Source organism: Plecotus auritus, assembly GCF_963455305.1.
Source record: "Plecotus auritus genome assembly, chromosome: 6".
Taxonomy (NCBI): domain Eukaryota; kingdom Metazoa; phylum Chordata; class Mammalia; order Chiroptera; family Vespertilionidae; genus Plecotus; species Plecotus auritus.
Window position 1 is genome coordinate 71595683 of NC_137773.1, and position 144179 is coordinate 71739861.

The window sequence follows — 144179 nt, forward strand, 5'->3', positions numbered from 1 at the left end:
AGTGGATAGAGTGTCGGCCTGCAGACTCAAGGGTCCCAGGTGCGATTCTGGTCAAGGGCATGTACCTTGGTTATAGGCACATCCCCAGTAGGGGGTATGCAGGGGGCAGCTGATTGATGTTTCTCTCTCATCGATGTTTCTAACTCTCTCTTCCTCTCTGTAAAAAATCAATAAAATATATTTAAAAAAATAAAAACTTCTTGAAACCTTAAAATTTTAATTTCTTTTACTTTGAATTGTTAATTTTTACTTCTACTTCCATTTTGTTTTTGCCCTTGCTTCTAATGGTCCCCGGGGTCTTAAAATTTGTTTCCCTAAGCTATTATGAAATTTCTATAAGACAAAAAGCAGTGAATTAGGACATTAGGCCGTAAAAGTAAAACAAATAGGCATGTGGGGCTGGGGAGGCATGGGCAATTTAGGGCTGTCATTTCTATTTCTGAGATCTTGCTTTTGCATATTTTGAGGTTTCTGTGTATGTTCTGAATGGCACTGTTTGCCTGGAGGCAGAGTTCCCAATAAGTGGGATATTATAAATAAAGTTTGCTTTTTATTCCTCAAAAATTTTCCTAAAATGAGAGAGAGCCACAATAAAGATAGACAATAGTTCTCACCAGGGTTTAGATACCAGGCTTGCAAATCAAACTACTGCCTGCAGCAAAAGCAAAGCTATTCCCTCTCTTTGCATTTAAAATTCATGAAATGAAAGAAATTAAATAGCCCGATAAATCAAATAATATAGAAACATAGTTTGAACTCACACTCTTGACTTTATAAGTCTCTAAAGTTTAAGTGATTTTATAACTGCTGATCTTCTACACTTATTCCAAAGTGGCAGCTTCACACAAACCTTGAAGGAAAAGGAAAAGGATTACTTTATAGACTGTGGAGACCCAACTCATTTAGACATGCTCTGTTTTTTTTCAAATATTGACATAGAAGATAATTACATAGGCACTTGTTTAAAAGGCAAATTCCTATATAATTCAGTGGTTCTTAGATCCTCAATCTAAATTTTCATGACCACCATAGGCAATTCTAATTCAGGTTATTCTTGGACTACATTTTTAAAATGTGATCAAGAGCCTTGTTATATAAGTACTAGAGGCCCGATACACAGATTCGTGTACTGGTGGGATCCCTCTGCCTGGCCTATAGGGATTGGGCTGAAACTGGCAGTCCAACATCCCCCGAGGGGTCCTAGATTGTGAGAGGGTGCAGACCAGACCGAGGGACCCCACCAGTGCGCGATTGGGGCCAGGGAGGGACTGCAGGAGGGCTCCAGGGCATGTCCGGCCCATCTCGCCCAGTCTCTATCGGCCAGACCCCAGCAGGAAGCTAACCTACCTGTTGGAGCATCGAATCATCGGACACTCAGCATATTATGCTTTTATTATATAGGATTATATAGGATAGTCCACCTAATGGCAACACTTGCTGCACCTGGGAGCTTGCTGGATCTTTAGAAATCTCAGGTTTCATTTAAGAAAATGTATTTTAACAAGATCCTCAGCCGAGTCCTAATCATGTTACAGCTCTGGGTTAGATAGAACCTATTACCTGTGAAGTCAATTAACTTCGTAAATAATTTTGAAAAGTACCTTTGAAATCTGCATGAATGGAGAAATACATTTAGATCCAACCAGTTGCCTCAGGACATGGAGAACTTTGCATCAGTTACAGAGAAGATGCTGAGAGTTCAGGTGTTCCTGTTAGTACCAATACTGAGTTTGCTTCCAGGGTGAAATGTGCAAATCCTCCTGTTGGCAGGTCTACTGAGACTCGTTTGCTTATGAACTGCCAAGGCTCAGAACTTGAGATGTGAATTCTGGCAGTAGGTACATTGACTCTTTGGCCAAAAATATTTATTAGCCTCAACAGTGTTTGTACTTTACTAATTCCCTTTGAAGCAATGAATCATAGCTCCCAGATATGGAAAAGGATATCATCTAATGCAGATAACATTGTTTGGGGATTTTTTTTAAAGACAATTAATTAATAAACTTTATTTTCAGAGTGTTTTAGGTTTATAGCAAATTGTGTGGAAAGTAACCAGAGTTTCCCTATGCCACCTGCCTTTCCCACTCACCACACAACATACACATAACCTCTCCCACTATGGACATCTTGTACCAGCGGTACATCTGTTACAATAGATAACACTACATTGACACATGATTATCACCCAAGTCCATAGTTTACATTAGGGTTCAATTTTAGTGTTGTACATCCCATGGGTTTAAAAAAAATGTATAATGATATGTAACAACCATTACAGTATAATAAAGAATAGTTTGCTCTGCCTATTCATGCATCCTTTTCCCCCTCTCCCTACCCTCCCCCCCTGCCAAAAAAAAAACAGATCTTTTTTCTGTCTCCATAGCTTTAACTATCCCAGAACATCTTCTAGTTGGAACCATATAGTATGTATCCTTTACAGACTGGCTGCTTTTCCCTAGTAATATGCATTTAAGTTTTCTCCATGTTTTTTTCATGGCTTGATAGATCATCTCTTTTTAGTGCTAATATCCCATTATCTAGATTCACTACAATTATCCATTTACCTGATGAATAAAATGTTTGTTGCTTTTGAGTTTTGGCAATCATGAATAAACTGCTAAAAACATCCACGTGCAGGTTTTTGTGTCACGTAGTTTTCCACTTCTTTGGGTAAATACTAAGGAACGTGAGCGGTGGACTTTTTGGTACGAGTGTACTTAGTTTTATAAAAAAAGAAAACTCTCAAGCTGTCTTCCAATGTGCCTGAACTGTTTTGCATTCTGATAACCAATGAATGGGAGTTCCTATTGTTGCCAGTGTTTTGGATTTGGCCATTCTCATAGGTGTGTGGTGGGTATCTTATTGTTGTTTTAAATTGTGATACCAGAGTGACCTTTATATATTGTTGTATTCAATTTGCCAATATTTTGTCGAGGATTTCAGCACATATGTTCATGAAGAATATTGGTCTGTCATTTTCTTTTCTTGTTATATCTTTGTCTGAGTTTGGTATCAGAATAATGATGGCCTGCCCAGTGAGCATGGCTCAGTGGTTGAGCGTCGACCTATGATCCAGGAGGTCACTGTTAGATTCCCGGTCAGGGCACATGCCTGGGTTGTGGGCTCAATCCCCAGTAGGGGGCATGCAGGAGGAAGCTGATCAATGCTTCTTTCTCATCATTGATGTTTCTCTCTCTCCCTTGCCCTCTGAAATCAATAAAAATATATTTTAAATATATTGATAACCTTAACAAATTTAGGAAATGTTCCCTCACCTCTGGTCAAACAATAATGGCTTCCTAAAACTTTGGAATAAAATTCTACATCCTAGAAGCACCTGCATGAAATGGCCCTTTGCCTGACCTCTTTCCCATCCTCTTTTTCTTGCTCATAGTTCTCTGGCCATAGGGGCTTCCTTTCTTTCCTGAAACACAGCCAACTCATCCTGTCTAAAGTAATCTTCTCTATTATCCACTCTTCTTCACAGCATTTAGGTCTCTGCTCAAGGGCACTTGGTCAAAATAGAAATAATTTCTCTCTTCCTTTTCTCCTCCGTAATCTCTCTTGTTTGTTCTTTATTGCTCATGTCAGTGTTTGCTTTTATAGTGTATTTTTATTTAATGTCAGCAATATGTAATCTCTACCCAATAATGCCATTACTGAGTAAATATTTGTTGAGTGAGGGAAAGGGGTAGCAAATTAAATCAACTGCTCTCCTTAGATCAACAAGTCTTATTCTTAAATTAATTTCACAACTCTAATTGAGGGCATCTGAACTTGCATAGCAAAATAGTGAATGATTTGAGATGTCCAAAGATTTATTAGAGAGCCTCTATAACCACAAGAAATTCACAATCTAATTGAGTAATGTGACAATTATTTAAATTCAATAAGAATTTAAAACCTATGTAGGTCAAGAAGGAAAAAAAAAGTGATGTCATGAAGTGCAGTAGGTGATTAATTGTTTTAATTGTTACATTATGCAGGACATAATTACTATAATATATTAGAGGAGGAACAAAGGACTTCCGTTTGAAGTACTGAAGCAAGATTTTTATGGAGAAATTGTGTTTGAAAGAAAACCTGATAAATATTTATACAAAACAAACCCCAGGCCTTTTCCCCCCAATTGCCTCACTGAAGAAGCTATGTTAAAATTAACAAAACCCCAGGTTAAAATTGGTCATAACACCAAATCAAAATCAAATTAATATTTGTATTGCCTTCTGGTCTTGGTCTTTGTATTGTCAGTTTTTGCATATTAATAGTGTTGTCATTCATAGAGACTTAACTTCTCTGTTAATATATACCATGCATATTTTATTTCTGATTTCTCTTTTGAAAGATGTTTTTCTCCTTGCTGCCACCCTTTCCCATAAAATAGGCTAAAAACCTGGCATGTTCTTTTCCACACTATTCGCCATGTTCATACAATCAGATACAAATATAAAGGGGGAGTTTCTTCTTGTTTGTGTTAATTTTTAAAGTAGAATTATGGTCTGACTGTCTCTCTACAATTTTCATTTGTTATTTCAAATGTATTATAAAAACTCTTTCAGATCCATAGATCCTGATGTACATCACTTTAATAGCAGCATAATATTTTGTTGTGTCAAATCACAATTTAGTCAATTTTGCCCAATTATGTAAATTTGGGTAATTTTTAGTTTGGGTTTATTTATTTGTATTTCCTTGTCATATCTGACATTATAAGCAGGTGTTTTCATTTTACACAATTACTGTGTCAAAATAAATGTAATTAGATAGTGAATGAGATTTTCCTTTTGTATTGACTTTTTACTTAGTCTCCCCAAACCTGATTTTTCTTTTTACATTCCATTTTAAATTTTTTTGAGGTAGCTCCATTCTCCTTTCCACAGTGGCTTCACCAATCAGCATTCCCACAGCATTCCCATTGTCACCAATCGACAGAGTGATGCAAATTAAAACCACAATGAGATATTAGAGTGGATATTACCAATAAATCAACAAACAAGTCTTGGTAAGGTTGTGGGGAAAAGAGAACCATGTGCAATGTTGATTTTTAATTGTTCGTATGGTTTAAAATTACTGTCTAGTCTTCTTTTATGTCAACCTGAAAGACTCCCTTTTAACATTTCTTTGAAGGCAGATTCAGTTGTAACGAATTCCCTTGGCTTTTGTTTCTCTCTGGCTTTCTTAATATCTCCCTCATTCTTTTGAAGGACAGTTCTATTGGATAAAGAAATGTCATTTGATAGTTTTTTCCTTCAGCATTTTGAGTATTATCAGACCATCTTTGGGCCTCTAAGGTTTCTTATGAGAAATTGACTCAAACATTTTAATAGTCCTTTGTTTGTGTTGAATTTCTCTTGGTGTTTTGAAGGTACTCTCTTTGTCTTTTAAGGGTTTGATTATAATGTATTTTTGAGTGGATCTCAGTTTTTCTTACCGGAGTTTGAGCTTTTTAGAGATGTATATTCATGAATTTCATCAAAATTTCTTTAACATTTTTCTTTTCCTTCTTGAATTCCCAATGTATATGTTCATCTGTTTTAGGGTATCTCACAGATCCCATAGGCTCTGCTCACTTTTCTTCATTCTTTGTTCTATTTTCCAACTCAGTAATTTCAAATGTTCTATCGTCAAGCTTGCTGATTCCTTCTTCTATATGTCAAATCTGTTTTTTTAATTCTTCTTGTGCAATTTTAATTTCAATGATTCTACTTTAAAGCCCTGGAATTTCTTTTGGCTCCTTTTTTTTATAATTATCTTTATTGGTATTCTCCTTTCCTTCATACATCATTTTCCTATCATTTCTTTCTTTAGCTCTTTGAGCATTTTTAACACAGTGATTTTCAAGTCTTTGTCCATTAAGTCTGATGTCTGTCAATTTATTTTGTTCTTTTGAATAATCCATACTCTCCTGTTTCTTTATATGTTTTGTGATTATTTTGGTTGAAAATGTAATAATGTGGTAACTCTGAAAATCAGATTATCCCCCTTCCAGAGGGTTTACTCTCTGATTGTTGTAGGTATTCTCTATTGGAAATCAGCTTGAGGCGAAAGCTTATAGTCTTTTCAGGTCTTTTCTGGGCCCACTTCTCTCCTTGGGCATGTACAGTGGCTGATTTCTCCTGCATACATTGTTGTTTTTTAATGTATAGAAAAACCACGATGTGGCCCATTTAAATTTCCTGGTGGCCTCTTTAGCTAGTGCGGTAAAACCATGATGGACAGCATCTTGGTCATCTGAAGCAATTATTAGAAATCAGAACACATAACCCCATATTTGGAGGACAAGGTCCTTACTGTCCATCCTGGCTCCAACAAGCCATGCCAGAAGCACAGGTTGCCATCCCAGTAGCTTCCTGGCCACAGGGCTTAGGGCTGTGGGACAGGTAGCCACTACCATGTTGAGGACTGAAATTCACAAATATTAACTGCAGTTTATCAGTCAGTCTCTCTCCTGGACATTGAAAGCATTCAAACAGATTCCCATGTTTCAAAATAGTCACTTCATTTTATGTCATACAATTATTTTCTAGAACAGAAACAGATTCCTGGCACTTTCTTCTCCACTATATTCTGAAATGGCACTCTAGTAACCTGATATATTATCATGCAGTTGTACAATCATATTTTAATCATGCAATAGAGATAGACATTTGATTGCTTCCTATTCCATATAAACTTAAGATATATAATCTTAAAAATAACTTGTAAAATATATCCCTATTTACTTTCAATTTCTTAAAATATTTATTACTGTATCATCAACATTTTCTCTGATACTTTATGCTGCAATTTAGGTTTCTATTTTAGAGCTGATACACAGTAACTTATTGATGTGGCCAATATATTAACATGAGGAAAGGACCAAACACTGACTGCCAGAAATATTTTCAGCATTTCTTAGAGATACAGCCGTTTGTTTGGATTCATCTTTTGACTTCTTATTTATTTACTTTTACTTCATTTAGGGTTTTGTAGTGAGGAAAGTGTTATGGGCCATTTGAGTATTCAAAATGTTCTCTACAATCTAAGTGAAAATAAATAAATTTATAAAATGTACTGGAATGTTTGCTCATATTGTCCATTCATTTTACACATAATGTAACCAAGTTTAATTATTTGCTGACATTGATAGTAGTAGAAATAGGTGGTAAAACACATTAGATAATTTGCTAGAACACCTCCTCATTTCATAGAAAGAATAAACTGAGATCCAAAGATAACACATGGCTAGTCTGAGTTACTAGTTACTTGATCTTTAGAGCATAAGGAATACAGGGAAAAATGCAACTATTTAGTAGTTATAATTACATGATTTGTCATATTTATATTAAGCATAGTGTCATGAAACACACTAGAAGAAAAGGAGCTACCAGATATAAATATCTGCATCTGTTTTCCTAAAGAAAGTTTATTTTCAATAGAAGTAAATATTTATGAACATTAAGCTAAATGTAATTTTAAGCTGTGATAGTTTGCTATAACACATTTTTGCCTTCTGGGATTTTAAAACAGTGAGAGAGCTTGCATTTGTCTACAAGGATATTTTTGACATCTCTAAAGGACCATGTATATTATGATCCAGAGGATGCCATGGAAACGAAGTACTCAAAATAACAAAAACATAAGTTACCCATAAGGTATTCACAAGGCTTGCATACTTCCAAACCCATTACATGTAATGTTTTTAGTAATTTGGGCATCATCTCCTTCTAAATTAGTTAAACTCTTTAGCCAGGGTTATTTTTTGTTATTAACATTGTAAAGTTGGGTCTTTGGCTAACTGCTTTTTCTCATTTTGTGTTCTTCAGTTGATTCTGCATAGGAAATGTTGTGTTCCAGGGGCAGGGAATAAAGGGCAATAAAAATACTGAATTTAAGCAAAAAGTATAACAATTACGTACATAATGACTATGTGAAAGACTAGGAGAGAACGATACTTTGAATATATCTCCTTTACATGAACTGCAGTACTTTTACAATTGTTTTCTTAATGTATTTTTATTGATTTCAGAGAGGGAGAGAATCATTGATCACCTGCTTCTCGCATGCCCCCTACTGGGAATCAAGCCTGTGGCCCCGGCATGTGCCCTGACCAGGAATCCAACAGTTACCTCCTGGTTCAACCACTGTACCACACCGACCAAGCAACAACTGTTTTCTAATATCAGAATCTCCCAGGAGGGAAATGCTTCAGAAATCATCACCTCCTTTCGTACAACCAGATAAGTCTTTTCTAGTTCAGTGCAATGATACAGTAATAAAAAAACAACAAAAACTGGCTATTAACTTTGAAGGGCTCCTAATCCAGCCCCCAAACATGCTTTGTCCTATGGAAAAATATCTGGTATGACATATATATTTGTGTATTTCATATTCTTATGGAAGTAATTGTATAATAACTGGCAGAAAAAGTAGAATAAATTAGGTTTAAAGTCATCTGCGGTTCATTGATCATTTTAACAAAATTTGTGAGCCAACTACTGGAGATTGCGTTTCATTAAAATGGAGGAATAGTCCAAGAATCTGGAAAACAAGTGTTCGGGTAACACATCTAATAAGGGAGAGTATAAAGGAAATCCCCAGGCCAATCTAGAGCCCAACCAGAATACATAAGTACAGGAGAATTGACCATCCCTAGGATGCATGACACCAGGGCAAAAACAAAACTGACTTCCATACGTATAGGAGATCTGTGGTCTAAGAGTTTGGGAGCAAAATAGTGATAAGTGTGTACACACTAAGAAAATATTTTTTAAAGACAACTGTTTAACTGAAGGGAGAGAAATAAGTTGTAGAAAGCAAATTTAATTATGAAATGCATTATGGATCAGCTGAAAATAACATTTACATAGAAATGTGAATGTAAACATTGACTATTGCCTTAATCCAAATATATATTTGATAATGGGCAAGTGTGGGCTAAAACTCCCATCCTTCCCAGTAAAAAGGCATCAGATAACATAGAATTCTTACAGAGGTAGCAGGTATTTAGAATATTAGAAGTAAATACTACGATAAACAGGTAATAATTACAAATAATCGCTGAAGTGTAGAATTTTTGTAGAGACTGATGAAGAAGCAGATGCTGGGTTTGTTTTCATTGGCACTTTTAATACCATCTATGTTTATAAATTAATCATTTTAGTAAAAATTAAATTTAAAAAATATCGGTAAAAGAGAGGCTTTTCATGCACTCAAAATTTTGAAATTATGGTCTTGTGTTGAAATGGAAAAAGTATTTCTTCTGCCCAAATCCTGTTATTTCATGTTCGCCTTCCGTATTTACCAACCCCAGGGGAGGAGAAGTTTCCAAGTTACTTGATAAGAAAGTGAGCTATTGATTGGATCCTGTTCCACTTCTGGTCAGAGACACTGTTCTTAGAACTATGTCTGCCCCACCAGTTTTCTTTTACTTCACACTCCAATGCTATAAACACATGTGGGTAGCACAAGACAGGGCTGGTTGCCCGAGTGTGTGAAATCAGCTCCCCATCCCTTTCCATGTTAATGGTTAGATTTACCGACTGCCCCCGAGTTTCCAGGGCTATGAATACGAAACCCACTCAAGCAGTTCGGTTTATAATTTATTTCACTGTGTTTTTTTTTTTTCTATCAGAAATACCTTAAAGTTTATGAGTATTAAATGTTTCCCCAGGTGTTTTTTTTACCCTATCCAGTAATTTTTTCTTGCATACATAGCACTCTTGAGCAAAAATCCTACAGCTTAAGAGAGGTAAACAAGACTTTTTGGCAATCAGTATTTTAAATTAAAACGTAATATATGACTACCACTTGTACTGTGATGTCAGCTTCAGCAACTGACTGACTTTTGCATTTTCTTTAGCTGCATAGGGCAGAGAAAAATCTTATTAATACAGATAAAGAACTACAAATAGCACTAGATTACCTATTGCTCTCTCTCCCTTTCTAGATCTTTTCTCTTTGTTTCCTTCCTTCCCAGTTCTCTATGAAATTTTCAATTACTTTGGGAGTTTTATGGAAAATATAGTACTCTTTCTCTCCTTCTTTTATAGTAGAATCCCTAGCTATCAAATAATGACTGCTGTTTCTTTTTCTATCAATTGAATATTAGGTGAGGAGGTGGGTCCAAGATGGACTCTGAGCTCTCCCCCTCCCAACTACACACGAAACGTATACTTATTGTACATTTGGAGCAAATCCTCTTCGAGACAACTGAGAGCCAAATGAACAGCTTCTGAAAGACAAGCAAGAGCAAGAGAAACTGCAGGGAACCGCAGGAGCTTGCTGGGAGTCCAGGGAACAACTCAGGACCCGAGGAACCGGTGAGCGTCATTGTTTGCATTTCCCGTGCACGTGGATAGTGAGGAACTCCATCCAGGCACTCCAGGATGACCTTCAGGGCACTGTAGTGTGTCCTCAGCCACCCTCTTAGAGGCAGATCCAGCAAAAACAGGAGGGCATACATGGGGCCTCACCAGCTGGAGGTTGATCCTGTGGCTGCAGCCGGGTGCTAATTTATGCATCCACAGGGCTGTGCAAAATGCTGCAGCACCTGCACACAGGATTGCCCTGTCCAGCAAAGTTGTGGGGAGGGGTAAAAATATAGTGCTTTTAGACGGCAATTGAACTTAAATGCCTATCAGCTTAAAGTAGATTACTATAGAAATAGGTGGATATATATAAACCTCATGGTACCATAAACCAAAAGCCCACATAACACACAGAAAAATGAATCCAATTAAAATGCTAAAGAAAATCAACAAATCAAAAGGAAAGAGATCAAGAGAAAAAGAAACAGAACAACAAAAACAACCAAAATGTAATTAACAAAATTATAATAATAGGAATATACCTAGCAATAATTACTCGAATGGACTACATCACCGGTTGCAAGTTTGACATGCTTGGACTAAATGCTCCAATTGAAAGACAGAGAGGCAGAATGGAGAAATCACACACAAAACCAGGACCCATTTACACATGGCTTGCACGAGACTCACTTTAAATTGAAGAGCACATACAGACTGAAAGGGAAGGGATAAAAATGATATTCCGTGCAAATGGAATGAAAAGAAAGCTGGGATAGCTATACAAAGTAGACTTTAAAACAAAACAAAAACGTAAAAAAGAGACAAAGAAGAATGTACATAACTTTAAAAAGGTCAATACAAGAAGAGGATATAACAATTTTAACTGCCTATACACCCAACATAGGATCACCCAAGTATTTAAAGCAAATATTAAAGGGTGAAATGAAAAGTAATATAATAAATATAATAATATTTTGGGACTTTAATGCTCCACTTACATCAATTGATAGATCATCTAAATAGAAAATTTATAAAGAATAGCCTTTAATGACACATTAGGCCAGTTTTACATTTATAGAGCATTTCATCTAAAAACAGTGGTTTACATGTTTTTCTCAAGTGCACATGGAAGATTTTTCAGGATAGTTCCTATACTAGGCTAGAAAACAAGCCTCAATAAATTCAAGGATATTGAAATTATGTCAAGCATTTTTGTCTGACCACAATGGCATTAAACTAGAAATCTACTACAGGAATAAAACTGTAAAAAATTCGGAAATTAGACAACAGGCTTCTAAACAATCAATGGATCAAAAACTTCCTTGAAACAAATGAAAATGAAAACACAACCTTAATTTATGGGATGCAGCAAAATCAGTTATTAAGATGAAAGTTTATAGCTGTACGAGTCTACCTCAAAAGCAGCAAAGATCCCAAATAATATAAATTTACACATAAAGGAATAAGAAAAAGAGGAACAAATAAAACCAAATTAAGTAAAGAAAGATAAGAAATGATTAATAAAACTAAGAGCTGATTCTTTGAAAAGGTAAATAAAATTGATAAGCCTCTAGCAAGACTCATCAAGAAAAAAAAAGGACACAAATAAATAAAATCAGAAATGAAAGAGGTGTGTTTACAACCAATCTGATAAGTATAAATGCAAAGATTCTACCAAACAGAATTTAGCAACACATTAAAGGTATTATTCACTATAATCAGGTGGGATTTATTCCTGGGATGCAAGGATGGTTTAACACAAATCAGTAAATATGATCCACTGCAAGGAATGAAAGAAAAAAAAATGATAATCTCAATAGATGCAGAAAAAGCATTTGACAAAATTCAACATCCATTCATGATAACAACTTTCAACAAGTTAGGTATGGAAGGAACTTATCTCAACATAATAAATGTCATATACGACAAACCCAGGGCTAATATTATACTCTATGGTGAAAAGTTAAAATATTATTTGTTTGAGATCAGGATTAAGACAAAGACTCCCACTGTCAACACACCTGTTCAACAGAGTAGTGGAATTCCAAGCAAGAGCAATCAATAAAAAAAGAAAGAAAAGGCACCAGAATTGGTAAGGAAGAGATAAAATTGTATCTATTTTTCAAATGACATGATTTTATATAAAGAAAATTCTAAATTCCATCATAAAAGTGTTAGATCTAGTTAATAATGTCAGTAAAATTGCAAGACACAAAATTAACATACAAAATTTAGTAGTTTCTATACACCCAACAAATTATATGAAAAATGAATTTTAAAAATGATCCCATTTACAATACACCTAAAACAATAAAATAACTAGGAATGAATTTAATAAAAAAGAAATAAAAGACACAAATAAATTGAAAGTTACTACCAAAAGCCATGTATAGATTCAAAGCAATCTCTATCCAGATTCCAATGGCATTTTTTAGAGAAGTAATAAAAAAGTCCTAAAATATGTATGGAACCACACTAAATAGCCCAAGCAATCCTGAGAAGCAAGTGAGGGGACTCATACTTCTTGATTTCAAGCTATATTATAAAGCTATCATAATCAAAACAGTATGGTGTTGGTATAAAAACCAACACATTGATGAGTGGGACATAATTGAAATAAACCCATGCATAACAGTCAACTAATACTTGAAACCATGAATACTCAATGGAGAAAACAGTCTATTTAATAAATGGTGCTGGGAAATTTGGATATTCACAAGTAAAAACCTAAAACTAGACCTCTATTTTTCACCACATACAAAAATTAAATTGAAATAAATTACAGACTTCAATATAAGATCTTAAACCATAAAACTCCTAGAAGAAAACCTAGGAGAAAAGCTTTTGACATTGGTCTTGGGAATGACTTTTTGGATCTGACACCTAAAGCACAAGGAACAAAATAAAAAAGAAACAAGTGGGATTATATCACACTAAAATCCTTCTGAACAGAAAAGAAAGAAAAAAAAAGGCAACCTCCACTTTTGGAGAAAATATTTGCAAATCACACATCTAATAAGGTGTTAATATACAAAATATATAAAGGACCCATAAAACTCAAAAGAGAAAAATGAATCCAGTAAAAACCAAAGAACCACAGGCAAACTTGAATAGAAGATATATTTTTTCCAAAGAAGATACTTAAATTGTCAACAGGTATATGAAAAAGTGCTAAAATCAAAATATTAGGAAAATGGGAATCAAAACCACAATGAGACATCACTTGATGCCTGTAATGATGGCTATCTTCAAAACGTCAAGAGATAAACTTGATGAGAATGTGGGGGAAAGGCAATCCTGTGCACTGCTGGTGGCAATGTAAACTGGCACCACGACTATGACCCAACTTCTGGGTATACATCCAAAAGAAATGGGATCACTATGCTAAAGAGATACCTGTACTCGCATGTTGGGTGCAGCATTATTTACAATAGCCAAGACAGAAACAACCTGTGTCCATCAACCACAAAAGGAAGAAGTCCTGCCATTTGCAACAACATGGATGGTCATTATGATAAGTGAAATGTCAAATAAAAACCAAATACTTATATCTGGAGTCTAAAATAAAACAAAAAATTAAATTCAGAAAATTTGACCAGATATGTGGTTATCAGAGGCAGGTGGTGAGGGGTGGAGGAATTGGATGAAGTTGGTTAAGGTACAAACTTCTAGTTATAAGTAAGTACTGGGGATGTAATATACAATATCCTAACTATAATTAACACTGCCATATGGTATATTTGAATATTGCTAAGAGTTCTCATCATAAGAAAAACATTACGTTGTTGTTTTTATATTTAAGGTGATGAATATTAAACATATCGTGGTAATCATTTCACAATATATATAAATTAAGCCATTATGCTGTATGCCTTAAACTTATAAAGTGCTATGTGTCAGTATGTCAACTATATCTCCATAATACCGAAAGAAAATGAAATTAAAACAATATATATAAAACCAGAAATACTGTAAAGTTATATTTTCTTGGAATTCCCATTGGAAGAAGCAGAGAGGCATAAATATCATTTTATGCTCTATGTGCTTACTTAAAAGGTACACTGAGAGTGAGCTCAAGGTTCCATTGACGCATTCTTATTTCTTACGTTTATATACTTCACTTTCAAACTACCCCAGCCTATGTGCTCACAAGGAGGCCACACACAGAGCAAATAAACATTAACAGTTCTTTAGTATCTTTCCTTTCCCACTCTAGCTGTTAACTAATTACACTATTTTTGGAATGCATGAATAGGTGGAGTTAAATGTTTAGGCTTCCAAAGACAATAATTTTCCCCTCAAAAGCAAGAAAACATCCATAAAACTAGATTATAAATCTAAGATATTATATAGGCTAAGGGAATAGATATATCAGAGTAAATACAAAAATAAGTTTAAAAATATCCTATCTAATAAAAGAGTAATAAAAGAGTAATATACAAATTAACCATCATTCTGCTACACCCACAAGTCACGCCCACCAGCCAATTAGGAGCAAGTATGCAAATTAACCCAACCAATATGGCTGGGGCCACAGAGCGAGCAGGAGGCTTGGGTTTCTCCAGCAATGGAAGAAGCCAAGCTTTACGCCTGCTCTGGCTGGCCCAGGCCTCCACTTAAGGCTACAAAGTTTCAATGATAGAAGATACATAAATCCAAACAGAAATGGCAGCAGCCACGGAGGTAGAAAGAGCAGGAGGCTAGGGTTGCCCCCAGCGATGGAGGAAGCCAAGTTCCTGCAGCCCTGGCCTGCCTTTGCCTCCTCTGCTACAAAGTTTCAATTATAGAAGATAAATAAATCCCAACAAAAATGGCTGCGGCCATGGAGCAAGCAGGAGGCTTGGCTCCACTCAAGGATACAAAGTTTCAATTATAGAAGATAAATAAATCCCAGATACTAGGGCCTCCGCTTGGGTCGCCAGGGGGCGTGGCCAGCCTGCAAACCACCACAGGCCCCTTGCCCAGGCTTCCCTATGCTCCAAGGGAACCCCCACCCTGATCTGGGACACCCTTCAGGGCAAACCAGCTGGCCCCCACCTGTGTACCAGGCCTCTATCCTATCTAATAAAAGAGTAATATGCAGATTGACCATCACTCCAACACACAAGATGGATGCCCCCATGTGGACACAAGATGGCTGCCACAAGATGGCCATCAGGGGAGGGCAGTTGTGGATGACCAGGCTGGCAGAGGAGGGAAGTTAGGGATGACTGGGCCTGCAAGGAAGGGCAGTTGGGGGGTACCCAGGCTTTCAGGGGAGAGCAGTTAGGGGGGACCAGGCCTGCAGGGGAGGGCAGTTAGGGATGACCAGGCCGGCAGAGGAGGGAAGTTGGGGGCGACCAGGCCTGCAGGGAAGGGCAGCTGGGGGGGGGGACCCAAGCTTGCAGGGGAGAGCAGTTAGGGGGGACCAGCCCTGCAGGGGAGGGCAGTTAGGGGTGATCAGGCCTGCAGGGGAGCAGTTAGGCATCAATCAGGCTGTCAGGGGAGTGGTTAGAGGGTAATCAGGCTGGCAGGCAGAAGCAGTTAGGGGCTGAATACAAAGAATCAGGAAGGCAGGCAGGTGAGCAGTTAGGAGCCAGCAGTCCTGGATTGTGAGAGGGATGTCCGACTGCCCGTTTAGGCCTGATCCTGGTAGGGCCTAAATGGGCAGTCGGAAATCCCTCGAGGGGTCCCAGATTGGAGAGGGTGCAGGCTGGCCTGAGGGACACACCCCGCTCCTGTGCACGATTTTCGTGCACCGGGCCTCTAGTATAAAATGAAAATTCAGCAAGAGAAAAATACTGTGTGCAGAAAAAAATGGAAATGTCAATTATATGTTAAGACCCAAATTATATGGCTTGATATAGATGAAAGGGTAAATATTAACTTAAATATTTTATAAAATTTTAATGTGTATATGGACATTCATTTATATTAAATTTGGGGGCTTCTAGAGAGATTTCCTATAAATTGTAGAAGTTGGATTAACATCATATTCAAATTCTAGCAAGTATGGGACAGATTTAGAGAGCTGGATGTATTTAAAATAAGAAACAATAGTGTTGATGTCACCATGAAGAGTTGACAGGTGTTTTTTTTTATTTCAAGTTAAGAGTCTGTGTAGACATTTTGATTTAAAAATAATTTAGGGAGTAGGGGGGGCAATGGTAAGATATGTACACATATAATACCTTAATAAAAAAAATTTTAAAAAATAATAATTTAGGTAGCAGGCAATAAACTAATAATATTTTAAAATGCAAATATTGATTTTGTTTTAGAGCTACCTCAAATAATAGTAATACATTAGAGCAATTTATTTTACAAATTATAAAACAACTTATAGAAAAAAATATGCAAAATAAGTGGCAGTCAGCATTCAACCAGAGAAGCAGAATCAGTAGGAGACTACAGTTTTATAAAAATAAGAGATCATATATTATTTGATTACAAGGAACTAACTGACACAACTATTGGGACTGACAAAGCTAGTCCCAAATCCAAGGACAAGTGCTCAGAAAGGGAACATCACAAGCAGGATTCCTCAACCACAGACCAAAGATGCTGTCTAGAGGTAGACTATTTTCTTCACCTTGGGGAGGTGGAGTGCATTAGGAGCAGAGCATCACTGAACTCTGAAATAGGAGCAAACTTTATGTCTGCCATTTCCAAAAATTATAACATAAAACTAAGTCATGCATTAAAGTACCAATAACATGAACTAGTTAATGATACATTTATCAAAAGATGTGCAAGATCACTTCTACATGGAAAATAATAGCACATTATTGAAAGAAATAAGAGAAACCAAAATAAATGGAGAGAAAATTGATGATTATGGACTAGAAATGAATTATTGGTAAGTCGTCCATCACATTATATTGATCTACAGATTTAATGGAATGCTAATCAAATTTCTAGCAGAATTTCTACAAAAAGAAAGTGACCAACTATCTGTAAAATGGATAAGGATATACAAAGAAGCTAAAATAGGCAAACAATCTTAACAAAGAATGATATTAGAGGATTTTCACTACCTATTTTCAAGACTTACTATAAGTCTATAGTGAATAACACAGTTCAGCATTGATGAAAATGCAGAATAGAGTTCAGAAATAACCCACACATACCTGGTCAACTGTATTTCACCAAAGCTGCCAAGGCCATTGAGAGAGGAGTGAGTCTTTCAACAAACATTTCTTCAATACCTGAAAACACAAAACAGAACAACAAAAAAGGAAATTATTTCACACAATACACAAAAATTAGTTTGAGGTAGATAATAGGCTTAAATGCAAAAGCTAAATCTATAACACTTTGAGAAAGACAACATTTATGTGCTGGCATACATAGTCAAGGATTTCTTAGCAATAACATGAAAACAATTTACTATAGAGACAAGGATTTCTTGGCAATAACGTGAAAACAATTTACCATAGAGACAAAATATTGATGAAATGGATCCTATCAAAAATAGAAACTTTGAAAAATGCATATCATTAAAAACATGGTAAGGCCAGCCATAGAGCTGAAGATTTGCAATCTTTCCTTCAACTCTATGGAAAGCTTCCTTGTCCAGAATACATAAGAACTCACACAAATAAGTAATAAAAGAAGGATGTCAATTAAAATGGACAAAGACTTAGACCTTTTTCAGAAGTATACAGAGTGAGGCAAAAGTAGGTTTACAGTTGTTCATATGGAAAATAATACAAGAATAAATTCTCTTTTGCATACTCACAACTGTTAACCTACTTTTGCCTCACCCTGTATATACAAGTAGCTAATAAGCACAAACAAAAACTGTTCATCTTTAACCATCAGGACAGTGCATATTAAGACCATAATGACCATTTCTAACATATTAAGGCTAAAATGACAAACCCAAACTCTGGTAAAGATGTGGTGCAATATGAACTCTCATTGTTACTGGGTAGGTAAAATGGTACAACTACTTTGGGAAACAGTTTGGCATTTTCTTATCAAGTTAAATATATATCAAACCTATTAACCAAAGTATTTATTCTCAATTTTTAACCTAATAGAAATGGAAACATGTGCACAAAAAGATTTGCAAAAAAATATTTTCAGCACCTTTATTCGTAATAGTCCCAAACTAGACATAAGCCAAAGGCACAAGCAAAGGAGAATGGATTTATTTAACACGGGTAATAGCGGTATCATCAGCAAGATAGTAAATAATTGCAAACTAAATTTTAAAAAAAATAGCTCAGAGAAATCTCAGGATTATAAAGAAAAAGCAGTAAGAACCCATGCGGAGCTTAAAACTAGAGAATGGCCAAATAGAAAAGTGCAGGAAGCATTTTGCCTGTGTCACCCCGTCCCTCAGCCAGGAGCAGTTTGGCACTGGAAGGGATCCTCTCCAGCAAGTTCTCCACATGGTGAAGAGGAGAGGAGGAGAACCCTAGGAAGCCTTACATTGAGACATCTGCAGCCTTTGCTACAGAGGACTCCCGTCTTCACTGATGCTGATTTCAGCTGAAATAGCAGCGTGGAGTACTCCCCTCTGCATCTACCCCCAGAGGCTGGAGCTGTTACTGAGGGGACAATTTCCCTTAGGGACCAAAGTGATGCTGTGCCTTGATCTCAGGCATGAGGCACACACCACTGCATCATCTATGAGACTAGAGCTGCCTCTGTCCTCTACCCATTTCTGTCCCCAAAGTCCCAAGTCCAGGCTGTGCTGTTGCTGCTCTGAATTCTAGGTTGCAGCTCTGAATTGTCACTGGTAAAGGCACTGCTGCTGCCCTAAGTTTCATTCACAGGTTTGTACATTACAGCTCTGTCTAGCCATTGCCAGGGTGCTGCCACAACTCTGAGCCAAACTTCCCATGGCAGATCAAGGCTGGGGCCCACTGTTGCTGGGACCAGGCTACCACTACCCTGAGGTTCACTCCCATCCGTATGGTGGTTCAGGACCATCATTCACAGCAGTGGGACCACTGCCTGAGCCCTGCCCCTGCAAACCAGACCACATCTCTAATCCTCCATTGCCCAGATCATGGCAGTGCTGCCCCAAACCCCACTCCCTGTGTCTCCGGTCGTGGCTCTGACTAGTCATTTCTGCGACTGTCCCTTGGCTCCAGGACATGGTTCTGAACTGTCTTGGAGGGGACGGAGCTACCACTGCTCTCAGCCCAGCTCCCTGGGTACCAACATGTGACTTTAACAACCCACCACTGGAATTATACTACTGCTATCCTGTGGCTTCCTACTGGGGCCAAAGTAGAGACGTTGACCCACCATCTGCAGGCAGTACAAATACTGCACCCTATTCCCTGGGCACAAGCTACCTGTCACCTTGTCATACCAGGACTAATGATGCTGAGTCACCCAGACTGCCAGTTGGACTCTCTATGGTGAGCCTTTGAGCTCACGCACTGGTTTTATGGGATGTCTGCACACATCCACACACTCAATACTAGTGCCACAGCCATAGCAAGTGCATCTGTGCTATAGGACCCATGCCCTTTGGCAGTACTTGCACCTGATACTTGGACCCTGGCTCCACTGCTGCTTTGAGAGCCAGCATACTTGGTGCTGAGGATCTCTAAGCTTGACTTTCCTCCTACAGAAAACAAACAACAACAATAAAAACACAAGAAAATTGCAGCAACCTGGGCTCTGAATATCCAAATAACCCTACTTGTCACTGCTACCTGCAGGTCCCCTGCAGTTTTGGCCAGAGAAGAGCCCCATAGTTTGTCCAATGTCAACCTCAGCCAGAAGATTGGCATAAAGTATACCACTGTGCCTTCTCAGGACCCAAATATGCTGTATTCCACTGAGTCAGTACCTTTATACACCTCCAGGTAAAATACTTTCCTCACTGAAGCTGCTCTAAAAAGACTGGGAGAGGTGACCTCTTCCTCAAATACACAGACATAAACACAAAGCAACCAGAAACACACACACAAAAAGCAAGGAAACGTGACACCACCAAAGAAACACGGTACTATTCCAGTAACTGACCAAAAGAAATGAAGATCTGAAGTATCTGATAAAGAATTAAAAATAATTATATTACAGATGTTTAGCAAGATTAAAGATAAAGCAGATAAATCAATGAACTCAGGAAAACAATACATTAACAAAAGAAGTTCAATAAAAAAATAAAATAAAAAAGGAATGAAAAACACTGAAGACAAAGAATACAAGGGATGAAATGAAAAATGCAATAGATAATTTCAACAGCATCCTCAAACAGGCAGAAGAAAAAATATGCGAACTTGAAGGCAAATTTCTTGATCTTATCCTGTCAAAGCAGAATAAAGGAAATGGAATTAAAAACAGAAAAATCTATGTGAGTAGGGGGACACAAAATAAATAATAACTGCATTATGGGAGACCCAGAAGAAGAAGAGAGTGGGAAAGGGAAAGAAACATTGTTTAAAGAAGTAATGGTTGAAAACATCCAAAATCTGGAAAGAGATAACATCATGAGGTACAGGGAGCTCAAAGATCCCCAACATATCCAACCAAAAAAGGATCTTCACTGAGACACATTATAATCAAGGTCTTAAAATCTTTTTTAAAAAGAGAATTTTGGAAGCAGCAAGAGAAAAAAGAATCATTTATAATAATAAAAGTGTAATACGCTAATTAGACCAGATGACATTCCGGAAGAAGCTGGGGCTGCGAGGGAAGCCCGGGTTCCAGGTCCCAGGTGCCAGAGGGAAGCTGGTGCTGGCAGCCAGGGGAAGGAAGGTCTACTCTTGCATGAATTTTGTGCATTTGGTCTCTAGTCACATATAAGGGAATCAATATAAGGCTATCAGCATTTCTGAGAAGCAAATTGGTCAAAGAAAACAACTGTCAATTAAGAATATTTTACCTAGTGAAGCTGTCATTCAGAACAGAAGAAAAAATAAATACCTTCCCAATCAAACAAGTCCTAAGGGAATTTATCAACACTAGATCTGTTCTACAAGAAATGCTAAAAGGAATTCAAGCTAATAAAAAGGGATGCTAATTAGTAACATGAAAATATATGGAAGTATAAAATTCACTGGTAAAAGTAAATATATAGTCAAATTAAAAATACCCTAATATTGCAAAGCATTACAAATAATTACAGTTACAATATTATATTAATGGATACGCAATGCAAAAATATGTAAACTGGAATGTCAACATAAATTGAGAGGTTGCAAGTAAATGGGTAGAACTTTCTTATACAATTATACTTAAGTTATTAGTTTAAAATAGATGTATCATGAGAGCCTGTTTGATACACAAACAATAAAGAAAAAAGAAAGCATATCACATACACAAAAATTATCAACTAATGAAGAAATACATTAAGAGAGGGAAAAACTAAAGAAACAAAAGCAATTAGAAAGATATTAACAAAATGGTGACAGTAAGACCTTACATATCAATAACTAAATGTAAATGGTTAAAAATCTCTGATTAAAATTCATAAAGTGGTTGAATGAATTTTAAAAAACACACAAAACCTAACTATATGCTGCCTACAAGAAAATCAGTTAAGTTTTAAAGATACAGGTGGAAAGTGAAGGACTGGGAAATGATATTTCAAACAAATGGAAACCACAAGAGAGCAGGTATAGCTATACTTAGACAAAATAAAATCCACGATGGAGCACCTAAATATATTAAACATTATTAATATAAAATTTTCTTTATATATTTAAGTGCACCAATGTTAGTGCCTATATGTTTTCATTTGTCATATCCTCCTGATGAACTGACCCCTTTATCATCATATAATCACCTTGTTTTTCTCTTGCTATAGTTTTTGTAAAAAATTCATAAATATGCGGAGAACAAACATGATACTGAACAACCAATGTTTCAATGAAGAAATCATAACAAAAATCAATAAATATCTTGAAACACATTAACATGGAAGCACAACATATCAAAACCTATGAGATGTTGCAAAAGCAGTTCTAACAGGGAAGTTTGTAGTAATAAATGCCTATATTAAGAAACTAGAAAGATCTTAAGCAATTTTACTTTACAGCCCAAAGAACTAGAAAAAAAGAACAAATTAAGCCCCAAATTAGCAGCTGGAAAGAAGTAACAAGATCAGAACAGAAATAAATAAAATAGAGACCAGAAAATATCAATTAAAAAAGAGCTAGTTCTGTGGAAAGATAGACAAAACTACAAAAACATTAGCTAGATTTAAATAAATAAAATGAAGGCAGAGACATTACAACTGATTTCACAATGCCTAATATACATAGTAAGTAATCGAAATAGGAATGCAGAACTGAAATAAATGATTAAAACACAGTAATAACTCAATCATTTCAATCGTATATGGATATTAGTTTTTGTCAAGCAAAAGATAAGTTTCTGTGTGAATATGTCATATTTTTTTGGGGAGTGATGATACTAGCTCAGTGTTTTCTCACTTTTACACTTTATATGAGATTTATAAAGATTATCTTACAAACTCTATCACTCATGTGCTTTTGAATGCAGACCTATTTGTAAATCTGACCTTCCCCAAAATTATTATTTCCCAAATATAATTCTGATGAACACTTGAGTTCCTAAACCTAATAAAAGGCAACACACACAATGAAGTGAACTCACTTCTCACCAGGTCCTAAATTAATTACTTCTTTTTTCTTTTTAGAAAACTTTTAGTTGAAGATTAAGGATTTCAAGAGACATTATATAACAAAAGTTATAAAAGACATTATAAAAGTCCTTTTATTTTTAATTACATTACTCAGCTGGTTCCATTTCCAGATACCTAAACAGAAAGATCCTGAACTCATCTCTCCTTGACACAATGAATATGATATCGTTGTAGTTAGACTAGTTATTAATAAGGGGAAAGCCAAAATTATAGGCATGTCATTTGGACAGCTTTACCAGGAAGCTAAAGCTTCACACACCCCAGGGAGCCACCAGTCTATTACCTGCAGTTCTCTGGGAGAAGGGACTAGACAGGGAAAAGATTGATGCATGCCCAGTGAAGTGAGGGGCACTAGCCCAAGCATACACCATCAGTCACACCTGGGAACAGGTCATTGGCTAGAATGGACATGGCCACTGTAAGGGCATGCAATTTGAGATATTTAATCCCCTGGACTCTTGTTGCAGGGGGCGCACTCTCTCGGCTCCCCTGCATCCTCACAATGGATTAATGGATGTAATCAGCATGATGCCGAACTTGACCTGGCGGCAACATGGAACAGAAACTCTGGTCACTGGCATTGCTTTTAGCTCTACTGAAACTCCAGCTACACTTCTTCCAGGACTGGATTAAGGGAAATGGGACTTTGGAAACCCAGGGATATAAATACACGCAAATAAAAATCACTCTTCCTCCTGTGCGAGTCTCGGCAAATTGTTTTTCTCTAGATATTGTAAGAACTCCAGCACTCAGTGGGGAAAGGGATATCCAATTTTCTCTGGAAAAATAAAACACACACACGTGCACACACACAAAACAACAAACAAAACACAGCTGAGTGACTCCTACACATAAGGCAAATAAGACAAAACTCATTGAAGTGGGTAGGAGAGGCTAAGACACAACTTTACCATAAACTCCACCCCTAGTGGGGCAATCCACAATCCAGAGAAAACTCACAATTCCAAATTTCTCCCTGAGGTGTACAGGGTTTGATCCCATATCTGGCATCCCGACTTTTAGGACCTGCCCCTGAGAGACAAGCTCCCCAAACAGCTAACTTTTAAGGCCAGTGGATTTTGTGTCCACAGAATTCACAAGGCCACGGTGAACTGAGAAACAGTTTGCAGACGCACTTGGCTGTATCTCAGAGACAGCAGAGGCAGCCGATGAACAGTGCAATCTTTCAGTGAAAGAGCCTATTTGCTTATTTTCCAGCATCAGCCGGAGGGGCGGACATGTCATTTAACACACCTCCCGGGACCTACGGAAACACTCCCAGAAGACCGGAGGCTGGCAGGTGCCTCCTTCATGCTCTCCCTCTGCCATGCACCAGGCTGTGAGTATCCTCTAAAAGGAGCTTATGCACACATCTGGTGGTCTGAGTTTTATGGCCTGTGCCCAGGTGACATCCCTTGATTGTGTGGCTCTGGTGATTGTGGGTCCCACAGACAACAAATGGAGAACAGTTCTTAAATGATTACACCCCAGGGCACAGTGAAGAGGCAGCAGACGGAAACACCTTGTCTTTCTGTGAAAGAAGCCTATTAGCTCATCTTCATCACTGCCGCCTGCGGGGGGCAGGCTTCTAATTAAACACATCTGGAGCTGATATAGTCTTCTCCAGACGCCAGGAAAGCCACTGGGCTCCAGCGCAGCTCTCCCTCTGCCCCACCAGATGGCCGATGTCTCTGAGAAAGGAGCTTGTGTACAAATGTGGCATCCAAGCTTTTGTAGCGGCTGCTCAGAGAACACATCCCATGGTGGCCTGGCTGTGGTGGCCAGCAGTACTCCTGCTCACAGGTTCCATGAGACAGTAGCAAACAAAGAAACGGTTCTTCACTGGCTATGACCCAGGGCTCAGTGCAGGGAAGCATATAGAAATGCCCATCTCCAAGTCCTCCATTGAAAAAGGTATTTCTGCACGCTTTAAAACATCTGCCTGAGGGTCTGGTTCCAAACAGCCTGAAACTAGGTAATGACTAAGGCTCTCTCTTTGGGGGGTAACTGGCAGGTCTTGGCACACCCTCAACTACTGGGAGCTGCTAAGAACAAAGTAGGCAGCTTGGACAATTACAAAGGTTTGAGAGACAATGAAGAGCGAGGGCCTGATTGAACAGTATATTTCATCTCCTACATGAGGCCACCCCTGCAAGACTGGGAGAGGCGGCTGTTTTATCTAATGCCTGGAATCTAACACAGACATTCAAGGAAAGTGAAGAAGTCAAGGAAAATGTTTCAAATGAAATAGCAATATAAAACCTCACATAAGATCTTATTAACATTATAGAGGCCCGATGCACAAAATTTGTGCAAGAGTAGGCCTTCCTTCCCCCGGCTGCCGACACCAGCTTCCCTCTGGCACCCGGGACCCGGGCTTCCCTCCAGCCACAGGCAGGCACCCAGGACCTGGGCTTCCCTCCAGCCTCAGGCAGGCACCTGGGACTTGGGCTCCCCTCAGGCTCGGCTTCATCCGGAAGGACATTCGATCTAATTAGCATATTATGCTTTTATTATTATAGATAGATCAGTGATATACCTGATAAAGCAGGGGTGGGCAAACTTTTTGACTCGAGGGCCACAATGGGTTCTTAAACTGGACCGGAGGGCTGGAACAAAAGCATGGATGGAGTGTTTGTGTGAACTAATATAAATTCAAAGTAAAGGAGTGGAGGGGAGAGCAAGAGAACCCTCTGCTCTTTTGGCTCCTCGGGCTGGATAGAACAGCCGAACGGGCCGGATCCGGCCCGTGGGCCGTAGTTTGCCCACGGCTGTGATAAAGAGTTCAAAATAATGGTCACTAAACTGCTTACTAAATTTGAAAGAATGAATGAACATAGTGATAAATTCAGCAAAGACACAGGGAACATAAGGAAGTAGCAAACAGAATTCACAGAGCTGAAGAATATAGTAACTGAACTGAAAAATACAAGTAGGGGTTCAACAGAAGACTACATGAAGCAGAAGAATGTGACCAATCAGAGCAGCAAAAGGAAAAAGAACAAAAAAATAGTAAAGTCAGCTTATGGGACTGAATGGATAAAAACAAACAAATGAACAAAAACCCAAGTAGCCTATATGCTGCCTATCAGACACTCATTTCAGATGTAAAGACACACACAAACTAGAAGTGAAGGGGTGAAAAAAGTTGTTCCATACAAATGGAAGCCAACAGAGCTAGGGTAGCTGTACGTACATCAGTCAAAATATACTTTAGGACAACAATTGTATTAAGAGAAAGAAAGTCTTTACAAATGATAAAGTCCAACAAGAAGATATGACATTAGCAAATATTTATGACCCCAACCAAGGAGCACCTAAATATATAAAGCAAATATTAACAAACCTAAAGAGAGAAGTACACAGCAATACAAAAATACTGTGATACTTTAATTACCCACTCTAATCAATTCATAGATTATCCAGACAGATAATAAAACACTGGCCTTTTGCAACATGTTATACCAGGTGGACTTAAAAAGACATATACAAAGCATTCCATTCAAAAGCAAGTTAACGTATGTTCTTCTCAAGATAATTGGCCACAAAAAATATTAATAAATTATTAAAAAACGGAAATCATGCCAAGCATCTTTCTAACCACATTGGTATGAACTAGAAATAAATTACAATAAGAAAACTAAAAAAATCACAAATATATGTTGATTAAATAACATACTACCAAAATGATCAAAGGGAACCCTAGTACACTGCTGGTGGGAATGCAGACAGGTGCAGCCACTGTGGAGAACAGTATGGAGTTTCCTCAAAAACCAAAAAATGGAGATCCCATTTGACCCAGTGATCCCACTTTCTAGGAATATATCCCAAGAAACTAGAAACACGAATCAGAAAGGATCTATGCACCCCTATGTTCATAGCAGCACAATTCACCATAGCTAAGATTTGGAAACAGCCTAAGTGCCCATCAGCAGATGAGTGGATTAAAAAACTGTGGTATATCTACACAATGGAATACTACGCCGCGGTAAAAAAGGAGTTCCTACCATTTGCAACAACATGGATGGAGATGGAGAGCATTATTTTAAGTGAAATAAGCCAGGCAGAGAAAGATAAATATCACATGATCTCACTCATTTGTGGAATATAATGAACGGCATAGACTGATGAACAAGAACAGATCCAGAGACTGAGAAACGTCGATCAGCATGTCATACCTCAGGGAAGGTAGGGGAGGGTGGGGGTAAGGTGGAGAGATCAACCAAGGGACTTGTGTGCATGCATATGAGCCTAATCAATGGACACAGACAACAGGGGGGTGGGGCATAAGTAGGGGGGGGTTATGGGGTAATAAGGACACATGTAAAAAGTAAAAATTAAAAAGAATTATAAAAAAATAAAATAAAATAAAAATAAAATATTAAATCTAATCAATACTAGTGGTCACCATAACCTTAAGAGAAAGTGTTTCATGTGACAAAGATTTTTAAATGAAACTCTCTGTAGCCCAAAAATTATTTTGGAAGGAAACAAAGAGAAGTTTCCTTCAAAAGTCGTAAGGAATGTAATTGAAAGTCATTATATTTGGCCTCTTGAACTAAAGTAAGTAATTTGTGTTTTTGCCTCCCTGACAAAGTTTATATAAAGTTACAAAAAGAAATTGACAGCCAGTTTGAAATTGAATTGCCATGGCCTAGAGCAAAGTATATCCTTACATGATATTATTCTACAATGTCATTATAATTTTAGATATTTTACAACAGCATATTGTACAATTATCCCAAACAAACTTACAAACTAATTCTTTGAATGGTAGGCAGCAATTTTAAAAAAAAGGACATGAAAGGATTTAATCCCTTTCAGAAGGAATTAAGGCATTGGGAAGGCACTTGAGCATTCTATATTGGCCCCTCTTGCCTTTTGTGCCAAGAGGGTCCCTCTTCTCACAATCCAATTGCTCTCAGCTGTTCCCTGAGCTTTCTGTTCATGCTGAGCTTGAAGCCTCGTGGTGGCTGGTACCATGGATCTGTGTCTTGCCCAATCGTGTGAGCTGGGCCATCCCTGGAGAAGAAACCTGAGTTCCCCGAGATATGTGATCAGTGCTGGGGCCCGGCCAGCAGGCCAGGGGATCCCAAGGCAGGTGCTGGGCATGGAGGCCACGGGGGCATAGGCTACCAAGGAGACAGAACTAAACCTCACATCACCCTGCTTGGCCCCAGAGGATGACTGGTTAGCCAGAGACGGGTAAGATTCCTCAGAGAAGGAACAACCTAAGATAGGCACAGTTGCAGAGGGGCCATCAGGAGAGAACTTGGGGGTCAACAGAGGTGGGGCACAGACCCTCACCCCCCCAACCTTGCAGGGGCCTGAACCCTCCTGCCCCCATGGCTGCTTTGCTTCCCACGACCAGCTCAGATCGGGACACAGGTGACAGACAGTGACTTGGCCCAGCTCAGACTGGGACCCAGGTTACAGACAGAGACTTGGCCGACAGCAGCTGCCCTATATCTAAATCCAGCCTAGCACCAGGAATGCTCAGGGCGTACTCAAGAATGCAAATAATCCTTTCCACTAATATTTACAGGGTAAACTAAGATTGTTGGTAGAGTATTAAATTTGACAGTAAAATAATAATCAGGTTTTCAGATTAATTTAAATAGGCTAATTGAAATAACTGAATATTCAAGAAAATTTAATTGTACTGGACAAAAAGCTGTTCCTAAAGTGGTAACTAAAATTTCTATTGGTAGTCCATCTCATGGTAAAATTCCTGAACATGCAATGAACCTAAAGCAGTCATATTTTTGTGCAAAAAATTAAAATTTAAAGTTATCAAGACTGCATTATAAAATTTACAAAAGCCTCCATTAATCAAAAAAGGGGGGATAGTAGGGTAATATCATGTAAGAAAAAATATCCTATAAGTAAATTACATCTAGAAAGTTTTGAATTTACAAAATTAATTTTCATTTGTAATGCTAACAGCAAGACACCCATGAAAAACACACATGGTGTCTAAATAAGACAAAGGAAAATTGTTTGGGCAAAAATAAAAAAAGGATCCCAAATCAATTATATAGAAAAGATTCCTTTAATAACTTTTGGTCGAGAATATGTTTGTATATTTTCAGAAAACAACTCCAAGACCATGTGGATTCCTGCAACAGAGAGGAATTGACAAGTCTGCTCCAACCACGAAGACAAGAGGAGAAATAGTCCAGAGATGGAAGACGCTGACGAAGCCTTGCCACGCTAGCAGTCAGCAGCTGTGCGTCACAGCAGGTTGCCTAGGACCAAACCAGAGAGGGTTGGACCTGCATTGCCACCATGTGCCCACCATCCAGATATCATTGCTAACATGTACACATAAGGAACTGTTTGACATTGAAACAGGGACTCAGAACTGTTGGACATTGGAATTGGGACTCAAACATTTTTTGTTATTATATGTTTATTTCTAGTCTGCAGAGGCAAGATTTGTTAAAGGAAAGAAATGGGGAAAAATAGATACAGAGGCAAATAAGCATTGAACAGACTGGCAAACTACAGCGGGAAGGCAGGGGAGGTTGGGGGGGGGGGCTGTAAGAGATCAACCGAAGGACTTGCACGCATGCATATAAGTATAACCAATGGATACAAGATGACACTGGGGGGAGGGGGGCAGGTAAAGGCAAGTACTGTGGGGGGGGGGGGGAAGGGGAGGCTGGGGGGAGGTCAATGGAGAAAAAAAAGGAGACATATGTACTACTATTTGTAATACTTCAAACAATAAAAAAAAAAATAAAAAATGGAACTGCCTTTTGACCCCACGATCCCACTTCTGGGAATATATCCTAAAGAATCCCGAAACACCAATAAGGAAGAATATATGCACCCCTATGTTCATAGCAGCACAATTTACAATAGCTAAGATCTGGAAATGGCTCAAGTGCCCACCAGTAGGTGAATGGATCAAAAAGCTGTGGTAAATTTACACCATGGAATACTATGCAGCTGCAAAAAGAAGGATCTCTTACCCTTTGTGACAGCATGGATGGATCTGGAGATGATTATAGTAAGTGAAATAAGCCAGTCAGAGAAAGACAAACATCACATGATCTCACTTATATGTGGAATCTAATGAACAAAATAAAATGACGAACAAAACAGGTTCAGAGATATGGATCCATGGAACAGACTGACGGATCTCAGAGGGCAGAGGGTTGAGGGATGGGAAGAGATTAACCAAAGAACAAATATGCACATATGTATGCATAGCCCATAGACACAGACAGTGTGTTGAAGGCCTGGGATGGGGCAGGGGCTGGGTAGAAGGGGATAAAAAAGGGAGGGGGGAATGGGAAACATCTGTAATACTGTCAACAAATTTAATTTAATTTAATAAATAAATTAAAAAGGAAAAGAAAAATATATCAATTAATAAAGCAAATATTGGCCAAATGTTAACAGTTGTTTAGTCTAGTTGGTAATAATATGATTAACCAATATACTTCCATGATTTCAAGTTTTCTAAAATGTTTTACAATAAAAAATTGGAGATAAAAAAAGAAAAATAAATTTAAAAATACCTTGAAATAACTGAAAATAGAAATACAGCAGGCCAAAACATGGAATGCAGCAAAAGCAGTTGTAAAGAGGGATGATCATAGTTATAAATGCCTATCACAAACAAAACAACAAAACAAAACAAAAACAAAACAAGAAAAAATCCCAAGTAAACAACCTAACTTTATACTTCAAGAAACTAGAAAGAGAAGAACAAACAAAACAAATTTAGTAGAAGGAAGGAAATGAGACTATACAGATAAAAAAATTAACAAACTTAACTAGACTCACCAAGAAAAAAAAAAAGGACTCAAGGAAATAAAATCTGAAATTAAAGAGATATTATAACTGATACCACAAAAATATAAAGATCATTAAAGATTATAAAAGCAATTGTATGCCAATAAATTGGACATTGTCACCTTGAAGAAATGGACACATTCCTAGAAACATACAACCTACAAAGACTGAATCAAGAAGAAATAGAAAATTTAAAAAGATTACCAGTATGAAAATTTAATCAATAATCAAACACTATCCAACAAACAAAAGTTCAGGTCCAAATGGATTCACTGGTGAATTTTTCAAACATATAAAGAGTTAATACCAACCCTTCTCAAATTCTTTGCAATATACAAAAGAAAGGCACTCTTCTAGACTTATTTTTATGAGCCCAGCATTACCCTGATACCAAAGAGAGACAGGACACTACAAGAAAAGAATATAACAGGTCACTATCCTTGATAAACACACACAAAAATGCTCAACAAAATTAGCGCACTGAATTCAACAACATATTAAAAGCATTTTACACAATGATCAAGTAGGATTCCAGGGATGCTAGAATAGTTCAAAATACACAATGTGATGTACCACACTAACAAAATGAAGGATAAAAAATAAACATCTCTAGATGCATAAAAAGCACTTGATAAACTTACATATCCATTTGTGATAAAAACTATAAACAGAGTGGTTATAGAGAGATTGAACCTCAACAACAACAACAAAAGGTTATACATGACAAGCCCACAGCTAACATCATACTCAATGGTAGAAAGCTGAAAACTTTTCCTCTAAGTTCAAGAACAAGAAATGATGCCCACTTAAACCACTTTAGTTGAAAATAGTGCTGAAAGTTCCAGCCAGAGCAATTAGGCATAAAAAGAAAATTAATGACATCTAAATGGGAAGAAAGTAAATCTGGATGTATTGTAGATGACACATTACATATAGAAAATCCTAAAGACTCCACCAAGAAAATATTAGACCTAATAATTGGTTTCAGGAAAGTTTCAGGATACACAATGTAAAAAAATTAAGTTGCATTTCTATACATTAACAATAAACTATCAAAACAACATGGCATTGGCATAAAAACAGACACAAGAAAAAGATTAAACAGCCCAGAAATTGCATACACACTGTATATGGTCAATTAATTTACATTAAAGAAACCAAGATTCTTTTAAAGGAAAAGGATGGTCTTTTCAATAAATAGTGTTGAAAAAACTTGACAGCCACATGCAAAAGAATTAAATTGAATCACTATCTTACTTCATGCACAAAAGAATGGATTAAGGACATGAATGTAAGATCTGAAACAGTAAAACTCTCAGAAGAAAAAACAATCCTTGATATCAGTCCTGGCAATGATTTTTTTTTGTATTTGACAGCAATAGCAAAGTAAAGAAAAGCAAAAATCAACAAGTCATACTACAACAAACTAAACACATTCTGCACAGCAAACGAAACAATCAACAAATGAAAAGGCAACTACCGAATAGTAGGAAATATTTGCAAATCATCATATATCAGATAAGAGGTTAATATTCCAAAATATACAAAGATCTCATACAACTCAATAGTAATCAAAACAAAACAAAAACACAACAAAACAACTTGATTAAATAATGGTAGATCCAAATAGACAATTATCCAAAGAAGACACTAATCATCAGAAAAATAAAAGTAAAACCACAATGAGATATCACCTCACACCTGTTAGAATGACTACCAACAAAAAGTCAAGAAATAACAAGTCTTAGTGAGGGTGTTGAAAAAAAGGGAACCCTTGTGCACCATTGGTGGGACTGTAAATTGGTGCAATCACTATGGGAAGCAATATGGGAGTTCTTCAAAAATATTAAAAATAGAACTGCCATATGACCCAGCAATTCCACTTCTGGGTATTTATCCAAAAGAAATGGAAACTAAAGAAGATATCTGCACCCTCATGTTTATAGCAGTATTATTTATAACTAGAAGCCTGATGTACGAAATTCGTGCAAGAGTAGGCCTTCCTTCCCCTGGCTGCCAGCACTGGCACCCAGGACCCAGGCTTCCCTCGCAGCCCCTGCTTCATCCAGACGGTCATCGGGAAAAACATCCAGTCTAATTAGCATACTATGCTTTTATTATTATAGATAGCCAAGATGTAGAAAACACTTAAGGGTCCATCAATGAATGAATGGATAAAGAAATTGTGAACTACACACACACACACACACACACACACACACACACACACACACACACACACACACACACACACACACACACCAGACTGTTACTCAGTGTTAAAAAAGGAAATCCTGCCCTTTGTGACAACATGGGTGTACTCTGAGGGAATTATGTTAAGTAAAATACTTCAGACAAAGAAAGACAAATGCTATATGATCTTATATGTGGAATTTAACTAAATAAATGTGGGCAGTGAGTGTTGGCAAAATGGATGATTAGGGTTAAAAAGTACAAACTTCCAGTTATAAGTAAATAAGTTCTGGAAGAATGTAAAGCATGGAGACTATAGTGTGTTGCATATTTGAAATTTACTAAGAGAGAGCTTAAAAATTCTCACCACAAGAAAAAAAAATTAAAACTATATGTTAACTGAAGTAGTGATCATTTTACAATACAAGCATACTTGAAATATTTGTTGGACACCTGAAACTAATGCAATGCTATATGTCCATAATATCTCAAGTAAAAAATCTCTAATAATATGACATGTGTCTTCCTCTAAAAATAAGGTACACATTAATTGCTGAAAACTCCAAATTTGAACAGTCAAGCTAATGTATACAATTTAATTGTTTCATAAACTTTAAAAGTGGTGGATCCTGGCCTTGAACTTTGGGATCCAATGTTAAAATGCCAGAGACCATCAGTGCTTTGCAATCCAAACTTTGACAAATGCTGCCATGGCAGGAAAATGCGGGTAGTAAAGGATGGAAATGCCATGAATATGGCTTTCAGTATTGGAAGGGCTATGAAGGGAAGAAGAGTAATGACTTGGAACTAGTATGAAGAACCAGAAGAATGCAGTGCCAAGCCTCTTGGGTAATGAAGAATAGCAGGAAAACCAATGCCTTTAGAATAACCTGTAAGAGAAGCAGTGGTAAGAGCTAAGTTTCAATTATGTCTTGGAGACGAAGAATTCTGTGAAAAAAAAATCAGAATGGAAGACAATTTATGGCACAACTGGAAGTGGGAAGGGCACAGTGAGAACATTGGTGAATTGGAAAGAAAAGAAAAAAATGAATACATAGAAAAATAGTGTATTTCTTTAAAAATAATAAAATGAGTAAGAATAAAATAAAATTGGTAATTTTAGATTTACATATTTCTTTCCATTTTTTTTTTGACGGAGTTTAGGTTGGAATCACTACCTCCTTGACTATTCTGCCACAGTCATCTTTCAGCTCTTACCCTGATAACTACAACTGCTTTCTCACTGGTCCCTCTATCTCCAGGTTTATCTCCACCAAACTCTTTCTCCATGGTGCAAAGGAATTACCTATATTACATGTAAACATGAATATGTCACTCTCTTTGTTACATTGTATTTTAATTCTTTACTATTTTCTTCCCAATTTAGTGTAAAACACTTAAAAAGGTATAAGAAGAATTTCACACTCATTCTTTCCTTCTTGTCCACTGTTATTTCTCCTGAAATATATGGACCATCATGTCTAATCCTCAATGTCTCACATCCCTCCGCATTGCTCATGGCCGCTGCTTCAGACAGCGAGGAGCTGTGTTACCTGTTGACAAAGTGTGAGGGAGAATATGGGATACTTAATGTCATAGGAGAAAGACCTAATTTATTTTTAAAAGTTGTCATATTTAAATAAATGGGTTAAGGTACATTGACTAAATCTGCAAATAATTGTGATAGTGGATGAATTCTATAATTTCTTCTTAGAAACCTTGATTCCACAGCTTGTATTAAATTGGTCACTTTACCTTTCCATAAAGCCAGTTTGCAAAAAAATGTAAGTTGGGAATAATATGTTAATACACATTTCACAGAGTACTTAAGACAAGTGAATAAACTACAGCATGTGAAAGAGTTTAATATAAGTAATAATTAAGGACAAATAGCCGTATCATAACAGAGCCCTGCGGAAATCAAACTTTTTATTTCTGCATCTGCCATAGTTCTATTTTGCATTTACATATTACTCTACAATGCAATATTCCCAACAGCGTTGTATAAAGGAGATAAAGCATGTATCTTCATCTTGTGTTAGATCATTTTTCAAAATAGGGATTCACAGTCCTACTGTGATATTTAAGGTTTTCTTAACAGGTGAGGAAATAAGTTTCAGATAAGCTTTCTCAGACTGAATTATGCTGCTCTGCAGAGTAGCTGCAGGCTGACATTTATTAATGAGGACAACCAAAACAAAAGACTTCCTCAGAGCCATTCTAGCCCATAGTTAAGAATGCCCATGGTTCGAGATAGCTGTAATGATATTATTGAGCTCTCCTGAAGCATCATGCTTCTAGAAAATTAGCTTCCTTGAGGACATTGGAATTCACACAGACAGATGCAGTACAGTTTTGAAGACAAGTAATCCCAGTTGTGACAGAAGACGCCCAGATGCAAATAGAGAGATGTACAGAGCTTCTTAGCTAACCTTCACAATTTGGCAAGAGTACAGCAGAAATTTTCCACCGGTACAATTCTAAAATTCAACTGGCATTATTGAGAGTCAAAATAATAGCAATGCTTATGGGCGAATTTGTACATTTATATTCCCTATGTGAAGAAAAGCATTACATACATAAAACTTAAGCAGGGCTGGCAGCAAGAGTAAGCAAAGAATGTAGAGTTTGTTTACATAAATACATTTTAAATAGCATTTGAAGAGAAAGAATGAGGTCCTGTTGCTTTCACTGTTCTGATCATTTTGTATCAAATTCTCTTAAAACTGTGCATTTGTAAGTCATGGGATATTTTAATAATCTCGAACCAGCTATATGGCCCCATTTTCTCTGAGTTGAAATAACTGCTATCTTAGGTTAGACTTCTCAGTGCAATGAGTCTTGGAGAGCCTAATTAGATTATCAGGCTTTTGGAATCCAAAAATGCATGACACCTATTACCTTAATTAGGCATGTAAAATAATTCTGTATGCATCTTTATTTTCAAGGAAACTTTTTTTCTTGGTAGACATCAGTTAGCAAAACAATCTATCACTTTCTTTTCATACAACTTTGCTCCAATGCTGACCCCACCAAAAAACCCCACAAAAACCTAGACTAATTACATGACTCAAAATCCAAAACCAAGTACTTATTATTTTGTTTAAAATATAATTTATTTAATCATAGAGGTGAATTATACTGATACTAAATTTATTATCCATTTAAGAGGATCAACTTTGTTAAGAACTCTGAAAACCTAAAAGTCCATTCCCCAATGTCTACATGCAAAAAAAAAATTGTAATTCAAAGATTTTATTTCCATATCCTATGATTTCTAATGTTATCCAAAAGCATTATTTACTTAAAAGCATTATGAGCCTTCACTCTCACGAGGTAAAAATTAAATTATTGGCTGTGGGGTGCCATTTATGCAGTCAGAATACAATAGGCAAAATGTGGGACTATTATGAAGCTAAAAGGAAGAAAACAATATTGACTCTAATGGACTTTTGATTGCCAGTTTGCTATATTTTTGGTTTCCATTTTCCTTATGAAGTGTGTGCTACTTAAAGGGACACATGCATAGCTATGAGCAATAACAGTAATGTTATATCCAATAATTACTTGATACAAGTCCCCTGACTAGAACTGAATTTTGATTTTTGACTAATGTATGCTAATATGATTTAAATTGCACAGGACTGAAAAATGGTTGATTTTATGCCAATTAGAAAAACTATTGGTCTTAATTTCATAGGATGAATTATTCCCAGGTTTTAAAGATCTTGGACCTAAGGGGTTTACAGGTTAAACAGATTTTGTTTTAAAAGTAGCAATTAAAACAAAATTTTAAGCTAATATTTTAAGGCATTTGCTGTAATCTCTAAAATATAATCACTCCCATTTGGCTTATTTTGTATTCCAAAGGAGAAATTAGAGATTTGATTCTACTTGCAAAAGGACTTGTCTTATTTCAGTCTATCCCAGGCTGATGCTTTTAAGCTTAAAATATCAATCTTAAAAAGAAAATGCTTATTAAATGTTTATTAAAAAGTTCCCCAGTTTATCCTTTAAGTAGAATTTCTTTGAATCATATTAGTAAAAGTAAATCCAAAATCATTTTATTTCATAGAGGCTTCTAGAGTAAATTCTAGAACCTTCTTTTTCAATGCATCCTTGGATTTAATAACTCCACTAACAGGAAAGTCTGACATTAAAATAAAAAAACAGACAAATATCAGTCTTGAAAATCCCCTGAGCAGATAAAACCAGCTGAGTCCTACAAATAAAACTTAATGTAGCTTATTTTGGGCCATTTCTTATTTTTCTGGGAATCATAAACAAAACTTGAACTGTTTCCTGAAGTTGATATGAGATAACCACTGAAAATTATAACATCGTAACCAATCTGTGTGAAGAATAAAGTCACTGCTGTCTCACCACATAAGCTGTTTCACAAAAATATACCCTTGAGCCTCATTCCATGTTTTGGTTTGAGTGCTCCTGGTTTGAAAACTGTCTCTTTCATGTGTGGACAATAAACTTTTACTAATCACTACTTCAGTGATTCATTGCTTTTACTTTTGCTATTTCTGAACTTTTGGCACTTACATGAACTACAAGTTCTTTGTGCTCCAACCTCAGCACAGGTCCCTGGTGGCATCCTCTGCAGAAATTGAGAACAGCTGGCCACCAGCCTTTTAAATAACCTTTCATGTACTTGAATTTCATTGCTAAATTTCTCCTAAGTCAATAAAGGAACCTATTTGTAAAAGTTCCCTGGTGAGGTCTCTTAGGCTGCCCAATGTTATTAAAATGACATTTTTTCCTATATATACACAACAGAAAATATACTTAGCTTTAGAAACTGTATGAAAGGCTCTATTTTTACTGCTTCTCAGGATGCTTGTTAGATATACTCATGAATTTTACCCTAACAACAACAGTTTCTAATTTCTGTGTGCAGTTCTGTTGTGGATGTTTGTTCCCTGGGCATCAGCCATTTCCATCGTGTGATACCAACCACATGTTTCTTTGGGATTCCCTCCTCTCCTCTTCCCAGCCTTGCGTTTCAGGTAGATGGACTCCGTTATTAGCTCAGAGGCGACCCTTTGGGCTTCACGTCAATCATCGTATTTCTCTCCTCGATACCCCACCCTAACACCATCCCATTAATTAATTGATGAAAATGCGGCTGCATGACCCAGCTCAGGCCAGCGACACACCAGGATATATCTGCCTGGTGCTTTTGTAAAAGTGTTTTCTCTTCCTCCTGCAATAGGACCAGAACAGATGCCCTCTTTCCTAAGCGGCATGGACTGAGCAGATGTAGGAGGGACCCGCACCATTGCTTCTATGAGAGCAGCCACCTTGGAAACAAAGCTGCTTACAGGGAGGGCAGAGCCTAGAGAAAGTATCACGAATCTCTTGATAGAGCTCCACTTGAAGTCAGGCCTTCCTCTGGGCTGTTCCATTATATTCAAATTACATAGAGTTTTATTTTTATATATTATGCATTCACGTATATTTTTGTTTGTTTAGGTCAACGCTATTGGCTTTTCTGTCACTCGAATAAAAGATTAATTCACAAATATTCTAGTTAGGCTTTTCTGGTTTATAAAATTGATTGCCAAGTAAGACCCACCTAATAAATGTTTGGGAAAATATTAAAAGTATATGTATTCTCCAGATTAACTTCTCTAAATGCTAATGGTATTCATCATTCCTGAGGAGTACTTTCTCTCTCTTCTAACTACAGAATTCCAAAAATAATGACTATGATTGAATTCTTCAAAAGAACAAATGGTTATAATCCCTCAAACATGTCAATCCCAAATTAATACATGTGCTGAAGACCTTTATATGATTAGATGCAAATAAGGCAGCAATTAAGTCATTATTCATTAGTATTAATGAGCATGTGATTCAGGCTTCTTTCTCAAGTAAAAGGAAATAAGTGACTAATCTGTGAAAAGAGGGTACCTACAGGAGGGGATCCCTGAGCACCAGGCATTGCAGCGATGAGGGGTGTGGGCACCTTTGGATCAAAGTGTCCTAAATCCTATTGATAGCAACAATGTGCATAGAATGTATGTATAGGATACAGGACACTAGCCATGGAGGGGAGGGCCCTGGGGATGGCAACTGAGCAGCCCAGGAATGGGATGGGAGGGAGACGACGTTTCACTCCATTTTCTCTTGTACCTTCTCCATTTTGAGCACATGCAGGTATGACCTACTCAAAAGTAAGTATTTTAAAATGACAAAAAATAACAGTTATAAGGCAACCATAGCTCAATAAAGCTGCGGGGAAAATCACCTGCCACTTGCCACCATTTTTGGCGAATGAAATCCTGAGAGTCAGGTTTGCATTTTCTAAGTGAATGCAGTCTTCACACCATTTTATCCTTTATAAATATTTTAAGGCTCTTTTTTGTGTTCTCTCAGAGATGTCCTATTATCCCTAAAAGTGTTGTTTTTTTTTTTCCTATTTTTCTCTATGTTATTTCTGTGACAGTTCCTTACTCCAGGCATATTCTTTGACCTAAGTTCCATCTATCCAAACTGCAGCTTCTTTTTTCTTCATAAGGCCTAGAGATATTGCCATGATTTAACCAATTTCAAACTCTGCCCACCCACAATTACACATATATACACGTCTTTGCCTCCATTATAATAATGTTCCATATCCCTGGGACTATGTAATCTGCTGACAGATTGGCTGGTCAGCATTCATTCAACTGACTCTGACTAATTTATTTCAAATATTATGAATATATATATATATATATAATTCATTTTTATTTATCATTCTTCATTTTTAAAAAATATATTTTATTGATTTTTTACAGAGAGGAAGGGAGAGGGATAGAGAGTTAGAAACATCAATGAGAGGGAAACATCGATGAGAGAGAAACATCCATCATCTGCCTCCTGCACACCTCTTACTGGGATGTGCCTGCAACCAAGGTACATGCCCTTACCAGAATCAAACCTGGGACCCTTCAGCCCGCAGACCGATGCTCTATCCACTGAGCCAAACCGGTTAGGGCAGTGGTCGGCAAACTCATTAGTCAACAGAGCCAAATATCAACAGTATAACGATTGAAATTTCTTTTGAGAGCCAAATTTTTTAAACTTAAACTTCTTCTAACGCCACTTCTTCAAAATAGACTTGCCCAGGCCGTGGTATTTTGTGGAAGAGCCACACTCAAGGGGCCAAAGAGCTGCATGTGGCTCGCGAGCCGCAGTTTGCCAACCACGGAGTTAGGGCATTTATCATTTATTTATCATGTCTTTGATATTGCAGATATGATAATAAACTTCAGATAATTTACACTTGAATGGTTGTTAGCATTTGATTTACATTACATGAAAACATTTTTTTAATTGTTAAAATATATTTATTTAATTTATTGGGGTGACATTGGTTGATAAAATCATATAGGTCATTCTACAATACATCATCTGTATATTGCATTGTGTGTTTGCTACATCAAGTCAAGTCTTCTTTCATCACTGTTTATCCGCCCTTTACTCTCTTCTACATCCCCCCCACCTCTTTCCCTCTTGTAATCACCATACTGCTGTGTCTATGCGGTGTTTTCTTTTTCTTAATCCCTTCACCTTTTTCACCCAGCCCCACAAACCTCTTCTCGTATCTTTAAATCTGTTTCTATTGTGGTTGTCAGTTTATTTTATTCATTAAGTTCCCCATGTAAGTGAAATCATATGGTACTTGCCTTTCTCTGACTGGCTTATTTCACTTTTTCACTTAGCATAACACCTTCTAGGTCCATCCATACTATTGCAAAAAGTAAGATTTCCTTTTTTTTTTTCTTTTTTTAACTGCTGAGTTCTATTCCATTCTGTAAATGCACCACAGCTCTTTTATCCACTCATCTACTGATGAATACTTAGGCTGCTTCCAAATCTTGGCTATTGTAAATAATGCTGCTATGAACATAGGGGTGCATATATTCTTTCAACATAGTGTTCCAGGTTTCTTTGGATATATTCCCAGAAGAGGAATTGATGAGTCATGAAGCAGTTCCATTTTTAATTTTTTGAGGTAACTGCATACTGTTTTCCACAGTGGCTGCACCAATCTACATTCCTAACAGTACGTGAGGGTTTCCTTTTCTCTATGTCCTCACCAACACTTACTGGGTATCAAACTCACAACCTTGGTATATCAGGATGATGCTCTAACCCAGTGGTCGGCAAACTGCGGTTTGCGAGCCACATGCTGCTCTTTGGCCCCTTGAGTGTGGCTCTTCCACAAAATACCACGGCGGGCGCGCACATCCAGTGTGATTGAAACTTCGTGGCCCATGCACAGAAGTCAGTTTTCAGCCTGGGCGAGTCTATTTTGAAGTGGTGTTAGAAGAAGTTTAAGTTTAAAAAATTTGGCTCTCAAAAGAAATTTCAATCGTTGTACTGTTGATATTTGGCTCTGTTGACTAATGAGTTTGCCGACCACTGCTCTAACCAATTGAGCTACCTGGCCAGGGCCCAAATACTTTTTTTATCCAAACCTTTTTTTCTTTTTCAACTGAAGGCCATTTCAAACATTTTGTATAATTTCCTACATTTCTATAGTCTGGGATGTATCTTTCTTTCTGTATAAAACCCTTTGCTTTCTCTCTGGATCCTGGGCTCAAAAGCTGCCTCTGAAATTCTTAGGTAAATTCTGACAAACAGACTCAAATGTGGAAAAGAGAATTATGAAAATTTTAAATTTTCACCATCCTCATAGCCAAATAAAGCTTTCAGATTCTTTGCACATAATAGCCACTCAACATGTTTTGTAGAATAAATAAATCATAGGTCTATGTAAATGTCAATATTCTCTTATTGTTAATCTTCACTCCATCAGTAAATAATAATTGAGCTCTAGCCTTTCTGAATTCTCATTTGTTTAACTATCTCTATTTTTCCAGATAACTTGACCTTTAGTTTATCTTTCATAATTTTAGAAGAACTAACTTATCTATTTTTTAAAATCTATAAACAATGGATTTTGGAAATGGTAACTGAATATTATAATTTTGTTTATAAATAAATGTATAATATAATCTGAAGACCAAGAAGGAATTTAAACGCTTTTAATTTTTTAAAATGTCCTTATGTAAGTGAAGTTCTACTTTCAAGTTATGTGATATGCATATAAAATATTTGTCAATGCTTTTATAGTGAAGACACTCAAACTGGTAGCTAGAATCATTAAATGATTGGTTGTATAGAAAAATATACAACCATTTCCTTATTCAACAATTTTTTCAAGTACAGAAAGAGGAAAAGACATTGAGTTGTTGGAAAATTGATTCACTAAACCATCAGATTTTGTATTATAATCCACATAAAGACACAAAATGTTTCAGGGCCACTATGCTCTGGATGTTTGAGTGACCCCCTAAATTCATATATTGAAATCCTCACCCCCAAAAGTGGTATTACTTGTAGGTGGGGCCTTTGGGAGGTGCTTATGTAAGAGGGTAGAACCCTCATGAAAGAGATTAATGCTCTTACAAAAAGAGAGAGCACAGCCCTGGCCAGTGTGGCTCAGTTGGTTGGAGCATCATCCTGTACACCAAAAGGTGGTAAGTTTGATTCCCTGTCAGGGCACACACCCAGGTTGGTCCACATTGATGTCTCACTGGCTTCTCTAGCCCCTTCCCTGTATGGACACTGAAAACCAGGCAGAGAACACTCACTTGACCACACTGGCACCCTGATCTTGGGCTTCCACCCTCCAGAACTATGTGAAACTTCTGTTGTTTATAAGCTTCCCAGCCTGTTGTATTTTGGTTTAGCATCTCAAGGTACTATGACAAAGTGCAAACTATATTTGCTTCTTATTTAATATATCAATAACTTCCATTTTACAGGGCGTGGCAAAAGTAGGCTTACAATTGTGAGTACGTGAAAACACAGTTTATTCTTTTTTTTTTTTAAATATATTTTATTGATTTTTTTTACAGAGAGGAAGGGAGAGGGATAGAGAGCTAGAAACATCGATGAGAGAGAAACATCGATCAGCTGCCTCCTGCACACCCCCCACTGGGGATGTGCCCGCAACCAAGGCACATGCCCTTGACCGGAATCGAACCCGGGACCCTTCAGTCCGCAGGCCGACGCTCTATCCACTGAGCCAAACCGGTTTTGGCAACACAGTTTATTCTTGTATTATTATTTATTACTAGTAGCCCTGCACACGAATCCGTGTGCCAGTAGCTTTCTGTGGGGCCTGGCTGCTCTGCGCCCGCTGCCCATAGGCTCCCCGGGGTCCAGAGGCCCATCTGCGGCTAGGCACGGAACATTTGCCTTGTTGCTTGGGTGACAATGCAAGCATTCCGCCAGGCCGTTCACACTGCCCGCTCTCAGCGGCCACCCCCCCTGGAACTGGGGGACTCCGGTGGGGCTGAGAGGACTGGGCACCACCATCTTGTGGCTATGGGTGCCACATCTTTGTGACGAAGTGATGGTTAATTTGCATATTACTCTTTTATTAGATAGGATTGTATTATTTTCTATGTGAACAGCTATAAACCTACTTTTGTCTAACCCTGTATTTAATTTACGCACTCGTGTTGTTTCTAATCACATATGCTAAAGAACCCAGATGTGATATACTCCTTTCCATATAGATACGAAGATCAGAAGCCTGGAGCCAAAGTCCACTGACGGCTCATGCCTAGTATATATTCCAGAACTCAAAATGTATGGGAGCATTTTCTGATAGTTTTGTAGTAAATTTTGATTTCTATATAATTAGGAGAAATAAAAGTCTGTATCCCTTCTTTCTTATTAGTGATGATGGCTTCCTCTCAAGGCTCTTGTGACTCCATCTGAGGAATTTCTCTTGGTCCACATGAGGGGCAGGTAAGAAATGCTGGGCATTCAATGCTCCCAAGAGCTGTCAAGCTGTCAGCTAATTTCAAGTAGAAGAATATATATATATATATATATATATATATATATATATATATATATATATATATATGTGTGTGTGTGTGTGTGTGTGTGTGTGTGTGTGTGTGTGTGTGTGTATTATGTATATAATATATATGTTAGTATATATAACTTTCTCACCCCCCATTCAGAACAATTCTGAGGCAAGTTTGCCATAATTGCCCAGATTTTCCAGAAAGATTGAGCTCCAGTTGCTCATGATGTTAACTAGATTGACAGCACCCTTTTGTGACCTTAATTTTCCTATTTCATTTCTCAACTAAATGTCTTAAACTCAAATATCTGTCTTGGGGAGAACTCAAGCCGAGATCACTGATACTCGAATTGGTTCTGGAAATAGAGTATGACTCCTGGCCATGCTGAGGTTAAAGACCACAAGTTTAGACTGGCATGAATTTGTAAACAAAACTTAAAGAATTCCCTTTTTAGACTGCATGTCAACAGCTAAATTGACTCATATCTCTCATGTCTAAGTTTTCCTTATATGATTTTAACTCTATATTTAGGGTGAGTTCAACTAAATATTTATTTTATTGAGTGAGATTTTATTTGTGAAAAGCTTAACAAAAATTTCAGCTACTATTGAAATATAAATTTTTAAAAATACATATTTTTTATTGATTTCAGAGAGGAAGGGAGAGGGAGAGAGAGATAGAAACATCAATGATGAAAGAGAATTACTGATCGGTTGCCTCCTGCAGTCTGGGGATTGAGCCTGCAACCCAGGCATGTGCCCCTGACTGGAATTGATCCCAGGATCCCTCGGTCTGCAGGCTGATGCTCCATCCACTAAGCCAAACCAGCCAGGGATTGAAATATACATTTAAAGGATATTTTACTCTATTATTTTATCATTATAGTTTAGGTTATTTTGTTTCTTATGCCAACTTAGAAAATGTATACACTGGTGAGGGATGCACAAACATCACAATTTTGATAATATTCTGTGCTGTTTTAAAATGGATTATCTTTATATTTTCCCTTTCAACATTATGCTCTGTTTATTATGTTGTTGTAAATTTATATTTCCTTTGAGAAGTTTAGCTATATATTTTGTCCAAATCAGAAATAAGTCAGATATCACTTTTTTCAACACTTGAAAGGTACTTTGTGATAAATTTAAATGCTGTAAAAATTCACATATTCTTTGCTCCAAAAAAAATAGGTGGGGAGGCTGCTTCTCTGAACAACTAAACTTGAGATTATTATAAAAATATTTTATCAGCTCTGGCCAGTATTGTCGAGTGGTTAGAACGTCCTCCCCTCCCACTCCCCTGCACCAAAGTTTCGTGGGTTCCATTTCCAGTCAAGGACATGTACCTGGGTTGCAGGTCCAATCCTCGGCCAAGGGCATATGCAGCAGGAGGCAATCAATTGATGTTTCTCTCTCACACCGATGTTTCTCTCCCCCCTTCCCTCCCTCCCACTCTCTCTAAAAATCAATGTAAAAATATCCTTAGGTAAGGATTAACTATATATATATATATATAGAGAGAGAGAGAGAGGGGGAGAGAGAGAGAGAGAGAGAGAGAGAGAGAGAGAAAGAGAGAGAGAGAGAGAGAGAGAGAGAGAGAGAGAGAGAGAGAGAGAGAGAGAAACAGTTTTTCAGACTTATAACTACAGTTAACCTGAATGTGCCTCATTATGGCACTGTCTACATTAACTTTAACAATAGAATACTCTAATTCTACTCAAAGGCACTTTCAAAATAAGACAATATCTCCCTATCAGTGTATACTGAATCAAGTTTTGAGTCTTGAAAGTAAGTATTGAGTGCTCGCTTCGGCAGCACATATACAAAAGTAAGTATTGATACTAAGTCCAAGTTTTGAGTATGAATCAGTGTTGAGTCCAGCAGCATTAAGATGCAATGTTGAGCCAAAACCGGTTTGGCTCAGTGGATAGAGCGTCGGCCTGCGGACTGAAGGGTCCCGGGTTCGATTCCGGTCAAGGGCATGTACCTTAGTTGCGGGCACATCCCCAGTGGGAGGTGTGTAGGAGGCAGCTGATCGATGTTTCTCTCTCATCGATGTTTCTAGCTCTCTATCCCTCTTCCTTCCTCTCTGTAAAATATCAATAAAATATATTAAAAAAAAAGATGCAATGTTGAGATTCAGTTGGTTCATGTTGGCATCACCGTCATTTGCCATAAATCGCCTTGCACATAGAGTTGCTTATTCCAAAATATCTCGTTTTACTTTTATCTTGGCTGTTTCTGTTACTTCCCACACTCCACCCATTAGTAGATCTCATTGTCTATATATCCCAGGTATATCCTGAGTCTGTCCTCTTCTTTTCACTTTCAGTACTACCAGCTCAGTAAGAGGTACAGCCTTCCTCTGCTGAGACAATAGCTCCATAACTGCTCTCTCTGACTTTACTATTTATTCTCTATCCATCTGTTTACTCCAGCGAAACTCTACCGTCACTCTTTCAAAGTCTCCAATGGTTTTCTGTCACACTTAGACTCAAATGCAACCGCCTTCCTTAGGATCGCCATGCCCCAAGTGATCCATGATAACCTTGGTATTCTCAGCTGGTGCCTCTCTCCTGAGCACTGATTACATGTCAGTCACCTCAGCTTTCTCACTGTTCTTCCATAGCACCTGGTTTGCTCCTGCCTTAAAGCCCTTCCTCTTCTTGGAATGCGCTATCCTTACCTTGGCACATACTAGTATAGCCCTTCATACTATTCAGATTGCAACTTAAGTGCTATCTTCTAAAACAAGAGGACAGCCCTAGCTGGTTTGGCTCAATGGATAGAGCGTTGGCCTGTGGACTGAAGAGTCCTGGGTTCAATTCCAGTCAAGGTCACATGCCTGGTTGTGGCTTCGTTCCCCAGTGGGGCAGGCAGGAAGCAGCCAATCAGTGATTCTCTCTCATCATTAATGTTTCTATCTCTCTCTCTCACTTCCTATCTGAAATTAAGAGAAAAATTAAATAAAAAGTTAAAGAAATATTTTTAAAAATAAAAAATAATAAAACAAGAAAACAATCTATGACCTCTGAATCTAAAGTTGCCACTAAGTCATTCTCTAATGCATCATCTCCTTTTACTGCCCTGCATATAATTTATGACCATCATATAGTCTTATTATGTATTTAATATGTTTCTTTTCTCTACACCTGAACCACAACATGCATTCCACAAGGGCCAGAGACTAGTGTGTCTTTTTTATCACTCTATTCTCAGCATCTAAAACCATGAATAAATTAATGAAGCAAGTTAGTAAATATACATGAGAGTAAAAGGAAAACTATTTTAAATTGTTACATTTTATTTCAATATTGCTATTTTTACAGTACATTTGATGTAATGAAGATCTAATAAAATGTGAGAACTGAAATACCAACATACCTCAGTGGGAATAATTACAGGAAAATATCTCAGGTTTGAAAAGCATAGAGTGGAATAAAGACCCTCGCTGTTACCATGCTTTTCAGAATGCTAATTATAGTTTGGGTTTGGATGAATGTATTAGTCAAGTCTCCAGCTCATTTCTGAAGGAAACATTTTTCAAAAGTACAGAATCTGTAAAACAATTAGAAACAAATGCTATAACCCATTGCTTTAAACCTTAAAGATTCTTTAAAGCTGTCCCTAAGGAAAAAGATTTGTATTTTCAGGAACATGTTTCAAAGTATCACCTTTTCCAGCTACAACAGGATGCAGGTAGTTCTCATTTGATCTGAAAGGTTGTAGTCACATTCCTCTGGTTTGTAATACTGTTTATGTTACAAAGGCATCTGCTCGAGCAGCAGAATTCTCAAAATACTCACTGGAAGCCCTGGGTCAACTAATATTTAATGGATGAGCAAGTTTCAGCAGATGATGTATAGAATTTCTGTTCTATCAGACAGTGGATGCGTTGACCATGTTGTTAGTAGGGTTCAGAATAGGACACTGTCCACATGAGTGCTCCAATCCAAAGCATGTCCCTCCTCTGTAAGGAAACCCCAGAGTTGAAGCGTAGTGTGTAGGTAATGACAAATAAAAATCTCTGCAAATCATAGGTTAAAAGTCTACTTTCTGATGTAAGAAGAAACATGCCTATGACAGACATTTCTAGCTTAGAATGCCATTTGTTCAGAATTGGCAAGAATAGAAAAACAGATATTTTTATATTAGTGAAAACATTTGAAAGTATGTAGACCAGTACATAATGTTTTTGTTCCATTATTTTATCTTAATTTTTTTTTAAATTCTCAACCTAACATATGTTTTTATTGGTTTTAGATGGAGAGGAAGGGAGGGAGAGGGAAAGAAGGAAGACAGTAGGGGAAAGAGAAAGAAACATCAATGTGAGAGAGAAACATCCATCCGTCAACTCCTGTACGCGCCCCAATCAAGGATCGAACCAACAACCTAGGTATGTGCCCTGACTGGAAAATGAACCCACAACCCTTTGAACAATGCTTTAATGAACTGATCCACACAGCCAGGGTTTCATTCCATTATTTTATTCATTTTATATTTTGTAAAATTCAATGCATTCTTGGGTAGTTGTGGCTACAGTTATTTCTGGTGTGTCAACATATATTTTCGGATGATACCACTGTTGTAAGAGCAAGACAAGTAAATGATTCAAAATAGTAAATGGTTACTAAATTCCACTAATTGATAATATTTAGAACTGCTCCTGTTTTTCTCCTGTAACACAGCCTTTAACTGTACACTTCCTGTTAGTTTTTGCTCTTCTCTTTGTTCAGTTTATCCCAACGGCATTCATGGGTAGAGGGAAGGAGACATACTGTATGATTTATCCGAAAGACAATTTTCTTCCTCCTCCAAGAGCATCATTCTACATAACATGCATATCTATATCTATTCCCTTATGCACACATCTCTGTGGTAGAATATTTAGCATTAGGAGACAGAAAACCTAGTAGTATTTTTTCTCAATAATCATAATTTGCCCAAAATGTACAGTCAAATTGGAAATTGAACTTACCACCATTCATGTTTGAAATTTGATATTTCCCTCTGTATAAGGCAGCAAGGAAGAGAACACATAGTTCCTTTCATGAAATAACTCAACTTTCAGACTTCTGGTCAAGATGGCTCCCTCCCATAACCACATAAAAATTATAACTAAATTATATCACAACCCTCATTGAGATCCACCTGAGGAACAGCTGAACATCAGTCCTATGACTAAGGGTACAAAGAAGCAGCCATGACATGACTGGTAGGAGGGGCAGCGACAAGGAATGGCCAGGTCCCACACTAGGGTGCGGTGATTAAGAATCAGGAGGTATATCTCAGCTGTGAAGGTTACCTGTGGCTCAGCCCACACTGAGCTCCCCAGCCCAGGGCACCAGTGCCAGGAAGAGGGTTCTCCGTAACATCTGGCTGTAAAAACCAGTGTGCATTGCATCTGAGTAAGACAGGAAGCTGCTGGAGTCCCAGCCATTCCTCTTCAGGAGCCAGACCATGGACTCACACACTTGCTCTGGGCTCGAGATCAGGAGCAGACGTTTGAAAAGGGACAGGGACTAAAGGGAGAATTAAACTGACTAGTTTCAGGGCAAGGGCTGGAAGGGACAGTGCTCAGGGCAGCCTTTGCTGGGCACAGAAGTGCAGGCAGGCGCTACTGTTCCTTTGTTGAGTGCTCTCTGCACCCAGCACACCTGGAGCAGGCAGTGTCAAATCTGGCTAGCACAGTGTGCCCTGCTCTGGTGATTCTCTGAGGCTCTGCCCCACTCAAGCACAGCCAAACCTCTTCTAGCAGTTTTCCTACCCAAGTGGCCTGCTTTGGCTCATACTACAGGCTTTCTTAAAATCTCTTATAGGCCCACAAATCCCAAACAAGCAGCAGCAAGCCTTGGGGCACCCTGTGCCCCTTGCTAAGTGGCCCAAGCTTGGCACAAGCAGAGCTAGTCTCAACTTGCATTGTAACTTCCGTCAGGGGGCCCTAAGCCTGGCATAAGCCATGGCCAGTGTTGGCTTGGATTGTACCTTCACCTAAGCAGGCACGAGCCGGGTACAAGGGGTGGCGGGCCTCTGCTCCCATCATGGCACTCAGCACTAGTGGCAGCTGGCCTTGTCTCACAACACAGCCTTTCCCAACTGCAGATCACTTAGCAGTTCCCATCAGGTAACCATAAACCAGGCACCAATGGCAGCTGACCTTGGCCTGCAACCAAGCCCTTCCCAAGAGGCACCAGAACCAACATACTCAGTGGCCAGCTTTAGACCACACAAGAGTACCAGCCAGCCAGCTCCACAAATGACGTACCCAAAGAGCAGATTCAGTCAGTAGCAGGGCCCGGCTAACGCAACTCTTACGCTGTGGGGTCAGCCGTATGCAACAGCTTATCCACTGTGGTCATGGCCAGCCCTTTCAGATAGTCAGCTGGAGCGTCAATCCCACCCACAGACATGCCAACAGCAATCAAGACTCAACTACAACAGGAAGGCACACACAAGTCACACAACGGACACCCGTGGAGCACACAAATCAGGTGACCAGGGAGACTGTGCCACTGGACCCCACAGACCCCCTACCATACAAGGTCCCTCTGCCAACACTGGGAGACAAAGCAGATCTACCTAACACCTAGAAACAAACACAGGAGGCAGCCAAAATGAAGACAAAGAAACATGTCCCAAATGAAAGAACAGAACAGAACTCCAGAAAAAGAACTAAACAAAATGGAGACAAACAATTTACTAGGTACAGAGTTCAAAACACTGATCATAGACTGCTCAATGAACTTACAGGAAGAATAGATGAACTCATTAAGAATCCCAACCAAAAAATAGAAAATATAAAAAAGAACCTGTTAGAAATAAAGAATGCAATAACTGAAATGAAGACTATCTTAGAGGGAATTAACAACAGATTAAATGAAGCAGGATCAAATCAGTAATCTGGAAGAGAAGACAGCATAAAACACCAAATTGGAATACAAAACAGGCAAAACACTTTTAAGGCACCTCTGGGACAACATCAAGCAACATTTGCATCATAGTGGTATCAGAAGGAGGAAAGAGCAAGGATTGAAAATCCATCTGAAGAAATAATGACAGAAAACTTCTGTCACCTGGTGAAGAAAGTAAGCACACAAGTTCAGGAAATGCTGAGTCCCAAACAAGATGAACCCAAAGAGGTCAAGATACGTCATAATTAAGATGCCAAAGGTTAAGGGCGAAAAGAGAAGTTTAAATGTAGCAAAAGAAAAGCAGTTAGTTATTCACATGTGAACTCCCACAATACAATCAGTTGACTTCTCAACAGAAACTTTACACATCAGAAGGCTACAACAAGATTACCCAGCAAGGCTATTATTTAGAATCTGAGGAGAAATAGTTTCCCAGAGAAGAAAAGGAGTTCATCACCACTAAACCAGAATGTTAGACTTTAAGAAGAAAAGATAAAAAAATTTAAATAAGAACATATATAAAAACATTCTCACTGACAAAGGCAAACACTTAGTAAAAGCAGTGGATCCACTCAAGATAAAGCTAATATAAAGGTTAAAAGGCCAAAGTCAGAAAGTCATGTGTAATTAAAACAATAAATTAAGGAATATATACAAACACACACACAAAATAAGCAAAATATAATGATGAAAACAAACATGGAGGGGATAAGTAAAAATTGTAGTGCTTTTGAAATACATTCAAATTTAAGGCACAATCAACTTAAATTAGACTGCTATACATATAGCTTGGTATATATGAAGCACATGGTAACCACAAACCAAAAATCTACAAAAGATATACAAGCGATAAAGAGAAAGGAGTCCAAACAAAACATCATAGAAAGTCATCAACATACATGGAGAGCAAAAGAATAAGAAAGGAAAAGAGAGCTACAAAATGAATCAGAAAACAATAAAATAGCAATAACTACATACTTATCAATAATTACTTTAAATGTAAATGGACTAAGTGCTCAAATTAAAAGACAGAGTGATTGAATGGATTAAAACAACAAAACAGACTCATTCATATGCTGCACACAAGAGATCCTTTTTGGATCAAAAGACACCAAAATTAAAGTAAAGGGATAGAAAAAGATATTTTAAGCAAGTAGAAAGAAACAAAAAAAAATCATATTCTACTACTATCTAAGGGTCCGTTATACAAAATCCTTGGTTTAAGAAAAGAATAATTTTGTTACATACTATGTTACATACATATTTTAAAGTACCAGCCAGATTTTGATAATACAAAGAGGGAAGAAAACCAACCTAGAGCAAACCACCAAAATGGATATAAATCTCTTCCCTCATTTTTGGTAAACAATTATTTAATAAAGTATACAATTATTTCAGAATTATCATTGTTTTATATATTTTCTCAAGTAATTATAAAATCAAAGGGTTTTTATTCCAAACGGTTCAGGTATTCTGTTAAAACATTTGTGGACTTCATAAAATCTCAATTTTTTTTCTAGGTCTTGTTACAGTAGATTTTTTTAAAAACTACATTCAGTATTTTGGTATCCAAAACTGGTACCATTTCTCAAAGGCTTTTATATATATCATCTCATTTAATTTTTATAATCCTGTGTAGTAGATAGGATTTATAACCCTTATTTTTACTCTCAAGGAAATTGAGTTTTTGAGAAAGACATTTATGCAAGCTTGTAGAACTTGTAAATGGCAAAGCCAAAATTTCTTCCAGACATTTTATGCCACATCAGCAGACCCTCACTCCCCATGTATCACATGGTAGAAACTGAATAAACTTTTCTTAAGTTTACATGAAAATGGAAAGAGACATAAATATGGTTTCATCCATTTATTCATCATTCCTAAATAATGTTATATGTATCTGTTACCTTCTTCCAAGAGAATCCTAGTGGTTTTGTAAACATAATGTCAGATTTTAGTGGATGAGACATGATACACATTAACATCCTCATTTTGCAGATGGACTAGCGTAAGTAGCTTTCTCAAGGACAATCTAATTGCTTCTTTAAGACAAGCTGTGGGGCTGGTGACTTTTACTGCTGCTGTCTAAGGTGGGTCTTTTCTAGGCCTCTCTCAGCTCTGTTTTATATGCTATGGGTTTATAGCCTGACTTTCCATTTACTAGGTTCATATAAAATCAATATTTATTTATTTAGCGCCTTGCACTTCAAAAGATTCAAGGTAAATCAATACCTAGGGTTCTTTCCATAGGAAGAGTCATCAGGCCGTCCTGGAAACATTGCAGTTACTGCAGATTTGAAAGCCGTTAAGTTGTTGGAATCAAAGAAAAAGTCACCTCCCCTATGCTAATGCCTTCTTAAAGTACAACTAAAAGTGATTTTATTTATGGCTAAACTCTTGCAATAAAGAACAGAATTGCTAAAAAGATCCCAGTTTTCAATTTTGTTTTTAAGGTTGACTTTAGATGAACAGAAACACACACACACACACACACACACACACACACACACAGAAAGAATATCTAAAACATCCACTCAAAATTATTCTAGATAACCAATGCATGTAATAATGCCAAAAGCCTGCTTAGAGTAGATCATAAAATAGAATCTTCCTTTTTATTTAGTTGAGTATGGAGTTATCGCAATAAAATTTTAAATCTAATACTTAGCCTGTCAAATAACAGAGGGATAATTAATGCATTTTGTAAGGAATGTTTCTGAGAACAGAATAAGACATTATAATAGGAACTGACTCAAGCTGAAAGAATACTGAAGAAATTGGGGCTGTTGCATGAAGAAAACAACACAGGAAAAACACCATTGCTCTATATATATAAACATGTCAGCATTTGCCTTTAGAGGAATCCAGCCCCTCCTTCAGCTGTTCCATACTTTTTTTTTTTTTTTTAACAAACTATCATCAAATTATTGGCACTGGATCTAGTCCTTCTACCTTGTTAAATGCAACGATATCTCACATCCTTTTAACAACTGCTTTGTTGGACTTCTAGAATTTGAATTGCCAGTCCTGCCCTTTATTTCAAAATCCTTGCATTCCTGAAGTCTACAGCATTCAATCACACATTGCACTTTCTATCTCTGTCTTCCTCACTATAATGGGATGAAGATTCTATGACTGCCTGGGTCCCACAATCCTATCTAATAAAAGGGTAATATGCAAATTAACCATCTCTCCACCACAAAGATGGCGGTGCCCATAGCCACAAGATGGCGGCACCCAGTCCTCTCAGCCCTGCTGGAGCCCCCCAGTCCTGGGGGGGTGGGGGGACAGCCGCTGAGAGCGGGCAGTGTGAGCAGCCTGGTGGAATGCTTGCTTTGTCGCCACGGTGACAAGGCAAGCATACTTTCCTGGCTGCGGAGGGCCTCTGGGCTGCAGAGCCTCTGGGCAGTGGGCACAGAGCGGCCAGGCCCTACGGAGAGCAGAGAACCACGGGGAGTGGGCCTAAGCCGTCACGGCTCCCGGATTGGAGAGGGCTCCCCTGAGGGCTCCCAGATTAGAGAGGGTGCATGTCAGGCTGAGGGACCTACCCCCCATGCATGTATTTTGTATACACCTTTCAGTAAATCCAAGTGAACAGCCCCTAATCCAAAATACAAATCTTTTTGGAAATTCTAGATGTTTCAAGTTTTAGAAAGGTGATCTGATCCATAGTCTGTTAATTATGTTACCCACTTCTGGAAATACTTGTAATGAAACAAATTACCTATATAAAAAAGTAAGGTAAGGTTATTTATGAGTAAAGTAAATAAAGAACAATTAGTAGTCACACGTCAATTCGTGTCAAGTTTTGCCAGCAAATTAGCTCAGATCAGGTTTTCACAAGCTTTTGGATTATGAAGTGGAAATAAGGAATGGTTTGTCTCTTTGAGAAGATGGCTGTACGCTAGTTATGACTGTAGATCATTCTTTATTTTTTATTTTTTTTATTTGTAATATATATTTTTATTGATTTTGGCGAGGTAGGGAGAAGGAGAGAGAGATAGAAACATCAATGATGAGAGAATCAGTGATCAGCTGCCTCCTGCACACCTCCTAATAGGGATCAAGCTAGCAAGCTGGGCATATGCCCTTGACCAGAATCGAACCCGGGACCCTTCAGTCTGCAGGCTGATGCTCTATCCACTGAACCAATTCAGCTAGGGCTAGATCATTCTTTACACATTTTGACCCAAACTCAGTAAGCCACTTGGTCCTCACAAACTTAGGATTGAGCATCTATACTAATAAAAGGGTAATATGCTAATTAGACCGGATAGACTGGACGTCTTTTGGACATCCTTCCGGACAAAGCTGCAGTGGCTGCGAGGGCCAAGGAGGGCAGGCAGCCACAGTAGCTGCGAGGGCCGATGAGGACTGGCAGCTGCAGTGGCTGTGAGGGCAAAGGAGGGCTGGCAGCTGCAGCAGCTGGCCGTGGCAGCAGCAGCATGGTGATGGGGGTGGCGCCTTCCCCTGCTCAGCCTGGTTGCCTCCCACAGAGGGAAGCCAGACTGCTGCCATCAGTTGGACATCCCCTGAAGGCTCCCAGATTGTGAGAGGGGGCAGGCTGGGCTGAGGGACCCCCACCCCCACCCCCAGTGCACGAATTTTCATGCACCAGTTATTAATAATTCTCTAGGGGAAGTTCTGGTATAAAGTGAGAAGGGAAACGGAATTACAGTTATTTGTGTTTGATAGAAAATGCATTGTTGTTTATAGCAGTACATTATCACATTGGTTGTGAGCCACCAAGAATTAAATGTGTTCTGTAGATCAGAATAATTTAGCCTATATTAAATGAGATAGCTAAAAAAGGAAGCTACATTGTAATTAAAAATTATAAATAAACCAAAATATATCTGCTTAAAAGAAAATATAATCTTTCTCTTTAGAAAAAGAGTGCTTGTATTACCCATCATTTCTCATATCAACAAATGTCTAAATGCTATTGGGGTTTGAGTGAAAAAGAGAAAACAACAAATAAATATATTGAAGGTATAAAATCAAGCTAAACTCCAGTGTTATCAATTTATCAACAGAGCAAAGGATAATCATCATGTGTTAGTTAATTACCAAAAAGAAAAAAAAAATCTCCACCAAGTTTAATTTCCAATTCTCTTTAGGGACACAGATCAGAAGTTAGGAGAATTAGTAGCATATTGGGGAATTTAAAGACACATGATTATTTAGAATTTAGGAGAACTCTGTAGGGTACCAGTATGAAGTTTAGAAATGATTTCTTTTGTGAATTTCTTTGTAAAAATTAAGATCCTGAAATTATCTTCCAAAATCCAAATAACTCAATATGCAAAAAGGCTTTCTTATATGTTATTTGTCACCCAGATAAAACACTTTTGTCTGCAGTTAGTTATAGCCCATGATGGGAGTAAGGACTTAAATGTAAATGAAAATAGAATTCTTGTTTATTTTTAACCACTATGTGATGGGTAGGATTATCAATGTTAATTATAAGATATTTTGCTGATTGTTACAAACTGTTTTTAAAAAAATCACAAGGAGAAGTTAGGAGGGCAACTCTTAGGCCACAGACTCCTAATACTACTGTGGGCAGTTAGACAGACATGAGCTGAGCAAGGACGATGGGCCAGGTTACAGAAGGTCACCAGGATGGAAAGCCCCAGGTGGCTAGCATTGGACAATCAATTGTAGGATGGGACTTTGCCCCCAGGGAGCCTTTTCCTCCCCTAGCACATCACTGGTCATGCAGTTTGACCCCCTGACCTTTCCTCCCTGGAGATAACATCTATGCCTCAGTTGTATTTCAGCTCAGCCAAGATAAAAGACAAAACCAGCCACGGCTGACTTCAAGACCAGCTCCATGGACCCCCCCCCCCCCCCCCCCCCCCCGCCCTGATGCCAGACAATCAATCAGTGGAAACCAAAAGCCTGAATGGGTATACTTGGAAATCTAGTGAATATTCTATGAGGATCTTGCCCTGGACCTCCCCTAAAATCTGCACCCTTAAAACCTAATTAGATAAAAGTGATCTTAGCTGGCCAGAGACCCTAGTGTAGCTGCCTAACAGAAATAAATATACACTCTTTCTGAAGAAGATACCATTTTTACTTTTTTTTTTTTTCATTTACATTGCCTAGCACTAAATCAGAAATAACCAGACACATACAATTTCAAATCTTGAAAGAAAACAAACAAACAAAAAATGGTTATAAAAGACTCAAATAATAAAGTAATTAATCATGAGCTTTAGTATAACTATAATTAATATATTTAAGGACTAAAAACAAGATTTCAAAAAACAGGATGGAAAATGCCATGTATCACAACCAAAGGAAATCAACAAATAGCTTTGGCAGCATATTAAGCACAACTTAAAAGATTATTAATGCATTAAAAAATAATGCTGACAAAAATACCCAGAATAAGGGAGGTATGGAGAAGCATAAAATAAAAAATATAGTGAAAGTGCACATGGGTTACTATGAAGAAGTGTTACATATGACTGGTTTGATTCTTAGAAGAAATGGTGAAATGATGAAATAGGGATCTGAACAGATAATGACATAGAACTTTTTAAATTGCCTAAAGACCATAGAATAGTAAAATGTCTACAATCCACCCCCAAAAAATAAATACTAAAACATACCTATGTAAAAAAAAAAAAAAGAAACTTCTGAAAATTAAAAATCTTGAAATCATCCAAGATAGAGAAAAAAGACCACCTGTTTTCACAGGAGAAGCAAAAATATTGACATTTGACTTCTTCATGAAAATAAAAACCTGAAGCAATTTAATTATATTGTCAAAATGAAAAAATAGCACTACACAGCAAATGAAACTATGCTTCAAGATAGATGAAATAAATATACATGGTGTCCCAAAAAATGTATACACACTTTTTCAGCTGATAGCTCAATTTTGAAAGTGAAATGTATTTTAATAAACACTACCTTTATAATTATTCAAAATGTGTATATACATTTTTGGGAGACACCCTATATTTTCAGACTATGAATACTAAAATATTTCATAATGTGCAGACCTGCACTAAGTAAATACTAAAGGAAGTTTTTCAGCAATGGAAAATGATACCATATGGAAGCACACACTTATAGCAAAAATTCAGATCAATGGGAAGGATAAATATGTGGGAAAATGTAAATTAATTTGATAGTATAGAACAATGAAAATTTAATATATGTTAGTAATATCCTGAAATATAAATATACCAATTAAATGACAAAAACTGCCAAAAAAATTATGTTTTAAAAAACTGTATGATACTTAAAGGGATTCACATCCTATCTAATAAAGAGGAAATATGCTAATTGACCATCACACCCTCACAAAGATGGCGGCACCCATAGCCAATAAGGAAGGAATATGCTAATTGACTGCCATGCCCTCAAAAATGGCAGTGCCCAGTCCCCTCAGCCCCACCAGGGCACTTGCCTCCGGAGTCCCCCAGTCCCCTCAGCCCCCCAGCCAACCAGGGCTGGCCCGAGGGACAACCAAACAACTGAACAAGCAGGCCGTGTGGGGCAACCAGGCCAGTGGGGAGGCCCTGAGGGGAGACCAGGCTGGTGGGGGGGGGGGCAGTTGGAGGCGACCAGGCCAGCAGGGGCAGCTGTTGGGGGTGATTTGGCTGGCAGGGGGGGCAGTGAGGGGTGACTAGGTCGGCAGGGAGGGCAGTAAGAGGCAGCTAGACCAGTGGGGGGGAGCAGTTGGGGGTGACCAGGCTGGTGGGGGGTGCAGTTGGGGCAACCAGGCTGGCAGGGGAGGCAGTTAGGGGTGATTAGGCTGGCAAGGGGGGCACTGAGGGGTGACTAGGCTGGCAGGGAGGCAGTGGGGGCAACCAGGCTGGCAGGGGGTACAGTTGGGGGCAACCTGGCCAGCAGCAGGGGCAGTTAGGGGTGACCAGGCTGGGGGGGGGGGCAGTTAGGGGTGACCAGGCAGGCAGGCAGGTGAGCAATTAGAAGCCAGCAGTCCAGGATTGTGAGAGGGATGTCCGACTACCAGTCTAGGCCGGCATTCAGACATCCCCTGAGGGGTCCCGGATTGGAGAGGGTGCAGGCTGGGCTGAGGGGACCCCTTCCCGTGCACAAATTTCATGCACCAGGCCTCTACTCTCTCTCTATAAAAAGCCAGCAACTGGCCCTAACCGGTTTGGCTCAGTGGATAGAGCGTTGGCCTGCAGACTGAAGGGTCCCAGGTTCGATTCCGGTCAAGGGCATGTACCTTGGTTGCAGGCACATCCCCAGTAGGAGGTGTGCAGGAGGCAGCTGATCGGTGTTTCTCTCTCATCGATGTTTCTGGCTCTCTATCCCTCTCTCTTCCTCTCTGTAAAAAATCAATAAAATATATTTTAAAAATAATAATAATAAAAATAAAAAGCCAGCAACTGGAACACCGTAACCACGAGAACGACCTGTCGCTATGATGCCCACTGCAACCAGCGAACTGGCCTGATCTGGGGGTAGAGCTGGCTGGCCAGCCTCCCACAGCCCTTCCCCCCAGCCAACCCCACCCCTGATCAGCCCACCCCACTCCATCGGCCTGCAGCCCTGCAGCCCCTCCCCTGCCTGGCCCCACCCAGATCAGCCCCCAACCCCGATCAGGGGCAGGGCTGGCTGACCAACTGCCTGTGGCCCCTCCCCCCAGCCAGCTGCACCCCTGAGATCAGTCCTCCCACTCTGATCAGGGGCAGGGCCAGCCAGCCAACCACCCATGGCCCCTCCCCCAGGCTGCTGGTCCTCAATCAGCCCCCACCACCCTGATTGGCCTGTGGCCCCTCCCCCAAACCAGCTCCACCCCTGATCACCCCCCCCACCAATTGGGGGTGGGGCTGGCCAGCCAAGCTTCCACTGTTTCTCCCTCGCCACTGACCCCCAATTGGCCTATCCCACCCTAATTGGGGGTGACCCTGCCAGCCAATCGCCCATGGCCCCTCCCCCCAGCCAGTCTGGCCCTGATTGGGCCCCGATAGAGCAGGCTGGATGGCCAACCTCCCACCATCTCCTCCTGCCAACAAGCCCAGCCCCAATCGACCTCAGTTGGGGCCAGGCCAGCTGGACCCCACCTGTGCACAAATTCATGCACTAGGACTCTAGTTTAATATTTAATATAAGAACATAAGGTAGAAATAAACAATAGAAATATTATTTCCAATAAAATGAAAGGGAAAAAATAAAAGAAAAATACTCTATGGAAACAGAAACCAAGACAGCTGGTATAGCTATACTAATGACCGATAAGAATTTTGAAGTTAAGCATTGTTAGAACTGAAGATGGATATTCAATTACCATAAAATGCCAAAACCACTAAAACAACAACAATTCTAAGTATGAATGTACCTGATAACATAGTCTCACCATGTGTTGCCAAAATCATCAGAAGTTTAACATAACAGAAATTCAGTGACTATATAAGAGATGTGAACATCAGAATTATCAAACTTAACCTAATTAACATACAAACACCACCACCACAAAACCACAGAATGCAATTTTGAAGTTCCTGGGAATATTTTCCTAAAATGATCTTATTCTGACCCACAAAGCAGATTTCAACAAATCTTAAAAATTGTAAGCCATAAAGAGTATATTCTCCAACCACCATTTAATTAATCTAGAAAGCAACAACAAAATAATAACTAGAAAATTCCTAAATATTTGAAAATTTATTAATATGCTTCTAAATACAAAGTGGGTCAGAAAAGATATCAAAATTAAAGTTAGGGAATAGTTTATACTGAATGATGATGAGAATTCTCTTTCTTTTAAAACTATCTCTATCTACACATGTAGTTATAAAATAAAGACTAAAACTAATAATGTAAAAACATACATTCCAGAATAGAAAACTAATGTAAAATAAATATGAGATTGATTTAAAACCAAAGACTGAAATTCACTTGCCACAGGTAGGTATGCTCAACAAAACTGAAGAAAAGTTCAAAACCTATTAAGAGTTATTTTATTTATTAATTTAACAAATAAATATTGATATTTGTGGATTAGGTACTATTCTAGACTCACAGGGTGGCAGGCAGTAAATAAAGCAGAAAAAAAAAATCTGTCCTCATGTAACTTACATTATATTTGTGAAGACACACAGACACCATGCCAGGTGGTGCAAATATGGAGCATAACATGTAGTGCTAAGGGTTGGGGGGATATTAAATACTAAGGAAGGATAATTAGTGCCAAGGTGTAACAACTATAGATTGTTGATAAATAAGTAAATACCAAAGGAAGTTTTTCAGCAATAGAAAATGATACCATATGGAAGCACACACTTTTAGGAAAATTTAATATATGGTACCCGAATTTTATCCTAATTCCCTAATCAGAAAGTATTGGGGATATTTTTAAGGCTACAGTATTAAATTTCTACAACTAGCAAGGTGGCTTCACTAAGTAGGTTGCATTTGCCTTAAGACCTGAGGAAGTGAGTGAAATGTTTGACTAAGTCTATAGCTTAGGGTCAAACATTCCAGGCAGAGAGAGAGCATCAAGCTTACTCACAAATACTACTAGAAAGGGACTAGAGATCTGCTCAAGGAGGGGTAAGAAAGGGGACAGTCACAACATAGTAAACTCCAGTGCTTTAGTGTCCTGTAGGCTATTATATAATCTTCGACTTCTAATCTGAATGAGATGGAAAATGATGTAAGATTTTGAGCAAGTGGATCAAATCTGGGGAGTTCTTTTAGGATTGCTTCGGTAGCCATTCTGAATTCAGATGAAGAAGAACAAAACAAATCTAAAAGCTGGAGGGCTGGATAGGATGGCTATCACAAAACTCCATGCAAGCGATAATAGCAAGGAGGGGTTAGAGGGGGCCACTAACAGGGTGTCTTTTGAAAATAGAGCAGATAGCATTTTCAGAGGGATTAGATGTAGCATGAGAGAGAAAGGAGAGAGTCTAATTTTTATTTTTCCCAGAACTGGAAGGATTGAGTTGCTCCGGAGACAGAAAATATTTAAATTAGGAGTAAGTTTAGGGTGCTATAAAGAGCTATCAAAAATGTCATGCTTAGATCTGAAAGTTTCACTGAATAAATAGGAATGGGTAAGAAATGATAACTTTTCTTCATGATTATGTTCTCCACTATCTTCATCTTTAGGATTTCAGAAACACAATGAAGCAATATTTCTTATCCTGACTTCTCCCTAGAGAGCAGAACTAGACCCAAGGACCTGAGGACCAGTGATCCGTTTTCCTATATGAGGAATCAATGGGCCAAGAAGAGTGAAACGGAGAAAGAAGAAAGCCAAGCCCTAGCCAGTTTTCTCAGTGGTTAGCGCATCAGCCTGCGGACTGAAAGGTTCCGGGTTCGATTCCAGTCGAGGGCACATGTCTGGGTTGTGGGTTCAATCCCAGTAGGGGATGTGCAGGAGGCAGCCAATCAATGATTCTCTGTCATCATTGATGTTTCTATCTCTCTCTCCCTCTCCCTTTCTCTCTGAAATCAATAAAAGTATATTTTAAAAAAAAAGAAGAAGAAAGCCAAAATAATGGTGAGCCATTAAGCTCATCACCAGTCTAGGAGACGGGACTTGAACTGGCAGGAATCCCCTAAGAAGCCATGTACAATCAAGTCAGCATTATTGACTCAAGGTACCAAAGAGGAGAGCATATACCCACTAGTGCCCATCCTCGGCTGATCAGGGATTACCATGAGGGTTGTAAACTCCCTTGCCCTTTTGGTTACACCTGCATGAACCAGTTGCTGTGGTAATGTCCGGAGAAGGGGGAGGTGAGAGGATGAGAAGTGGTACAGGATTGAATTAAAAACATGAGGTACCTCCCTGCCCATGTGGGTTAGTGGCTGAGCATTAACCTATGAACCAGGAGGTCACAGGTTTGATTCCTGTCAGGGCACATGGGCAGGTTGCATGCGCAGGTTGCAGGCTTGAGCACCAGTAGGGGATGTGCAGGAGGCAGCTGATTGATGTTTCTATCTCTCCCTCTCCATTCCCCTCTCTCTCTGAAAAAATAAAAACATATTTTTAAAAAATAAAATAAAACATGAGGTACCAAGATTTTTATTTTTCTGAGGTAGCTAGAAAAAGAGATTATGGGAATAAATCAGCTTTACTGAGCTGACTACTCAGTTCACATCTTGGAATGAAAGAGTTTTGAATATTTTCATTTCTCAGATCCTTGATAAATCACACAATTGTCTTCTATTATTATATGAGCAATCTAAACATAAGACTGTAAGAGCAAGACGTATTAAAGATTTTTTTAAGTCAGTAGAAATATTAAACTCAAACTTTGCATGTGGATTGAGTATATGGGACCTGGATTTTATCCGAATTCCCTGTATCAGAAATAAAGAATTAGGGTGTGTGTTTTTTTAAGGCTATAGTATTAAATTTCTACAACTAGCAAGATAACAGATAAGTTACTAACATCCAGAACATCCTAGCAAATGTTTACTGAACAATCCCAATTACACTATAAGTAAAATAGAATCAGAGTTTAAAAAAACAACAACAAACTACAGCGTATTTTGGGTAGACATGTGAGTATGATTTCAGAGGGATTTCACAGATTGTGCATGGTATGAGCCAATATTTAAGCTGTAAGTCTGACTTTTTAAAATGGCAATCTCATTTACTCTCTGACTCGTAAATAATCTTTTTTGTAATTGAGGGTGAGTTCCAAAAGGAAAGTTTTGATCTGAGAGTGAAGTATAACTATAAAAACACACACATAATACCCCTACAATTATGCAAGCACACATATGACTCTCACACCTACTCAACAGTACTTCTCTGTGGCTAAACACTAAAAAGGTTAGGTCTGACTGGGTCTTTTAGAATGCACTCGGTTAGACAATTCTGGAATTAAAACCATAATTAAGACTCTATTAAACATGCTTTTTTAATGAAAGGGCCCCATGCCTCAGAAAGTCCTGCTAGCCCAATAACAGCATTGTCATTTACTTGCCAAAAATCTAGTAGTGATATCCCTCTATCCATAACTACATATAAACTAGATCAACAGATAGAAAACAAACTGTTCATGAACAACCTGGATTAAAATAATTCCTCTGGCTTTAGTTACTGACTGCTAACATTGTTACCTATTAAAAAAAAAAATCTTGTGTTCCCATCCTACATTATTGACCTTGTATTGATGGATTCTTTCAGTTTACCCAAATTGATGCTGAATCAATTTACTTTTGGTTAAACATTTGAATTTAATGACAAGGGACTAAGTAGCAAAATAGCAAAGTTGAAAGCAACAATAAGTTCTTCCATTTAGTGAAATGCCAAGCTGATAAGGACAAACTACACAGGAACCGTTTCATATCGACTGTGGCCTGAAAAGTGGTAGGTGAAGTACAATGTAGATAAGAAACTTTGAAAAATATCTCAAACTAAATTTACAAGAAAACAGGTCCTGAACTTTTAGTTATAACTTAGTAAAAACAAATTTAAGAATCATTGCAAATTACTTTGGAAAATGTTAAACCAATTATATGTTATGAAGAGGTTAAAATGGGCAGGTAAATACAATTTTGGAAAATAGATATAATTATTGTCTTATTCATGTAAGAAACTATGATGTTTTTATGCATAAAATGTTATGAGTTGTGGCCAGTCCTGAAACTTGAAAAAAGCACACAAACTAATAAAGACCCAAAGGAAGGAGGAAAAACAGTGACATAGATGAGAAATGTTGAATAGAGCAAATTGTGAATATTCCAAACTGAATAGAATTAGGTTTAAAGAGATCAAGTAATTAAATATGATAAAGTCTCAAAAGATATGATAAAAAGTGAACATGATATTGTTCTCTAAATTCTGGAAATCTGAAATCAGCAAGTACCAAAAGCATGTGTTGAGAGTTGTTTCAGATGAACTGTAAACTATATAAAAATACTTCATATCACAGGTAGTAATAAGGAATTCTTAATACCGGGAAAAGCTAAAAATATACAAAAGTATAGAATGATTTCTCATAAATTTGTAAGTAATGAATCAGTTCACTCATTCAGTTATGTATTCAATTATGGATCAAACAATGGGCCAATTAGCATACGATTTATTAGTAGAAACAGGAAAATAAGCAGACAATATCAACTCAGAGTTATAGGTGTAATGACAGCTGTGCAGTCTGGTGGCATGATACCTGTGTGGGTGCGTCTGTCTGTGTGTATGTGTTTATGTGAAGAGGAAGATGTTAGTTAAAATTACCAGGAGGACTCAGTGACTGAGTTGCATCTCTACAAATACTTAGGAGTAAGGCACAGGAGCAAGAAGGAAGAAAGAAGTAGAGTTTTAAAGGAAGCAAGCTGAGAGAAATGATGGTATATAGGGAACTGAATATAGCTGAATGAATATATACATGAATATGGCTGCAGCCTTAATTTCTAAGTATGAAGAGATGAGATTAGAGAGATAAACAGTCACCTATTTGCCACATTATGAATCTGGATTCTATTTTATGGAAAATGAATTTTTAAAGAACACCACATGATTCGGTATGAAGTGAAAATATGATTATTTTTGTCTATTTGCTTTTATATCCTTGCCTGAGTTAAAACTAAGGGCATAAAGATGGATTTATTTACTGAAATAAAACAAATGGTAAGTAAAAGAGAAAACTTCAGAAACATACAGATTACATTCATATCATAAATTTTAAAATTCTTTCTTAAAAACATTACAAAAGGGATTTTTAAAAGATTAGGATTAAGTAAAAATTAATATTGGAAGTTGAAGCAAAACTACCTTTCCAAGAAGTGTGATAAGTGATTTTGAATTGTTAGTAAAAGACTTGATTGAAAACTCACCTACATTCCTAATTCTGTAGGGACAGGACTGCAAGAAAGAGCTGGCAATGGAATGGTAGAGATTGTGCCAATTAGGGTTTCCATTTACCGGCCATGTAGCATCAGCAGAGGCAGGGTTGGTAGAGAAATACTGGCTTCATGCTCTGCCATGCCTTTTCTTGGACATAGTTTTTAATAGTGGCACAATTTCATTCTTCTATGAAACAGAAGAAAACCACCTACAGTTTTGGGGGCTGTGGCAAATGTCAAAGTAATAGGGAACAATCTCTAAGAAGCCAATTTTTTAAATTAGGACAAATAGCAGAAAATATGACCATAAGAAAGAAATATATGGAGTTAGTATTTCTAACTCCACTTCTAATAAAACTGTGTGGAATGTCTGTCGCAAAGTTGAGTCACAAACTAAAGCTAGAAAACCTTCATCCTCTAGCTTTAGTAGATAAAGAGAATATGCTTCTAATGCAGCAGGGCTCAGTCTTGAGGCACAGTTTTTAATAAATACAAATACAAAATATTGTGACCTAAAGTGTCATCACTGTCATCTTGGATTTTCTAAATAATTTTCTATATTATTTGCCCATCTGACACTAATTTCACTTTGACAAGAACCTTAAAGAATAATTGTTTACCATTATTCTCACTTCCAGCTTAAGTTTCATGATGTAAGAATTTTAATGATGCTTAGAGACAGATGGAGAAAGAGGAAGAGATAAGCAGTCTTGAGAAAATTCCCGAAAGAATACTGAAGGGGGATGAAAAGAGGAGAGCAGTTATAGAGAAAACAATAGGTATGAACTTGCAAACCATAGTGAGTCAACATGATCATCATTGATCTTTCAAAATAAATTTAAGGTTAAAAAATGTAAAAATGGAACCGGCCTTTATCCAAAGATATAATGGAAATAAAGAGTCTGAATTTTTACACAAAAACTACACAGCTATAAAAAGAGGGATCTCTGCCCTAACTGGTTTGCTCAGTGGATAGAGCATTGGCCTGTGGAATGGAGGGTCCCGGGTTTGATTCCAGTCAAGGGCATGTACCTTGGTTGCAGGCACATCCCCAGTAGGGGCTGTGCAGGAGGCAGCTGATCGATGTTTCTCTCTCATTGATGTTTCTAACTCTCTATCCCTCTCCCTTCTACTCTGTGAAAAATCAATAAAATACATTTAAAAAAATAAAAATAAAAATAAAAATAAAGAAGGATCTCTTACACTTTGAAACTGCATGGTTGGACCTGAAAAAATATGCTAAGTATAATAAGCCCATCTGAAAAAGACAAATATCACATGATCTCACTTATTTGTGGAAGCTAATGAACAAAATGAATTGACCAACAAAATAAGACCCAAAGCATGGAGGCATGGAACAGAAAACATTTTATCCTGAGCATATCATGTGTCTCAGAAGTTATATTGTCTAATTCTGGGATTTAAAGAGTCCTTCAATCTCTAAATAATTAAATGAAATATTGATGTGCTCTAAACATTACTAAATTCTGTAATTATTCTCAATAAAATTTCTTACCAAATGTTGCATCCTCAGTACTACACTGCCAAGAAACACAGGGTCAACTGAAATTCCAAAGCCCCAACAAAATGCAAAATAATGTTTAAATACAATTAATTTACTCAGTAAATTTAGAAGAATGAGGACAACAAACATGTTTTTAAATTGTAGAAGAAGTAACTCTGTTTTCACCTTCTTGGATTTCTCTATTGACTGAAAGCAAGGACATCTGTTTGGTAAGGGAATCTATTGACAAGCCTCTATAAGTTGAAGTCCTGTAGCCATGGTGCTCAGAGCTCAAATGTGGGCGGAGATAGGTCACAACTGCAGATAAGATGCAAGCTGTACTCAGGAGCTCACCATCCATGTTTGGTGTTTTCTGTCCCTCACCCATTCCTCTCAGATGCATTCTCTGCATTTCCCTGCCCTGCGTCATGCCCAGGAAGGTGAGAACCCAGCTGACCTCGCCAAGCTTCCTTGAACACAGTGGTCTGCAGCTGCATTTGTCCCATTTGTTCCATGGGATGCAGCACTGAGCACTGGAATATATTCTTCCAGCATTGATTGCTTTCTCCTACAGTTAAAAAAAAAAAAAAAAAAAACTCTCATAGGTAGTCCTTAATCCAAATTGCAGCTGTCAGTAGATTCTGTTAGTGCATTTCTCCTTGTCTATTGAGGCCTGGGGATAGCAAAGGCTTCCTGATATTGCTGTTCCCTGGATGCTTCCACATCCCTCCTTTAGTGCCAGCAACCCCATTTACACCTCTATACAAAGTTAGGAGGCAGAATGAGTACTACAAGAATTTAAACGAGGACATTTTGAATAGATTCAAAGATACTTAAACAAGATCTTGCAGGGGTCAAACACTGGCAGCTTACAAGATGAATTCTGTCTGTGTACAGCTCCTGTGGACATCTGCTTTTTTGAATCCCTGTCTACAGCTTGAAGATCATAGGTCGCTTTGACAAAAGCAGTGGGTACTTCGTTTTAAATCAGAAAAGTTCCCGGTGAACAAATGTTCATACTAGCGCTCTCCTTCTTTGGTTCTCACGGCTGACCTCTCTGAGATGCTCTGAACACAGCCTACAGAGAGCTGGACTGCCTCTCCACTTCAAACCAGATGGTGGAAATGGTTTTTCAAGATGAGAGCTATGCAGAATCAAATTTCCAGCTGTGCTACAGCTTCCCCAAACAATTTATTGCCAGTAGTAGAAACTATCCTTCATGCCCATAATAAGGTTTGTCAACCATAGAAGAGGCAAATCAATTACCAAATACTCAGTGGTCGGCAAACTCACTAGTCAACAGAGTCAAATATCAACAGTACAACGATTAAAATTTCTTTTGAGAGCCAATTTTTTTAACTTAAACTTCTTCTAACGCCACTTCTTCAAAATAGACTCGCCCAGGCCGTGGTATTTTGTGGAAGAGCCACACTCAAGGGGCCAAAGAGCCGCATGTGGCTCGCGAGCCGCAGTTTGCCGACCATGGCTCTATGCCATGAAAGAGACAAATGCAGTGTCCAAACACAAGTGCCTTTTGAACAAATCACATCTAAAAGGAACAAAGATCAACTCTATTCTGGGAACACAAGCAAGAAAATGTCTTGCCTTCTGTGAAACTAGCAGAGACTTAAGTTTGCAGGGAATTTCCCAAATGGTCACAGTCAATGGACCTTAGGTGACTTTGGGGTAAAACTCCTTTGAAATGAATTACAGAAACCCACTGTGGTCTTGGATTAATCAAATCCCTTTCCTCTCTATCCAAGTATGAGTAGGATTTTTAAACAGGGGAATAAATATAATTGGATATTGCGCTTATTTTATTTTCTAGGACTAGGGCCTTACAATACAATAGTTACCAGTATAACAAAGCAATATTCCATCAATTTAAAAAATCATATCAATGACTATTTTTTTTCCTAGGGGATTCAAATAACCTGTCTAATAAACATTAGCAAGCCTTACCATCAAAAGAAAACTTTAATAAAAATTGACCCAGAAGATTCTCCAGTTCTTAATAAATTGTGAAATCCTTTTCATTTATAAAAATCATTTAAATATGCATAATTATCCGGTTGGATAACAACAAGGCATATTAAAATTTTTGGAAAAAAAAGATTCTTAAGATAGTGCTAATATTGGGAGTGGCATCAGCATCATGTGGCATAAGATGTCCCTCCTTTGTGTCCCTGTTTTAACAACTGAAATTCAGCCTCTATCCAGGAACAGAAGTGCATCTGTGGAAGTCGTGGGAACTAGCAGCATACGCCAAAGGACCCACGTGGAGTCTTGCTCACCTGTGCATCTGGCAATAAGTAGATCAGTATGGCTGAGGACCAGCAAGAGCTAGTGTACCACCCTAGTCCTGTGGCCAGGCTGGGAAAACCTGGAGTGCTGACTTAGCTATCCAAATGACAGAACCTTTGTGAAAGGCCAGGCTTATCACATGCCACTCACAAAAATTAACTCAATGAATTAGACTTTAAAAAAAGTCTATACTTAAAAACTCCTAGAAGAAAATATGCATGTAAAGAAGATGTGATACATATATTTATGAATATTATTTGGCCACCAAAAAAAAGAAGGAAATCCTGCCACTGTGACAATATAAATAGACCATGAGGGCATTATGCTAAGTGGATAGATAGAGAAAAATACTGTATGATATCACTTATATATGGATTTAAAAGAGCTGGAATCCTAGAAACAAAGTAACGTGGTGGTTGCTAGGGGCTGGGAAGTAGGGGAATTGGGAAATGTTGGTCGAGGGTACAAACTTGAAATTAAAAGATAATTAAGTTCTGGAGATCTAATACACAGCATAATAATTACAGGCAATCTATAGCAAAGTATATTTCAAAACTGCTAAGAGACTGGATGTAAATGTTCTCACCACAAAAAAAGCATCTGTGAAATGACAGAGGTATTAACTAAGGCTATGGTGGTAATCATACTGCAATATATAAATGTATCAAATCAGCAGGTTTTACACCTTAAACTTATACAATGTTATTTGTCAATTGCATCTCAACTTATATAAAGATGGTAATCTTGATAGCAAATGGAATAAACCAATCAATAAACTTTTAGGAATAAATTAATATTGTAACTATTATAAAAAAAAAAACCTTGCAAAATTTCTGCCATTGGGGGATATAACAACACATTCACAAAGATCTCAATATATTCATAAAACAATTACCCATTAATTTTTCAAATGACCTTACATCAGAACTATAATTCAAGTTGGTGATTAATAAGAAATAATTTGTTTCTGATAGATACAGGCAATCATTTCCATTTGTAATTTTAAGCATATTTTGGAGCTGTATTTACTCAAAACTTCTTCGAAACTTCTCGGGTTTGTGTATAAAGTAACCAAGCATACCTGATGAATTGTTATAGGAACAGTGAAAGGTCTTAGAATTTTCTACTTTATTTCAATGGTGAAGTAGGAAGGTAAATATATTCTTTATGTTCCAGAAGAATATAACTTTTAAAATATATTTTTATTGATTTCAGAGGTGATTCAGAGATGAAGGGAGGGAGAGATAGAAACATCAATGATGAGAGAAAAATCATTGATCGGCTGCTTCTTGCACTCCCCACACTGGGGATCAAGCCCACAACCCAGGCCTGTGCCCTGAATGGGAATTGAACTGTGACTTCCTGGCTCATAGGTGGATGATCAGCCACAGAGCCATGCTGGCCAGGCCACTAGAATATAACTTTTAAATATAGATTAAGATTTAGTTCTTTCATCATATGAATATACAATAAAATAAGTCATCATAAAATGTATTCTATATCCATGAAGATTTAATAATAGGAATAAAACCATAATATATTTAATTCACTTGATAGTTCTCTTTACTTTACTTTTGTTGTCACTGTAAATTAACATTACCATGACTAATACTAATAATAGTAGTAGTACCGTGTATAAAGTTAGTATTACATTTAAGGTTTTTTGGTTTTATTGAGATACTAGAGGCCCGGTGCATGAAATTTGTGCATGGGTAGGTGTGTCCCTCAGCCCAGCCTGCACCCTCTCCTATCTGGCACCCCTAGAGGGATGTCTGACTGCCCGCTCACAATCCAGGACTGCTGGCTCCCAACTGCTCACCTGCCTGCCTGATTGCTCCTAACCGCTTCTGCCTGACAGCCTGATCACCCCCTAACCACTCCCCTGCCAGCCTGATTGATGCCTAACTGCTCCCCTGCTGGCCCGATTGCCCCTAACTTCCTTCCCCTGACAGGCTGGTAACCCCTAACTTCCCTCCCCTGTAGGCCTGGTAACCCCTAACTGCCCTCCCCTGCAGGCGTGGTTGCCCCCAACTGCCCTTCCCTGCAGGCGTGGTTGCCCCCAACTGCCCTTCCCTGCTGGGCTGGTCCCCCTCAACTGCCCTCCCCTGCCGGCATGATCCCCCAAACTGCCCTCCCCTGCAGGCCCCCCCAACTGCTCTACCCTGCAGGCCTGGGTCCCCCCCAACTGCCCTCCCCTGCAGGCCTGGGTTACCCCTAACTGTCCTCCCCTGCAGGCCTGGCCACCCTCAACTGCCCTCCTCTGCTGGCCTGGTCCCCCCCATACTGCCCTCCCCTGCCAGCCATCTTGTGGCAGTCATCTTGTGCCCACATGGGGGTGGCCATCTTTGACCACATGGGGGCACCCATCTTGTGTGTTGGAGTGACAGTCCATTTGCATATTACCTCTTTATTATATAGGATAATTGGCAGATACCACTGTATAAGTTTAAGCATGAAAACTTGACTTAGATATATTATTAACTCAGTAAGTTCAGTTAACATACATCATCGCATATAGGTACAAAATAAAATAAAAAGAAAAAATGTTTTTTTTCCTTGCAATGAGAACTCCTAGGATCTATTCTATTAACTTTCAAACATATATGGTAGTATTACTTATTAAATATATAGTTTTTAACAGAAGTAAATGTCACATTCCATGCTATCAAAATATACATAGACTATGTCCTTTCTACTACCCTGATGAGAAAGCATTATCTCCATTTTGTATGATGGAATAAAGAGATTCAGGGGGCTAAATAATGTTCTGCCATTCCTTCTTCTGGAAACATATCCTACACCTAATACACAGTCTTATTCACTGACCCAGCCTAAAATGATTGGCTTCATGCAGCTGAGCAAGGAAGAGTTTTCTGTGGAGTCATTTCACTCCTGGGATAATCCATATTAATTGCAATAGTACAATGGGTGGACCAAGAGGGTATTATGCTAAATGAAAAAAGTCATTCAGAATAGACTGATCATTACCAGAGGGGAGGGGTTTTGGGGGACTGGATGAAAAAGGTAGAGGGATTAAAGAGTTCAAATTGGTGGTTACAAATAGTCATGGGGATATAAATACAGCCTATGGAATATAGTCAAATAATATTATAATAACTATGTATGGTGTCAGGTTGGTACTAGAAAACATTAGGAGGAACACAATGTAAAGTAGATGATTGTCTAACCACTATGCTGTACACCTGAAACTAATACCAAATACAGTAGGTCCTCGGGTTACGTCGGAGATCTGTTCCTATGGTGCGATGTAACATGATTTTCGCCCTAAGTGGAAACCCACCTACATAAGCACCTACATCACTCACATGGAGCACATACACAGCAGTAATGAAGTGAAAAAGTAAAAAAAAAATTTAAAAGGAAGATAACAATTCCTGACCTTTACTTGTGGTAAATAAACAATAAAAACATAAAGCAAATATGTACATACGTCAAAATGATGGACCTTTTTTTTTTATAAATAAATTGGAGGTCATGGTGGAATGAGGGGAAGATGGCTGACAATGGGAAGACAGACTGCAAGATAGTGCGTGAGTGAGAGAACGAAGGAAGAGTGTGTGGTCCCACAGGGAGTGTTTGTTTGTGAGTTGAGGGACAGCTATACTCCAGGAGACTGTGGGGGATTGCCGGACGGGGTTCCCCTGACCGGGAAGCCTCCACTGCTGCTGGGATCCCTCCCGGAGTGACTGGCTCTGACACGGAGAAAGTGCCATGTTGAAGGGGAGAGTGGATGTTGTCAGAAGCCTGAAAATCCCAGGAATATACAACAATGGCACCCAGCAAACAGCTGCGAACCCAGGAACACTGGTCCCCAAGAGATGCAAGCACGCGGATTTGGAGGAGCTCTGCACCTCCTCACGAAAGGGATAGAGAGAGAACTACATAACCAGACACCCAGAGAAGAGAGATCATGGGGAGACAAAGAAACAGCCCGCACATGAAAGAAAAGCAGGCATCACCAGAAAAAGAAGTAAACGGAATGGAGGCAAGCAACCTGTCAGAGAAAGAATTCAGAGAAACGGTCATAAGGTGGAAGAAAAGAATGGAAGACAAATTCAACAATATGTGTAAGAACTAAGAGGAAATGAAGAACCAAGAAGAAATGAATAATGACATCACTGCTATAAAGAACTCAATAGAAAGCATCAACATTAGACTAGAAGAAGCAGAGGACTGCATCAGTAAGCTAGAAGACAAGGTGGGAAAAAATACCCAAGCACAGTAGCCTCTAGAAAAAAATTTAAAAGCAGGAGGAGAGCCTAAGAGAACTTTGGGACAACATGAAACAAAACAACATCCACATAATAGTGGTTCCAGAAGGACAGGAAACTGAGCAAGGAATAGAAAACCTGTTTGAAGAAATAATGACAGAAAACTTCCCTGATATAGGGAAGAAAAAACGCACACAAATCCAAGAAGCTCACAGAATACCAAACAAAATGAACCCCAAAACACCGATGCCAAGACAAATTATAATTAAATTGGCAAACACCAACGACAAAGTAAGAATCTTAAAAGCAGCCAGAGAGAGACAGAAAGTTACCTACAAAGGATCCCCCTTCAGAGTAGCGACTGATTTCTCAACAGAAACACATCAGGCCAGAAGGGAATGGAATGAAATATACAAAGTCATGCAAAGGAAGGGTCTGAATCCAAGAATACTGTAACCAACAAGGCTGTCAATCAAAATTGAGGGTGAAATCAGGAGCTTCACAGACAAAAAAGGACTAAGGGAGTTTATTACCACCAAACCAGCAATGCAAGAAATGCTAAAGGGTCTGCTGTAAAAAGAAATAGGAAGCAAAGAAGGAACAAGTGGGTAAAGAATAAAAATGGTGACAAACAAGTACCTATCAATAATAACTTTAAATGTAAATGGATTAAATGCCCCAATCAAAAGACATAGGATAACTGAGTGGATAAGAAAACATGACCAATATATCTGATGTCTACAGGAAACCCACCTCAGAAAAAAAGATGCACACAGACTGATGGTGAAGGGATGGAAAAAGGTTTTTCAGGCAAATAAAAATGAAAAAAAGCTGGGGGAGCAATACTTATATCTGACAAATTAGATCTCAAAGTGAAGGACATAAAAAGAGATAAGGAAGGCCACTTCATAATACTAAAGGGAGCAATCCAACAAGAAGAAATAACTCAGGTAAACATATACGCACCCAATACAGGAACACCCAAATAACTTCCAGAGGATATCAAGGGAGAGATTGACAGCAATACAATCATAGTAGGGGACTTTAATACCTCACTGTCACCACTGGACAAATCCTCTAAACAAAAAATCAGCAAAGAAACATGAATCCTAAATGACTCACTGGACCAGATGGAATTAATTGACATCTTCAGAACATTTCATCCCAAAGCCACAGAATATACATTCTTCTCAAGTGCACATGGGTCATTTTCAAAGATAGACCATATTGGATCACAGGCAAAGTCTCTTCAAATTCAAGAAGATAGAAATCATATCAAGCATCTTCTAAGATCACAGTGGCATAAAACTGGAAATCAACTACAATAAAAACAATGCAAAAAAATCAAACACATGGAGACTAAATAGCATGCTATTAAACAATGACTGGGTTACCAGAGAGATCAAAGAAGAAATAAAAAACATCATGGCAACAAATGACAATGAAAACACAAAATCCAAAATCTATGGGACACAGCGAAAGCAGTCTTGAGAGGGAAGTTCATAGCTCTGCAAAAAACCAAGAAACAATGGTAATAAATTACCTAACCCTACAACTCAAAGAGTTAGAAAGAGAGCAACAAGAGAAGCCCAGTGTAAGCAAAGGAAGGAAATAATAAAGACCAGGGCAGAGATAAATGACATAGAGACCAAAAGAACAATACGAAAGATTAACAAAACCAAGAGCTGGTTCTTTGAAAGGATAAACAAGACTGATGAACCTCTAGCCAGGCTCACCAAGAAGCAAAGAGAGAGGACCCAAATAAACAAAATCAGAAATGAAAGAGGAGAAATTACAACAGACCCCACAGAAATACAAAGGATTGTTAAAAAATACTATGAACAATTCTATTCCAACAAACTGGACAACCTGGAGGAAATGGACATATTCCTAGAAAAATACAACCTTCCAAAACTCAACCAGGAAGAATCTAAACATCTCAACAGGCCAATAACTATGGAAGAAATTGAAGCAGTCATCAAAAAGCTTCCAGCAAACAAAAGCCCGGGGCCAGACAGCTTCACAGGGGAGTTTTACCAAACATTCAAAGAAGAACTGAAACCTATCCTCTTCAGACTATTCCAAAAAATTCAAGAAGAAGAAACACTTCCAAGCTCATTCTATGAAGCCAGCATCACCCTAATACCGAAACCAGATAAAGACAACACAATGAAAGAGAATTACAGGCCAATATCCCTCATGAACTTAGATGCCAAAATCCTCAACAAAATTCTAGCAAATCAGATCCAGCAGTACATCAGAAAGATCATACACTATGACCAAGTAGGATTTATCCCAGGGATGCAAGGATGGTACAATATCAGCAAATCAGTAAATGTGATACATCACATAAACAAATTGGGAGATAAAAACTACATAGTCATATCAATTGATGCAGAAAAAGCATTTGACAAAATCCAACACCCATTTTTGATAAAAACTCTCAACAAGGTGGGAATAGAAGGATCATACCTCAACATAATAAAAGCTATATATGATAAACCCACAGCTAACATCATACTCAATGGGCAAAAACTAAAACCATTTCCCCTAAGAACAGGAACAAGACAGGGATGCCCACTCTCACCACTCCTGTTTGACATAGTACTGGAAGTATTAGCCACTGCAATTAGGCAAGAAGAAGAAATAAAAGGCATCCAAATTGGAAAAGAAGAAGTAAAACTGTCCTTATTCGCAGATGACATGATATTGTACATATAAAACCCTAAAGACTCCATAAAAAAACTATTAGACTTAATAAATGAATTTGGCAATGTAGCAGGATACAAAATTAATGCCAAGAAATCAATGGCATTTCTATACACCAAATGAACTTATAGAGAGACTAAAAAAGCAATCCCATTTACCATTGCACCAAAAAAAATTAAGATACCTAGGAATAAACTTAACTAAGGAGGTAAAAGACCTATACGTGGAAAACTACAGGACACTGAAAAAAGAGATAGAGGAAGACATAAACAGACGGAAGAACATACCATGTTCATGGATTGGTAGAATCAACATCATTAAAATGTCCATATTACCCAAAGCAATCTATTGATTCAATGCACTCCCCATTATAACACCAATGGCATATTTCACAGACTTAGAAAGAACTCTCCAAAAATTCATCTGTTATAAAAAAAGATCCCGAATTGCCACAGCAATCCTGAGAGAAAGAACAAAGTAGGTGGGATCTCAATACCAGATTTCAAGCTGTATTACAAACCTACTTTTCTCAAAACAGCCTGGTACTGGCACAAGAACAGACATATAGACCAATGGAATAGAATAGAGAACCCAGATATCAACCCAAACCACTATGCTCAATTAATATCTGACAAAGGAGGCATGAACATACAATGGAGTTAATACAGTCTCTTCAATAAATGGTGTTGGTAATATTGGACAGATACACACAAAAAAATGAAACTAGACCACCAACTTACACCATACACAAAAATAAACTCAAAATGGATAAAGAACTTAAACGTAAGACAGGAAACCACAAAAATTTTAGAGGAATCCACAGGCAGCGAAATCTCAGACATATGCTGAAGCAATTTCTTCACTGATACTGCTCCTAGGGCAATGGAAACTAAAGAGAAAATAAACAAATGGGACTACATCAAAATAAAAAGCTTTTGCATAGCAAAAGAAACCATCAACAAAACAACAAGAAAGCCCACTGTATGGGAAAACATATTTGCAAATGTTATCACTGATAAATGCTTAATCTCCAACATTTACAGGGAACTTATACAACTTAATAAAAGGAAGATAAATGATCCAATAAAAAAGTGGACAATGGACCTAAATAGAACCTTTTCGAAAGAAGACAGAAGGCAGGCCAAGAGACATATGAAAACATGCTCAAAGTCACTAATTATCCAAGAGATGCAAATCAAAACGACAATGCGATACCATCTCACGCCTGTCAGAATGGCTATCATCAACAAATCAACAAATGACAAGTGCTGGCGAGGATGCGGAGAAAAAGGAACCCTCGTGCACTACTGGTGGGAATGCAGACTGATGCAGCCACTGTGGAGAACAGTATGGCGTTTCCTCAAAAAACTAAAAATGGAACTCCCATTTCACCCAGTAATCCCACTTCTAGGAATATATCCCAAGAAACTAGAAACACCAATCAGAAAGGATATATCTACCACTATGTTCATAGCAGCACAATTCACCATAGCTAAGATTTGGAAACAGCCTAAGTGCCCATCAGCAGATGAGTGGATTAGAAAACTATGGTACATCTACACAATGGAATACTACGCTGCTATAAAAAAGGAATTCTTACCATTTGCAGCAGCATGGATGGACCTGGAGAGAATTATGCTAAGTGAAATAAGCCAGGCAATGAAAGAAAAATACCACATGATCTCACTCATTTATGGAAAATAAAGAACATTATAACCTGATGAACAAAAAGATAGATATAGAGGTAGTAAAGCATCCAACAGACTGTCAAATTATAGCGGGAAGGCAGGGGATTTTTGGGGAGGGGGGGAAAGAGATCAACCGAAGGACTTGTATGCATGCATATAAGCACAACCAATGGGCACAAGACACTGGGGGATGGGATGAGGGCATGCGACAGGGGGTAGGGGAGGCTGGGGGAAGATCAATGGGGAAAAAAAAAGGAGATATATGTACTACTATGTGTAATACTTTAAACCAGTGGTTCTCAACCTTTCTAATGCCGCGACCCTTTAATACAGTTCCTCATGTTGTGGTGACCCCCAACCATAAAATTATTTTCGTTGCTACTTCATAACTGTAATTTTGCTACTGTTATGAATCATAATGTAAATATCTGTGTTTTCTGATGGTCTTAGGCGATTCTGCTAGCGGTTCTCAACCTGTGGGTCGTGAAAATAATTTTATGGTTGGGGGTCACCACAACATGAGGAACTGTATTAAAGAGTCACGGCATTAGAAAGGTTGAGAACCACTGCTTTAAACAATAAAATAAAATTTAAATAAATAAATAAATAAATGGGAGATGGTGATGAAACCACGAAATGACGTACGTCGAGTCTGACGTAACCCGAGGACTGTTTGTGATATGGAATGTAAGCTGTAATTGAAAAATAAAATTTTAAAGAATTTCAAAAAATAATTTACATAAGGTATAAAAGTCTGAATCAAGACATTTTATGAAACCAATGTTTCTAGTAAAGGAAAAACAACATCCTACAGCTTCTGAAGTATTGTTTCACTACTGAAATAAAAATGAGAGAAGTTAGACTTGTTCACACAGCCATGAGAAAGATCAATGCTTCTCTGATTTCTGAATCTCTTTAAAGCTACAGTACTCGTGTCCAGCTCTCCTTATAAAACACTCCAGGAGGACTTTCACAGGTGAGCTTTCTGTGAGACCAAAGGGATATCATGAATAAGAAACAACACGAATACACTGACCAGAGAATAAGTGATTTAAAATAATATTCAATATAAACTGTGTTGAGGCAGTTAAGAAGAATTAAAACATTTTTAAAAATATGTTTTTATTGATTTCTGAGAGAGGAAGAGTGAGATAGAAATATAGATGAGAGAGAAACATTGATCAGCTGCCTCCTGCATGCCCCCTAATGGGGATTGAGCCCACAACCTGGGCATGTGCCCTGATCAGGAATCTAAGTGGTGACCTCCTGGTGCATGGAACAACTCAATCAACTGAGCCACATTGGTGGAGCAAAACATCTTATTTTTAATATTTCAGTTTCTTTAAAAGAGGGTTGAGTCCCAGTTTTCTCAGCTAAAGAATGTTTCTGTACCCCAGTTTGGAAAGCAAATGTAGAAAACCTTCTAGTGGGGCTCCTTTAACTGACCCCTTTATATGAGATTTATGGCATCAGAGTCACATCCAATTCCAGCTGATTAAAGAAATTTTATAGAAGCAGACCTCAAAGAAAATGGAACTATCTGAGCCATGCCTATAAATATAGTCTGCAGCGACAAGTCTTTAGAAGTCTTTATTAAATGAAAAATGTTTTTTCACCCTGACGACTGTATTTCATCAGAGGCCCCAGAGCTCTCTGTCAGTAGCCTTTCACATATGTAATTGTCACAGGGTAGACCCTGAAACCAGCAAGGGCATCTTAACCTCAATCATTCTTTCTCCTTAAAACTTTGGGAAAATATGAATCAATAATATATTTGTAGGAGAATGGGTTTTACTAGTAATAATCACCTTGATTAACTGCTTAAAATAGGAAAGAGAAAAGATTTAGAAGATCCATGACCCATTCAGTGGTGAGCCCAACACCAATGGCTCACTTATTATGGTCCAATTATTTCTTCTCCACTAAATCCAATCACAATAAAGAACACATTCTAAAACTACTCTTTGTGGTGTTCTTTTGGTCTTCTTTTCAGAGGTAGCTTAAAGTGAAGGGCAGTGCTTTCATACTCTGAAAATTCCATGTTTTGTAATTTTCAATTAATGAAAAATTTGAACATAATTCAAACCCTTTAAAGAGCTGAGATGACTATATGAAATATAGATTGGGTATTTTAAAATTTAACATTTTCTGTCTTATGACCAATATTTTTCATGCTATATTTTAAGTTTACTTCAATTATTTTTAATTAGAAGCTAAATGCCATTTAAAAATCAGAATACAGAATATAATTGATTTCTTATTCACATTTCCATGCCCAAATCAAACCTACATTTGACATTTAAATTTTGCTCCCCTGTTCTTTTTTTAAACTTTGAGTACCATGCAACTATCTATATGTATGTTTGTCTCACGATAGAGCTATGAGTTACAAGACTGTTTTGTCAATACATAATGGTGCTGTTGTAATGGAAATAACAAGTTATAACTTGATGAAGTAGGGTGGGCCTGTGTTGTGCTTCCATGGCTCTGTAATATAACACATTAATAGCAACAAGTGGTTGTTTTTAAAGGTTCATGGGATATTTGAACTGGAAGTTCTTAGGAGTTGTGACTGTTTCCTAGGGCTGTTGTAACAAACTACCACAACCTGCTTAAGGACAATAGAAATGTATGGTTTCATACTTGTGGAGGCTAGAAGTTAGAAATCAGATGTGGCCAGGGCCATATTCTTTCTGAAACCTGCAAAGGACAAGCCTTCTCTGTCTCTTCCTGGATTCTGGGGATTGTGGGAAATTCTTGACATTCCTTGACTTGAAGCTGCAGCACCTCAACATGTGCCTCAGGTGTCCTATGGCTTCCTCCCTCCTGAGTTTGTGTCTCTGTCACTTCTCTTCCGAAAGGACACCAGCCACACTGGGTTAAGGGCCCCCTCTCTTCCACCATGACCTCCTGAACTAATTACATCCCCAATGACCCTGTTTTCAAATGAAGCTGCACCTTGAGGTTTACATTCAGTGCCCCTCTACGTAGGTCCTAGAGTTAGGATTCCCACATAACTTTCTGGGGGGCAAAACTTAAACCCTTAACAGGAATTATCTTATCACACCACTTTTTTTCAAGGACAAGAAGTTAATTCATTTTGGAGAAACAGTTTTACATATAAGAACATGGGTATGTTATCTGTCCCTAATAAGGCAAAATTTGAGCTAAAAAGAAACGAAGGTATATATTTTCATTAATCACTTGCAGATATATATATGTATATATTTAACATGGTTGCAAATATGGCAGAATCCTGTGACAAACTTTTAGGAGCGTTTCTTTCTATTTCCAAAAGATAGAACTGTGTAGGAATGCTATTCTTGAAGTCTTACCACCCTCAGTAATAACTGGGACATTTGAGGAGTTCTATGTTATCTATTTTAGGCCACCAGAAAAATCCTTAATTGCAAAGAGGAATTATCAAGTGTCTGTCCTCTTGGATGCTCAGTTTATAGAAGCAGATGTTTTATTACTTCATATTACAGATGTAGCATTCAAATCCTAGGACAAGCTGGCAAAGCAAATCAGGAAATAGTCTATTTCTGAGAAGGACAACTGGAGAAATTCTGTTAAGTCACTAGTAACATTAGTTCTGGTTTAAGGCTTTTAAGATAAAATCTTAATGTCTGAGAAGAAATGAAGCAAGCTGTGGTACTTTATTTTCCTATCTTATTCCACACAGGTAGAAGATAAAGATGATATGCAGGTAGAAGACAATTTCCTCCTAAAAGGCCTTGTTAACCAAAGCAGGCATTGACCTTCTATCTAATGTCACACTTACAGATTATCTGCAGTGGATGAAATTGGTATTTGAGACTTCAATTTGATTCTGACATTGTTTAATTCCTAAAAGTAGTATTAACAATTTGGTGAGTCATGGGCCCCTGGAAGAATATGATGAAAACCATGAACACTCTTTGTTGGAAACTGTCCATGTTATAGTCATATAAAAGTCTGCATAAAATTTCAAGGAGTTAGTAGACTTCATGTTTTATACCCATACAGATAGGGAGTGTTCCTTGAAGGGCCATTATTAGAGTACATATTAAGAAACAAAATACAAATGTTCAGAGTGAGAACATTTTTGGACTCACTATGCAGCAAACATTACCACTTCCACTAGAAACCTTGCTGAGGGATCACCACCCATTAATTTCTCCAACTCAGGCATTAGCCATTTGTCCTACTCAACTGAGCTCAGTTTATGCTATTTCTGCCACATGCTTTAGAGAAAGGTTAGACTATTTGGTGAATATATAAGATGGGGTTTAAGATCAGAAATACATCTTTTCACTTAAGTTTAACAATCTATAATAATAAAAGTGTAATATGCTAATTAGACCGGACGTCCTTCTGGGTGAAGCTGGGGCTGTGACGGAAGCCCAGGTCCCAGGTGCCTGCCAGCGGCCGGAGGGAAGCCTGGGTCCCGGATGCTAGAGGGAAGCTGGTGCTGGCAGCCGGGGGAAGGAAGGCCTACTCTTGCATGAATTTCATGCATTGGGCACTAGTATGTACATAATAAAACAAGTAATGCAAACCAGGTAGAATTCTGTTAAACCTTGAGATGTCAGAAAACTCAGGTTCTGTTTGTGAGAGGCGGCAGGAGAAGGAAGGAAGGAAAGCAAGCCTTACTAAAAGTGAAAGAAACTGCCTACGCAGTTTGATATATCTACAGATTTTTTAAAAGATTATTTTTCCAAGATAAACATGTACAGTCTATGCAAAAGAGCATCTAAACACCTTTTAGTTCTTTGAAAATATATGCTATCTCCTGTCTCTGGGTCTTAGCCTGTTTTAATTTTATCTTGTTTTATTTGCCTAGGACACTTTCTAATGATCATAAAGTTCAAGGTTTGGTGCCCCTTCATTGAGTTTCCTACCCATCCTACCCATAAGCCTTAGGACAGACTCTCTCTCTCTTATTCCCTATTGTTTCCATATCCAGAACACAGAGCCCATGCTTGACGTGATACTTTTTGAGTGAATAGATCAGTGAGTGAATACATTAATATGTGGAGTAACTTTTTGTCTTAACGCTAATCATGGCAAATTTTCAGTGTTCATCAGGTCTTAGTTTTTTATTTATTTCTACTACCATTAAATTTTCTTTCTCATTTTTAATTTTTCTCAGTTAGCATTCTTAAATGTGGAAACATTGTATACTCATGTATAAACCTACAAAACTACAAATACTGTTTTGAAAGGACAAACTAATCAAGTTATTGACATCTCTAAAACTTTATGAAGCCTACCTTAGTCACTTGCTTAAAATTCCTAAAGTAGTGACATATAGGCTCTACAAAGTTTTGAGAATGAACTTAAACCCCAAATATTCATGTACTTTTTTCCAGTAATCCTATATAGTAAGAGGCTAATATGCAAATAAACCGAACGGCAGAACAACCAAACAACTGAACAACTGGTCGCTATGATGTGCACTGACCACCAGGGGGTGCACACGGAACATGGTAGTGGTGGGCATCAGCAGCAGGTGGCAGAGTGCGGAACATGGCGGGTGTCGGCCATGGTGAATTGGTGGAGCGGGGGTGCCAGACCAAGGTGGGGCGCTGGTCGCTGTCATCAGGGCAAGCCTCTGGTGGTTACTAAAAAGTCTTTGCTCCCAAGTACCACGGTCCCACCTGGCACTCACACCTGCTGCTGGCACTGGCTCTGCTCACACCTGCTGCTGGAGCCACCGCTTGCACCTGCTGCTGGCGCCGGCCCCACTATCACCCACAATTGGCGCTGGAGCCACTGTCAGCACCCGGCGCCGGTCCTGATCGCTTGGTGCCATCAGTGGGTGCAAATAGCGGCTGCCAGCCCCAATTGCTCCTGAGGGCTTCTCCACTTCCCCCTGCTCCTGAGGGGCAATCAGGGCAGCAGCCATTGCTCGCACCCACTGTTGGCTCTGGCCCCAATCGCTCCGCGCTGCCAGCAGGTACAAGCGGGTCCAGTGCCGTCAGTGCGTGGGAGAAGTGGGACCGGGGCTGCCAGCAGACAGGGGACTGGGGGTGATGGCATAGGGGCCAGGCGGGGGCAAAGAGGATGGGCTGAGATCTGTCCCTGTGCCCACTGCAGCCTCGTGGCCCATAGTTCAAGGTGCACAAATTCATGCACTGGGCCCCTAGTCATTTATAAAATTCCAAGTGTGTGCCAATAACTATGTTGGATGCTGAAAGATAAGTGAAACACAGTTCTCATAATCTAGTGATAGAGACAAGAACATAAGTAAAGGTAACACTTTTTAACATATGTGCCTTCACTGGTTAGTATTTTTATGTATTTTGTTTAAAAAGGACTTAAATGATGGATGTAACAATGTGATAAGTGCTGTATAAGAAAACACCCAGAGCCCTGTGAAAGCATAGGGGAGATGCAGACCACTGTGCAAGCTTTCCTGGAGGCTGACATTTGCTCCAGGCTCACAGGCCAATATTTTCTTTGTGTGCATATGCAAAACACCACAACTAAAATAGTGAATTCTTATTTGCTCATTCTTGATTATATCCTTATATATTAAGCTGTTATAAAGGGTAGAATTGTCTTCTTTAATACAGTAGGGTAGTCAATTTTAGGGTCTTGCTTTAGTGAGACCTCTACTTAAAACGATACTTGAAAATAGGTGCTGTCCAGGTGTATCTAATGGTCATGCCATGAGTGTTCAAAATGCACAGAAGTAACTTATTTTTCAGTCCAAGTAGTTTTTCAGACCAGAAACTATTTCTCCTTTATTTCTCCTTTAATAAAGAAACTTAACTCTCCTGTTTGTATTCCTACATCACTTTTTAGTTATTCTTTCACCTTTAAAAATATAGTGTCAACTTTAGCTTCCAACATCTTTCTCTTTATTTTTTTATACTAACATGCCAATTTTATATGGCTCTTGAACAGTACATTTCTTCTATTATTATATTTTTGTTGTTTTGACTTTTTTATCCCAGTTCGCATCTTGTTCTCTAGTTGGTCTTCAGAGAAGCAATGACATTATGTTAGCTTATTAGTATTGGGATTTTTTATAAAATTGTTGATTTTTTTCCCTTTTATTTTCCTACTAGAGCAGTGGTTCTCAACCTTTCTAATGCCGTGACCCTTTAATACAGTTCCTCATGTTGTGGTGACCCCCAACCATAAAATTATTTTTGTTGCTACTTCATAACTGTAATTTTGCTACTGTTAGTGAATCGTAATGTAAATATCTGTGTTTTCATGACCCACAGGTTGAGAACTGCTAGCAGGGTTGCCTAAGACCATCGGAAAACACAGATATTTACATTACAATTCATAACAGTAGCAAAATTACAGTTATGAAGTAGCAACAAAAATAATTTTATGGTTGGGGGTCACCACAACATGAGGAACTGTATTAAAGGGTCGCGGCATTAAAAAGGTTGAGAACCACTGTAGAGGCTTGGTGCACAGAATTCATGCATGGGGATGGGGGTGGGATTGGGCCTTAACTGGCAGTCGGACATCCCTCTCACAATCTGGGACCGCTGGTTCCTAACTGCTCGCCTGCCTGCCTGATCACCCCTAACTGCCTCTGCCTGCTTGCCTGATCGCCCCTAACCCCTCCACCTGCCTGCCTGATCGCCCCCAACCACTGGCCTGCCTGCCTGATCACCCCTAAACACTGGCCTGCCTGCCTGATCACTCCTAACCACTGGCCTCGGGGAGCCAGCCTGGGTGAGAGGCTGTGGATGATCTGGTCTCTGGTCATTCTGGTGGTTCCGCCATTTCGGTCGCTGGGCTTTTATTATATAGGATGTTTCAATAGCTTTTATAAAAATAGAAATGCTTTTCCAGCTTAGATTGGCTATTGTGAGGCACAAGGTGCTAAGATATTAAACAAACATTTCTCTTATGCAAAATAGAGTCTTCTGCACCATCGTTAATTAAAGGAGAGAACCATCTCTGAAATGAGCACTGGCTGTAGACTGTCAGTCTTATGATCGCCCTAGCCTGTTGGTTTCCATTACTTTACAGAAAATGAGAAATTACTCTGAATGGCAAGATGAGTGTGATGATATTGTGTTTTTGGATGCACATATTCTAGAAATTGAAACTGACATTTTCCTCCACACAGAGCTGAACTGAAGGCATCATTGCTCACCTCTGGTCCACCCAAAGTTCAAATAAACCATGACTTATGAGCTATCTTATTTTCAGGATCCTGCCACATAAATACATAGGCACGCTACATTGATAAAGCCAAGATCCATCACACAGAGTGCTCTGTTTCATACTGTGACGAGAAAAGATTTTATGGGAGAAGGCTGAATGAAACTCCTCCCAGAAAGTAAAAAAATGTGTCATTAAATAAATGTATCTTCATTCAACAATTACTCAGTCTTAAGGAATAACCTAAAACACCTTGAAACTATCTGTTTGTTGGCCATTTGGACTTTAATTAGATCCAGGAGTTTTTCTTAATCCAATTTGTTAATTTCTTAATCTAAGCATGTCAAGCTTTCAGGGATTCTCCAGTATTCCTTTTTTTTTTTTCAATTAAAAACATGGATGTTCAAGCTACTCTCTTTATAATTTAATCATATCCATTTCCAGCAATTATCATTTTCAATAATTTAATATTTATTAATCAAAAATAATCTTTTCAGAGACTGACAAATTTCAGAGGGAAGGTGGGGTGGGTGGGTGGCGAGAGATTAACCTGAGAATTTATATGCATACATGTATAGCGAATGGACACAAACAATAGTGTGGTGAAGGTCTGGGAGGGGTGGGTGCGGGGTAGAGGGGGTCAATGGGAAGAAACAACAACAAAGGGGGCATCTGTAATACTTTCAACAATAAAGATACATTTTTAAAAATAACAAAATTAAAAATATATTTTTATTTAGACTAGATAACCATCTCTGGTTTGCTCAAGCTCCACGAAGCCTGGCTTGTGTTACAGCAATGAGAGCTGTAATTAGTGGGCAGATGCTGCCCCATGAGTTGTGTAATAGTAAAGTAAGAGTTTCTTTTTCTGGTCTCTAGGTTATAGCAGCTATTATTTTTAAGAAACAATTCTTAGGTCTCTTTCTGGAACCATGATTCATACATTGTAGTCCATTATCTTATAAATTATAGTTAATAATGAGGTAGATTCCTTCTTAATATGCCCAGAAGACCTTAGCATTGTCACTTAGTTAAATAGTTATTTAGACAACTGAATAACTATTTTCTCATTTGAGAAATAATAACCTTTTTCATATTATTCATATCCTAAAATTTAGGCAATTTACTGCCCAAAGAATTTTTGAAGTATTGATACATTCTATTCATATAATCACTCACCAAATATTTATTGATACCTTCCATGGGAAAATCTCAATGCCAGGGGTTTGAGCAGAGAAAAAGTCACCGTAGTACCTCACTTGAAACTAACAACATATTAGAGAAACAGACCAAGCAATAGATAATTACAATAAAACCAAGTAAGTAATATATATATGCTCAATGATTTTGGCAGGTTCTCCAGTCCGACATAAAAAAGATCTTTCTACAGAATATGGAGGAAAGACATCTACGCACAAGACAGCAACAAAAATGTACTCATTGCCAGGACTGTGTTATGCTTCCATCACAAAACACAAGATTGAATCCGTAGGTTTATCTAAATTGACCAAGTATTAGAACTTTTGTTTTAACTGACAATCTTCTGTTGATAATGGATAAAATGTCAAAAAGGACACTGAATGCTCATGACCTTGCCACACACAATCAACATTTGCCAAAGGTTTAGTTTGCTGATGTTGCTGAGGTTTACTGTGACATCATTACATGTAATTTCCATTGTATAATGTTTTGATCCAGAAGCCACAGTATAATTTCAGAAGTGTATATAAGAAAGTTCAAGTTCTGAGTCTTGATATGGAAAGTTAAGCTTCCATGACATTCCTATAATAAACACTTGATAACTTTGTGATGTTACACGAATCAGGTAACTTTGGAAATGTCTTTTGTATTTGAATGACTATAATATAGATTGGATATAGTATCACAACATATTAATCTCGTACACTTTTATTCAGAATGGGAAATTAACTTAGCAACAAGAAATACCTTGAATGGCCTAGTAGCTGAAATGAGGCCATGGAGAGAATACATCTCTTCAAGGGAAACAAACTACAGGCAAAATTTCTGGTGTCAGGTTGAACAAAATTTGGGTGATTTGCTAAATTTTATCTTTAATTTTTTATATGATTGTTGTTTTGATATTTGATCAAAATATTTTAATAAGAGCCTACTTAGGATAAATTATTTACACTTTCTGTGGTCTCTCCAGATCTCACCATGAAATTTTATATTTGTTGTTCTGAACCTAAAGTAACAGTAAGGTTATTTCTCTCATATTCTGCCATTTTTTCAGTCATATGACTTCCTTTTTTAGGCTCATGTTCTAACTCATCTCATCTTGTATTCATTCTTGCTTCCTCTCCAATTTATTCTCTACCTTGTGGCCAAAGCGAGTCCTGGAACCCAAATCAGATCCTGCCATTACTCATTGGAGAACTGCTTCAGTGGCTCTTGTTCCTTTAAATCTAAGCTTCTTGGAATGCCATGTCAGTGTCCTGGGTTTCTTGTCCAGTTTGCATCCCACCTGCACCCCTTAGGCAATTTGAACTACAATACTTGCATTCTTTTCAATGCTCTCTCACACTTTCACAACTTTGCATAATCTTTTTTCTCTGTCTGGATTATCCTCCATCCCCACTGCCCTGGTAATTTCTTCATCAGTATTGAAATTTAGTTCAGATTCTTCTCCTGCAGAAAGTCTGTTCTATCTTCTCCCAGCAGAAGTATCCCATTTTATCTTTATTTTGGTACTGCCAAATATCTTTGATATCTCTATTTTTGTATAGCACTGTTACAGTTCTTTATTTTGTTTACATATTTTATTTCTCATAGGAATGTGGGCATCACAAAGGTAGGGCTGTGTACTGTTCCTATTTTAATTGTTTATGATTAGCATAATGTCTGAAACAGAAGATATTTGAGATAAAAGTTGTGGAATGCATAAACCCATTAACACATGTTTGGTATTGGGCTGCGGCATTATCATTTCTTTTGATTTGGATACTCGCCTTTCCTTCATCACTGACAAGCCCTGTGTGTAAGTATACAACCTCTCTCCCACATTCCCGTCTCCCAGTTACCTTTGTGATCATTGTTCAGGAAGAAGGCTCAAATTCTTCCACTGGATTTTAGAATGTAATCCCCTAAAAGGGTAAGAAATTCTATCAAACTGCTACACAGTTTGCCAGAAAAAAAATTAACAACTGTGGCACATTTTCTGTGCTTTATTTATGTTCTGGGAAATGGTTTCCTCTTGACCTAACAATGACTGAAAAAGAAACACTGTTTCTTAAAATGTCACCAATAAATTTAACAGTGATATTAAATATTTTATATCAGCAGAAATCCAAGCCAATGAACTGTACAAGAAAAAAAGTCATCTAACATAAGTTACCATTTTCCTGAATTTTCTTCTGAAAAATAAAAATGCTAATTATTTTAGAACAACCAATATTTTGCTATATAAAAATCTTGAGCCTGAGTTGGGCAACTTCCATTAACACTTGATGAAACAGGAAAGAATACAGTAAATGGAGTTTGGGGGATAAAACCTAACATCATTTCTATAAGGTTAAATTCAAAATTATTTTCTACTTAGATTCAAGGTTGATTTCTTGGAATATGAATGCCATATGGATTGTGTCACTTTTTTGGCATCATTATAAGCTTTCCTTATATCACAATTCAGTTAATTGATCTCCTAACCATCCTGTGGCAGAGCCATTATTAAGTGGATGCAGGGATGAGATCTAGTTCAGTTCAAGTTAACCTTGCCTCACTGTAGTGACATGAGTTAATTTAATTCCTGTCACCAGACTTCACACTGGGTATATTGCACATTCCCTCCCGTTATCACAGCCACAAGTCATTATCTCCAATTCGCCCCTTATAAAATCTGTACGTGACCCTTCTTACAGGTGCTCCATATAGATAGACAAGCAACATAATAAAACATCCATAGAGAAATATACCATAAAAATTATCTTCAGAGGAAATTCATTACAAATACACAAAAAGTTGCGATCCTCAGTTCCAGTAATTCCTCCCTTTTTTCTTCCTTTCTTCTCTGCCTCTCATCCTCCTTCCCTCCTTCCTTCCTTCCTTTCTTTTACAAGTACCTATTGAGTGCTTACTATGTACTTAGGTAGAGTTCTAAGTAATAACATGGATATACCAGAATAACAATAGGCAAAGTCAATGCTTAATTTTTTTTCTCATTGCATACTCATCGTGTCACAAAGTTACTTATTGAATACTTGCTTGATATACTTGCATGGTATTAAAGCGTGAATAACAGCTAACTGTCTTAATAAAAGTTCCGTCTGCTAACACACTTCCAAATGATTACAAATAAGTATAGTTTTGTTTAGAAAATTGATGAAAAATTATTTAACTTCAATACAAATTCACATAAAACTCAGGGGATATGTAATTTGAGAAAATGAAGGTAACTCATTCTTATGAGCTCCAATTTTCTTAATTTAAAAGTAGTAACTCAGAGAATCTGTGAAAGATCAATAGCTTTATGCTATTACTTTTCAAACCTAGACAGAAGAACAAGGAAACACAAAGAAAATTGTACCAACAACACGCTACCCTGCCTATGTTATCCTCCTTGTGTTTATGAGAAAAGGATAACTAAAGCCATCAATGGGTACCTAACAGATTGAATGGTTTAGGGCAGGGGTGGGCAAACTTTTTGACTCGAGGGCCACAATGGGTTCTTAAACTGGACCGGAGGGCCGGAACAAAAGCATAGATGGAATGTTTGTGTGAACTAATATAAATTCAAAGTAAACATCATTACATAAAAGGGTACGGTCTTTTTTTTATTTTATTTCAATAGTTTTATTCATTTCAAACATTTTAACAAGAAGAATGTAAACACTAATTATTATCATTTGAAACTTCAAAAAATGGAGGAATCATAGCACAATAACATACCTTATATTGAAGATGGCAAAGGCAAAATAAAATTGCCTAACAAAGGAAAGGTACAAAAGCCTTTCAAATTAAACTTAAATATAATAAAATAATTTAAAACTAAAACAAATAGAAAAGAACAAAATGTGTAAACAGTAAATTAAACATTTTCTTTAGTGCAACTTCCAAATTATGCCCGGGACGTAGATGTAGATGGCAATGTAGACTGGGTTGAAAGGTTTTTGGTCTTTAAAACATCAACTTCAGTGGGAACAGTGTTGATATAAATCCGCCCACTCAGAAGAAGGAGCTGCGGCCGTGTTTCCCGACGTTGCCATGTTAATACTGCTGCTAGTGAAGGAGCGGAGGGGAGAGCAAGAGAACCCTCCGCTCTTTCGGCTCCGCGGGCCGGATAGAACAGCCGAACGGGCCGGATCTGGCCCGCAGGCCGTAGTTTGCCCACGGCTGGTTTAGGGCAATAGTTTCATCAGTGTGTCTCTCTATTCCAAGCAGAAAGAAGATTTGTTGTTGAAAAAGAAAATCTTTCTAGCAATAATTTATTGGCATTGGAATAATCATTAGATATATCATGAGAGGTTCAATCCTTTCTCTTTGGAAACAAAGATCTTCACTCTCTATGCAATCTATATGGTCAAGAACATAAAATATGTTTATATAATAAGGACTAATTTTTAGACTTGACTCAGTGAACACATATGACTATAATGTATCTTAAAATCTTTTCCTATTTTGCTTCTATACTTTATGTTTATATAGTAATCAAAATAATATTATACTGGCATAAAAAACAGTTACACAGACCAGTAGAACAGAATGGAGAGCTCAGAAATAAATCCACACATATATAGTCAATTAATTTACTATGAAAAGCCAAGAATGTATAATGGGGAAAGGAGAATTGCTTCTATAATTAGTATTAGGAAAAGTGGACAGCCACATGAAAAAAATGAAACTGGACCACTATCTTATTATCCTATATATTAAAAGAGTAATATGCAAATTAACCATAACTCCACTACACCCACAAGCCATGCCCACCAGCCAATAAGGAGCGAATATGCAAATAAACCCAACCAAGATGGCTACGGCCACAGAGAGCAGGAGGCTTGGGTTTCCCCGGCAATGGAGGAAGCCAAGCTTTCTGCCTGCCCTTGCCAGCCTAGGCCTCCATTCAAGGCTACAAAGTTTCAATGATAGAAGATACATAAATCCAAACAGAAATGGCGGCAGCCACGGAGCTGGAAAGAGCAGGAGGCTAGGGTTGCCCCCGGTGATGGAGGAAGCCAAGCTTTCCACACACCCTGGCTGACCCAGGCCTCGCTTAAGGCTAAAAGTTTCAATTATAGAAGATACATAAATCCCCAAATAAATGGCTGCTGCCACAAAGTTTCAATTGTAGAAGATAAATAAACCCCAGATAACCAGGGCCTCTGCTTGGGTCACCAGGGGGCGTGGCCGGCCTGCAAACCACCACAGGCCCCTCGCCCAGGCCGCCCCACACCCCAAGGGAACCCCCACCCTGACCCGGGACACCCTTCAGGGCAAACCAGCTGGCCCTCACCCGTGCACCAGGCCTCTATTCTATCTAATAAAAGAGTAATATGCAGATTGACCATAGCTCCAACACACAAGATGGCTGCCCCCATGTGGTCAAAGATCCTGCCCCCATGTGGACACAAGATGGCCACCACAAGATGGCCAGCAGGGGAGGGCAGTTGGGAGGGTGTAGAGGTGTTCTCTCTTTTCCGCGTCCAGCACAGAAAAGGAACAGGTCCGGTTCCTGAGTGGAGGAGCTGGGGATTAAGAAATAAAAGAAAGAAAGAGACCAGATAGAAAGATAGAAACAAAGCTGGGAGCCAGGTGGGACGCCATCCTCTCTGATGGAGAGGCAGGGACCCCGGAGCCCACGCAGCACATTTATTTTATACCCCCAAATACCAGGAAGTATCACCAGAACTTAGGATCAAAGGAGCTTATTTGCATTCTTGAGTAGGCCCTAGCATTCCTGGTGCTTGCCTGGATTTACATATCAAAGCCCGCTCCCCGGCACCTGGACAAAGGTAAAAAGTCAGTACTGATAACGCCCCCCACCTCTTTGGGGAAGGCATAACCGAGACGTGGCTCTGCCAGTCGCCTCGGGCTCAGCTGACAACAATTTAAAGAAATGCCCATGTGCCTTCCCAGGCAGCCCTCTACAGGAGGGACCAGGCCTGCAAGGGAGGGCAGTTGGGGGAGATCAAGCCTGCAGGGGAGGGCAGTTAGGGGTGACCAGGCCTGCAGGGGAGGGCAGTTAGGGGTGACCAGGCCTGCAGGGGAAGGCAGTTAGGGGTGACCAGGCCTGCAGGGGAGGGCAGTTAGGGGTGACCAGGCCTGCAGGGGAAGGCAGTTAGGGGTGACCAGGCCTGCAGGGGAGGGCAGTTAGGGGTGACCAGGCCTGCAGGGGAGGGCAGTTAGGGGTGACCAGGCCTGCAGGGGAGGGCAGTTAGGGGCAAACCGGCTGGCAGGGGAGCAGTTAGGCATCAATCAGGCTGGCAGGGGAGTGGTTAGGGGGTGATCAGGCTGGCAGGCAGAAGTGGTTAGGGGCAATCAGGAAGGCAGGCAGGCAAGCAGTTGGGAGCCAGCAGTCCTGGATTGTGAGAGTCCCTGGGATCGGGCTTAAACGGGCAGTCGGACATCCCTCAAGGGGTCCCAGATTGGAGAGGGTGCAGGCTGGGCTAAGGACACCCCTCCTCCCCCATGCACGAATTTCATGCACCAGGCCTCTAATACTCTATAAAAAAAAAGTCAACTCAAAATGGATGAAAGATTGAATATAATACTTGAAGCCATAAATTACTAGAAGAAAACAAGCGATGACCTAACGTGAGTCTTAACAAAAATTTTATGGTTTTGACACCAAAAAACATAGGCAACAAAAGCAAAAACAAACAAGTGAGACTAAAAACTAAAAAGCTGACGCACAGCAAAGGAAACCATCAGTAAAATGAATAGTAACTGATGAAATTATTTGCAAGTCATAACTGATATGTGGTTAATATCCAAAATAAATAACTCATACAACTCAAAACCACAAAATAATAATCCAATTAAAAAGTGAGCTGAAGATTTGAACAGACATTTTTGCAAATAACACATGCAGATGCCCAATAGGTACATGAAAAAGTGCTCAACATACTAATCATCAGGGAAACCCAAGTCATAATCACAATGGGATATCACCTCACACCTGTTAGAATGACTATTATAAAATAGACAAGAAATAACAAGTGTTGGCAAGGATATGAGGAAAAGGCAACACTTGAGCACTGTTGGTGGGAATGTAAATTGGTACAGCTACTAGGGGAAGCAGTATAGAGGTTCCCCCCGCGCCAAAAAAAAAAAAAGTGGAACTACCATTGATCAATTCTGCTTTATGGGTTAATTTCCAAAGAAAATTAAACAGACTGAGGAAAATGAAATACTGTGTGATCTCACCTGTATTTGGAATTAAAACAACAATACCACATAGATACAATAGATACAGAGAATAGGTTGGTTTTGCCAGAGATGGAGGTGGATGAAATGTGTCAAGGTGGTCAAAAAGTACAAAGTTCCCTTTGTAAATAAGTCCTGGGGATGTAATGTAGAACATGGTGAGTATAGTTAATAAAAGTGTATCATATAGTTGAAAATTGCTAAGAGAGTTGATCTGAAAATTGTCATCACAAAAATTTTTTATAACTATGTGCAGTCATGGATGTTACCTGGATTTGCTGTGGTGATAATGTCCCAATATATATGTACTAGTATAACAAATAATTATGCTATGCATCTGAAACTAGACTAATGTTATATGTCAATCATATCTCAATAAATAAAATAAAAATAAAAATTTTAAAGTTTTTGATATTAGGGTTTTAGCTCTTCTTTTTCAAAGGGGTTAAGTCATAAAGAAGAACGACCATCTCCTATAGAGGTGTCCTGGAGAGGGAATAAAGAAAAACTTGCCTATAAAAGCCTTTTTTTAACCTTTTATCTTTTGCATCAGTTTCTAAAATATAAGAATGGTGAAGTATTTCCATTCTATTTAAAAGTAACAAGAAAATTGAGATGTTAAAACTTTTTTTTTCCCCACTGAAATTTTGGCAAGCAATCTTGTTTAGTCTGATTAACAATCCTATTATTTCTTTCTGGAGAGTTTTGTGCTAACCTGCACTCAGAAATTAAAAAACCACTAGAATTTTCCACTGATTTGATATTGTTGTGAATAATTATTCCATGCCATCCAAATTATATTTTCATCTGTTTTCCTTGTGCCAATTTGATTTGCCTTGGTTATGTGACTTAAGATTTAATTTTAAAAATTGTTTCATGAATGGAAATGACTACATTTCTTATGTCTTGTGACTTTTTTTCTAAAATAAAACAATGAGGCAGAATAAAAGCAAAATTAATTTTGTTTTGTTTTCTCATACCATGTAGTTGTGTCTTTTTTCAAATCACCAGTTTACATTAGGCAAAGTATTCATTATTTTGATAGAGAAGCAAATAGCATATAAGCTTAACTGGGAAACAAAGTATATTTATAAAGAAAGTAAGAAAATATAGCCAAATTCAAGTGCCTAAAATTAGAAAAGTTACTGTTTGAAAATATCTCTGAGGAATATTACAACTACTCTCAGGAATAACTATGACAAATGATTTATACTTTTCTAATTTCCTGTATCTTAAAGTATGTTTTCAAATTAGGAGAAATATACTTAGATCTACATGGATGATTTTATTAGATATGTACAACTGCATTGCTAAATTTGCAATTTAACCAGTTAACTACCATGCGTCCAAAATGGAAACCATCCCCACATGCCATGATATTTTGAATTTAATTTAAAAAAATAAACTTGCAATGAATATTATAAAAATAAATAATCACAATTTGGGTGTTCTTGAATATTTTCAGCTGAAAATTCTCATGAAAAATGATTTTAAAGTTGGTCAGAGCTGCCACTTAGGGAAAATGTGTTGTTGTTTTTTATAGACAGGTGTGGCATATGGGAAGATCTGCCGCTTGCGTCTGCAGACTCTTATGGCGTACAATGGGTTAAACACACTGGCTCCCTGTTTTAAATCCATGGCCTTGACGACTGTAAATGTTTTATTCATAATTATTACACTAATAATGTAAGCTAAAAGTGTAATGAATATTGGCACACAAACAAAAACTTAAAAACAATATGTGTTTAGACAAGTAAAAGAACACCATGTTTTAGGAACCCAGAAACTAAGTAAATGGGACATTTGAGAAGGCATGGAGGAGGGGCATCTGGTCTGCGTCGTAAAACAAGGGTAGGATTTAAGTTGCAGAAATAAATATAAACACAGAGAAGATGCTTCTGAAGTGCCCAGCGCATTTGGGAACAGGTAGCAACTGGAGTCTTGTGCTTATTAAGAACTGCTGAGCCAGAGGACACCTGTCTAATTCATGTGTTAGCTACATTTCAGCCAGAACTCTTTTTGGTATATCTTAATTATCAAGTGAAGAACAGAAAAACTAGGACTATATTAGTATGCATAATAATAATAGTTTATGTGTACATTTAACTTTCATAGAGAACACAATGTATTTCTTGACAAACACTTAGGTCACTGTAAGTGGTAAAAATGAATCATGAACTTCAACACTACCTGACATTAAATGTGAAATGTGCTCATCAATCAGAAACTCCTATTTTTTTGTAGTTCTTTAGTTCACTGAAGCTTTCAGCAAACCAGCTAATCTCTAAGTGATTCTAGCAGAACTTCAGCTGCATGAATACATCTTTCCCTGACTCTACATTAGGAGCAAATGTTTCCCATTGCTGCTTTCTAATGGCATGCTCCCCCCACCCTCCTTAAATAATTAAGGTTTAACTATATAACTCCAGGTTTTCTTACTGTTTGTCAATAAACTTACTGAATGCTCTATATTCTGAAGAGATCTTGGCACAACCAGCCATCACAAAGGACATATAAAAGTCAAATGTATTAATGGTTAATCCAGTAGAGCCTCACACATGCTTCCCTCTCTGAGACCAGGGAGTTCTAAACTTCCAAATAACCATGGTGAGCTGCCAGAAAAATTCTGGAGCTCAACATATGGCCTTGCATAGGAAATTCATTTTCACTTTCTGGGCTCCCTTAGATCACTTTTAGGGCCAAATCTTGCTCTGGGATACCCAGTTCTTACGGAATTTAAAGACTGATGCCTGCTGGGAGGTAATAGGTCTGTAATCTTTGGAAAGTTTTGTTTCTAAATCATGAAAGCTGGAAGAATTCAAGAATGATCTGCTCGCCCTAGCCTGTTTGGCTCAGTGGATAGAGCGTTGGCCTGTGGACTGAAGGGTCCCAGGTTCGATTCCAGTCAAGGGCATATGCCCAGGTTGCGGGCTTGTTCCCCAGAAGGGGACGTGCAGGAATCAGCCAATCAATGATTCTCTCTCATCATTGATATTTCTCTCTTTCTCTCCCTCTACCTTCCTCTCTGAAATCAATAAAAATATACTTAAAAATAAAAAAAGAATGATCTACTAGATCGACTACAATGATGACATAAATTCCAGGGACACATTTTCTATTTTTCTGTCATTGATTGATTTTTAGCTCAGATTTGCACAACTGAAAACAAGTGATTATCTTGACAAATGTCTTCCAAATTTTGTTACATCTTTCCATAAAAGGGAAGTCAATTGTTTTATTTCGTAAGAGAGATAATTACCTAATTATGTGCCTGTCATGTGAAGAAATTACCAGAACAGGCAATCCTTAATTGATAAACTTCTCCATATAATTTCATACACATACAAGTGCCACAGGTTTTGTCTATGCAGGAAGGGTGAACAATGACAAATAAGCAAAATGGGGTACTGCATGGTCTATGAGGCTTTAGAATGCTATGATGAATGACACTATTAACACATAATGTCCCCATTTATTTGAAAACTATCTTGAGGCTGAATTATAGGCTAAAACTATCCTCATTAACCCTCCAAAAAAGAGCTTGTAAAATATGTTATTTACCATAACATTAACTACTAGAAATATCAATTATAAGGATGTGCATCAGACTTTCTTTGGGTGCACATTTTCTAAATAGAGATGGTGTTCAATTTTAAATGCTCAAAATGCAGGCGGGCTCTTTCAATCTAAGACAGAGTTAAGATATTATATATTTTGTCCAGATATTGACATACCAATAAACCTGTATTTACTAAAGACTTCCTATCAGATGGACCAATTGCTGATACAGAAAGTTGATTGAGGTTGTTTCATTAGGCCTTTGGTCTGGAGTACTCATGAACAGTAAATTATCAAAGTCGACCCATCACGATACAAAACTCACATCTCCAATATGTGAAGTTGGGCTAGTGAGTAACTTCTCCTTCCTTTATTATCTTACTAGAGGCCCGGTGTACAGATTCATGCACCAGTGGGGTCCCTCAGCCTGGCCTGCGCCCTCTCACAATCCAGGACCCCTTGTGGGATGTTGGACTTGGACTGCAGTTTCGGCCCAATCCCCACAGGCCAGGCCGAGGGACCCCACCAGTGCAAGAATCCGTGCACCGGGCCTCTATTATGCATATAAGATCTTTGGTTAATCTCTTCCTGCCCTCTCTCCTCTCCTCTTCCCTCTGAGATTCATCAGTCTGTTCCATGTTTCCATGCCTGTTCATTGAGTGTCTGCCCCCTGGTGGTTAGTGCGTGTCATAGCTACCGGTCAAACAGTTGAACGGTTGAAAGGTTGCTTAGGCTTATATATATATAAAGATGTCTACAATTGAGATTATAATGCATCAACCTCAAAGTGTTGTTGCAAGGATTAAATAAAGGAATACCTGTAAAGAGCTTCGAAGAAAGCCTGGTATATAGTAAGAATTCAAATCAAGTTTTATTTTATGCTTCTATATTATGCAGGTTTTAATAAACATATATTTAGTGTTTTTACAACTCGTCCATACTGAATTTTACTTGTATGTATATATGCAAGCAAAGTCCAGCACAGACTGCTGTGTGTCTGTAACTAGTTAAAGAGCTTGTGAACTGTTTCTGCAAAAATAACTTGTAGGAACTGGAGACCGAGGCAGGGGAGGCTCTGAGGGACTAGAGCACATCTCTACTGAAGTGTAAATAGACACTGGAGTTCTCTCTTCCAGTCTGGTGCTCAGACTAATAGGATAGATTTTGCTTCCTCTTACATGGGTGCATTCTAGTTTTCTTTAAAGCAAATGTATTCTTCGCCAGGCTTAGAATTGCCCAGAATTACCACATGGAGACTGTAATAAAAAATGTGACAAAGGTTCCAGCTACATGGCATCATTTTAAGGGCCTGAAGCTTTGTGTCTCTTCAGAAATAGAGCTGCCAAAGCCAATTTTTCTTCCAGTATCCCTTGAAAAATTGCATCCTGCCTTCTTTTTTGTTACTCTCCAAAAAATAATAAAAATCTTTTTAGTTTCTCTTTTGGAAGAAGTAACTGGAGAAGCTAAACTAAGAACATTTAGATAATAAAATATGTTAGTCATATAAGTTAGTTGAGTCACACAAATGATGTGAAGTGAACAATCACGTCAAATACTTCCTCAGTCCTGTGCTCTGGACAACAGTGGTGGTTAAAAAAAAAAACAACACAAAAAATCTCCACCTTTTTGTTACCCTCAAACAGTTTAACTACAAAGAACAACACTTTCCCCATATAACTCAGATGAGATTCATGGATGCCCTCTTGTTCACCGATGACAAGGCCAGATGCAGAACCAAAGACCAAGTTTTGTGAAATTCCTGCTAACTTGACTTCACCAAACTGTAGTTTAGCTTCTCCCACGCCTGCGCACAACCTCCCACCCCTGCCATAGGACCCTGAACATTGACACACTCTCAGCCTAAGCCAGCATTATCTGATTGGGAATTACCCTTGCTCACAGACCCTCCCCTCCAGAGACCATGAGAGCATTTCCTGATCAAATGTCAGGTCACCCCACCTTCTTAGCATACTCCCTCATACCCATTCTTTTAGGACTTTTTTACGCCTGTCAGCAAGAAAAAAATTTCTGCTCAACCTTTGTGATACTTGCAAATTTTATGGTCAGAACATTTTCTCATTGCAAGAGTCTAATCCCCTAATTACAATAATCCTTTTGAATAAGGTCTCTCCTTACCTAAGTCCAGATTTCTTTTGACCACAGATCACATATGAAAACATGGAAATTAAAGTTGTGAGTTTTTTCCGTAACTAAGATGTAAAAGTGGAACTCCTCCTTTCTTGGTTTTTCATAAAGCATTAAAACAACAGAAAGATACACTAATATTCAGGATTTTCAAAGCACAGGATAGATTTGCAACCCCAAGATGCCCTCCTCCAGGTAATGAAAGAATTTACAAAAGTCAGTGGGGGTAGAAAATCAGAAGAGTTGCTTTTTGAAATAGAGCCACAAACATTTAGTAGAAAAGCATGTTCATATTTTACTACTTTCCGTATGTCTCAGTCACCTCCAATGACTGGGGATGGAAAGCCACAACTAGAGGGGAAAAAGCCAGGAAAGAAAGGCCAAACCTATAGATTCTTCCTCCACAGGCATACATTCCCAACATTTAGGAAAGCAGAATCGAGCATGCTAGTTGTCCTCTCCAAAGCCATTGCGAAGTTTCAGGTGGGCTAATGTCTCTCAAAGACTGGCTACATGTAAAGGGTATAAGAAAAATTCCAGAAGGGTCAGATAAGGAGGAGTAAGAAAATGGAAATAAGGAAACATAAGATGACAGGAAAACAAATCTATATTCTATTTGTAAGTGGCACAATCTTGGAATTTCTGAGTAAAGTTACTTTACAGATATCAGTACCTTAGAATGATGAAAAAATAACATGAACTTTAACAAAGCTACATTTGCAAACCTTGAATATAGGGTTTTAAAAGTCAATCACATAAAAAGAGGAAAGCAAAGAGGATTACAGCAGGCGTCTTTGTCACCTCCAGTTATCTGACTTGAGCCACAGGTGTGATAACAAGTTCCAGGGAACTCAAAACATCTTGCGTGCAGGAACAGACAGCCCTCACTCAAGCCCAGTCAGGAAGTGTGAGGAGTTAATTTCTCTGAGATCACAGGAAAAAGAGAGTCCCTGCAAACTCCATAGGGTTTTTCCTCCTTCCCTGTCTTTCTGTTCCAGCATCCCTGCTGCCCGAACCTCATTCCAAATAAACGACCTGTGCCCAAGTCCTGTGCCTTGCTGAGCTTCCAGAGGACTCACACTAACCACTACCAAGTGAAAAGCACCTTCAGCTTTCAGTTAGGTGTTTTTAGGTCAGATTGGGACACCTCCTTCTTCCCCCCCAAAAAAAAAACAAAAACAAATTTACTCTAATATAGATACAGAAATCCGAATGAGGCAGAAATGATAATTCCCTTCTGTGGTTTGGATGTGATAGGGAAACTAGAAGGGTGGAGAAGTTTAGGAAGAGAGACAAAGCCACCTTCAAGCTTTGTTTTTAAAATGCTCCTTTAATATGTGTTCCGCTCACAGCTGAAATGCATTTCGGTAATTTGGACAGCAAATAAACGTGAAGCATTATCCTTTTTGTTCATGAATGCTTTCTTGTAATGATGATGTACTTGAGGAGCAAAACAATGAGAAAAATATGATCCACTTCTTTTCAGAAATGGCAGCTCAATGTCAGTATTCCGCAATTAATATTGTCATTTTATCAGAATTTTCAGATGAACCCTCTCTACACTACTTTATACAATAGGTTGGTGTGTACCCAGTTTATTTTAGTGAAACCATTAACCTATCACCAGCATAATCCTTCTAAAAAAAAAACCTTTTTAAAAAAATAATTGAAGTCAGATAATTGGAAACCCCTGTCTTTAATACAGCTAAATCAAGGAAATCTATCAGTCTTTAATTGCGCTGGAAGAGAAACCTGTGGCTCCAATCCTTTCCTGGAGTTTTTGTTGTTTTTTTTTGTTGTTTTTTTTTATCAAACCCACATTTTCTTCCTACGACTGCAGCAGTTCTCTGCAAACAGATCCTCTAAGAATGAAGTTACAATCCAGTTTATTTAATTTTTACATTTATGTCAAGGATACCTCCAGCTGGCTGGTATCAGAAGACACTTTTCAATGAACTCTTTCAGTTAATTCTAGGATACCTAGAATTCGGGCATTAAACAGTAACTTTAGACTCAAATTACCCAGTTCCTGCAAACTCACCTAAAGTAGCGGTTTCTGATAGAACTGATCTGGGGCCAAGGCTAAGTCGTCTTCTCTTCCTTCCTTATTCCCCACCATAAACGCTATACAATATTATCACATCAAGTTTCCAAAAAGCCCAAAGCCAGTCTGCATTAACTTAGCTCCCTAGAAAAATATACTCAAGCATTTCAAGTTCTGCCTATAAAAAGCTTGGAGGTCATCATTCCAGCCTACCAACAGATAAGAAGCTGAATAGACAGAACAAAACAAATCTTGTTGGATCCATAAAACAGACGGACACAGGTCAGAACGCTGCCCCTGAGACTGGAGACCAACATTGGGAGCAGTGGTTTACCAGGCCAGAGCTGGGAGTGGGAGGCTGCTGAGGGAGCCAGGACCAGGGGAGAAGGCCCTAGAAAACAAGGTCCAGTTAAAAGTCTCAGGGGAATCGGTGGAGAGGGGAGGAAGGAGATAATGTAAAACTTACCTCCAGGAGCTCCACACCATTGCCGCGGGAAAATCCGCCCCTGCTTCCATCAGGGGAAGAGAAACCATTTGGGAATACTGTGGCGCTTTCCCTTCTCCATAAAAAGGCCTGACTCATGGGAAACTAACCAGAACCGAATCAGCTGGGGTATTATCAGAGCAGAGCTGACCAGGGGAACAGAAGTAATCAACTCCAGTCAGCTCTAGCCTTCCTCCTGGGAGAAGAAAAATACTCAACTCCAGTCCCTTCTAGGCATCCTGTCCCACTGAAGGGTGGAGAATAAGGGCTGGAAACACTTGTGAAGTTGACACAGCCCAGGACAGGGGCTCACTAAGGACCCAGACCTAATCCTAGGACTAGAGCAGCCCTGGGCAAACTACAGCCCTCGGCCGGATCCGGCCGGTTAGGCTGTTCTATCCCGCCCACGGAGCCGAAAGACCTATGTAATGATGTTTACTTTGAATTTATATTAGTTCACACAAACACTCCATCCATGCTTTTGTTCCAGCCCTCCAGTCCAGTTTAAGAACCCATTGTGGCCCTCGAGTCTAAAAGTTTGCCCACCCCTGGACTAGAGAATGCTTCTTCTCCCCCACCTCACCACCATATTACTAAAGACCTATTTACAGCAGTTCCTTTTGTCCAGCACATGATGTCCAGCTATCAAGAAAACCTTACAAGGCATACCAAAAGGCCAACACACAATTTGAAGAGACAGAGAAAGATCAGAAACAGACATAGCAGAGATGTTGAAATGATCAGAGTGGGAATTTGTTTAAAAAATGCTAAGGGGCTCTCATGGATAGAGGACATGCAAGAGCAGCTGGGCAATGTAAGAGGAGAGGTGGAAATCCTAAGAAAGAACCAAAAAGAAGAAATGCTTGCGATAACACACACACACACACACACACACACACACACACACACACACACACACACACAAAGAAAAACTGTAACATAAATTAAGAATGCCTTTAATGGGCTCATCAGTAGACTGGACACAGCTGAGAAAAGAATATCTGAGCTAGAAAATAAAATCAATAGAATCCTCAAAAAATAAAGAGCAAAGAGAATACAGATTGAAAAAAATTCAGAGAATATCCAAGGTCTGAGTGACAACTACAAAAGGTATAGTATAGGCCTAACTGGAATACCAGAAGGAGAAAAGGGAACAGAATAAATATTTGAACTAATAAAGACCGATAGTGTTCCCAAATAAATGTCAGACATCAAACTGAGATCCAGGAAGCTCAGAGTACCTCAAGCAAGATAAATGCCAAAGAAAACTATATCTAGGCGTATCATCTTCAAACTCCAAAAAATCAAAGAGAAAGTAAGAACTCCTGAGGGAAGCCAGAGGAAAAAATACCTTACCTGTAAAGGAACAAAGACAAGAATTACTAAATCGACAAGCTAAACTTCATTAATATTAAAAACCTCAGCTCTGCAAGAGACAATATCAAGAAATGAGAAGACAAGCCACAGACTGGGAGGAAATATTTGCAAAAGACACCTCTGATAAGTGACTGTTATCCAAAATATTGGCTCTTAAAATTCAACAATAAGAAAAACAACCAATTAAAAGATGGACCAAATACCTAATGACACGTAACCAAAGAAGATATGCAGAGGGAGAATAATCATTTAAAGAGATATTCCATATCATGTGTCATCAAGGAAATGCCAATTAAGAAAACTGTGATACCACTACATACATACTATTAAAATTGCCAAAATCCAGGTCATTGACAACATCAAATGCTAGCGAGGATATGGAGGAACAGGAATTCTCATACATTGCTAATGGTAATGCAAAATTGTACAGCCACTTTGAAAGAGAGTTTGATAGTTTCTTACAAAACTAAGTATATTCTTATCGTATGACCCAGTAATCATACATCTTAGTATTGCCCCAAAGGAGTTAAAACTTGTGTCCACAGAAAAAAACCCGCACAAAGATTTTTATAACAGCTTTATTCATAATTGCCAAAACTTGGAAACAACCAAAATATCCTTCAGTAGGTGAATGGATAAACAAACAGTGGTACATCCCAATAATGGAATATTATTCAGTGCTAAAAAGAAATAAGCTATCAAGCTATGAAAAGACATGGAGAAACCTTAAATACTTATTTCTAAGTAAACAAAGCTAGTCTCAAAAAGCCATATACTCTTTGATTTCAACTTAATGACCTTCTGGAAAAGGTGAAACTAATGGAGACAATAAAAAGATCAGTGGATGTTAGGAGATAAAGGGGATGAATAGGCAGAGCACAGAGGAGTTTTAGGGCAGTGAAAACACTTGGTATGATATTTTAATGATAAACATATTATAAATTTGTCCAAATTCCTAGAATGTACAACACCAAGAGTGAACCCTGAGGTAAACCATGGACTTTGGGTGATTACAATGTTTCACTATAGGTTCATCAATTATAACAAGTTTAGCAATCTAGTGGGGGATGTTGATAATGGGGTGATGCTATGAATGTGTGGGGGCAGGGAGTGTATGGGAAATCTCTATCTTTCAATTTTTTGAAAACTTTAAATGCTAAAAATAAAGTCTTTAAAAAAAAAGAAAGAAAAGTACAATTTAGTCCTCTTCTTTTGATTTAAATTAAGGATTTAGTGCCCTATGAAGATATTTTCCCAACTTTGGTGACACAGTTTTTTTTAACATTGTATTTTTCAGGCTCTATAAATGCTCTTCTACAAAAAGGCACAGACTAAATTTATTTCAGTAATAAAAGATACATAAAAAATGAATGAAAACTCCATTAATTAGAGACAAGATCTATTGCTGACCACATATATCTCCCTAATGCCTTGCACAATATTTGGCTTATAGTGTGATATCAATAAATATCTGTAAAATACTCTTGTTAGTTGTTTGCGCCCCCCCCCCCCCCCCCCCCCGCCAGACTCTCAGCCACTAATGGTTGCTCCCATTTAAATCCCCTTTAATCCTTTTGTACCCAGCTAATCTCAATATTAACAGAGGAATTCCAGAAGCCCCAGCTGCTGGGAAAACAGTGAAAAGCTCTCATCAGTTCTACTGAGAACCAGCACTGGCTGCCCTGTGCTCCACCACGGAAGGGAAGGATGAGCTCAGTGTCATCAAGTTGGACAGAAGGCAAGCAGAGATGATGATGATGATGATGATGATGATGATGATGATGATTTCATTCTATAATCTTCATTTACTAAGTGAGATGAATCAATTAAGCATCAGCTTACAATATACCAAATAAGCAATGTATATAAAATGAAGTGTTAGAAAAATAAATTTAAAAAACTGCAAATAGTGTTTAAAAAGGAAAGAGGAAATAAAGCTTCTATAAGAAAAAGAATCTTAATCTTAAATAGGAGATATAGCAGACAACTCTTTAGAATTTTTGAAAAGCTAGTAACTTAAATCCTAGCTAAGTGTCAAGTTCATCTACACCTAAAAAAATCAAAATGCAGTGAAGAAATAAGATGCCATTGCTGGTTTCTAACTTTAGGAAAGAGATTTTAGTCTTTCACAGAATACAGAAAGATAAATATAAGTACTGTAAAAAATCAAAGTAAAACGGATTATGAAAAGAATCAGATTATTAAATTGGGATAAACTCATAAAGCATAAATCATAAAATGAGTTGCAACTTGTAGGATATATTTGATATAAACAAAAGAATCAATTTAAGATGGAAATTGTAAACAATACTGTGTTCTAAAGGGTAGAGAAATTGATGACAGGTTATGGTTAGGAGCTTTTATTCTTTTAAATAAAGGCAGGAGCTTTTATTCTTTTTAGTTTTGTTTTCAAATTCAAGAGTAATCAATTAGCCAGAACAAGTGTTTCCTCAGATAAGAGAAAAGAAAATTCAATATAAAAGAGGCACAAAGGAGTGGCACAAAATTCTTTAAGGAAGTGATGAGTTCTTTCATGGAGCCCTTCTCTACAAAGGAAGATTTCAGTAACATACAGAATATATTTCAGTAACATACAGAAAGTAACTGAATTATTGGCATTAAGAAAAATATAGTTAGTAACTCTTCATTAAATAACCACCACAACAAAACCTTGATGGAAAGAAACAAAATCTCTATCATTTTACAGCTCAGAATACTGCTGTCCAAGGAAAATATATGACTCTCCCAAGATCTTATTTTATTCCTGTCAATTTAACTTTGATTAGTAAAGATCCCTGTTTTCTGATCCATCAGAGAAAAGTTGGATTCAATTTTACTTGTGATAAATATAGATCTGGACTATCTTGCATATGCGCAATTAAACACAAAACCAACTGGAGAATTAGGGTATTGGAAAGGTTTGGCTCATTTCCAAGTGTTGTCTCATAATCAGCATATCCATATGACAAAAGTCATGATCTTCTATAATCACATTTTTAATTATTCCCTAGCTCTGATTTTCAAGTAAGTTACTGAACACTTTCCTAATGATTTAATTAAGTTTCAGTTCATTTATTTAATATATTTTAACAAGTTCCAACTATATGATGGACATCAGGCTAGATTCTTTTACAAGTAGAATCTAATAAAGACAAGTCAGTATTTTAAGCAGTGTTACAGGTTTAGTAATTATATAAAATAGTTTGCACTTAGGATGGCAAGGATTGAATTAAGGTTTACAAAAAAATTATATATTTGTAACACATTATTGGTCTTTATATATAACTAGAAGCCCAGTGCATGAATTTGTGCACCAGTGAGGTCCCACAGCCTAGCCTGCAGGATCGGGCCAAAACCGGCTCTCCGACATCCCCAGGGGTCCCAGATTGAGAGAGGGTGTAGGCCAGGCCGAGGGACCCCACCAGTGCACTATCGGGGCCAAGGAGGGACATGGGAGTTTGGCCAGCCCACGGGAGGGCTTCAGGGCATGTCCAGCCTATCTCACTCAGTCCCAATTGGCCGGACCCTAGCAGCAAGCTAACCTACCAGTCAGAGTGTCTACCCCCTGGTGATCAGTGCATATTATAGCAAGCAGTTGAGTGGCCTTAGCATATCATTATCATATTACGCTTTGATTGGTTGAATGGCCAACCTGTTGACTGGACACTTAGCATATTAGGCTTTTATTATACAGGATGTCCTCCCACAAAAATGGAAGAATTAAGTGCTCACTGGGGGTTTCTATATGATTCTATTTCAGTATTTTTAAAAAATGTATTCAAGATATCCTGCATTTACAGAGACACCTTAAGAAGATCTATTCATTAACACTTCTCATTCTTGAGGACTGAATTCAAGTCCATATCATGTGGGGTGTCTTCTCTAACTAGACCCACAATTCCATGTTGAAACATCACTTATACTAACTATAATTCTACTTCTCTTGCTGCATACCTGTATTTTTACCATGTTGCTTAAGTGCATGACTAAACTATTCTCTTCTTTAGGTCAGTATTTCTGCATAGGTAAAACTGAATGAAATTACATTTGTGATGCTTATTTAAGTTCACAGAAAATTTTTAAAAATAAGGCATACATTTATTTTTATATTTTGTCTCAGACTTTTACTTCAACTCTAGTCTAACTTCTAAATTTACTTTTGGATTGTAAATGTAATATAGTTCCTTTTTGGTTACTTCTGCTGTCAACCATAACTTATTTTATGGAATCAATATTCAGGCATTATCATAAATCAAAATTCTGTCAAATACTAAATTACCTATATTTTTTGTTCTTTAGTTTTATTGGAACTTTTAGTTTTATTGAAATTCTGATCAAAATGTAAACTTATCAATTAACTTAATTTACCTGTCCAATAATTCCTCTTATACATCTCTAAAAAGAGATGAAATTGACTACTCTGAACAGTTGCTGCTATGTAAGAACACAGTGGCAGGCCTAAATCATCAGATGAGGAATAGTACATGGATTTTGATTTTTTTTTTTTTGATCTCTAGAAGTGCAATTGCTTGGTTGTATTGTAAATGTATGCTTGTTTTTATAAGAAATGTCCAGATTTTCAAAAACATTGTATTGCAGAGGTGGGCAAAAGTAGATTCATTGTTACATTGTGACATTCTTTGAATTAATAAAGCTATCATAGTAATAATAACCTGCATGTCTTTTTTTCATTCAAACAACTGTAAACCTACTTTGCCCACCCATGTATTTTTAATTCTTCTCTGTTACTCTGCATCTTGCGAATAATTAGTATTATCAGTCTTTTTATCAGCGTTGTTCTGGTAGTATTCAGTGGTGTCTTTTTATTTTTCTTTATATTTCTTTGAAGAATAAAAATGTCAACCATTTTAGAGAAAAAGAAAAAATAAATAAAAGTTTTTTAAAATGTCAAGCACCTTAATTTGTGTTCACTGAATCATCATAGTCTGTCACGTGTGGGAATAAGTCACATATTTTCCTTTCCAAAGTGTATTCCTTTTCTTTTTCTTCCTTGCCTTGTTATTCTAGCGAGGGCCTCTAAAAAAATCAAACTTCAGCCCTGGTTGCTTATATTCAGTGGCTAGAGCACCGGCCTGCAGACCAAAGGGTCTCAGGTTCGATTCTCGGTCAGAGGCACGTGCCTCTGTTGCAGGGTAGATCTCTGGCTACAGTCAGGGCATGTTCAGGAGGAAACCAATTTATCTTTCTCTCTCTCCCTCTCCTCCCTCCCTTCTACTCTCTCTAGGATTCAATGGAAAGAGTATTCTTGGGTGAGGATTAAAAAAAAATCAAAATGCAATGAAGAAATAAGATACCATTGCTGGTTTCTAACTTTAGGAAAGACAGTTTAGTCTTTCACCATTAAATGAAAGAACACTGGGTTATTATTAAATGCCTTTTATCAGGTTGAAGAAGTAGCATTCAATCCCTTAATCTAGAGTGAGTACTGAACTTAATTGTGATTTCTACAACTATTAAGATGGTCATGTGGTTTTTGTCATTTGTTAATGTGCTGTTTGATTTTTTAATATTGTCAGCCCAGCATTTCTGGGATAAAATCAAATTTTTCATAATGTATTATCTTTTAAATACATTGTTGGATTCAATTAGCCAACATTTTATTGAGCATTTCTCTTCATCTATGTTCATGAGGGCATCAGTCTGCAGTTTTCTTCTCTTGTAATATATTTGTATAACTTTATATTCAGTGAAACCAGACCTTATGTGTGAATTGTGAGTTGTTCCCTTTCTTCTATTTTTATAAATGATATTGTAGTTGTATTAGTGTTAATTTTTCTGTATGTTTCTTTGAATTTGCCATTGAAGCTACCTGAACCTGGAAATTTCTTTGTTGGGTAATTTTTAATTATAAATCTATTCTTTAACTTACATAAAACTACTCAAACTGCCTGCCAGAAAATTTCCCTCTAACACTTTTTATGATGCAGGCCTGCCGGAGTAAGAGTTTTCAGTAATGTTTCTGACGGATATGTAATTTTAACTTCATAGTTTTTGTTGTGATTTGTGTTTGTTTTCCCTACCAGCATTATATACTATCACACATTTGTCTTCTTGCTTGCATTGTTTCCATCTAGAAATGTTTGCTTATTGTCTTCTTATTGTCCCATTATATAATGTGTCCTTTTCTATGGCTACCTTTAAGATTTTTCTCTTTATAATGGACTTTCATCAATATAATTATAATGTGCCTTGGGGTAGTTCTCTTTTTGTTGATCCTGCTTAGATTCTATTAAGCTTCTTCTAACTTTGGTTTTATAGTTTTCATCAAATTAAGAAAACACACCATTCTTCCTTCAAACATTTTCCTGCAGCCCTCTCTTTTCCCTCTGTGTTTGAAACAATAATTATGCATATATAAGATTGCTTGATATTGTTATTTATTGTTGGCATTAAATTTTTTTCTCTCCACATGATTCAATTGGGGTAATTTCTATTTCTTTGTCAAGTTCATTTATTGATGACTAATCCATTATTAAACCAACTTAGTAAATTGCATGTCAGTAGTATATTTTCAGCTATTAGAATTTCATTTGCTTATTTTTTATCTTTTTTTTTGTCCATAATGTTCATGTTTTAATTATACCTATGAATACATTTAGAGAGCTAATTCCTTGTCAGCTAATCCCATCATCGTGGTCAATGCTGAATTTCTTTCTATTGCCTAAGTTTTATTATTATTTTTTAACTTATGGATTTCAGATAGGAAGAGAAGAGGGAGAGACAGAAACATCAGTGATGAGAATCATTGATCTGCTGCCTCCTGCACGCCCCCTACTGGGGATCGAGCCCTCAACCTGGTCATGTGCCCTTGGCCAGAATCAAACCTGGGACCCTTTAGTCTGCAGGCCAGTCAGTGCTCTATCCACTGAGCAAAACCAGCTAGGGCTCTATTGCCTAATTTTAATTTTCTCCTGATTATGGTCACATTTTCTCCTGATTATGGTCACATTTTCTTGCTCTGATTGCCTAGGAACATTTGGGGTATTATAATCTTGAGCAATCTGATGTTTTGCCTACATTAAAGAGTGATGAAATTTGTTCTCACAGACAGTTAGGTTACTTGGAAATTAGCTTCCAATTTCAGCTTCCCTTTTAAGATTTGTTATAATGGGTCAAGAGAAGAATCTAGTCTAATGGTATCCTAGCCCTCCTACCAAGGGAAAACCATATGAAGTCTCTACCATATGCATTCTCATTTCTTAGATCTCAAAAGTATTCCCCACATGGAATGAATTCTAGAAATTATCCAGTTGATAGCCCCATATTTGGTCTTTACTCAACCTCATGAATTTTCATTCTATGTTTGCAAAAATTAGTATCCTTTCCTGTGGAGATTTTTTGTTCTCTTTCACTGAGTAGCTTCTTTCTTTTCTGATACAATATCGGGTTAACTCCATAGTTTCAGCTTTCTTACACTCTCATCTATGCCTTTTCAACTCAGCAAAACTACAGACCAATATCTCTGATGAATACAGATGCAAAAATCCTAAACAAAATACTAGCAAATTGAATACAATAATAAATTAATAAAATAATACATAACAGTCAAATGGGGTTTATTCCAGGGGCTCGAGGATGGTCCAGCATAAAAAATCGATCAAAGTAATATACCACATAAATAAAAAAAATGATAAAAAAATAATATGATCTTATCAGTAGATGCAGAAAAAGCATTTATGATTCAAATACTCAATAAAATAAGTGTAAAAGAAAAGTACCTCAACATAAGAAAGGCCATCCATGACAAACCCTCAGCCACTATCAGACTCAGTGGTAAAAAACTAAAAGCTTTTCCTCTACGATCAGAAACAAGACAAGGATGCCTACTCTCACCACTCTTATTCACATAGTTCTGGAGGTCCTAGAGCAGTAAGACAAGAGAAAGAAATAAAAGGCATTCAAATTGGGAAGGAAGAAGTAAAAGTGTCTATTTTCTACATAGAAAACCCTAAAGACTCCACCAAACACTATTAGAAACAATAAACAAATACAGCCAAGTTTCAGGATACAAAATCAATGTGCAAAAATCCATTGCCTTCCCATATACTAATAAAAAAAACTTCAGAAAAATAAATGAAAAAAACTATTTTTGCAATTTCAACCAAAAGAATAAAATACCTAGGAATAAAGTTATCAAAGAACATGAAAGACCCATATACTGAAAATTACAAAGAATTACTAAAAGAGATTGAAAAAGACAGCAAATTGGAAAAAATATCCTGGATATTTTTGTGTTCATGGATTGGAAGAATCAACATAGTTAAAATGGCCATATTACCCAAAGCAATATACAGATTTAATGCAATCCTCATCAAAATCCCAATGTCAGTTTTAAAAGAAATAGAACAAGAAATCATCAGATGTGTATGGAACCACAAAAGACCCTGAATAGCCAAAGCAATCCTGAGAAAAAAAGAACAAAGCTGGAGGTAGCACACCACTTGGCTTCAAATTAAACTACAGAGCTATGATAATCAACACAGCATGATATTGGCAGAAAAACAGACACCCAGATCAATGGAACAGAACAGAGGGCCCAGCTATAAAACCACATGTATATGGACAGATAATTTTTGACAAAGGAGCTAGAAACACACAGTAGGGTAAAGATAGTCTCTTCAATAAATGTTGCTGGGAAATCTGGAAAGCCACATACAAATGAATGAAACTGGCTTACATTTTGTCCCTATGTACAAAAGTTAATTCAAAATGGATCAAAGACCCAAATTATAAGACTCAAAACAATAAGTTACATGGAAGAAAATATAGGTGCCAAGTTTATGGACCTTGGTCGTAGAGAACATTTTATGAATTAACCCCAAAGACAAGGGAAGTAAAGGCAAAAATAAATGATGGAATTGTATCAAACTAAAAAACTTGAAACTTTTAGCAAAAGAAATTTACAACAAAACAAAGTGGCAGCCAACCAGATGGGAGATGATATTTGTAAACAGTAGCTCCAAAAAGGGTTTAATTTCCAAAATATATAAAGAACTCATAAAACTCAATACCAAACAAGCAAACAACCCAATCAAAATGTTGGCAGAGGAACTGAAAATACATTTCTTCCAAGAAGGCATATAGCCGAAACCGGTTTGGCTCAGTGGATAGAGCATTGGCCTGCAGACTGAAGGGTCCCGGGTTCGATTCCAGTCAAGGGTATGTACCTTGGTTGTGGGCACATCCCCAGTGGGAGGTGTGCAGGAGGCAGCTGATCGATGTTTCTCTCTCATCGATGTTTCTAGCTCTCTATCCCTCTCCCTTCCTCTCTGTAAAATATCAATAAAATATATTTAAAAAAAAGAAGGCATATAAATAGCCAATAGATGTTCAACCTCACAGGCAATTAGGGAAATTAAAACTACAATGAGATACTACCTCACACCTGTTAGAGTGGCCATTATCAACAAGACAAGCAATAACAAGTGTTGAAGAGGTTGTGAAAAAAAGAAACCCTCATACACTGCTGGTGGGAATATAGACTTGTACAGTCACTATAGAAAACAGTCTGGGTAGTTCCTCAAAATATTAAGAATAGAGTTATCATATGACCCAGGAATCCCTTTCCTGGGTATATACCCCAAAAAACTTGAAAATATGTATTTGCAAAGATATATACACCCCTATGTTCACTGCAGCATTATTCATGGTGGCCAAAACATGGAGACAACCAAAAAGTGTCCTTTGATAGATGATTGGATAAAGAAGATGTGGTACATATATACAATGGAATACTATCCTATATAATAAAAGGCTAATATGCAAATTGACCAAACCATGGAATGACTGGTTGCTGCCCCCTGATGGTCAGTGCGCCAGAAGCCAGGCTCATGGCTGGCGAGCACAGCGGCAGTGGCATGAGCCTCTCTCTCCTGTGCTGCAGCATTAAGGATGTCCAACTGCATTAAGCTGTCAGTCGGACATCCCCCGAGGGCTCCTGGACTGCGAGAGGGCGCAGGCTGGGCGGAGGAATGCCCTGCCCCCATGTGCATGAATTTCGTGCACCGGGCCTCTAGTTCAGCCATAAGAAAGGATGAAATAATGCCATCTGCGACAACATAGATAGACCTTGAGAATATTATACTAAGTGAAATAAGCCAGTCAGAAAAAGCTAAGAATCATATGATTTCACTCATATGTGGAATATAAAACTGAAATTCATGGACAGACAGCAGTGTGGTGGTTACCAGAGGGAAGGGGGTGAGATAATGGGGGGGGGGGGGTTGTGGAGAGGGCCTAATATATAGTGATTGAAGATGGTTTGACTGGGTGGTGGGCCCACAGTGCAATATGCATATCCTGTATCATGGAAACCCACACCTGAAACCTATATGATCCTATTAACCAATGTCATCCCAATACCTTTAGTAAGAAAATTAAAAATTTTTTCTAACTAATTTTGATTGGGTTGTTTGCTTGTATTAACCCTATAAAGATTTTTTATAGTGTTAAAAATACTAGGCAACATTTGCACAAACATAAAAAGTACTGATATTTTATATGCAATAAAATTTTATGTGTAATTTGGTAAAATATGTCAGGTTATATAAGAGTAAATATAATCCTATATTTGGCTGCATCTTCATTGACAATTAAAATATGATTGACTGCTTTTATAACAGACATTTAAAACTTTTACATTAAAAATTGGTGTTTTATTAAATAAAACAAATCTTATTTAAACAAGTAAGTTTTCATGAAAAAATGTGTTGTGAAGAAATAAGCTATGAATGCACAGTTTCTTAAACAAAAGAGTAGTTTGAATACAACCAAGTGGATTTTAATTTTTTAAACCATATGAAAGTATATTGAATTTTGGTGTGCTGAAATAAGTATCTTTTGTTTCCTCAATTTGTGACATATTTAAATGTATTTTCAATGTTCCTAAAATAATTAGGTTACTCTAATCTGCACAGCTTTGCTGTTAGACAAGCAAAAATTTCACTAACAGTGTGCCTCAAATTCCTACTTGTTTCCAAATATTCTTTTCTGTTATAGTGTAAATATAGACTGCTTCACATTTGAAGGCTTAGTTCTTCCTTACAAAGATCTGTGTCACTTCTAGAAAAGCACAGTAGTGTTTTAGAAAAGATGTTATTTGCCACAATTCATTAATGATTGTATAACACTAATCCAGTGGAAATAGTGTTAATTATTATCATGGTTCAATTTAGTTTATAGTTGATAATCAGGAATCATTGTAATTCAGTGGTACTTGGAAAAAATTTTTAATAAACTTTAAAACAAAAAAAATCATTACCTTTTGAGTTTTAGGTACTTCAAACATAAACATTAGACTGGGCATTTTTGTTGTGAAGTTAATTCTGTGCAACAAACAAACTTCATGAAATAAAAGAAGATGTGCTTAGAGAGCACATTTTCAAAACAGAAAATGCTGATACCGCACTCTGAGGTGTCATTTTTCCATGGGTGTTAGTTCTAATTTGTTAGAAATGACAAAAGACTTAAAGGGAACTGCTTCTGATAAAGGAATAAATTAAATGCTAAATTAATGAAAATGTTACATTGTTTAAATGTCAACATCTGTTGCTTTGTATTTCACTCTAATAGAACTGTGTTGCTAGGATAATCCTCAGATTTGTGGAAAGACTCAAAAATCAAATTATCCTTTAAATACATTCAAACTCAAATTCCCAGAATACTGTCCTGCCAATGCAAATGTTTCAGAGCTAAGCATTAAAGTTTCTTGTACCTACTAGAAGCTCAATTCATAGATACCACTTTTTAATTTACTGAGATTTTTATTTATATAACTAAGAAATAACATATGGGAGTTAATATTTGTTCATAATTCCAAAACTCACTTACTTATATCAGTGTTACTAACACTGGTTTAAAATTCTGCAATTATTAAAACAGTTCTGATAGTCCAGGCACATTATTAGTATTATGCATTTAATAATGCTATAACAGACATAAAATATCCTGGGTCAATGTATTAGATTTTATAACCCAACTCACTCAACAGGAGGGCACAAACCTTAAGTCTTACAAGATTCAAAATTTATTCCCAAATGAAAAAATTGTGCCCTGGCCAGGTAGTTCAATTGGTTACAGTCTTTTTTTTTAATTTCTTTATTGATTAAGGTATTACATATGTGTCCTTATCCCCCCATTACCCCCCACCCCTCCACTCATGTCCTCACACCCCTGTTGTCTGTGTCCATTGGTTAGGCTTATATGCATGCATACAAGTCCTTTGGTTGATACAAAGGTTGTGTGTTCAGTCCAGTTCAGGGGACATTAGAAGAATCAATCAATGTATGCATAAATAACTGAAACAACAAATTGATGTTTCTTTCTCTCTCTTTCTCTCCCTCTCAAACCAATAAATAAATAATTTTTTAAATGTGTGGAACAAAATATCTATAAAACAATTTGAGATTGTGACTATTCTTACATAATAATAATGTTATAAAGAAAAAATAATCGAGAGTTAAAAAATAATTATTTTTCTTTTACCCAAAAATACACATGTAAACATTTTCTTTTTAACATATATATTTTAAAATCTTTATTGTTGAGAGTATTACAAACGTGTCTCCCCCCCGACCCTTTTCTTCCCCATTGCCTCCCTCCACTCGGATCCCACCTGGCTCCAAGCTTTCACCTCCCTATGGTCTGTGTGCATGGGCTATGCATATATGCATATAAATTCTTTGGTTAATCTCTTCCCCTCCCACCCCCCTTCCTTCTGAGATTTGTTAGTTTGTCCCATGTGTCCATGCCTCTGGTTTTATTTCATTCATCAGTTTATTTTGCTCATTAGGTTCCACATATAAGTGGAAAAAAATAATTCTTACAAAAGAAAGTTGCTGAGTTAATATTAGGTCTTGCTTTAAAGCAAAGCACGTTTTGTTTTTGTTTTTTGTTAATCCTCACCTGAGGATATTTTTCCATTGATTTTTTTTTTTAGACAGTGTTAGAGAGGAGGAGAGACTGAGAGAGAGAAACTGATGTCAGAGAGACACATCTATTGGTTGCCTCCTTCATGCGCCCCAACCTGGGGCCGAGGATCCAGCCTACAACTGAGGTATGTGTCCTTGGCCGAATCGAACCCAGGACCTTCAGTCTGTGGGCTGATGCTCCATCCACTGAGCCAAATTTGCTAGGGCAAAGCAAAGTGTGATCTTATAGTGAGAAATTTGAGGATCTGACTATAAGAGGTGTCTCTATAGAATTGTCTATTATTTTCCCTCCCTAATTCTGTCTTCCAACATATAAGGACACAGCACAAAAATGGCCATCTGAGAACCAGGAAAGGGGCTCTCACCAGACACCAAATCTATCAGTGCCTTGATCTTATACTTTCCAGCCTCCAAAACTGTAAGAAATAAATATCTGTTGTTTAAAAGCCACCCAGTTTATGGTACTTTGTATAGCAGCCCAAATGCACTAAGACAGCAGCCTTCTTGCTATAACCCAGCAATGAGGGCTTGAATACAGGCCCAAGGATGTGGACTATTTGAAAATAGGGTTCAGAGGAGCTTGTCTAAACTGTGGTCAAGGTCACTATCTACATTATTCTGACTTTCACTTAAGGCACTTAACAAACAATCAGATATACCAAGCCCTTACCTTTCCTGCAATTCCAATATCAGAAAAGGATGATTGGTGCGATGCTGTACCCATGGTGGGTAGTCAAAGTATGATCATAAAATTAAATTGTCCAAAATCAAGACTAAGCTAGACAGAATGCACAGAGCATGTCTACTAGCCTGAGGGTTGAACCAGCCTCCTAGATGATTACCGAATTGTTTGGAGCAAAACCTCCACAGAGTGATCTACAGTCAGCCTATCTAATAAGACACACTGCAGTGCCATCCAGACATAGCACATCAATTTGAAACAATTTATTCCCAGAAGTCATATATGGAGACACGTATCAAGATTTGAAATGCTGTCAGCAAATAACTTATAAGCCAAAATACTATAATTTGATAAAGATAATTTGAGAGAAGTAAAATAGATAATTAATGAAGCTAATAAGAATTGATAAGTTTTATGAACTATTCATACAGAAGAAGAGCACTCCCTTTTTATGTGGGTCATTAAAGGTCTCAGTAGCTCTGATACCATGGACTTTGACATATTACCTGGTCAGCATGAGGGAAAAAAGCACTGTCATTCGTGAGCACCTACTTCATGCCAAGCATCATGATGAATATGTGGAGCCCTTGAAGTTATTTATCTCAACAAATTTTAGAGATAAATGCTACCCCACTTACAGATGAGGATATTAAAAGACAGAAATGTACTAACTTTTCAAATGCTATATACTATTGAATAGAAGAGCCCAAATTGAAGCCAGGTCTGATGAAACCCAAACTTTGTCTCATTGTAGATAATAACAAAATAATTGTACTCTTACTCATGTGAAGTAAGAGTCTTGGGCCTTGTCCTCAGGGACCTAGCTCACAGTCTATATATTTTTCAAGTAAACATATAATTTATTTTCATATTGTACAAACAACCATATACTTAAATTTATTATAAGTACTTAAAAGGACAGGAATTATGAGAACATATAAACTAGTGCATTAAAAAAGGTCTCTTTACCCTAGGAGCTGTATCGGTGAAGATATTGCTTTGGCATATGTCTGAGATTTTGCTGCCTGTGGATTCCTCTAAGATTTTTATGGTTTCCCGTCTTATGTTAAAGTCCTTTATCCATTTGAGTTTATTTTTTGTGTATGGTGTAAGTTGGTGGTCTTGTTTTATTTATTTTTTTTTTGCATGTATCTGTCCAAATTTTCCCAACACCATTTATTGAAGAGACTGTCTTGACTCCATTGTGTGTTCTTGCCTCCTTTGTCAAATATTAATTGAGCATAGTGGTTTGGGTTGATATCTGGGCTCTCTATTCTATTCCATTGGTCTATATGTCTGTTCTTGTTCCAGTACCAGGCTGTTTTGAGAACAGTGGCTTTGTAATACAGCTTGATATCTGGTATTGAGATCTCTCCTACTTTGTTCTTCTTTCTCAGGATTGCTGCAGCTATTCAGTTTATTATTATTATTATTATTATTATAGATGAATTTTTGAAGAATTTGTTCTAGATCTGTGAAATATGTCATTGGTATTTTAATGGGGAGTGCATTGAAACTATAGATTGCTTTGGGTAGTATGGACATTTTTAATGATGGAAACTAAAGAGAAACTAAACAAATGGGACTACATCAAAATAAAAAGCTTCTGTACAGGAAAAGAAACCATCAACAAAACAACAAGAAAGCCCACTGCATGAGAGAACATATTTGCCAATATTACCACCAATAAGGGTTTAATCTCCAACATTTACAGGGAACTCATACAACTTAACAAAAGGAAGATTAACAACCTAATAAAAAAATGGGCAATGGACCTAAATAGATACTTTTCAAAAGAGGACATAAGGAAGGCCCAAGAGACAAATGAAAACATGCTCAAAGTCACTAAACATCCAAGAGATGCAAATCAAAACAATAATGAGGTACCATCTCACACCTGTCAGAATGGCTATCATCAACAAATCAACAAATGACAAGTGCTGGCGAGGATGTGGAGTAAAAGGAACCCTCGTGCATTACTGGTGGGAATGCAGACTGGTGCAGCCACTGTGGAGAACAGTATGAAGTTTCCTCAAAAAACTAAAAATGGAACTCCCATTTGACCCAGTAATCCCACTTCTAGGAATATATCCCAAGAAACTAGAAACACCAATTAGAAAGGATATATGCACCCCTATGTTCATAGCAGCACAATTTACCATAGCTAAGATTTGGAAACAGCCTAAGTGCCCATCTGCAGATGAGTGGATTAAAAACTGACTACGTTGTCCTATGTAGGCATTGTTTTAGGGACATCATCTTAACAGACTTTCACTTTAGAAGATGAATTTGGTTGCTGTGGTTTGAATAGAGCAGAGGGGGCTAAGAATAGAATCAGAAAGATCAGTAAGAAAGGTACAGTGATGATAATTTGGAAAGATGATATTGGATAACAGTGGAAACAAGAAAGTGAGAAGATTAGGAATCCCTTTAGAGACTGTGATTTATTGAGTGTGCATGGAGAATGAGAAAGAAACATCAATACGTATATAAGTCTCTATCATGAACAATGGATTGAATGGTCATGATATTTGCTTCAATGGACACCATAAATGCAGATAAAAGGAAATACAATTTTACAATCAGACACTTTAATGTGTTTTTCCTAAGCGACATTCAAGTTGAGTTATCCCATAGGCAGGTATGTCGCATATCTAGGTGTCTAAAATAGAAATTGGAAGAGAAATTTAGAATGAGTATACATACAGATTTGGGAGATGCTTACATATAGATGGCATTTCAAATCATAAATAAATATCTATTTAGACTATATATACATATATATATATATACACACACACATACCATATATATCCTATCTAATAAAAGAGTAATATGCAAATTGACTGTACCTAAGCTATACCCACAAGCCACGCCCACCAGCCAATCAGGAGGGAATATACAAGTAAACCCAACCAAGATGGCTGCAGCCACAGAGAGCAGGAGGGAGGCTTAGGATTTCCTGGCAATGGAGGAAGCCAACCTTTCCGCCTGCCCTTGCCGGCCCAGGCCTCCACTCAATGCTACGAAGTTTCAATTATAGAAGATACAGAAATCCAAACAGAAATGGCGGCAGCCATGGAGCTGGAAAGAGCAGGAGGCTGGGGTTGCCCGTGGCGATGGAGGAAGCCAAGCTTCTGCAGCCCTGGCCTGCTTTGGCCTCTGCTTAAGGCTACAAAGTTTCAATTATAGAAGATACATAAATCCCAACAGAAATGGCTGCCACCACGGAGCGAGCAGAAGGCTTGACTCCACTCCAGGCTACAAAGTTTCAATTGTAGAAGATAAATAAATCCCAGATCTCAGGGCCTCTGCTTGGGTCACCGGGGGGCGTGGCCGGCCTGCAAATCACCACAGGCCCCTCACCCAGGCCGCCCCACACCCCAAGGGAACCCCCACCCTGATCCGGGACACCCTTCAGGGCAAACCAGCTGGCCCCCACCCATGCACCAGGCCTCTATCCTATCTAATAAAAGAGTAATATGCAGATTGACCATCACTCCAACACACAAGATGGCTGCCCCCATGTGGACACAAGATGGCCACCACAAGATGGCCAGCAGGGGAGGGCAGTTGGGAGGGAACAGGCCTGCAAGGGAGGGCAGTTGTGGGTGATCACGCCAGCAGGGGAAGGCAGTTGGGAGGGACCAGGCCTACAAGGGAGGGCAGTTGGGGGCGATCAAGCCTGCTGTGGTGGGCAGTTAGGGGTGACCCGGCTGGCAGAGGAGGGGAGTTGGGGGTGACTGGGTCTGCAGGGAAGGGCAGTTGGGGGGGACCCAGGCCTGCAGGAGAGAGCAGTTGGGGGTACCAGGCCTTCAGGGGAGGGCAGTTAGGGGTGACCAGGCCTGCAGGGGAGGGCAGTTAGGGGCAAACAGGCTGGCAGGGGAGCAGTTAGGCATCAATCAGGCTGGCAGGGGAGTGGTTAGGGGGTGATCAGGTCAGCAGGCAGAAGCAGTTAGGGGCAATCAGGAAGGCAAGCAGGCGAGCAGTTGGGAGCCAGCAATCCTGGATTGTGAGAGGGATGTCCGACTGCCCATTTGGGATCGGGCCTAAACGGGCAGTCGGACATCCCTCGAGGGGTCCCAGATTGGAGAGGGTGCAGGCTGGGCTGAGGGACAACCCCCCCGCCCCCATGCACGAATTTTGTGCACCAGGCCTCTAGTATATATATATATGAGGGAAAATGTCAAAAACACATCTTTGGCCCAGCCAATGTGGCTTGGTGATTGAGCTTCAAGCCATGAACCAAGAGGTCACTAGTTCAATTCCAGGTCAGGACACATGCCTGTGTTTTAGGAATAATCCCCAATAGGGGCATGCAGGAGGCAGCGGATCAATGTTCTCTCTCTCCCTCTTCACACCTCTCTCGCTAAAAATCAATAATAACAAAAAATTAAAAAACAAAAAAACACCTTCACACACACACAAACACCTTCAGAAATCCAACAGAGAAAACTAAGTTTGAGAAGTGTGAGCCAGCACAGAGTACTCAGAAGCCACAATCAGAGAAAGAGTTGAACATGAAGAAAATTGTTCCTGGCCCCTCCACCTGGTCATCAGACTTTAGAAGTCTCCTGTTAACCCATAAATTGAAATCTGCACATCCTTTTAGAGAAGGATGAGAATTCAACCATCGTTATAGTCTACTTTATGCTGATTAAAAAAGTACACATACACTACCGTGGGGTGGGTGGAAACATGCTACGCAGAATAGAAGAATGTTAGATGTTTTTTCTTCCCCACTTCTCTCCTCTACCCTCGTCATGCACTCACACACATGTACATACACATTTGATTATTATTTTTGTTAATCTTTTGAATGCGGTATCTGACATGGAAGAGTTAAATATGTTCAACACACTGTGTGATGCTCTCAGGGCTTAGAGAGGCCACTACTTACAAAACTTAATTGAAGAGGAGAAAGGTATGAACATGTTAACTGCTCTAGTAGTTCTCGTCCCAAAGGTTTGATGATGTGGTTGGCAAGACACCAAAAGGAGAATGGTAGTTAAAATCTGTATTTGAAAATCTGTAAAAATGTGCATGGTGTGGTATTAAAAACTGCTTAAGTTATCATTGGATTTATGTTGATGCCTAGAAGAGGGGTTGATGTTATTTATAATTCTCTTTCCCAGACTTAGAATGAGGGGAGCTGAAATTTAATTTACTGTCACCAGTAGGGAACTGACAGTGGATCGATATCTGGCGACAGCTTTGCGTTCTTCATACTTTACAGGCTTTATTATTTCTTCCATAAAAAAAAACATAGCAATACACTGTGTGTTCCAAAGGAGTGAGAGCAATACAATTACAATTATAATGGGCAACGGACCTCATAACCCAGAACAGGGGTGCAGGGAGAGTATGCTTTTGTGCAATCGGTTACTGTGTATCCCAAATTAATTCCCAGCTTTTACTGTGAAGGAAAGTTGTACTGTTAGTTCCCAAGCAATTGCCAGTAAGAAGTAGCATCTAAGATTTCCAGCTGAGCTATATGCCAAATTTCTTGATCATAGTAGGTCAGCTTGCTGGTTATTTTGCTTTCTCAGAAATTACGTTGCTCCTTTGTTCACAGTATTATACAGCAGGTCCTAAAATAGAGCATTGTTTCCTGCACCATCACATAATGTTGATGAGGAAAGAAAAAAGGATGGTTGCCTGGGGCTACAGGCTGTGTGGGTTTTGCATGTTCTCCCCATATCGGCTTGGGTTTTCTTCGAGGGCTCTGGTTTCCTCCCACATCCCCAAAGTGTGCACATTAGGTGACTGACATGTCTACATTGTCCCAGTCTGAGTGAGTGTGGGTGTGAGTGTGCCCCGGGACAGACGGGTGTCTTGTCCAGTGTGGGGCCCCACCCTGTGCCCGGAGCTGTCTGGAGAGGCTCTCGTCACCCAAGACCATAAACTTAAATAAGCTGTTTGGAAAAGAATTATCATTCTTGTTCTATAAATCTTTCTTAAGTGTAAGTAGAGCTCACATCTATTTTATTGTTTAAGATTAGAAGTGCTTTGGGTCTTTATTTAGAAGTTTGGTGATGTTTTTCTGACCAGAAATATACCATGGAACTGCACTCATTTATAGCACTTAGCCTGTGGTAAAATTGGGTTACATGTTTATACGTTGTTTCACTTAAACTCACAGTTTCCTATACATTATTGACTAAATGAAGTGAGGACATACTATACACTGTGTACTTGAACACAGGTAAGCTAATTCATTGGCATTAAAAAGATAGCATTGTCCCCGGAAAAGAGCAAATTTTGATGTGTGTCCTCTGCCCTGAGCTGCATTGGGCATAGGATAGAATATTTAGCGATATTAGTTTCTAGAGCTGCCATAGCAAAATACCGCAGTCTAGTTGGCTAAACAACAGAATTCCCTCAGAGTTCTGGAGCCTGGAAGGCCAAGGTCAAGGGGCTAGCAAGTTTGTTTTCTCCCGAGGCCTGTCTCCTTGGCGTGTGTATGGTTGCGTGCATCATGTCCTCACATGGCCCTTTCTCTATTCACAGGCATCCCAGTCCTCTCTCCCTCTTCTTATAAAGAACATCAGTGGCGCAGCCAGTGTGGCTCAGTGGTTGAGTGTCAACCTATGGACCAGTCAGGGCACAACCAATTCCCAGTCAGGGCACATGCCCAGGTTACCAGCTCAATCCCCAGTGTGGGGCATGCAGGAGGCAGCTGATCAATGACTTTCTCTCATCATTGATGTTTCTATCTCTCTCTCCCCCTCCCTTTCTCTCTGAAATTAATTATTTATATATATAATCTATATCTAGATAGATAGATGATATAGATAGATGATATAGATATAGATATAGATATAGATATAGATATAGATATAGATATATAGATATAGATATTTTTTAAAGAGCATCAATCTTAGTGGATTAGGGCCCAGTCCTATGACCTCACAACCTTAGTAACTTCCTTAAAGGCTTTATCTCCAAATAGCCACATTTCAAGGTACTGGGGGTCAGGATTTCAATATATGAATTTGGGGGAAATATAATTTAGTCCATAACACAAGAAATACAACAGCCTTCCTTTATGTTTACTTGTCTCTGTCCCTTTAGTCCAAGCTGGCAGTGTTTTTGCACATGTCACCCCATTGTTAGACCTAGCTTCTGCTGAGATGGCTGCGTGATCCATATGACCTCTTTATGAAATCATTTTCCAGCCGCACTCTTGGTGATCTCTCCAAACAAAAGCTTCCCCATTTTCTTGTAATAGGAATAGGCTCAAAATTTTTGAAATTTTCATGTCTGGGTTCCTTTTTGCTTAGCGGTGTTTTCCATTTATCTTATGCCTCTCACATTTTACTACAAGAAGCAAGGTGAAACCAATCTTTAACACTTAGCCTAGAAATATTTTGCTAACTTTCTAAGTTCATCACTCATAACGTTGTACCATCCACAAGATGCTAGAACACAAATCAGCCAAGTCCTTTGCCACTTTATGCCAAGGATCACCTTCCCTCTGGTTTCCAGTAACATGTTTCTCACTTTCATCTGAGATGTCATCAAATTCACCTTTTTCAAAAAATATATATTTTTATTCATTTCAGAGAGGAAGAATCATTGATCAGCTGCCTCCAGCTCCAGCACACTTGCCGCTGCCCCCCCACCCCCACCCCCGGGGACTGAGCCCACAACCCAGACATGTGCCCTTGACCACAATAAAAAACTGGAACCCTTTAGTCCACAGGACTACACTATTCACTGAGCCAAACCAGCTAGGGCTCAAATTTGCCTTTTTCTACCAACTTCATTGGTAGCCCATACTCCTTACCAATAATCTCTTTTTAAGGCAATCTAGGCTTTTCCTGACATGCACTTTGAAACTCTTCCATCCTCTAACCATTACCCACTTCCAAAGCCCCTTCATATTTTTAGGCCTGACAACAATCCAGCAGAAACATGGGCAAAGACCATGAACAAACATTTCACACAAAAAGACTTATAAATGGCACTTAAACATACCTAAAGATGTTTCATCTAACTCATGATAAGGTCAGTGAAAAATGCAACTACTGAGATGCCATGTTTAGCTTAGGATATTGGTAAAGATCCAAAAATTTGACGAAGTACTGCGTTAGTGAGTCTACAGGGAAGCAGTCTCTCACACATTGCCGGCAGCAGCTCAAAATGGTGGTCAATTTTGCAATATCTAACAAAATCACAAAAGCATTTATGCATCTGTTCAGCAACCCTACTTCTAGGAATTTAGCCAACAGATATTTCTGCACACACTCCAAAATAGTGTATGAAAAAGGTAATTTATGTATCAATTTTAACAACCAAAAATGAAAACCTCTGGAGTGTTCATCAATTAAGATGGCTTAATAGTGATAGCATAGCCTTTTCCTCATCAGTCATTGAACTTGCATTTCCTTGAGGGTTTTCCCTAGAAAACTGTCTAAAGTCCATATCTATATGTCCAATGACCAACTTGGCATCTTTTCCTAAAAACGGAACCCATTGTCCAGCCAAACCCCATAGCCTGCTCATCAAATGTGTTCTTTCTCCTCTTCCACCAATCTCTTTAACTCCCAGCAATCCTCCTTAACTCCCAGCTTTCCTTCTATTTCTACTAATGCAATTATGAAATTTTATTAAAATAATATATTCATTATCTCTTAAAGTGATTTTCTTTCCAAAACTACCATCATTCTAGGCTTAGCTACCATCATTTTTTCACTTTATTTCAACATGCTCTTAGTGTTACCTTTGTATCCTCTCTTGATCACTTATTTTTTAACATAATTGCCAAAATATACATGTTGAATAATATATAACCAATACACTCAATAACTATATGATACTATACATGATATATGCAATATATATAACATATACAATAATATGTAACATATAAACACTAATCCATATATATAAAAAGCCAGGGGCTGTCATGACCGAAACAACCGAACTGACAACTGAACAAGCTGCATGGGCGACCAGGCCAGCGGGGGGGGGGGGGGGGGGGCAGTTAAGGGTGACCAGGCTGGCAGGAGGGCATTTGGGGGCAACCAGGCTGGAAGGGGGCACCATTAAGGGGGGACCAGGCTACCTGGGGGGCAGTTAGGGGTGACCAGGCTGGTGGGGGTGGAGCAGTTGGAGTGATCAGGCTGGCAGGCAGAGGCAGTTAGGGGTGATCAGGCCCGGGGGGGGGGGGGGGGGGCGGGCAGTTAGGGGCGATCAGGCAGGCAGGCAGGTGAACGGTTAGGAGCCAGAGGTCCAGGATTGTGAGAGGAATGTCTGACTGCCAGTTTAGGCCCAATGCACCAGGCCTCTAGTTTATAATAATATCCAAATCTATGATTATAACTTTTCTGATTGAAATATTTCTATCACATCCCTGTATTTTTTTAAGTCCCCAAAGAGTGCATGGTTTTGGACGATTTGGGCTTTACTTGTCATTCTAGCATCATCTCAGACAACTTGTTTTCTCTATGTCAGTCTTAGCAGCCTTTTCTCTATGTCTCAAATATGTTATGCTCTGTAGCATTTCAGATCCTTCCACATGAAGTTGTTTCTTTCTGAAATGTACCTTTTCCCTCTTTGTAAAACTAACTTTTATTTTTTTGTGGCTGTGCCAAATAATCATTTTTTCTGCATCCTCACCATCATTTAGTATTACAGGTATTTTCTGTTTTGGTCATTTTGATTGGTGTAAAGCGATATTTTGTTGTTGTTTTAACTTGTATTTCCATAAGGACTAAGGATGTAGAACATCTCTTTATGTGCAGGTTATGCCATCTCATAATTTTGAAAACTTATAAGAAATGGATCAATTCCTCAAAAATCACAAACTGCCAAGCAACCAAATTCAACCAAGATAAAATATATCACCTGAATATTCCTAAAACCATTAAATAAATCAAATTTGAAAGCAAAAAGTTCACACAAAAGAAATCTCCAAGTCCAGACAGTCTTACTGGAGAAATCTGCCAAATACTTAAAGAATAATTAACTCAGAATTCACTGAATGTCTTCTGAAAGATGGAAGAGAGTAGGACACTGTCCAAATCATTTTATAAGGCTGAATTACCCTAGTATCCAAACCAGACAAGACAGTACCAAAACAAGAAAAAAGAATACTATATATCAAAGCATTCATTAACTTAGATGCAAAAATTCTCAACAAAATGTAAGTGTTTATTGCTGAGTAATATTTCCTAACATGAATGTACTACTGCTGATTTCTTTCTCAGTTAGTGGATATTTGGGATGCTTCTAAATTTTAACAATTACAAATAAAGCAGTTACGCTTATTTATGTACATGTCATTCTAATTAAAGACACAACCAAGCAGTTTCCCAAAGTGTTTGTACCGCTTAAAATACCAACCAATAGATACCTTGTGAGTTTTCTGATTCCTCCAAATTTTTAACAAACCATGATATGATCAAATTTTAAAATTTAAGATATTAAATAAGTGAAGGAGAAACTTACTGTGGTTTTAAGTTGTATTTCATAACTAGAGGCCCAGTGCATGAAATTCATGCACAGAGGGGGCGTGTCCCTCAGCTCAGCCTGCACCATCTCCAATTGGGACCCCTTGAGGGATGTCCAACTGCCCGTTTAGGCCCGACCCCTCAAGGGATGTCCGACTGCCCGTTTAGGCCCGATCCTATAGGATCGGGCCTAAACGGGCAGTCGGACATCCCTCTCACAATCCAGGACTGCTGGATCCCAAATGCTTGCCTGCCTGCCTTCCTGATTGGCCCTAACTGCTTCTGCCTTCCAGCCTGATCACCCCCTAACCACTCCCCTGCCAGCCTGATTGATGCTTAACTGCTCCCCTGATTGATGCCTAACTGCTCCCTGCCCCTAACTGCCCTCCCCTGAAGGCCTGGTCACCCTTAACTGCCCTCCCCTGCAGGCATGGTCACCCCTAACTTCCCTCCCCTGCAGGCCTGGTCCCCCCCCCCAACTGCCCTCCCCTGCAGGCCTGGGTCCCCCCCCAACTGCCCTTCCCTGCAGACCAGGTCGCCCCCAACTTCCCTCCTCTGCCGACCTGGTCACCTCTAACTGCCCTCCCCTGCAGGCTTGATCACTGCCAACTGCCCTCCCTTGCAAGCCTGGCCCCTCCCAACGGCCCTCCCCTGCTAGCCTGATTGCCCACAACTGCCCTCCCTTATAGGCCTGGTCCCTCCCAACTGCCCTCCCCTGCTGGCCATCTTGTGGTGGCCATCTTGTGTCCACATGGGGGCAGCCATCTTGTGTGTTGGAGTGATGGTCAATTTGCATATTACAATTTTATTAGATAGGATAGAGGCCTGGTGCATGGGTGGGGGCTGGCTGGTTTGCCCTGAAGGGTGTCCCGGATCAGGGTGGGAGTTCCCTTGGGGCATGGGGCAGCCTGGGCAAGGGGCCTGTGGTGATTTGCAGGCTGGCCACGCCCCCCGGTGACCCAGGCAGAGGCCCTGGTATCTGGGATTTATGTATCTTCTATAATTGAAACTATGTAGCCTTGAGTGGAGGGCAGGGCTGGCCAGGGCAGGCAGGAAGCTTGCTTCCTCCAACGCCAGGGGCAACCCAAGCCTCCGGCTGGCTCCATCTCTGTGGCTGCTTCCATATTTGTTGGGTTAATTTGCATACTTGCTCCTGATTGGCTGGTGGGCGTGGCTTTTGGGTGTAGTGAAGGTATAGTCAAATTGCATGTTTCTCTTTTATTAGATAGGATTGTTAATGATTTTGATCATCTTTTCATTTTCTAACTTATCTTAACCTTATACCTCAAGACTTAAGTCTTGTTTTTTAGTCCAGTCTATCTCTGCCTTTTAATGGGGGTCTTTAGATAATGTTTTCTATTTTCCATGAGTTGTTTCTTTCTCTGTCTTTTTTTTAATGAGTGTTTTCAGATTAAGGCATTTTTATGGTTCCATTTAATCCCCAGTGTTGATTTATATTTTTTAAATATATTTTTATTGATTTCAGAGAGGAAGGGAGATGGAGAGAGAGATAGAAACATCAATGATGAGAGAATCATTGATCAGCTGCCTCCTGCATGCCCCACACTGGGATCTAGCCAGCAACCCAGGCACATGCCCTAACAGGGAAGTGAACCCGTGACCTTCTGGTTCATAGGTTGATGCTCAACCACTGAGCCATGACAGCTGGGTGGCTTATTTGTTTTTATTAATTTGTTTGCTTTCTTAGTTACATTTTATTTATTTTAGTTTTTGTAATATATATTTTTAACTTAGCAGTCTACCTTAAAGTGATATGCTACTTCATGTAAATAAGTACTTTACAATAATACACTCAACATTTTTCTTCTGGCTTTATTCTATAGTCATACCTTTTACTTATCCAAGTTATAAATTCCATAGGTTATTTTTATTGTATTTTAAACAGATATTTTTGAAAAATATATAAGTATAAATATTTCATAATTATACCTCTAGCTATATTTATCCATATCCAGTGTTCTTTACTTTGTATCTATAGATTTATATTTCCATTTGCTGTCATTTTTCTTTAAACATTTCAATATTACATATAGTGTAGGCCTACTCATGATGAATTATTTTAACTTTATATGTACAAAACTATTTATTTTATGTTCTTTTATTAAAAATATTTTCCTTGGTATAAATTCTAGGTTGTTTTGTTTGAGTTTTATTGGTATTTCAAAGATGGTACTCTACTATCGTCTTACTCCAATTATTTTTTAAGAAAACACTTCTGACATCCTTACCTTTGTTTCTATATACCAACCATGTCTTTTTATTTTTATTTATTTATTTGCTACTTTTAAGTTTTTTTCTTTATTAGTATTTCTGGGAAATTTAATGATGCTTTTCCTTGGTGCAATTGTCTTCATGTGTTTTGTGTTTGATTTTTTTTTTTAGGGTTGATAGGTTCATACTTTTCATCAAATGTCAATTGTAAGAGTGGTCTGCCGAAACCGGTTTGGCTCAGTGGTAGAGCGTCAGCCTGCAGACTGAAAGGTCCCAGGTTCGATTCTGGTCAAGGGCATGTACCTTGGTTGTGGGCATGTCCCCAGTAGGGGGTATGCAGGAGGCAGCTGATCGATGTTTCTCTCTCATCGATGTTTCTCTCTCATTGATGTTTCTAACTCTCTATCCCTCTCCCTTCCTCTCTGTAAAAAATCAATAAAATATATTTTAAAAAAAAGAGTGGTCACTATTTATTCAAATGTTTTTGTGCTCTCCTCATTTCCAAGAAGGACTTTAATTACCCTACCATTGATGCTCTTTTAAATTTTCATAATTATTTATTCTTTCATTGTTTAATTTTAGATAGATTTCCTTGCTTTTTCTTTAAGTTCAATAAGGTGATATTTTGTGAAATCCAATCTACCAATATTTCATTCTACCCAATGTACTTTTCTCTTTTTTTTTATTAATTTTTTATTGTTAAAGTATTACAAATAGTAATATGTACATATGTCTTTTTCCCCCCATTGACCTTCCCCTGGCCTCCCCTACCCCCCAGCACATGCCCTCACCCCCCCCTCCAGAGTCTTGCATCCATTGGTTATGCTTATATGCATGCATACAAGTTCTTTGGTTGATCTCTTACCTGCCCCCCGCCTCCCCAGCCTTCCCGCTGTAAATTGACAGTCTGTTCGATGCTTCTCTGCCTCTTTTTGTTCATCAAGTTATAATGTTTTTTATTATCCATAAATGAGTGAGATCATGTGGTATTTTTCTTTCACTGACTGGCTTATTTCACTTAGCATAATGCTTTCCAGTTCCATTCATGCTGCTGCAAATTGTAAGAATTCCTTCTTTTTTATAGCAGTGTAGTATTCCATTGTGTAGATTTACCATAGTTTTCTAATCCACTCATCTGGTGATGGGCATTTAGGCTGTTTCCAATTCTTAGCTATTGTAAATTGTGCTGCTATGAACATAGGGGTGCATATATCCTTTCTGATTGGTATTTCTGTTTTCTTAGGATATATTCCTAAAAGTGGTATTACTGGGTCAAATGGGAGTTCCATTTTTAAATTTTTGAGGAAACGCTATACTGTTTTCCACAATGGCTGCACCAGTCTGCTTTCCCACCAACAATGAAGGAGGGTTCCTTTTTCTCCGCATCCTCCCCAGCACTTGTCATTTGTTGATTTCTTAATGATAGCCATTCTGACAAGTGTGAGGTGGTACCTCATTGTTGTTTTGATTTGCATCTCTCGGATGACTAGTGACTTTGAGCGTAGCAGGATACAAAATTAACACCCAGAAATCTATGGCCTTTTTATACACGAATAATGAACTCACAGAAAGAGAAATGAAAAAAAAACAATCCCATTTACCATGGCACCAAAAAAATTAAGACACCTAGGAATAAACTTAACTAAGGACATAAAAGACCTGTACTCAGAAAGCTACAGGACATTGGAAAAAGAGATAGAAGAAGACATAAACAAATGGAAGAACATACCATGTTCATGGATTGGTAGAATCAATATCATTAAAATGTCCATACTACCTAAAGCAATCCATAGATTCAATGCAATACCTATTAAAATACAAATGGCATATTTCAAAGATCTAGAACAAACTCTACAAAAATTCATCTGGAATAAAAAAAGACCCTGACTAGCCACAGCAATCCTGAGAAAGAAGAACAAAGTTGGAGGGATCACAATACCCAACAACAAGCTATATTACCAAGCCACAGTTCTCACAACTGCCTGGTACTGGCACAAGAACAGACATATAGACCAATGGAACAGAATAGAAAATCCAGAAATTGACCCAAGCCATTATACTCAATTAATATTTGACAAAGGAGGCAAGAGCATACAATGGAGTCAAAACAGTCTCTTTAATAAATGGTGCTGGGAAATTTGGTCATATACATGCAAAAAAAAATGAAACTAGAGCTGAAACCAGTTTGGCTCAGTGGATAGAGCGTCGGCCTGCGGACTGAAGGGTCCCAGGTTCAATTCCGGTCAAGGGCATGTACCTTGGTTGCAGGCACATCCCCAGTGGGGGGTGTGCAGGAGGCAGCTGATCGATGTTTCTCTCTCATCGATGTTTCTAACTCTCTATCCCTCTCCCTTCCTCTCTGTAAAAAATCAATAAAATATATTTTTTTAAAAAATGAAACTAGAACACCAACTTACACCATACACAAAAACAAACTCAAAATGGCTAAAGGATGACAGACCTGGAGCAGTTACTGTTGCTGCCAAGGTTCCAGTGCAGATGCAAGAAAAAAGACTCCTCGTGCTTTCTGTCTGTCTGATTGTGGCAGCCAAGATTGAATGGGGGAATACAGTAAAAAAAAAAAAAAAAAAAAAAAAAAAAATGGCTAAAGGACTTGAAAGTAAGACAGGAAGCCATAAAAATCTTACAAGCCTCCATAGGCAGCAAAATTGCAGACATATGTTGTAGCAATATCTTTATAGACACAGATGCTAGGGCAAGAGAGACTAAGGAGAAAATAAACTAATGAGACTACATCAAAATAAAAAGCTTCTGCACAGCAAAAGAAACCATCAACAAAACAAGAAAGCCCACTGCATGGGAGAACATATTTACCAATGTTATCTCTGATAAGGGTTTAATCTCCAACATTTTCAGGGAACTCATACAACTTAACAAAAGGAAGATAAACAATCCAATCAAAAAATGGGCAAAGGATCTAAATACCGGTAGATACTTTTCAAAGGAGGACATTCAGAATGCCAAGAGACATATCCAATGTACTTTTCATTCAAGACATTGTAGTTTTCATCTCTGGAAGCTCAAGTTGGGCTTTCTGATATATTTATTGTATCTACTTAACTTTTTTACCGTAACAAGAGTAGTTATCACAGTTTTAATCTCACTGTTTGCAATTCTAATAGTGAGATTATGCCATGTCATGTATTGAGTACTACATATTTTTATTCTCCTATAAATCTACTGCTTTGGTTTGGGGCCCAGTTTAGTTACTTGGGAATAGTTTGATCTTTTTGTGTCTCACTTTTAAGATTTGTTAGACAAGATCAGAGCCATGTTTAGTATAGGGCTAATTTCCCCCACTTTTGAGACAAGATGGTTCTGGATATGTTACCCGGTGCTCCAGGAATTATGAGATTTTTTCCAAGCTGGCTGATAGAACAGGAAATATTCCTGGTCCTATATTAGCATCAGGCACTGTTACCCTTAATCCTTTTCAATATATCTGTCTCTATTCTTAGGTAGCTTCCTTTTATGTATATGTTTACAATTACTCAATGAATATGGAAAGGGGATCCTTCTCAGATCTTTGCATCCTTCTCTGTGCAGCTCTCTCTTGTCTGATATGCTATCTTGCCAACTGTAGCCACCTATGTTTCCTGGAAATCTCAGCAACATCTTCTCCACTCAGGGAGTCACCAGGCCCCACCTGAGGAGTCTCTTTATGTATCAGTACCTGGAAAGTCACACAATCATAGAACCTAAGTTTTTTTGTTTTTTTCTCACAGGGATGACTGTACTATGTAAAATGATGTCCAGAGACATGAAAACCTTTGTTTCAAATATTTGTTCTTTCTTTTTTTCTTTTGTATTTCTTTCCTTCCTTCTTTTCTTTCCCTTGGTGGTTTCAGGAGGGTAAATGTTTCTATTCTGTCTTGGCTGGAAGTCAAACAAGTTCTTCTGATACCAGAAAATGAAACTATTGAAAATCTTATTTTCATTTTACTCATAGGAAAGAATACTCTATCATCGTGCCTAGAATTAACAAATGGACCTTTACCTACAATACTATAGGTAAAAGTGAGTGATTTTTAATGGATAAAATAGAAAATTACTTTCAGTTAGTAATATTAGGGATTTCTAAAAATTTCTCTTCAACAAAGTTATACTAAAAATCAGAAAATATTTGGGCAATTCTAACTCTTAGGAGGTACTGGAAAGAGGTACTAAAGAGAGTAACAATTCCAACTTAATTGATAAATATAAATGTATTTTGTTTTTAAGATATATTTATTTATTTATTTATTTCAGAGAGGAAGGGAGAGAGAAAGATAAGCATCAATGATGAGAGAGAATCATTGGTAGGCTGCCTCCTGCATGTTCCCCCTCTACTGTGGATCCAGCCCACAACCGGGGCATGTGCCCTAACTGATAATTGAACTATGATCTCTTGGTTCATACGTTGATGCTCAACCACTGAGGCACATCAGCCAGGCCAATATAAATATATTTTTATAAATTACATTACATTATTAATTTTATGAAATAAGTAATTAGTGAATTTTAATAGTAAATATATGTGAGAAAATAAAATACTGTGCTGTTACTAAGAAAGTAAATGTGTGTGTTACATATATCAGGCTTTGTTCCATCAATAGAAAATTCCTATCATACCTGAAAATTGTAGATAAAAAAATGTTTAGCTTTTTTGGTTTGTGCTCCTCAAATACTTTTTCCTTCTTAAAGTGAAAAAGAGACCCAGTTTCTTTTATTGGCATCGCTAAACCAGCTTTTATGTTCCTGATCAACTATATTTTCCTTGAACTTGCAACATTATCATATCTCAGTGTAAGAATAAATATAATTTTAAACATTTATTTCCTGCTTGTCATGATTTCAAACTCACAGACTCACATCTTGCAAGGGATAATATATATGACAGAGTAAAACAAACAAAATGAGAAAGATTATGAGATTAAAAACAAGGCTTTGGAAGCGTAGTAAATGATTTAAAAACTAACAACTAAATATTTAAAGATTTTGGAAAAATTGAAATTTTTATTTTGTTTACAAATATGGGAAAATAATTATTATAAACATGGGGGGTTGATCCAGTGCAAGATTTTGCTTTTAAGCACCATAGTCAGCCAGGTGTCTGGAGGCTCCGAACTCATTCTGTGTCAGATTGGTATTGAGTTACTTAAACAGAATCAAGGGTTTTATTAATCACTCAGTGTCTATATTTATGTTTCTATTTTCAAACCCAGAGAACAAAATAAGATATTATAAAACCCAATAATTCTCAAGCCCATAGCATCTTTCTGCTGAATGCACTTGGATACCAAGTTTTTAACCAGTCCTTAGTTTTCTGAAACTTAGAGCCTAGCTAAAATTTCTTATGATTTCTGGGGTTATTGACTTTTTCTTAAGATAATCTGTCACCTACATTACTTACCTTAATTAAGTTATATCTGTATATTGTAACAGGTAAACCTTGATATTTCAGTGGTTCCATACAGTTGTTTGCTTCTCATTTCCATAAAGCATTATGTATAGAAAGGGAAGGACTATGATCTGTGCAGTCCTTCAGACATCCATGCTGACAGGGGCCTGCCAGAGGCAACATGTGATATCCAATGCCAGAAAATAGAAATAAGAGAAAAATTATGATTATTTTAACATCCTATATAATAAAGAGGTAATATGCAAATTTACCGTCACTCCAACACACAAGATGGCCACCCCCATGTGGTCAAAGATGGCCGCCCCAATGTGAACACAAATGGCCGCCACAAAATGGCTGGCAGGGGAGGGCAGTTATGGGTGACCAGGCCAGCAGTGGAGGGCAGTTGGGAGGGACCAGGCTTCCCAGGGAGGGTAATTGGGGGTGATCAGGCCTGCAGGGGAGGGCAGTTAGGGGTGACTGGGCCGGCAGGGGAGAACAGTTGTGGGGGGAACAGGCCGGCAGGGGAGGTCAGTTGAGGGCAACCAGGCCAGCAGGGGAGGGCATTTAGGGGTGACTGGGCTGGCAGGGGAGGGCAGTTGGGGGGGACCAGGCTGGCAAGGAAGGGCAGTTAGGCATTGATCAGGCTGGCAGGGGAGTGGTTAGGGGGTGATCAGGCTGGCAGGCAGAAGTGGTTAGGGCAGGGGTGGGCAAACTTTTTGACTCGAGGGCCACAATGGGTTCTTAAACTGGACCGGAGGGCCGGAACAAAAGCATGGATGGAGTGTTTGTGTGAACTAATATAAATTCAAAGTAAAGGAGCGGAGGGGAGAGCAAGAGAACCCTCCGCTCTTTCGGCTCCGCGGGCTGGATAGAACAGCCGAACGGGCTGGATCCAGCCCGCAGGCCATAGTTTGCCCACGGCTGGGTTAGGGGCATCAGGCAGTCAGGTGGGCACTGGGCCTCTAGTCCATAATAATAAAATGCTAATTAGACCAGTCAGCCAAACGACCTTCTGGATGTCCTTCTGGACCACCTTCCGGACAAAGCCGGGGCTGCAAGGGCCATGCCCCTTGCACAAAGTTCATGCATCGGGCCTCTATCATTTATATATATGATGTTGATAGGGCAAACCTAATAGTGATATCACCTACATTCCGTTAGCCAGAACTCAATCATAGCATTATACCACATGTTCACCAGCATGTCTTTAGAAGGGGAGAGAAGACTTTAATGAATAGCTAGCATTATTGGCTACTACATTTATATGAGATGTGGAGTCATAATACCCAATACTTAAATACCTGCAATGGACAAAACACCATCCAAATGCTTTGTTGTAGAGATGGTAAGAAGGAACTTGAACTTTGACATCAAAGGCACCCAGATATAAATGCCAGTGTTGTTGTTTTTTCATTTCATCTGCTAAGAGATTTTGAGGAAATATAGTGTTCTATGACTCAATTTTCTCATTTGTAAAATTATACTATGTGTTATGGGCTGAATTATGCCTTCCCAAAATTTATATGTTGAAATCTTTACCCCCAATATTCCAGCATGCAACTGCACGTGCAGATAAGGTATTTAAAGAGGTAATTAAAATGAAATGAGGTCATATGAGTGAACCCTAATCCAAAATGACTGGTATCCTTATAAGAGGAGATAGGACACAGACACACAACGACAAAGAACATGTGATGACACTGAGAGAGGATGGTCATCTATAAGCCAAGGAGAGTCTGCAGAAAGGAATAATCCTGAAAAGACCTTGTTCTTGAACTTCTGACTTCCAGAACTATGAGAAAATAAAGTACTAGTAACATAATAATGATGCTATTTATAGTATACTCTGAATATCATCAGATAATATATATATATATATATATATATATATATATATATATATTCAAGAATTTGGGAGTTATGAAGAATATACATATGCCTCTGTCACTTAAATACTAATACCTATGTATCCCAAATTCTAATAAAAAATGTGAAATTCCTGGATTCAAGTACATTAGAAAATACCTTTCATGTGTTGGTCTACAGTTCACCCCATTTATCCTGAATCTTTTAGGCTGCTAAACAAAAATATAAGCAACCACTTATTTGCCAGATTGCATTCTAATACTTCATCTGGATAGTTTTTTTTATAAGCAAAAATTCCACTAGGAAAGTGGGTGGACAAAGAAAAAAAGTGAGAGAAAATTTGCTGCATAAATATAGTCATTAGAAGCAACATGTTTTCAATACCTTCATTCTGTTCTCTGTAGACGCTTTCCTCTTACATGAGGGAAGAATCGGCTCATGCACTCAGTAAACTGGGAATGTGTGTGAGAGTGGTGCATGCCTGTATTTTCTCAGTGCTTTCTCATAAGCTGGGATTGCTGTGGTTGTTCCCACTCTCAAGATGTGTTTTAAGCAGCAGTCTCCCTTTAATGTCTTTATGAGCATGCTGTATGATTTCTTTCCCCTGATCCACTGACAAAACAAGAAGAGTTGCAGTGCAACAGCAGAATTCTGAACCTTTCAAATGAGATCAAATAGGAAAAAACATTGAAAGCTAGTAAAAGCCTTTGCCCCAGCCAGGGCTTGCCAGGTATGCCCTTAAATACTTTTTATCACTTAAAAAATTATCAGCTTATACAAAAAGTTTTCTGCAATTTAAAGTCTCAATCAAGCAGAATTCCACTTAATACAATTTTTAAAGTGTTATTATAACACTCTCCCATACAGTTGAGTGATCAAAAAAATCCTATGGCATAGTCTTAATAGTAATTTTAATTCTGTCCTTCTAATTAATTAAGTCTCTACCTTTCATCCTCCACTGGTTTTCTCCATCTTGTTCTCATACTATTAAGAGCAGATTTAATTTCTGTTAGTGACTTTCATTTCCATTTGAGTCATTGGTTTAGTGACATTCAGCTGCAGCTTATCCCAGCACATTTTTTACATTATTATTAACTACCCCAACAATTAACTGACATTCACAATATTCTTCATTCTGTTTAAACATACATGTTGAGCAAAGCACTTTATCTCTTTTAACCTAATAAGTATGTTGGCATTAAATGTTTCATAGTTCTCATTTTCCCATAGACTGCTTAATTTCTAGTTGTTTTCCCAAACAAAAAATGTTTGTATTTTCTTTAAATTAGCTAAATTTCCCTGTGTGTCCCTAGATTTTGTAACAGGATAATCAATAATAATAAAAGGGTAATATGCAAATTGACCGAACAAGTGAACAGCAGAACGACCATCTGGACGACCTTCCAGATGACCATGATATAACACGCACTGGCCCCAGGCCACCCAAGGCGGGTGTGAAGTGATTGGTTGGGGGGCCCTGTCATTGCCCCACAATTGACCCACCGAGGGAGGCTCAGGCTATGGGCCAGGGACACAGTGGCAGATGTGTGTGGCTGGCCAGCAATTGCCCTGCAGAGGGTGGCTCAGGCCAGCCAAGCGATCACACCCCATGCCTGTTGCCCACAGAGGGAGACAACTGGTGGTGGGGGAGGAGAGGGGCAGCGCCACACAGATGGCAAGCCAGTGGCAGTGGTGGGGGTGAGGCCAGCTGCCAGCAGCCAGGGGAAGGAAAGCCCCGATAGGCCCTGATCGACAGCCAGGCCTAGGGACCCTACCTGAGGGGTCCCGGATTATGAGGGTGCACAGGCCGGGCTGAGGGACACTCCTCCCCATGAATGATTTTGTGCACCAGGCCTCTAGTAAATAATAATTTTAAATTGTTACTGATAAATGTCCCACCTCTTTCTAGAATATTTTCACCTTTGTGTTCATCTTTATGCTTTATTGTCTCCAATTTCCTACTTTTACTTAATTCTGCCCATCATTAAAGCATAAAGATTGCCTTTCTTGTCATGTACGCTTTTCATAGCACCATAGGAGTTAGAGAAATCTGATTAAAATATATTATCTTCATATACAACTTGATGAAAAATTAATATCAAGGCTCTTTTTTGCATACATCACCCACCATTTTGCAAACTTTAAAGAAACCTGAGCATCTTTAAAAAAAAATTTTTTTATTGATTTCAGAGAGGAAGGGAGAGGGAGAGAGATAGAAACATCAATGATGAGAGAGAATCATTGATAGGCTGCCCCCTGCATCTCTCCTACTAGGGACCGACCCGACAACTCAGGCATTTACCCTGACCCGGAATCCAACCATGACCTCCTGGTTCATAGGTCAATGCTCAACCACTGAGCCACACTGGTCGGGCATATCTGAGCATCTTAATGTACTCCATTTTCCCTCAGGTAAAGCGATGAAGGACTTTGGAGCCCTGAATCTACCATGTGACTATGTGATTATAGGCAAAATTCCTCTTGTGAAAACTGATCATTTAATTCTTTACTTATCATTTCCTCTGCCGGAGGTGTGTGTTCTTTTCCTGACCTCTAATTTTGTAATTAATAAGATTTACTCACAGTAACTTCTCAGAATATCTGGCTTGTCTAGTATATTCCATTTATTTTATGTTATTTTGTATTGTTACTAATTTAGTATACTTAAGTCTAATCATCATCATTATTATTATTTTTTGCTTCTTATTATTCAGCACCAAAACTTGCAAATAGAAGATGTTCAGGCAAGGTTAAATTATAGTGTTGGCATATTCCATTAGCAAACTCACTAAAATTCCATTATTTGTGCAATATAAAATGTTCACTCACAATTGAAGTTATCTTGCTTTCAGCAACAGGAATTAGGGTTTTATATTTTTTATTGTTTTTATTGCCTGAATTTAGGATTGCTGAAGAATTCAATATGGATATTGCATGCCCACTACAAACAGAGTTTTAATATTTTTAAGATAAAAATGTGTATCCTACACTTATTTTTTAGTTTATATATTTATTCAAATAAATTTAAATCTTGCTGTAACCTAATTAATGCCTTTTCTGTTGGATGATTCATTCTTTAAAAATATACATTAGTGATGTCATATACATGAGGAAATAAGTACAAAACTAACACATTATCAGGAAGTATGGGCATCTAATTTTAACACATATGCTTGTTTAATGAAATAATCAATGTATAAATAGTGCCAAATCCACTGTAGTGGAAGAGTACTTAGAAGTGTTAATAAATATTCTTCTGTTTGCAACTTCTTTACTGAATCGCTGTTATAAAGCAAGATACACTATTAAGTAATGATAAATTTAATGATGAAGAATTGGATCATTTTGATGGTAACATAATTAAGCAGCCTAAAATGTAAGGTCCTATATAGATAATTCCTATAATTTTTCCAAGTCTCATAAAGTCATCCCTATGCTATATTAATCAAAGACTGATAAATAGTAAATGAAGTACATCAGGAGAAAGGAAGTCACCAAATGTTAAATGTTGAACTAAAATAAACCACTTACATTGAGATTCTCTAAGACCTGCATACTTTAAAGTAATGGTAAAGCAGGATTGATTGTGTAGCTCCCTATATTTTGCGGATCTTACACAACACTGTTCTTGATTCTCTGTTCCATAAGAACAAAAGAGAACTATCTACAAAGGATATGCTAATTGTGCATTAGCTCTATGATTCTAATCCATGCAATGCTTTGTTTCCTTTCTTTTCCTTAATGAAGGCAATAACCACTGTTGTTAAAGGCAAGGAGCCCTGTATACTTCAGTTCAGATCCATGTTGACTCATACTACTAGCACTATTCAAATGACCTAAAAATTGTGCTTTGTAAAAAGTTTTCTTTTTTTTTAATTTAGTGGAAAAATAGAAGAAAACAGTTGAAGATTTCAACAAGCTTTCATCAATATGCTGATTAGACAGGTACTTAGCTATGAATATGGTTACCTGAGTAACCTCATTAGTTGGGTTTCATAGTACATTTTTATGATTCACATATTCCAAAATGATGCACACATTAAAAATAAACATTTGGTATATATCATTTATGAAACAGGCCAATGAAGCTCATGCTGCCATATCGTAAAATATATTGATCTATAAACTAAGACACTGAATAACACATTGACCATAAAGTAAAACCTCGAGCATCCCTTCAACACTAAAACTCCCACTTCCAGGCTTCTCCCTGGCCAGTGTGAACCATCACTGGATTCCCAGCCCCTGTGGCATAATGATGATTATGAATAAATCCTTCATGAGACGATACAGTCCAGTTTACAGCTTATACAACCCTTTTGGGAAGAAGCCATGTGCTTACATATGCTATTTTATCTTATGTGTTGAATACCCTGTTTCCTAGAGTTACAAGTGAATATTTTCCAATCTTTGTTTTGAGAAAAAACAACAACAAACAATGGAGGGGAAATCACTGGCAGTCAGTTAGTACTCTTTGTATATAATGGAGCCCCTGCTAGACGTATATATACAAGGCACTTGGTTTAACAGACAGACAACTCAGACATCAGATACCTCTGGTTTCATTATATTTTGAAACTTCAAACGATTACAATGATTTGTTAAAATACAGGTAAGTAAAAAAGAAGACAATAAAAATTGTGTGTACAAGTACCAGCAATTTTAAAAATCTTATGCTATGTTGGTGCATGATCAGCTAGGTAACGACATAGATATAATACGGAGGCATCATAAAGTATTATCTCACCTAAAATGTTGTTACCTTCCTGTATGCCATGACTCTTTCCAATATGACCTGTACGCGGTCCATTATTGACCCCAGGAGGAGTGTCATTACTGGGGCAGATGACGAGGACAGAGATCAAATACTTGTTTGGAGAATGAGGCCTTATATTTTAGCCTGTCCAATTCTTTTACCACCAGGAATGTTTCACTGCTTAGTCATAACTGTGCAAATACCTTTAAGAGAAGATATTGTGTTTTTAAATTGGTAACATTTATATGCTTACTAGAGGCCCAATGCATGAAATTCGTGCAAGAGTAGGCCTTCCTTACCCCGGTTACCAGCACCAGCTTCCCTCTGGCATCCAGGACCCTGGCTTCCCTCACAGCCTCAGCTTCCCCCAGGAGGTTGTCTGGAAGGATGTCCAGTCTAATTAGCATATTACCCTTTTATTATTATAGACATGTTTGAACTATGTCTGTCATATTATTTGTATTTTACAATTTCCCATGACTTCTAGATAGCTTTTAGTAGCTCAAACTGTGTATTACTCAGGGTTCTCCAGCAAAACCAAATCAATAGAAATTATTTAGTTTTTCACTTTTTATTCATCTATTATTTATTTATTTCATATAAAGAAATGGCTCATGTAATTATGGTGACTGATAAGTCCCCAAGATCTGCAGTTGGTGACCTGAAGACCAGGGGAGCCAGTGGTATAGATCTAGTCCCAAAGTTGGCAGGCTTGGACCCAGGAAGAAGGGCTATTTCCATTGGAGCCTGGATGCAGGGAAAAGCCTATGTCCCAGCTCAAAGGCCTCAGGCAGATGGAGGAGGATTTCCCACTTATTTGGGGGAGGGCCCACCATTTTGTGGTATTCAGACCTTCAAGTGCGATGAGGCCCACCCACATTAGGGAGAACAATCAGCTTTACTCAGTCTATCAATGTAATGTTCAGCTCATCCCAACTACCCTCTCAGAAACACCCAGAATTGTATTTGTCCAAATATTTGGCCACCCCAGTTAATTTGACAAAATTAACCACCACAACTGGCACTGGTTGAAACATGTTTAAAATTTTCCCCCCTTTAATGGATTGGAAATTATCCATCCTATGTCTTTGTTGCTATTCTGTTTCTGGGACTTCCTTCATTTCCTTCATCTTGAATTTTGTTTGTTTGTTCCTACCTATCATGTCTTTTTTTTTTTAATTATTTCTCCAAATAATCATTATAGTAATATTATAGAACTCAAGTATTCTAAGAAGCCTTATTTTATTCTCTCCTTCATCAAAGGCCAAGTTAAAGGAAGGCCTCTCTTATGCTTCCTGTGCAGTCTTTATAAAAAGGTAAAAAAAAATAAATCAAATTACTATTGCTCACAAAATAATAAAATTGCTAAAAGATATATCTGTATGACTACAAACACTTTGGACCCAGGCATTGTGCCTCTTATAGCATGTTAGTATCTGGCATAACACAGTGTCTAACAACTAATAGTCAAATATGTTGCATGAAGGAAGGCATGGATGGATATTAGCTACATGTATATTCTGGAAATCATGAATATCTGCTCTATAAAATAAATATTTGAGCCCAGCAATTTATGCTATGTTCCTTCAGTTCTCTGCATTTGCAATTGTTCTGAGACCATTTTAAGGCTCATTTTTCGTATTGTTGTTGAGAGTGGTAATATCTGAATTTGACATTTTCACACAAGTTTTTTTTTTTTCTGAAGTTCTATGCCTCCTAATTTGCTTAGTTGTCATGAATATGGGCACAACCTGAAATAAGGTTAAGAGCATCAGAAGA